The sequence below is a fragment of the Athene noctua genome, chromosome 12 (genome assembly GCF_965140245.1).
Source record: "Athene noctua chromosome 12, bAthNoc1.hap1.1, whole genome shotgun sequence".
Lineage (NCBI taxonomy): Eukaryota > Metazoa > Chordata > Aves > Strigiformes > Strigidae > Athene > Athene noctua.
The window spans coordinates 5328237-5472415 of NC_134048.1; the positions used below are offsets into that span (position 1 = coordinate 5328237).

Below are 144179 nucleotides of genomic sequence, written 5' to 3' on the forward strand. Positions count from 1 at the left end.
CTTCCCGGTCACGTTTCACAAGAGAACAGTGTGTGGTCCCCTCGGGCTGGCTGGCTGCAGAGGTCTCCTGTCTGCAGCTGCTCCCAGAGGCACTTCACAGTTACAGAAAGATGAGGCCAGGGAGAGAAATGTGGTGAAACTTTCTTCCTTAGAGCTGCCAAAATAAGGTTGCTGGGTCCCTTTAACCCGCAGAAAGCAGTTTCTGTTGCAGGCTTGCTTTGGTCCTGGTTGCAGGGGTCAGTGTTAGTGCTCGGATTGCTCGGTAGTTGGAAATTCTGATTTACAGTCTTTTTCCATATCAAATACTGCAGAGCATCGGGTGGGCTCTTCCTGGCGTATAAACACAAGCATCACCTTGCCGTGCTCTCAACCAGGAGACCTGACTGCCTCTGGCACACGGGATTGCTGCGATGTGATGTTTGGGAGGAGTTCAGCGGGGCCAAGTTTGGGTGCTTCCAGACACCAGTGATCAGAGGATGCAGGTTTGTATTCAAAAGCTGGGCAGGAAGGCTTTCTGCATGCCTGCTGTACTGCTAAATCATTATTTCCCCGGAAGGGATCCAATCTTGATTAGCTGGAATTAAGAAAATAAATAGTGTCATTTCCAGTCTGTCGCATGGAGCCACCTCAGAGAGGTGTGAAGTGCGCTCGAGGTGCCATCCCCGCGCTGCCCCGCCTGCGCCCTCCACACGCAGCTCCAAAGCGCTGTGCCTGAGCAGTTGTAGTGAATGATCAACTCCTGCTTGCTGTCTGAATGAATTTCTTTTTTTTCCCTGTGCCAAAGGGCTTCAGCTCTTTTAAATGCTTCAGCTGTGTGTGCCTTACGCCTTCGGTAATACCCGCTGAATTTTTATTTTATGTATAGTCAATCCGTACTGCTCTTACTGCATTCCCCAGTTCAGTTTTAAGTTGTCACTGCACGCTCAGATATTCGATAATGCTCATTTTAAATGCTACTTTCTGTATAGCTGTAATTAAAGACAGAATTTGCCCTTTATAAGTTGTTATTTTGGGAGCTGGAGCCCGGCCTGCGCTGTTGTTGCTAGCAGGCTACAAATGCCATTGTCCTGGGAAGCTGAGCACAGCCGGCGGCGCTGAAAGGCAGCTCTGGAATTTCACTCGGCTATTTTTAGTCAGTGGTGAAAAATTGCACTTCCAACACTTTTGAGTCTTTGTCAGTGCTTAAATAAACCAAAGGGCAAATCCTGACTTCTCGCTAACAAGCAGGACGAGGAGGTGACCTTAAGCCACTTCAGAGGCTGGGCTGGTGAAAAGGTGAAGTGCGGGTGTGGGGACGAGCCCCAGCTCTGCCTGGCTGGTCGCTGCCTTGCTGTGAAGGGGAAGGTGCTGCGAGGGTGGTAGGACATCGCTGCACAGCCACAGCCGCCAGCCTGTCCTGCTTTCTGCAGGTGGTCTGTGGCCATTGCTATGCTGTGATGTCTCCTGGCTCCTTACTCTTCTCCCTGTGCTCCTTTCAGGGTCAGTGCCCCCATCTCCCCCTGCCTCCCCATGTGTCCCCCTCCGCTCTGCCCTAGCTGTGTAGCTCGGTGGCAGTGCCGTGCATGCAGGTCTGCTCTCCACAGAGCCACAGCAGTGGCCACCCTGGACGTGGCAGCTCTTCAGAAGCTGGGACCTGGCAGCAGGAGCTCCTGAAGGATGCTGTGTGTAAGTCCAGGTAGCTGTCATGGGTCAGACTATTCCCTTCAACCCCAACCACCTCTGCAGCTGTAAGGCAAAACCAGCTTCTAACTCACAGTTTCTTCTTTTTAATGCTAGGGCAGTTTTCTGAGAAGCTACTTCATCTATTTGGCCATCAAGTTTCCACATTGGTACAAAACACCATTCTCTGGCAACGGGATCCTCACAGCTGTTTCCTTGCCTTGGCGTTCCTTACCATGTGCTTGGAGAGTCCCAGGCAGCTGCTTTGTTGCTTTTGTCGCCTGTGCTCTGACTTCAGGACTTGGTTTGAATGGGGAGACCTTCGACTAGGATTGGTCATGACTCCCAGTAGCCTCCAGTTACCCAAGAGCGGCTCTGCCCATTGCCCAGGCTCTAGCAGCCCCAGGAAGGTAAGATGGTACCAGGCGATGGCTCCTGGGAGGACACGTGCAGTGACCCTGGGCATCCACGGGCTGTGCAGCTGCCAGGAGGTCGCAGCTGGCTCCAGGACCCCCTTAGTTGTCCCCAGGGGAGGACACCCAGGTCTCAGGAGAAATGAGATGGCTTACTGTAGTGATCTGTTACACGCAGGACACTGTGGTTCATTCTACCGTACCTGCTGCTGTCAGTGCTGGGGCTCCTTGCAGCCCTCAGCCTGCCCCAAAGCGCTGACCCTGTGCCCTTGCTCTGTCCCCATTCCCAAACGCACCCCGAGGGACAATGTCCCAGCCTGTGAAGCATCAAGCCTTGAACAGGGATGATAGTTTCCATCTGGATGGTGGTTTCTATCGTTTCCACTGTTCACACAGGTGCTGACCCCTCTCCTGGCTGTTCCCCTGGGGTTGTCTACCCATTTTTGGGCTTTGTCTGAGTTTGGAGTCAGGGGGGCTGCTCTAAGCATCCAAGCGTAGGGCCCTGCGCCATGCTGGGTGGGAACTGGGTCCCCACAGCACCACAGGACACTTGTCCTCTCCCTGGGCATGGTGCTGTGCAGCCCCTGGGAAGTGGGCTGCAGGCAAAGAGGCTTTATCCCAACTCACAAAACCCCTCTGCTTCTCTCTAGCTGATTCTTTGGAGCTGCTTTCAGCCCAGGTTGCTGTAATTTAGTAGAAAAGCTTGTGAATGCTCATGTCTTGCTGCTCATGCTACTCCTCAGAATCCCCTGGGAATGCTCAGGACACCTTGCAGAGCCATGCTGAACTACCCTCCAGTTAAACACACCGAAGGGTGTTTAATCATCTGACTTGGTAAAAGGAATTGCACTTGCCATGTGTAACCTCGTGCCCGTGCCTCTTGCTCAAGCACTTCTCCCCACGTGCAGCCGCATGAAAGCTCCCTCACGTCCATCTTTGCTTCTCTAGACTAAACAAACCAGCTCCTTTGGACCTTCCCCAGGGATCAGGTTGTGCTGTGATTCTCTGCCCTGGCCATGAGCCTGCTTGAGCGTTTCTCACTGTGAGGGGCTGGGTGCAAGGCGCAGGATCTGGCCAAGGCTGTGCAGGGCACAGCCCGCATCTTGCATGCTTCTCAGCCACGAGTGGTTTTGGGGTGGTTTTGGAGTTGCACAGGAGGGCACTGACTCAGTGGACTGGTGTGTGAGAAGGACGTGCAGAGTACAGACCTCAGGGTTACCCCCAGTGGAGCAGTTCTGCATAGTCACATCTAAATTTACCCAAAATAGCCGAGAAGTTTGTACTATTTGAGGACAAGAGGGGATGGAGGCAGGCAACTTGCCTGAAAGCTAAAAGCGTAAGATAAAAAATATTTTCCTAGTGAGGAAAATGGAAAATATAGAGGAAATAAGTGGCAGAAGAGGGGGAGGGATGGCTGGTCTCCTCTGAGCACTGCTGTGGCTGGATACCGTCCCTTAGGCTCACCAGGCAGCTTTGACTGGTTGCAGACATCCCCATTGGTGGGGGACACTGGTCGTGGGGTCCCCAGCCACGCTCTTGCTGCTGGTGCCTGGCTGAGATGGAGGGGCCTCCCTCCTGCATCCTCTTGCTTTTTTTCCTGCTGATGTGGTGCTTCCCCCCGGGGCAAGAAGGGGACGCCGCATCCTGATCACTGGATATTTTGTGCCTTCCAGCACAGCACTCGGCTCCTGTTGCTCCTCTGGGCTGAGACCTGGGTGGTGCTCAGAGAAAATGGAGCTGTTCAGAGGCCTAGAAACATCCATGGTTATGTTGAAAAAAACCCCCATTTTGGTAAACAAATGTCATCCTACAGGTCACGAACTAAATGCTGCCTCTGGGGAGGGGGGGAGCAATGCTCCCTGGTGCTTTGGTGCCTTTCCCAGGACTGTTTGACCAGGACAGACCCAAACCCATGTACCCCAGCTTCTGGATATCGGCACCTACTGTGAGCTTTTAAATGCTGCTCCCTAAATTAGGACCCCTTGCAAACTGGCTGCTCTGCGGGGGGAGCACGCTCTGCAGCTGTCTCCACTGCCATCATCACCCCTTCGCCAGCCTGGTGCTCTGTGTCAGCATTCCTGAGGCTTCGGGGGACACCAATGGATTGAAGCCACTTGGGTCAGCAAGCAAGAAGGGAAAAGTTTACTTAGAGATCATGATCTGTTTAAAGAAAGGGTTCTCATATCTATTTAAATAGTGGTGTGCCAGGCGTGCTTAGTGCTTAGCTTGCATTGAGGTATTTTGGAGTTTTCTGCAGGAGCCCACCGTGGGGCAGGCAATGAGGACGGGCAGAGGGACCACTCACGCTCCCAGACCCAGCTCTTAGTAAGAAAAAACTCCATTTCTACACTGTCTGCAGGAAAGCTCCCGCTGACTCATTGCCTGAGGAACGCGGCAGGTAACCAGCCGAAAGGACGATGTTTGTGCTTCACGTACGAGATAAAGCACGGGGACTTTCCGTGTGAAACACGAGCGTCAGAGGTGTAGCAAGCAGTTGCTGTAAGCTGAAGTCGTCTGCCTTTGCTCAAGCGCCGCTTGGGAGCCAAGAACATATTTCTGGAGGGTGGGGAGGGAAGGGAGGGTGCTTTAAACCCACGTCACGGGTGGCAGCGGGCTGTCAGGACCACGTGCTGCCGGGACACCTCGCGTACCTCTGCGCTGGGGTTTCTGCCGTTGCTCCTCCTGTGTCATCACACATCCCATGTGCCCCCTCTTCCTCACTGCTTCGCTTTTTGCCACACTGACTTATAGACTCCAGTTAACCTGCTTATTTTATTATGCTGGGATGGATTTGGGTTGCATCTGTGGCTGAATGAATCTGAAACACCTCCCTCCTGTGTCCCCTGTGCATCCCAGCCGTGACCAAGGTCTGCGCAGTTTTCCCAAGTGCATTTAAGGATGGCAGAGACATGCTTTGCAGAGCTGGGGAGAACAGGGGACTCTCCTTCTGGAGACACACCATTGTATTTCCATCTTGAGATGAGTCTTGCTGCGCTTCAGCCTGGTTTGATTTAGTGCCTGGGTCATGCTCGTTTGCTCGAGCAGCTCCAGGAGGAACATCCTGGGGTGTAGGAGGGTGCTGAGGGGAAACCTGCTGTGTGTGGCTTTGGTGTGAGGAACACTGGTAGCTGTTCCCAGCCATGGCTCAGAGCTGCTCCAGCACATCAGGGGAGGCCATGGGGCTGGCTCTGATGGCTCGTTTTTGTGTAACATCTTGAGTACATCAGAGCTTGTTCATGGGGAACGCAAGGGGCTAGGTTTGAAAGAGAGACTGATACACATGAAAGGTGGGTGGAGAAGGTACTGGGACAAGCTCCTCTGTTGTGACCATACCTGAGGATAATTTAAATTAAATGAAAATTATTCTCCTGGCCTTTTCCTTGCTGAGGTGGAGATCCTCTCACCCCATGGACACAGACCCTGGTGTGTGCTGCTCTGGTGTGCTGTGGTTTGAGATGTGCCCCTGTGCCACATCACCCACCGTCTCATCTCCCATGGTACAGGCTACCAGGGATATCAAAGAGCTGCTGTAAATATGTAAAAGTACACCTGAAACTCAGAAAGAACTGCTATTCCTAAGCCTCTCTCTTGAAAAACTTCTTTTCCTTAGGTTTCTGGCCTGAGAGGGGGTGTGGAGGTCTTCAGGACTCTTCACTGCTGTAGCTCGGGGTACTTGGGGTGCCTGAGCTGCACTGTCTGGGGGCCAGCCGGGACGGCAGGGTCTGGGGGGAACCCCTGGGCACTAATCCTTCCCAGGGTCTGCACAGTTGTAATATGTGGTAAAAAATAACCTGGAAATAAATTCCGATTAAGACCAACAAAAGGGCTGGGGCTTTCCCTTTCACTTGCAAAACAAACGGGTGGTTTTTAATCCCTTGATGCCTGGTGCTGGGAATAAAGACCAGCTTTTGTTCTCACATTCTTACTAACAGGGTAACTGAGCTACTCATAGTCCCTTGCTGTTTTGCTTAGGTAGGTGGATGCACCTGAAGGGTTCTGCATTGCAAAGCAAGTCTGTTCATAGCTTTATTGTCATCTTCCAATCAATTATTGGCTTCATGAAGTTATCTTACTCTTGGCAGGACACCAGCTGCCTGAATGTCACCTCCTCCCATGCAGGATGAAGAGCCAGCACTGCCCACTTCTTCATGTAGGAGCTACTGTCCTGCTCTTACAGTCAGAATCTTGTTCTGGGTAAGTTGTCTGCTTCCATGCAGCCTGTTGTCAACTCTTCTGTCTTGCCACTGGGTCTGTAAATTAAATACTGAGGAATGAGCTCTGCAGCATATTCACCATATACAATCCAATTCTTGAGGGCAACAGCCATGTGATTGCACAAACCCAAACCAAAGCTGGGAGCTCAGCGAACAGCTGCTCACCTGATGGTCGGGCAGCTCAGTCGCTCCAGCGCGGAGAATCCATCGCTCCGGTGGGGAATGTGGCCAGGGTCAAGCTGAGGCAAAACAAGCTGAGGCCAAGATGAGTCCTTAGGGTTTGTGATCGGCTGATAGTGATGGTACTGCCGTAGTTACCATGCTATAGCCCACCTCAGGACTGACTCCCCCAGGCTGAGCTTCAGTAAAAAAGGTTTGGTTCTGTTTCTGAATTGTGCAGTGAGAGCAAAACGGAGAGTGATGTGCCAGGCAAGGGATAGAGAAACCTTTTCTGTTAACCTGAAAAGACAGGTGAGAGCCCTGGAAGACTGCAGAGCAAGGCTAGCTCTGAAGTTAAAGCAGGGATTTTGATGCTACTTTTTATTCTTTCCATCCAGCACAAGGTGAAAATCCATTTTAATTTATTGAGTATCCAGAACATGTTGAAGACATCAAGAGAAAATAAAGATATTGCTGGAATAACCTCACAGCATGTCTATAAAGAGTATTTGCCAGTGAGTATGGAAACAAATGTATTGCAGACATCCAAGATGTGAAATCAATGATTAGAAGGGTGCATAGGGTCTGGGTTTTGATTTGTTTTGGTTTTGTTTTTTTTTTTTATATCAGGGCACCAGAGCTTCAAAACAGCATTTAGTTCACCCCAGGGTGTCTGTGAATGCTGCAGATGCTTCAGGGGAGAAGCCATTGTGGGGGCCGAGGATCACCCAGGGGTGTCTCTCTGCCAGGGGGGTGTCCCCCTCCCTGGGGCCAGCAGGGCTCTGGCAGGGGAGGATGATGTGTGCAGGGGGGCTGGGGGATGCCAAGCCACTTGTTTCCCCATGCCGGGCACACTCAAGGGGCTGTGGGTGACACTGGCCCTGGAGGTGTCAGCCAGGACAGCGCAGTTCCCACCCCAAAAGTGCAAACAATTTTTTTGAACAAGGTGAAACGGTGTCAAAAACCTCAATTAAAGGGGTGCTGTGGTATGCAATAGTCCTGGGGGTGGGCAGCTCTGGTGAGCCAGCCAGTTTCAAGCACGGTTTATTAAAAATTTGAGGTTGCTTTCTTAAAAATCCAAAGCTGACACTCTCTAAACTATTCCCAGCTCGCAAATATCCTATTGAATTGTATGAGCTGACTTTTTGTAGTTTTCATGTGACAGGAAATTTTATTCCATGTTCAAGACCAACTCCAGCCATACAAGGAGGGTTTGTTACCAGCTTCAACTGCCTGTGTATGAAACGGGCAACTATGTGGTGTTTTTTTTCTTACACCTAAGAAATGGTTTCTGGTTTTTGGGAGGCCTGAGGAGCGGTGCAACGAGTCTGACCTGGATAAGCAGAGGTCTGTGAGCAGAAGACAAGAGGATCTGTGGAGGAAGGTGAAGGAAAGCGGTGATCCTGTGGGGTGCAGAGGGTCGGATGTCAAACCATGCTTTGGAATGGGTTCTTCTGGCTCATTAATCTCTAGACCACAAAATCACATTCTGTTTTTATCAGTAAGATGTGTCAACCGAAGCAGCACAACCCAAATGCTGCGCGAAAGCAGCACGCGTGTCGCTGGAGACGGTGAGCTGCAGCCGTGAGGCACGGAACTGCAGCCCTCTCGCTGCCCACACCTGCTCTGCCTCCTCCTTTCTCTGTTTCTTACCCCCAAACCTTTATCGAGCCAATAAAGCCACAGGAAAGAAAACCCGGGGGTGCTGGATTCCCTATGTGGGAGCGTGGGTCCCGCGGCAGGTCCGTGCTCTCCGCGGGTGCTGGGTGCCCCCACGCGAAGCAGCACGGCCCCTGTGCCAAGCGCCCCGTGCCCACGTCCTCGTGGGCCACGGCCCTGCGAGAAGCGGCCCCGGACCCCGGGAAAGCCACGTGGGCTTTGCTGCTTCACATCCCGCGTGCTCCTATGGCAGATGGCTCCACCTTCTCCACCCGAGGATGTGGGGGCTTTGCGTTGATTTTTTTTTTTTTTTTCTTATTTACGAATAGTGGTCTTTTGAGCTCCCCTTACTCCTAACCTCATTATTTTAGGTGCCGTAGCAGAGCTGGATAAGGACTGGCTGCTTCTCTCTGGGTGGCAGCAGAGTTAGTGCATCTGTTATTGGTCAGGGATAAGAATCCTTCTGAATCTGCTCATTTTTTCCAGATCTTTAAAAAAATCATCAAACCTAGTGTCACCCCATTTTGGCTACAAAATATTTCTTTGAAGGAAGAATAAACATTTTCATACTTTGAGGGCAGTCATCCCTGCCCTAACAAGAATGTTTATTTATATCTTACTCCTACCAGCTGTACGTTTAATAATCATTGTTTCAGCAGGAGCATTTGAAATGTATCTGCCCTTGCTTTTCTCGTGCTGTAACTTGTTACTGGCCATTGAGTAACCTCTGATCCCTATCCAAACAGCCAAATAAACAATTGTAAAATCCTAAGATGAGGGTTTTAGTGAGTAGACTATGTTAGGCTGGGGATTTTGGGAAGACATCCGAAGTTTGGGAAATGGATACCCAGGGAGCTGGTGGAGGATTTGAGCAGCTAGCTCCTGCTGGCTGTATAGCAAATCCCAGAGATTGTATCATTTTGCCACTACCTATCTCTTATTTTTCTTTCTTTTTCTTTTTTTTTTTTTTTTTTTTTTAATTTATTTTCATCTGTCTGCAGTCTTGCTGGATTCATGACAGGACTGGGGGCAGTGTCCTTGCCTGTGGGTATGGAGGAGCCTGTCTGGGAGGCACCCTCAGCCAGTCGCTTTTATCCTCCTCCCGTGGGTGTTTAATGTCAAGGGACAAGCTGACAGGATGACTGCCATCTGACTGGGCTATTCCAGGCTAAAAAACTGCAGAAAATGGACACAAGTTTAGAAATAATTCACTTTAATATACAGAAAAGATGTGAGGAGAAAAAAAAAATAATCAAATCACATTCTAACTGGGAAATATTTCTCTGCCAGTCCTAATATTCTCACCCAGGCGCTTTGGGGTGCCAGTCCATGGCAGTGTGAGCCCCAGACAGACCTGCCCGTGGGGGAGGAGAGGTTGGAGGGGGGGGATTAGTGAGTGACTCCTTCTGTGGGGGCAGCGGCATGGCTACCTGCCAGGCTCCCCCCGTGCCTGGACCCCCTGGCAGTTCCCCCTCTCTGCACGTCTCTGAGTGCAGAGGATCTCAGGTGAGCACAGGGGCTGCTGGAAAGTACCTGCTGGAAGAAGAATCAGTACATCAGGCAGTGGACACACAGAAAATGTGGGCTTCAAATCCGCACCGAGTTTCGGTAGAGGTCCCAGCCCAGGGCTGGTGGGTTGGGCTGGGGGTCACTGGGGCAGCCTCTCGCCTCCTCACAGAGCGGACACAGTGACTCGGATGTCCACAGCCTTCGAGACTGTGCCAGTTTTGGGACCAGTGATACAAGCTTTCCAGCTTTTTTTTTAAACAGATGATTGCTTTTGCATTGATATGGTGAGGAGGTGACATCAACCTCTGTGAATTCTCGCCCTGTTGCACAATGTGGAGGTATCTCCAGTTCCTGGGCGCTGGGGCTTTCCCTCTTCCACTTCCCCTTCATCCTCACCCTCGCAGGAAGACTGGCAGAGCAAGTCCTCTTAGGCTGAAACTGCCCCACCACCCTGGTGTGCTTCCACCTGCATAAGGTCATCATTAGCGCTTAATTACCAGCTTTGTCCCTGCTTTGCTGATGTGCAGATGCGTGACACAGATCTGTCAGCACATGGCGATACACACACAGGGAAGTTATTGATAGGACGTTGTGTTAACTTAAATTCAGAACACGGGCCCGGAGATGTGCTCCTCAACTTACTGCAGTCCTGTGGTTCATGTAGAAAGCAGTGCTTGGCTTCATCAGAATCCAATGGTTTTGTATCTCAGAATAAATTTATCAAAAACCTGTTTTTTTCATCCATTTTATTAGACCTTGCCTTGGACACATCACTCAGTCCTCATGAGCTTTTAAGTCACGAGCTGCTCAGAAACAATTTTATTTTAATTTACAGATACAAGGATTGATATCCCTGTTCTTGCTTTTCTCAGTTTTCTGCACTAAAGAAAAAATATTCGATTTTTTAAAATAATGCTTTCCTTCCTGATTTTCAACATTCTTCTCTTTCTTTTGTATCATAGAAATAGTTTTTCCCACACGATTAAAAAGCAGATTACAGGAACTCAAATTCCCTCTGCAGCTCATGCCATGGTTTTCAAAGACCCACTCCTGCTTCTGCAACACCCATCACTGCAATGCATTACCCATTCAGACTGCCAGAATGAGACCATGGATTTAGTCTTTCTTCAAATAAATGGAGGAATTTTTGCCTTTTTTTCTCTTTTTCATTTTTTTTTACTTTTCCTGTGTTGTGGGCAATCTTTTCCATAGTCAAAAAACTAGCTTGACTGTACAGCTGTACTTCAGAAAGTGCCACATAAAATAGTATGGTGCTGGTCAGCAAATCTCTTCCATGAATATATTTAGACTGAGTCATGCTGATTTTTTTACTTTGATGTCAGAAATATCTGCTGCCTTGGTTGATCTCCTGAGTGAACATCTGATTACAGGGAGAGCAAAAGCAAGCTGGATTTGGTCCCACCTTATTCTCGGTGACACCTTTGTGAACTCTCTGAGGTCGATAGCGTTGCACAACGTGAAGGACAGGGCATAATTTGACCTGTGAGGCCTTTGTTATGGATTGTGATGTGGAGGTGGAGAGAATTCAGCCCAGCTGTCAGCCTGGGTGCCCAGGTTTGACAGGAAAAGCCTTCGGACCTTTTTTCACGTGGAAATGGAGCATGTCTGGGTACGGGTCAGCGGGCGCTTGCACAGCCCAAGCCAACATTAGCACTGGTGTGTGAGTTTGTGCTTTGTAGCCCCAGTTAGAGGGACTTCGAGGCAATGGCATGTTTGGTTTCCACTTTGACCAAAAGAATGTAAATGGGGCAGCTTTTAGGGCACATTGAAGGTTCACCCCCAGACTCTGAGCAGCAGCAGTTGTTTGATAGGGAGGGAGACCTGCTGCTCTTGGTTTGGTTTATGTTTTTAAATGCTATGAAAAGAGTTTAGACCTCATGATAAGTATTCTCTTAAGCATTTTTGAAGGAATAAAATACATTTCTGCTGACATAAATGTTCTGTAAAGCAGGTGTTGTCAATAAGAGAGGACTTTGCACCGTTTCCATTTGTTCATACTCCATTTCTTAACCATTTGGCAGAGTTTTAAACACCTAACGGAAAAAAATGCTTAGCATGAAGCGACTGAGTCAATTTTCATTGCAAGCACAGCGCCACTACTGCTGTGCTGTTATACCAGATTGCTGCTTATGACATTTTTGCTTCCAGTTTCCAATGCCTACAGATGCAGTTGGTCCCTGCTGTGTCATCAGGTCACAGCCTGGGTTGCCCTTGGTCACCCAAAGCACCTGAGCTCATTGCCAATCCCGTAATCCCACCTGACGTTTGCTTCAGCTGGCTCCCGGCAGCCAAAGCCTGCGGGTGCTCAGTGCCTCCCCGCCAGAGTGGTAGTGGAGGATGGCCGCAAGCCGTGGTCTGCCAGAGAGTACAGACCCTGAAGGTTGAAAAAGCTGCTCGTTGCGAAGGGCTGTGACTAGCTAGGTGGAAGTCCCACCACCTTATCCACGTGTTTCTGTGTCTCCTTACAAGTACGGCGCTTCTCCTTTTCAAGCGTTTGTATTCGGCCCTTTCTGTCTTCATCTACCCTAGACTGAAAGTTCCCTCTAGCAAGGACTGTGTGTTTATTTCCCAAATGCCGTGCCTGCTGTCAGCCAGCATTTAATAAATAATCCCATTTCTGTATATCCACAACGGGGTGGATCTTCATCTTGCACGGGGCTGGCCTGCTGAGCAGCTGGAGTAGCAATGCAGCAGAAATAGGTACTCTGCCTAAAACTGTTGCCTGACCGAGCGATGCCAGCAAGTAAGTCCTGATGCACATGACTGGACAGAATGGGACTTACTAAATAAAACTTTTAATTAGGTAAAGAGTAAAACTTCCTAATTAAGTACAGTTTGCAGAAGCTGGTATTTTTCATGGGTTCTATTTTAATTTCTTAATGCTACTTAAGGAAAAAACCACCACCACTTAATAGTTTGGTAAATCTAAAAAAAGGTCTTGCTAACAAGCATCTGTGTATTCACTGTTTTATGAGGAAAAAAGTAAAAATAAAATACTGTTGGTGCTTTATTTTGTCAAACAAATTAAGTCACATTCTCCAACCTCAGGTCCCTATAGACTGATCCAGAGCACAGCGTGGGTGCCAAGTCTCAGGTGGCGGTGCTGCCTCCCTGTCACACCGTGGGCCTGCAGGAGCTCAGCCAGCCAGGTTTCTTAGTTCCCAAGGTACCATCAGGTGCTGCAACTTCTCTTGGGTTTTTAACTGTGATTTTGGACTAAGTGGGTAAAACACAGCTCTGCTGCCAAGGAGAAACTCAATCAGAGGCACTGTAACAGCTTGCAGCAATTAGCTACAAAACCAAAGTATTATTCTTTATGAAACTGTTACTCTTCATAAGCCCTAATACAAATGTTACTGTGACACTGACAAGTCTGCCGGCGTAGTGCCTGACTTTCTAACTTCCTTTGAGCCCCTTCTCCTTCCTACCCCAGTGTCAATTCCCGGTTCAACACAAGGATATTAAGACTGACTTGAGATACAATGAATTTATTGTGATCAGGATAAATTTAATGTTGTTAATTTGGTAAGGAAGTCAGGACAGCAAAAGGTGGGTCAGTGGGGCAAGACAAGGCAGCATGGCAGGAGAGCAGGAGACAAGTGGGCAGGGGGGGGTCTCAAAAGCATTTCCCAGCGCTGCTGACCCCCAGTACCCTGCACCAAACCTCACTATTTTTCCTCTTCTACAAACAGGCACCATAAGAAACGGAACAGCATGGCCGTTAAGCTCTTTTTGTTCGATTCTGCAGCCCATGGAGAGGGGCCTCCTCCTCGGGAGCACGGACAGAGGATGCGCCATCCTTCTCGGCCTCTTCCCTTGCCCTGCTCTCTCCCCGTTAAGCCCCCGCTCCCGTCGTCACCGGCCGAGGCGCCGTTTTGCTCTGAAGGAGACGGGGCGGCTCTAGTGCCGGTGCCGTTCCCCGGGGATGACGGACACTCAAGGGACACCGGGCGCAGCTGGGCCCCACGGCTCTTCCTATTCATGCCGGTGCCGCCTGCTGTCAAGCGGCGCGCCCCGGGCTCTGTGCGGTCCCTGAGCCATCCCCAGGCTCCTCCATGATCCGACGGCGCCACAGAGCTCTAGAGGAGAAAGCGGCGCTGCCTCGGGCCCGACAAGGCCTCCCGCGGCCCGAGACGGAGACCCCTGCGCCTCCCAGCAGGCCCCGCGCGGGCCGCAGGGCACGCCGGGAGCCGCCCGTGGTCAATAGTAGCGCGGGGCCGCAAGGGCTGCCGGGAGCGGTGGTCAGTTCCGAGCGGCGCCGGGGCGGGTGGCGTCTCTCCTCTTCCGGGCGCGGTGACGTTACGCAGGACGCAGCGTGCGTGCGTCGAAGCGTGCGTCGAGCGTGCGTGCGCGCGGTGGGGGGGGGGCGGGAGGGAGAGCGGCGGTGGGGCCTGGCGCGCGCGGGCGGGGCGCCGCGGCGGAGCTGCCCGCCGCTATGGAGCCCGACTCGGTGATCGAGGACAAGACCATCGAGCTGATGGTGAGTGACCCCCGCCTCCCGCGCAGCCCCTCCCCGCGCCGCCCCGCCGGCGGCCGCCCCCCCCCCCCCTCCTCCCTTCCTCCCGCTTCTCTCCGCGCGCCGGCAGGCCCCGCCGCCGCGCCCGGGCCTGCGGGGTCCGGCGCCGCCGCCCCGCCGCGAAGGTGACTCTGGTGAGGCCGCCTTCGGCCCCGGCCCGCCCCGCTCCTCCCGCCGCCCCGCCGGGGGGATCCGCTCCGCTCCCCTCCTCCACCGCGGCCGGCCGGCAGCCCTTACGGCGCAGGCCGGGGCGCGACGAGCGCTTTAATTTCATTAAAGAGAAATAAATAAAAATAACAACACCCCACTAGACGGCAGAGCCGGTCCGGGAGGCGCGGGAAATCGTGCGCGGGTGATGCGGGCACGCTGTAAGAAACGAAACCGAAGTGTCCCGGAGCACACCGGCGGTGCGGGGCTCGAGCTCCCGCCTCCCCCCGAGCTGCAGCGTCTTGTTTCCGGCCGGGGCCTCCCCGCCGGCCCCGCCGCAGCCATCCCGGAGCCCCCTGGGCCCACCCTGGTGACACTTGCAAGAGGCTGGCGGGCCTGGAGGGGCGGATTTAAACTTCCAGTGTGAGGGTTTGGGGCTTCTCTAGCAGCGGTGTCGCTTGGGTCGGGGCTGGGGACAGATCCCGTCTCCCCGGAGCAGCACCGGTGCTGGAGCTCCGGTCCAGCAAACACGGTATTATCTAACTAGACGTAATTGGTGTATTTGTTATACCCCTTAATTAACGCTTACGCCGCTAAATTCGGGTTGTGGAGAGGCGGCCAAATGGAAGCAATAGAAAGAGAAGGTTTGTTCATACAAGCGAATCTTAGGTCTCTGTAGCCAAATATTAAGGGGGCCTAGTTTTATTGCCGTTAGGAATAAAAATAAGTTAGGAGCTGAGAGAGAATAATAATCAGTAATATCTTCTAAGCTATTTGTAATAAGGATAATTTGCTTTCACATACAGAATTTCATGCAAAACTGCAGAATTGGATGGTAAAACACAAAAAATTATTTTAAAGGTACTTTGAAGGTGGGCTGGCTTCAGTAGAAACATGAAATGGGTTTTTTTAGCCTTTAGTGTTTTTTCTAAACTACCTGATCTGGAAAATAGAAACTTTCTTTGAGTATTGTCTGCTCTCAAGAATCAGAAATTGAAAAAGGGGAAGCCCAAAAATCTGTTGGGATTCTTTCTGAGGTCAGCAGCTTAAAAGCTGTTCCTATCGAGCCTACTTTCCTGATCCCTATCGATTCGGTGATCTTGCACTTCACCGTGGGTGACATCAGAACTGTTTCCGTGTTAGTGGACTGCAGCATCGAGGATAAAGGCTGGCGGCAGCTGTTGTGGTATCTGTTACAGGACGAGTCACCTACAGAAAAGATGTCTGCTAAATTGCTGAGGTGTAAAGTGAGTTCTAGTGGCTTTTTTTTCCTACCTGGAACAAGAGGGTTACTAATACTCCTCAGCCTGGGGTTATGTGAGATGCTAAAAGAGCATTTGAGGCTGGAAGGTACGTTTGGCTTGCTCAACTTTCTTACTTGTCTCTTTGTAAATGCTCTCCCTTTTTAGAAGTCTCTTCTATTTCGGGCCAAATCGTTAGCAGGCAGAAGCAAATGTAACTTTTGGTGATAATTATTGTATCCTCTGCTTACAGCTGGACCTGAGAAATGTGCTAATCACTGCAAATATTGATGGGGTTGTTCAGATTCTTGTTATGTAGTAGGACATTTAAGAAACAAATTTTTCTCTCACAAGAAATTAATAAATATAAAAAATTAATAAGGTGAACAATTAATTCTGTAGTTGCCAGTAGAAAATGGTACTCTGGAAAATGTAGCTGGTAGGTTGAAATTAAATTCACCTTAGTGAAGGCTTGCGTAGAAACACTTAGGTTTTGAGTGTCAATGTTTCACTAAAATAATTCCTAAATGAACACATGGCTTGGAGGTTTTGCCTTCTTGTGTGTTGTAGAAGATAAGATTTGTTTAAATACACAAAGCAGAGTAGAAACTGTATTGACTGAGTTTTCAGTCAGTGATTTCAGTATTATATGCAAACTCTTGTATCAGTTGTTAATGCTGGTGGCAAACATCCTTAAACCAGGGATTGTCTTAGCATGTCAGACTTAGCAGGGTGCTTTTCTTTTTAAGAGTGTTATTTATTGTTTACTAAAAGCAGGATGTTTAATACCTCCCTTTGATAAAGGAGATTTGTTTTTGGTGCGCTTTGGGTAGTTGATCACTTCCCTCCAATGCCGAGGATAAATCTATAGTGAATACAGGAGCAAATGTATGATGCAAAAGTTCTGAGGGGCAAATACATAATCATTCTGAGTGTCTGAGAAACAATAGATAACGTGTCAACATGGTAGTTGCATGGAAGTTTCAGAACACGATGTTCTAGCCCTCAACTGTGCCTTCACTGGATAGTTCATTTGCATTTATTTAAAGAAAAAAATCAGTCATGGAAATAATAGTGTTCTGTTTTTAAAGCTGGAATCTCGGAGAAATATTTTAAGGTTTTAGAGTGACAACTTTCATTTGTCGCATGAAGTTTTAGCAAGTGTTCTGAAGTCACTGTATCTTTTAGGACAGCTTAAAGTTTTACAGGTCTTGCTCCAGTTTTGTAAATCATGTCATCTAACCATTTTAACAGTGATGAGCAATTGATTTAGTTGATTTAGCGATTTCATGGCTTTGATTTGCAGATGGTATCTTCCCCTACAGGCAAGGTACCTGTTGCCTGTAGAGGTGATTTCAAGAGGCACGAGGCCTCAACATTTAACTTGTGTTGACTGCAGGAGGTCCAGATTTAGGCTAACAGCGCATCTGACGGGGTTGTTTTTAGTTTAGATACCTTTGTACTTACGCTGTCTCAGTTAAATGCTTTGCGTGAGTGGGCAAACTATTAGAAAATGAGTAGTAAGGAAGTAATCCAGAACAGATGGAAGGCTAGCCAAAATGATTGAAAGGGCTCTTTCTTCCCCTGGTTTTGATTTTCTGTGTGAGATTAGATAACTGTAACCTTTTTCCTCTTTTAAAGAACCAAACTTTGCTTTCTTAAGGTGAAGTACCAACAGTAATGCTTTGTGAAATAGTTTTTTTTGCCTACAGATTCTGAGTTGTGTATAAAATCTGTATTGTTCATTTGCATCAAACCTGTTACATGCATTTGCCTTCAATACCTGCTAAAAGCCTTGTGTTTTTCATTTTCTCAGGAAGCTTCACTGAGCTGTACTTTTGTTTTACCAGCAGACCTTCAAAGTAGGGGGTAATTAGTTTGTATTAAAGTGGTTGTAAAAGAATGCATAATTATGGCAAATACATTTTTATACAGGTTTAAAAAGTTATGTATTTATGGGGTGAACTGCATGAGGACAGTATAAAAAGAATAAAAATGTGTTGCTCCCAGGCTCTTGTACCCACAAGACACCTATGGGACGTGGCTACTGAAGCAGGAAGCCAACTATGTGCAAATTCTCACACTTACTGAGCTTATTCTCGTCTGTCTTTCCACTGTGTCCTTGATGCGCATGCTGTTCTCCAAACACAGATCCCCCTGCTGCAGAGTTGGCAGTTTGAATTCAGTGTAACACTGCTCTGTGGTAGTGGTGTGAAAGGTTTATGGAAAGACCGTGCCTAGGAATAAAACTGACACACACTTGTTTATGCTGTATTATCATTTATATCTTAAAGTTACATATACGGAAAATATTCTTCCTAATATACTACCTCTGCTGTCTCGAATGTGTGTCTCTGTCTCTCATAAAAGTGTCCAGTGTTTAAGTGCCTCTGTAAATAATAAATGAAGAACTATAATTGAATATCTTGCCAAAAGTATTTCGGTTTCTCCTGGCAGGACTTTGATGTGAGCTGAAGGTCTTCAGATTAAAAAGGTAACAATTTCAGAATAAAGTATTTCACATAGGCATGCCTTGCCAGCAGCAACTTCTTCCATAAATCATGCCAGCGGTACCTGAAGTTCCTTGGGTTACTGCAACTGGAGATGGCTGTGCCCTTAAACTATTTAAAGCTTTACAGTGCAAAATAAATCTTAGCATTCTGTTTGGAAACTAAAATACAGCAGCTGTATATATCTCAGTAGGGCTGTAACATTCTGGCTTGTTTCTTCCCTGTCTGAATCATTGCAAGCCAAGCAAGCAGTTAACGTTTTTGTGAATTTGTTCCCACATGTTCTTAGAGGAGCCCTTCAAACAGTTTACTTCTGTATCAATAGAGATACAGAAGGACTAGGCAATGATCTTCTTTGCATTGGAAACAAAGAAGATACTGTTCTAGCTAAAATGTGACTGGTTCTTAATCAAAGGCTGGGAGTAGATGGAGAGTTAGTAAGATGTTTGTAAACCAGCACATAAAATAGTTGTGCTTTCTTCGGTAGGATAACAGTCTATTTACTTTGCAATTATCTTTTCTTAATCTTCAGTAGCTAAACTAGCAGAGTTGAAAGCTACATGTCAGACACTGAAGCATGCAGTCAATGGCATGCTGGATGATTTCATACCTGTGGAAAAAGGGAAACGGCTAGAGCAGATTATCTGGAGAGGTGGTGGTTAGGAAGGCACAGATGAGCCTTTGGGGTAGGGGATGTAAGATCTGTGCTGCTGCACAGGCTATCGGAGTGACGGTCACATTTCAGAGAGTGCCTCTAAGAGGAAGGATGCAAATATAAAGAGAATAGATTGCTGTGACTTTGGCAGTGGTGCAGAAAATGGGAAGGAAGAGCTTAAGAAAATGATTTAGAGCAAGGCAGCTGCGTTTAGAGCCAACAGAGTGGTGATGAAATGAGGGAAGTGGACAAAGAAGTGTGGAAAGCTGTATCTTTTGGGAAGGGTTAGACAAAACAATAGACCAGTGGGGGAAACGGGGTGGCAAAGGGAAGAAGAATATGAAGATGCAGAAGAGAGGTTATAAAGAAAAAAGTTATCTGAAGTTTGTGATCATTATGACATCAGTTTATGCAGGTGAAGGAAAACTGCAGATGTTCCATTTGTGGTGAAATTCTGAAATTAAATTGCTTGTTGTTCTTAATAGAAAGAAGTTACAGCTTCTTGAAGAGACCAAACGCTGGTGTTTCACCAAAGACTTTTAAAATCTCATTTGAGATTCAGACACTTCTTTTGCCTCAATGCGGTTAAATTTTCTAACTTTACTAAATTTTGCAACCTTTGCAACAATGCTGAGCAAGTGAGATGCAGCAGAGAAAGTTCCCTTGCTGCCTGAAACATGTGTATAGCTTCCTGTGTGTGTGAGCACCGCTGGGTAGTTTTCAGGGTGATGTGTTGCCTGTGAGCTCTGGCTTGAGACTGGGAGGTCAGGAATTGTGCTTGTAAATCCAGTGTCCAGGTGTCACTGTGGAATGAGATCACATCTCTGCAGGCATGCTGGTATGCACACCAGCTGCCCTCTCTGAAGTGCTCTTGGGTTGCTCCTTTAAAAAGTTGTAAAGCACATGTATGCCATTTTTGCATTTCAGACTGTGCTGACTGTATCCCTTAGGCAGAGTTGTTGTACACTGCTAAAAATTTGGGTCACCGATGAGCGTTGCAAGCAGCATCTCAGCAAAACAAACTGCCTTGTTACAAGCTGTACCCTTAGAGAGACTTGGGAACATTCTTTGAAGGATGGATGTACCTTTTCATTTCATGTGTGTTTTCTAAAACACCTTTGCTACTTGTTAAATCGCCCTGATGTATGTCTGTCGATGTGTTATGTTTTATTGCTGTGGAGTTTAGAGGTCACTTGCTTTGGCATTTTCAGTTTCATCTTCCTGTGCTGCTTTGAGTGCTTGTGCAGCAGTGTGCAAAGTGAGATTGCTGATGGGTTTGAAATGAAATGGATGTTGCAGCAAACGTGCCAGTGTGAGAAGAATGATGTGTGGGAGAGAATAAAAGACTGTGGTTATAAGAGGGCTGCTCTGTGAGAAGTAATTTTTTTTGTTACAATGGAGAAAATAAATTGAAGGGAAATGACAATATTTACTGAGTTGTTTAAACTAATGCTGATTAATAACAATACTTACGTTCCAGCTTTTTTCTCTGGCAATGTCGTCTTTATACTAATGCCACTGTTTATGTAGTTATGTAATCTGATTTCTCGGTTTGATTTTCATGGTACTGCTAGTACTTCATTATTCACAGAAAATCCACTTTTTCTGGAAAATCCCTTCCCCAGTTTATTGGTGTGTTTGAGCTCAGTGGTGCGACATCTGACAGACTACTCCGTTTTTCTGTACTACTTCCACACACTTCCCAGTATGAGTAGTGCATGACTGAGACCAGATAATACAAAAATAACGCAATGCCATTTGTATTTTAATAACAAAAAAAGCACTGACTTTTTGGAAAGTTAATTTGCTTCTTGTGCAGGCTAACCTAACAATGGGAGCGTTTGCAGGCATGCTGTTTCTTAGTTGCTTTGTTAATCCAGGTCCCCTCAGGACTTGCATCCTTGTACTTCTATCTCAGGAAATGAACGTTTTTATTTGGGATCAAAGAGTAGTTCAGCTTCCCAGGCCCATTTTTGTAAGAATACAGGCAGAAATTTGTAAGATGTAGGTAGGTACCTACTTGCTAGGAAGGAGGACTGATGTGCTTTCTGAGTAAACTGGTAAAAACAGCTTTTCAAGTAAACTTTTAGCTGTGGCAACACTACAGAATTTTGATTTGTTCATTGGCTTACAGGAGAAATTCAAGTTTATATTTGGTGTTACAAGTTGTGGGAATGCATTCTGAGTTTCATACTGTTGAGGAGTTCTTGAATACGGGGTTTTATTACAAAAATTTGTGTCAGCTTGTGTTCTTTGCCTTTTGGGGAGGCATGTGTTTGTATGTCAGGATGCCTCGCACAATGTTCAAATCTTCTATCCTTTTCAGTCATGCCAATTTAAAGATTTCAGACAAAAATACATAGAGCTTTTGAAAATCTATACGCAGAATCTGTTTGCAAAATTTAAGTTACAATTGCAGCTTGTATTTGATAGAGAATCTTTTAGGCATTTCTGTTTGGGCAGCGGAGGACTAGCCAGGAAAACTTGATATTCAGGCTGTCTCCATCACACCAGTACTTCTTTCGAGGCAAAAATCAGACCTGTGCTGTAACAGTTGCAAATACTGCTAAGGAATGCCTTCATGGTGAAGTGCCTCTCCTTCCAACACCCTGCTGGTTCTGTTGTGATTTAGCAAATCAGTACATTTATATAATTTTGATAGCTGGCTTCTTACTGAGCTGTATTGTACTCTTAAAATTCTGAGTCATATGCCTTGACATTTTATCACTTTACTTGGCAGCCTTAAAAATCATAGATTGGACATGGTATCAGGCTTATAGTGCTGCTTTGTCCTTGAAATGTTGCCATATAATCGACTATTGCTTTACCAGTGGTAGAAAAACGGAAAATCGCCCCATGATGAAGATGCTCCTTTGTTTAGGTAGCTCTGAACAGTCAGGAGCATGACTGACCTCATGGAAACAGTATCTTGGCACAGTTTCTCCCACCCTCTACCAGCTGTTGGTGCTTTGAGACATGGGGCACAGTTGTGGAGGCTGAAGAATGCTTGGTTGAGCTCTCCAGAGGGGCTGGAGAGTGAAGGAAGGGGTGAGAGGCAGTGGTAGCATGTTCTGTGGACGTTGCAGCATGATGTTCTAGAAAATGTTGCTGTTTCTTCTGACTGCTGTTAGGGGAGATTTTGTAGGCCATATTTCAAACTTCTTGAAGACCTGACTGGAGGGTGCACAGCCTGATCTCTCTAGGATATACTTTCTGCTACTCGCATAGCATGGGCTTTCTGGAGACTCCCATCTTCCCTTGGGTGTTATTGTTAAAGCTGCTTTAAATTAGTCACTTAAAGCGTAAGTGTACTGTTGAAAATACTGGACAAAGGCCTATTATCATCTTGCTCAGTAAGAGGTGACTTTTTCTTGTGTCAGGAGTAGGATGCCTTGGCTTACTCTGTTCTAGTTCTGGATTGTTTTCCAGAGACACAGCGATACTGAAAACGTACCAAATTCAGTGCTGTCATTTACACTATAAGTGTCTTGAAGACTCCATCTTTGTGCTGCAGATACATAAGAAAAGTCAGATAATTTTGAGTCTGGAAACAGGGAAATTAACATTGCAATAAAATACTTTAGAGCATGTATATGGCAAACTAAGAGAACTGTAGTGGACTGTTCTGAAAACCTGCGTTTTACCATTTTGGCAGTTCCCAGAGCAGGCTTGTGAGATGTAAGCTGGCGGTTGAAGCTTTAGCATTTGCTTCGTTATTTGCGTTGCAGTTTCTTCTCATCTTCCTTAATCTTTGCAAGGTGAGCTGTAGCCCCCATTTGTTGTGCATTGGGTGATTCAGGGCAGGGGAAAGAGCAACTCCTTGTCTGTAAATCCGTTTCTTTGTCTTAGATCCACCAATCCGATGACCCCACTAACGTAGTCATTACCGGACTGGTAAGGTGCCTAGGCTGCCTTGTCTCTCTAACAGCATTAGGAGTACGTAATTGGGATTTCGTTCAAGAAAGAAGTAGATACACCAAGCTGAAGATGATTGGCTGCTCTCTTTTAACAGACAAGTCTGAGAAGGAAAACCCATTCGAATCCCCTTTCATTCTGGATTGGTGGATCTGAAGCCCAGAAACAAAGTTTCAGGTAAGAAGTCACCCTGTACTATATCTTGCTGCTTCTGCTTAGATGAGTTTGTCCGCAAATTCAGTATCTTGCTTTAACTGCTTAATGTCCCTGAAGTGTTAGAACTCACCAAGTTAGTTGCTGAGCTTAGAGTAAGAAAGGGCATATTCAGTAAATACATGTGGGCTTTATTAGGAAGTTGCAAACCTACTGTGAAAAACAGACCTAGGACACATAAGGTAAAACTTGCCTTCTGCGGAGGTACCCTGCAGGTACAGGGACACTAAGCCCCTGTAGGCTTACAAATCCTGCTTCTGAAAGGAGAAAGCAGCCTTACCAATGACTTTGTTGAACTTCAGTTGAGTCTGTTCTGATTTCTAGCCGTGTCCTCTGATGAATTCATCAGAAATTTAGAGAACTTGTCTAGTTGTTCATAGTACAAATTCTAGTAGCTTTATCCTGCTGAAACGCCATTTGAAATTCCATTGTGGGCAGCACTCGGAGTCATCCTTTTAAATCCTTACGAGATTTCAATGTAAAGTTCTGTTCCTGGTTGTTTTCAAAGCATAGCTGAGTCAGTTGTAAGGCATGGTTTTCAAGAGAAGCTTTAACGTTGAAGCAGATTTATTTCAGAGTCAGGGAGTATGGTTGTATTTTGAGTTGCATTCATCTGAGATTTTGAGATAACTGTAAAAGGCTACAACATGTTAACTTAAAGCCAAGTTTGGAGGGTAGAGAGTTAGGAGGGAAAAGTTTGTGTGCGTTAGGAAGGAAAGCCGGGTCCCTGTCTGATAGGAAAAAAAATGTTAAGCAAGTTAAATATCTGGTGTGAATGGGAGATTGCACTGCTAATGACCAGCTTTAAGTTAGTGCTTTAATGGACTTAGCAATTTATTTCTAAAGTTAGTATGAATTCCTTTTGATATTAATAGCAATAACACTAAGCTGCTTGAGTGTTCTCTTTTGTAGACAGCTATTAAAGCAAATGTTAAGGCCTCAATATTTAATCTACTGTAGAAGAAACTTGTGTGGGTGCTGTTGATCTTGTATTGTCTTAGCTCTGCGTTTGTTTTGCTGGCGTAGTATTTTGTGCAAAAATCATACTTGAAATTAATTAATGATTACATATGTAATGAATTATTTGTGCACAGGGTATTCTTGTTTCCTGGTTTGATTTTTTGAGTGCTTGAATTCTATTTCGTTAGGATGGAGAAGTCTTGGGCATGCTTTTTTAGTATAATTAAAAAAAAAATCCGAGGGAAGATCTGAGGGAAATACTCATTAACCTTAGTCTGACACATTTCTTGCAGCCTTGTCTGATATCAAAATGAATTTGTCCCACACACCAGTCAGATTCATCTTGGTATTCACAGTGCAAAATAACATCTTCCTGTGGACTATTTGCTGTTCAGGGTGTGCCTTTTCTAAAATGAGAGAATGGGGAGGCAGATGTGAACTTTGCATCTTTAATGATGAAAACTGAAAAGAGGAAATAATTTAAAATACGCTGAGGGGAGAAAAAAGAGGAAGCGTAAATGTGTAGTCCTGCTGATTAAGATCCCTGATGCTATGATATTGAATATTGCTAAAATTTTTGAAACATGAAACAGTCTTATCAAAGGTAATAGTAAAGCAAAGTTGAACTTAAGTGTAAGTATATGGAGATTGGAGGCTTAGTTCTTGCCCAGGTTTTGAATCTTAACGTTTCAAAAAGTAAAATGTAAGTGATCTATCAAAGGATATGTAAATACTCCTCTGCAGCATTTGATGTACAAACACTGAATGTGAAGCTAATGTTTTATTATGTTCTCGAGCCCAGACTTCACAGGCATTTAAACTCGTCAAGTTAAAGTGCATGCTGTTTTGTCTCTACAAAATTTTTAGATGGGGTTAATATTCTTTTTAGATTGTGTTGGGCCTCATCCTTAAAAACTTAAACTCTTTTCTGTGTTAAGACAACTTTTAACATCTTAGGCAAGTTTCAGCCACATTTTTCTAAGTGTTTAACATATTCACTCAATGTTTCTACTGTTTCAATTGGCAGTGCTAAGTCTCTTTTCAGTTTCTCATTTTTTTTTTTTTCCCCCCCCAGTTATGATTTACTGTGAGCAGGTGTGCTGCTGTCTGTAGATGTCTGTAACACCTCTGTTCCTGCTGCATAAGAGCATAGGAGAGCCATTCTTCTGAAATGGCCTTTTTTATGTAACATAGGGTAGCTTAATGCAGAAAGGAATATCACACTTCTGGAGCTTTGAAACTGCTGGAATCGGGATGTATGTACATGAAGGAAGTAAGGGTTAATCTAAATACTGTGTATTGTGGAAAATTTAGGTTATTTCAGTTAACATTGAGTGACTTATGTAAATATATTAGATTTTCTTCCTAGTCCTTTATATCTTCCTGAAAGCAGTACTGCATCTCCTGAGTCTTATCCTAATGAATAAATTATAATGGTGTAAGATTGTTGTTATATTCAAATAAAGCATTTAATCTTTTCTTCACCGGACCCATATTCCTTTTGTAGCATTCATTTTGTTGTAGCAAACGCATACTTTGATCTTCAGGAGCAGAGTGGGACTGCGTTATCGATCACCCTTCTGTGAATTCATTGTCCTATCTAGAGGAGCGGTGTGGTAATGAGGAGAATTTATCTGATAAATTATTTTCCCTTTGTCTTGCTTTAAATTTCCTGATTCCTCACTTAGTATTTTTCCCCAAATGCAAGAAGCTTATGTGCAGATCTTGAATGGCTATGGGAAGGTTGTAACATTGAGTGATTTTTATTTCGAATGGCAATCATTTACCTAAATAGATTTTCCTAATGGAGGTGTGACTCAGCTGTTGACTACCTATTTTTTTAGAATGATCTGATAACAGTAAAGGAACAATCAAAAACATTTCACAAGTTAAAATGACTTTGCTACTCTGCAGATACTTATTTTTGAGAAATTCACTTTTGCATTTGTAGTTCAACAAAGGACAGAAATGCAAGAGTAAATTACATCTACGACCACTTTCTTGACCTGAGAATGTAGCTGTTCTTGAAGCAGAACACTGGAATGCATATGTAAAACTCCATGGATTTTGGAAATACATTGCATGAATGGTAATCAAGCAGCCTTCCAAATCAGACACTCAAGACTGGACATGAGATTGCATTTTGGACATGGAAAAGGTAGTGATGTGATGGCACTGATTCCAACAAACTTGTATGGAGCATGTGAATACACTGCATCTCTCAAGGGACAACTTGGTTTTGAAATGAGAATAGGGGAGAGTACAAAGTACTACTATTGGTCTGACGTAAATTGTTTGGTTTTGAGTACCTCAGCAAAGATATTAAATGCTGTACCAAAATGTGCAGCACAGTGAATGTGTTATCATGCCAAGCCAGGCTGTCACTTGTGGAACACGCGTATTTGTGTTACATGCATGCCCCCACAGTTTATTTCTGATTATGTATTCACTATACTTAAGAGTATACTTTGACATTTTTACTTTTCCACCTCTTGCAAATATTCAGACTACTTGTTCTGATATCTAGCTGGTTAAACAATGTTCTGCTTGTCATTGTTTTGAATTAATCACTTAAGGTAAGATCTGGATGCTATCCTGGCTAGCAAAAGGGGATGGAGTTTGAGTAGTTGGCAGCTATTCCCTGCTGAGTGTAAAATAATACTGAAGGCCTTTCAACATCGTTACTGCTTTATATTTTTTATGTCTTATTGTGATTAATGCTGATTTTTGATTATCTAAGCTTGATACTAAATTTGACTTGGGAGCATATAGCTTTCATAAATGGTCATGCTATCCTTAAGTCTAGGTTTGCTTTTCAGAATACCCTGTTTTGCAACATTTAATCTGAGCTACTGGGAATGCGTCTGTCATTCCCAGCCATAAAGAGGATTTTAAGTAACAGCAGCTACCCCATGAATTTATCAGTATTAAGTGTTAATAGAGATAAAGAAATATCAGTTCTGTTGGTCCAGGCCTAAATCAAAATAAACAGTAAATTACCAGTGTTGAATAGCATGCGAGTTTCCTATAGCTAAAATCCTGAAGAGAATTCAGAATGAAGGTTGAAGTTTTTTGTACCTTTTTTCCCAGTCCAAATCTCTATTTGTAGCCCTGTGGACATCCAGAACATGAATTAACCTTACTAAGGAGGTGGTTTGTTGTCGCAAGGAAGTTGGGAAAAGCATTTCAGTCTTCAGGATTTGTAAATCTGAATGATTTGTTAGGTTCTTATGTTCAATTTTGTTTTGTAACAAACTGCACAAGAAAAAAGTTGTTGCAGGAAGATTGAATGAAAATAATTAATTATGCTCCATGAAAAAAATGGAGTAAATTAGCTCCTTCATTTGTTTTACAGTATTTTTCTTTGAAATTCCAAAATACCTCCCCTTACCAGTCTTTTTTTGGACTCTGTCTAGAAACTGATTTTCAAAAGCAAGGGTATTTTTGCCGTAAGAACAGAATTTCCCGAACTGTAAACATACCAATAAATTTTGATTCCTTAAATTATCTTGTATAAATGAATGCAGTGAAAAATTGTGAGGTCATAATTTTAATACTTTATAAAACTTCCAGGAATCAGGCTTGGTTATGTAAATGCTGTCATTCTTAGTTATGACATTGCAGTATTTTGGCCCCTGGATATTAAAGGTGTATTAGTTCCATTAGGAACACAGGCTATAGTCTGTATTTGTTTTTTGAGCAATTTAGTGGGCTTTATAGGATAAATGGGTGATTTTTTTTTTATTTAAGGATTAAACTGTGAGGATTTCTGTGTGACAACTCAATTTCAGATGCACTGAAATGAAGGGTTTCTGCACACTTTACAGTACTTTTACAGAATTTGCTTTTACCTATTTTACAAAATAGCCGTGCCGTACACCTATGAGAAGTCCAAAGTGGATGAAAACTTTGTATTGTTCAGGACCTGATAGGTTTTTGGTTTTGTTTTTTTATGCCTCTGTGCTAAAAGTTACCACCTACAAAGTTGATTTATTGAAAGAACACTGCTGCATGCTTTACTATTAATATAAGTAGTTCTTAGCATCTGACCTTTAAAGATGTTGAAGCATATTCCTTTTTTACTGATACTGCTAAGAATTTATAGTTTTGAATATAAATGTAAGCATTTGCATAGGTTTCTCAAATTTGCAATTGAAGATTGAAACCTAAATCATGACAGGTAATTCCTGAGGCTGGACCACCAAAGCACTTCTTTGGGTATAGAAATAAAATCAGTCATATAACAATAAAATGAATGTATTAATCTTTCCAAATATAAGGCATCTAAAAGATCAGAATGAGGGTTTCTCTATTTGTCTTTATTATTTCAGCATCATTCACTCCTTACCATGAAGCTGTAAAACCCCTCTTTCATCTGCTTGCTCCTCCCCTGCAAGTCATGTGTTCAGATGAACACACAGCTATCTTAATGTGAATCGATTAAAACTCTGCATTGTAAATTAGTTTGTCCCTTAAAATTTGAGTTTTGGCCTTATCTTAGGCTCTATGGTTCTACTGTCCTCCAGTGGGATTGACTCTGGTTTATGTGTGCGTTTAATATTATGCCCATTGGCCAGCGTCCTTCTCCCTTTCCCAGACTCCATTAAGTAGTGCTGTATCTCCCTGGGATCCTAACAAAAGACAAGTGGAAAGTGAAGACCTAAGTTCAGGTTCTTGTTATGCAAAAATTAAATCTTTAGTACACTATTATGCTTTTATTTATGACAGTTCCTATGCAAGCAGGGTCAAGAAATAACATGTTAGGGAATCACACAAATATTTGCACATTCCTGTTTTAGTGTGAAGTAGAAGGCAATATTAATTTGTAGTGTTGTGCAATAGCTTTGCTACAGCTCAGTGTCCAGTGATTTTTAGAAATCCTTTTATTCAGGATTTTGTAATAATGTGGAAAGGTTTTTGTGTGGTTTAAACTTGGCTTCTGTATCTAATGTATTTTGAACTAAATTTAAAAATTGTTCTCAAGTTACCCATACTTCTCTTAAGTTCTTAAAATTAAGCCTAAATTATTTAGCTAGAGTAGCTCCTGAAACAAAACAGTCTAACTTAAACAGCGATTTTTAGCTTATAATTTGTGGACTCGTGTAGGTTCATTGTACAGATTATATGCACAGTTTTGTACATTTTAACTGAAAATCTTAGGAGAGAAGTTTGTTGTGTTTCTCAATCAATTACTTTTACTGAGTGATGTGAGCAGGATTAAAATTTTTACTGGGCCTGTATGTTTAAAAATACAAAAATTTGTTGGGGCTTTAATAAATAACTGCAGCAATGCACTGAGTTTCAGTGGTTAAGTGTTGCAGAAACACTATCCAGGTATTGTGCCAAATAAGATTAAATAATGAAACAGATTAGAAAGGAAGTTTCTTGAATTATATTCACTCGTTTTGAAGCGAGCTGTAAACGGCCTATATAAGATCCTGCATCTTCAGTATCATGATCAGTGGGTTTGAACAGTGCATCCTATACTTCTTTAAAAATATGAAAATTTTTTTATTTGGTGTCTCATTGAAATTAAGGTAGTTTCCCCAATGTCACTGGTTGACTATCTTAGAACAATTCTTGGAACTAAATTTCAAATGTTTATGTGAGGACATGTCAAAGTAAATTATTGCAAAGTAATTATAGATATACAGGATGAATTGCTTGATAGCTAAATGAAAAATCCCATTTCTCTAAATGTTAAATAAGAAACATCAAATAATATTAACCTGTGATTTATTTTGATATTGAAGGAAGAATAATACACTATAGCATAAATATGTTTATTTTTACCTCCATACATAAGGTATGTACACCCACTCATCACGACAAGTGCATAGTACAGAACATCCATATGGAATGGCAACCTTCCTGCTGGATAAGAGAAGAGAGAATTCCAGTGTAGTTTGGTGCTGCTAGGGTGGTTGTTCTGTTTTTGCTTTAATTTATCTTCTTAGCATGGAGATGAAAATATTAGGCTTCCTTTTGTTTTATTCATAAGATATGAAACAACAAAAAAATCTTTTTTAACCTCTTCAGTTGCTCTGGGCTCCCTCCTTCCCCTCGTTACTGGCACAAATTGCTTTCCCTGAGTCTTCACCTCTGGTTATTCCACTTTCAACTTTGATCTGTGTGGGATTCTTCTTTTAAAGCTTTGGTGTTTGTTATAACTAACTTGGAAGCCTGTGTGAAAAATATTGAAAGCTACGTCTGTGCCAAATTTTAGAGCTGGGTTTGTGCACTGCTTGATAGTGAGGAGTTGAATCCTTTTCCCTAACTTGATCTGATGGTTATGTAGTGTATGTACTATTCTGTCCTTAAAAGGAACTGTGAAATAATATCATGGAGCTATAAAAGGTTTGGGGAGTCTGCATCAATTTTTTTCAATCTCAGAAAAGAAACATAAAGGATTTCCAAACTTTTCCTAACTTGTCAGCACTGTGCAGTCTGGTAGTTAAGCTTGGTTCTTTCTGGTTTGGGTGGTGGTATGAGTAATAAATGTAGTTAGGGTGTAATTTGGCTTTAGGATACCCTCAACTGATAATACAAACTTTCCCCAATAACCCATTTAATCAAGATACCATGTGTCTTGACTAAGCAGAGCTTGGTCTTGCAATTTGAATTTAGCTAGGTGGTATTCCTCTCTAAAAAATACTTGTATTTTTTTTGGCTGTCAGTGTCCCAGTACATACATGGAGTGTAACCTCAGAAGTTAATGTCAGCATTGCTGTTAGAATAAATAAGCACAAATTGTTTGAGAAGGTTGAGGCAATGTGGGGTGCCAGACCGTAATTACCAAAGCTCCTCCAGGTTGTACTCTTAAAAACTTGCCACCCTAATGAAAAGCTCCTGCACTTCTGTTCCCCAAGGGTGACTGCCAAGGTAAAACCCCGCAAGCAATTCCAGCCGGGCTGGTTTGCTGAGGGAGGCGCCTTCCCCCCCCTTGGAGCAGAACTCGCTCCTGGGGTCGGTAGCAACGTGTGGGTGCGTTGCTGAGCTGGTGGCCCCGAACTCTAACAACTCTGACACTACTGGTAGTAAGTTAAAATGTTCAGCTGGGTACGAAAGCTAAGCGGTTGCAAATGAGGCAAATCAGCTCGTTGTCCTTGATAGGACAGAGGGATGGCTTATTTTCTGAAAAGGATCTTCAGTTGTTATTTTACCCTTGGCCGCTAACCTTGTGATTAATGTAGAAATAACATAGATAAGTACCCACGTTAACATACTAATGAGTTGCCTGCCTTGAGTGATTTGTTGTGGCATCTAACTGCTTCTTCTCTTCCTTCCTTTTTGTCACCCTGCAGTGTTCTGTGCCAAGGTCTTTGTGGCTAGGCTGCTCCAACCTGGTAGAGAGCATGTGCGCACTGAGATGCCTGCAGAGCATGCCCAGTGTCAGATGTCTCCAGGTGCCTTTCTTCTTTCTTGTTGTAAATGTTATGCGTATGCTGTTGAACATTTGTTAAACTCTCAGGACTCTGTTTAATCAAATTGTTAAGTCTGCTAAATGTTTTTTGTGCATCCTTTTCTGAAATCTTCTAACTGCATTGTAGGAGTGAATCTTAAGAGGGCTTTCTGTACAGTAGGCTCTTGTGGGGGGTGGTGAGCTTTTGTGTTTTATTGCCTGTTTACTGAAGTTGTGATATAAGTAGCATAGTTGTGCATGTTGCCTGCTACATTTTGCTTTGTCATTTAATTAAAAAATAACACAATGAGCTTTGCCATTTCTCTTAAATTGCAATGAACTGACTAGCCTGTAATATTGTGTCATTTAATTTAGAAAGGATAAGCTTTTCATTTTCTGCTAAGCGTGATCCTGGTTATAGCCTTACATTAAAGTTGTGCATGTTTAAATGCAGAATAGTTAGCCTGGAGTCCTGGAGCTCTTTGGGTTACCTTAACTTTAAAAGTGAAGAACAAGGGATTTACTCTGCATAGAAGACCACTTAAATCTCAAGTTCTCTGTTGTTTTTCTTCTAGTAAGCTGTTGAATCTGAGCTTGCATAATTTATAGATGGGGGAATTGCTGCTGCTTCTTCACTGGTTTGGGAAGGACTGAAAACAATAAAAAGGGAGATTTTGATACCAGTTAACTATTTTGGACTCCCAGGGTATTTATCTTGGAAGGAAAATGCAGAACGTGTAGTGACTGTGTAGCACTTCCTAAAGTGTTTCTAAATGTAACATTTTTAGCGGAACATAACTATTATTTAATATTAATATATTTTATAACATAATAGCATTATTCAGTGGTTCATGTGTACAAAAGGAATATTTACAAGAATTCACTTCTGTGAATGAAAACTTAAATTTAGCTTTGTTTGCAGTCAGTGTAAGTTCAGACACTGGATAACACGAATGTCTTGCCTTAGAGAGTAACCATTTATTTCAAAACCTCTCCACTTGCCTGCAAAATGGGGCTACTTGAGTTCTAGTGAATTTGAGTTTTAGAATTAAAAATTTCTGTTAAAATACAAACATGTTTTTCTGTTTGAATCTTTATGTTTCCAATTTTGAAATACTATTCAAGAGAGGGGGGGATGGGACGAGACGAGATGGACATGACCAAGATAAATCTGTAGATGGATATATAATTTTGTAGAAACTGACACTACCTCATGACCAAATAAATAATGGTTACAGTAGATGCTTATAGTTATGACAGGGCAGAGACACAGAGACTTGGTGTCTGTCTTAGGAATATTTACAAGTTAGTTTTAAAGATCTTCCTGCTCTCTTTCTCTGATCCTCAGCATTCATCCCCACACTGGAAAAGTAAAATAAAACTTTTTTCAGTGGAAATTCTGAATTTTTTTGCTCCTGTGACCCAACTTGTCAGTGGCCAAAGGGCACCTCGGAATTTTTCATTAAGCAGTCATAGTTGGTTTTAAGATGGGCAGTGATGTTGGGAGTAGGTTGGAGCCTGGTGGGATGGGCCAGGAGTCGTTTCAAGGCTTGTTAACGAAACCTCGTGAGGGATGTGAGCAGTGGGCTTGAGACAATGGCTGCATTGCTGTCAGGAGACTGTTCTTTGGTGCAGACCTAGGGCCACAATCCTGCAGTTTCTTGCTTAATTTTTTTACCTCCTCTTTACCTGACAGATTTGTGATTTAGGCTTAACTGTATTTAACAGTTTGAGAACTATTTCAGGATAGGAGCAGTTTTGCTGATAATAACTGTGTTTTACATGCTATGTGTTGATCTTGGTTTCAAGGACTACAAGCCTTGGGGAGGGCCAGCTGCTGCACCCCCACACAGTGAATTTCAGAAAGACTCCTCAGGTTAGGAGGCTCTTCAGTAAGCTCTGGTTTCCTGTTGCAGGCAAGTGCATTTCTGGAAATACCTGGCTTGGGAATTGCAGGGACTCCTTCACGATGAATCTGAGAAATTTGACTGCCCCAAGTTTCTTATAAATCAGCTCTTTGGAAATTTCTCATCAGTTAGCACATCATGGCAAATGAACTGCTTTTTCCCCAAGCTTTTTCTTAAAACAATATTACAAACAGAAAAATCTATGTATTCAGTTGAAATAATAGTAAACCTTTTCATTAGGAACACTTTTTTTTTCTTTCTGTTACAGTATCTATCAGTAGGTACATAGTAGTTAACCATAAATTGAACAGGTGAAAGCTCAGACCAAGGTGGGCAATAGATGAACTGATGTAGGATATATTGTATTACTTATGTATATTATTGTGGTAATATTGATTACAGGATAAAATACAGAACTGTTTCTTCATGAACCTACTGCTTTAAACACAAGATTTTTGGAAACCTGCTATCACACAGATGTGGTGTCATATATAATTAAAAACCATAGCTACTACAGCTGTTATGTCAGGTCATGTCACTTTGACAAATTTCTCACACCTATATTGTTTTCAGGAGTTGTTACAAATCTGTCAGCTTTCATGAAAACCCCATTAGAAATTAATTTGTGTAGGCTTCTTGTTCTATGTGCCCGTAGGAATTTAACAACTCCAGAACATTTTAAACTATATAATAGTAACAGCTAACAGGGTTAACAAATTTTATTAATAAAGTACATCACTGCAAGGACAACCACGTTGCTCAAACTGGTAGAATTTGTTTGAAGCTGTTGGGAGCTCAGTGTGAAGAAAGAAAAACAATTCTGTGTATCCAGCCTGTTACACTTCAGGACTTTACGAGGAGGGATTTCACCAGGGTGTTTGGCCCTTCTGTGTGTTGTAGGGTTTGTGCTTTTCTTCTGGCTGCACCCTCCTGATGAATAACTGTCCCAAGGCGATGCCTGTGGGGCATGGTGCTTGGTAAGGTGTAGATAGAGATTTGTTGATTTAAATTTTGTTCCAAAATAAAGGCTCTTTTTTTAAGTCTGATTTTTGTAGAACTGTAACCAAGAGTAAGAGGTTTTGAATATTTTAGTAGCATCTGTTGGAGATACTTAAAAAAAAAAAGTTCTCCTTTCAGGCATGTGACTCGGTGACACCCAAAGGGAAACTTAGAAGTGAAAGTGGCACCAGCTACTTTCCACATTTTTTATTTTTGGTACCATGACTTGCCCTTCATTATTGCCTGAGCTATAAGCCCACATATAAAAACAGGTAGGACATATATATCAGGAGATCTTCGTTTTGTAGCACACATTCAACTAGTGTAATGATGATTAATAGAAAGTTTAAGAAGGGAAACACAGAAGTCCTTTGGTGATTCACAGAAGTTATTTGTATGTGTAGAGTAATTATTGAGTGGACCAGAAAGGGGAAAAAACCCCAGTCTCAAATCTGGAGCCTTTTAGAATTTCTTCAGGAAGCTCTTACTCAGTTTTAGTGCTTTTTCGAGCATTTAGTCTTCAAGAGTAATCTGTCATCAGTCTAAAAGAAGAAAACAGAGGTAAGGTTAACTTTTGCCTTTCCATAATGTTGTTAGCAAACATAAAACCGAGCTAGGCTCTTCTAAAATCAATCTGTAACATTTAAGCAAGTAGCCTCTGATGCCAGTGGATTGGACCTAGTGTTTCAGTTCTCCACGATTAGTCTGGTTTTGTATTCTGTGCTTTTTCTCAGGCAGTAAAATACTTTCATAGTTCCTGTAGCTTACTGGAGAAGTATTTACTTTCTGCATTATGTGAGCTGTTAGTAGAGAGGAGAGAGGTAATTTATGAAAAAATATTTATTCCCATTTGTGATACTTGAAGTTTGCTCTCATCTATTCTGATTTTCAGTGTAATTAATATTATTTGGGAATAAAGTCTTTGAAATTTATTAACACTTGTTGTATTGAAAAGCATATATTAAATGCCTGTTCATAATACTTGAAACTAGTATAGATTCTGAAGACTTATTTTTAACTACTTAATCTTATGTTTAATAATGTTTTTGTACCAAGGATTCAAATAGCTACTGTTTTCATCCTCTTTGATATGGATTTGACTGCAAGATTAAAAGCGTACTGGTCTCTTACTTTGGTATTTAGAGAAACTGGTTCTATTACCGGTTGTGTAATGCAACCATATGGATACATCACCTTCCATAGCTTCATCCCCGTGAAGCATTGCGGTGGTTTTGAACATACTTTGTCATGCTGATTTGGGAAATAGCTCCAACAGTGCTGTCACGCAAAGAGAAGCGTCCAGTGTTCATGGTTCTGTAAGTAAACATCTCCAGTGTGAATTGAAGACTAATCATTAAGCAAGAGAAGATAAGTACTCAAATGTTGCTTTGAATTATTGCATAATGTAGGGTGTGATGAAATAATGCTTGGGGAATAAACTCTTAGATAGATGTAATGAAATTAACCTAGTAACCAAATACTGCTCAACCAGCTATTTCTTTCTTGTGTTGTTATGCTTTTCCTTGACATTTTTCCAGAGAGATCATCATATCTCTCTTCTGAAACTCTGCTTAGGTTTTTTTCTTGCTTATTTAGACCTCCCCAACATCTTGGCCTTTTTCTACATATTTCCATTTATTGTCCCTAAAATTTTCAGCTTAATTGTATGTAGTATCCTGCTCTTCCTTTTCTGTTCATGTGTGGGATATGTAGCTTGGAAGCTTTAACAGTGCACTGATTCACTACAGGTACAATAAACTTCTCACTTACAGGGCTTCCAGTGTGAGAAGTCAACTTTCATCTGCAGGCCAGATCTTTCAGTTCATGTAGTGTGGCTTTCTCAGACTTGAAGGTACCCTGACTCCTCACAGCCTGTTGCACAGTGGTCCGTAGGCTTGCAGTAGTGTGTGGAACTTTGCCTGTCCTTTATCCTTGAATTCTGCACCATAGGATGTCCAACTCTGGAGGCTTCACTGGATCTGCATTTTCATTCTTACACCACGTGTCCTGGTGATGGACAAGAGTAGGAAGGTGACATTGGCTTAGTTCTTGCCAGTGTCATTCCTGCTTATAGATTAAGACATGAGTGTATTGATTTACTCTCCATAACTGGAAGCTGTCTTAACAAAAACGTCATCTTAAAAGCCTTTTGAATTGGCCAATTTGTAATTTATTGCTGTTCAGAAGAACTTACTATTTGCCAGTGGCAAGTGGAGTTGTGGAGCATTAGGGTTTTAATTTTATTCCTTATAATAGTATTCCCTTCAAAGGAAATTATTTGTTAGCAGTAAGGAATCTCAGTGCTATCACAGCTGAGCAGAGGCACAGAGAAGGAAGTTTATCTTTCTATTTATTGATAAGATGCAATTTAGCATTAACCTGCTTAAGCTTCTATTTGTTATTCTTTACTAATTTTGGGCTTCTGTTGGTTGATGTTTCTATTTAGATACCAGAAGGAAGTACAACAACAGAAACTATAGTTGGAAGAAATTGTATTTGAAGACTTAAAAATTCTGATTTATTGACATGAAAGCGTCATCCTTTTTTCACAGTTCAAATTCAGACACAGATGTGATACAGTAGTCTTAAAATTACAATGAGTGCAGTAGGTGCATTCTGCTAAAACCCTTTTCCATGGTGCATGAAATCACAAATCAGAAAATGATGAATAGCCTGTCACTGTAGTCTGCATCCTTCTGAAAAATCTTATTTTTCTATGCAGCTGTTAAAATGAGTTGTCATAGCTAGACAACTGCTTTGCTGCTTCTGTTAGGTTTAAAGTAATTTACAAATACTACTTTGACATGTTTTCTGGTATTTTTTCTCAAAACAGTGGGACTGTTACCATTTCTTTTTGGAAACAGTCCAACAGGTCCATTAAAAAGAAATGCATATTTGATTCCTTTTCTTTAAAGGAATAGAATGTTCTCTCCAATATCTGAAATAATTGTGCTTGTCCCTCTATTTTAAACAGACTTCAGAGACAGAAAGCTTTAAAACTAAGCAAGGTATTGCCCAAGCAATTAAAGATAGCCATGCACTAGGCCCGTTGCCATTCAGTGCAGTGAGATGGCCTGAATTACCCAGTCTGTAGATCTGATGTACAAATGTCCAGTTTTCCCCTGTTAATCAGCAGCAGTTCTTCCCAGTATTGTTGTTTCTTCTGGCTGAAGCTGGAGTCTCCTCTTGAAATTAATAGCAGTTTGGATTTTGTTTTCAGCAGTTTCTCTTATTTTTTTTTTTTTCCATTTGTATGTGTGTGTTGCAGACTCTGAGGACTGATGTGACAGCTCAGTTTGGTCTTAGTTGCATATATTGCAAGTATTATGCAAAGGGCAACACTGCATTTTACACCCCACCCCACCCCTTTTTTTTTTTTTTTCCTCTGGTGCTCCAGTGCTCAGCCATCCTGGTGGTCTCTGCCAGACCATATTCCAGTATCCCAGTTTATTTCTTGTAGTGGAGTGTCCAGAACTGGGGGCAGTACGCTGGATGTGGTCTGACCGGGACCTGGTGTGCCTCTGGCTGCAGTCTCTTACAGTGACAGCAGCTTTGTGTGGTGCTTCCTCATGGTGTGGCCGTGGCTTGTTGCTAGGTTTAGGCACCAATAGTGTAAGTAAAAGTAAAATGCAGGGATGTTTTTTTTCTAAGCATGATTTATTATCTGAAGGAAAGGGTTATGATAAGCACTTTTTTCAGTCATCCTTTGTGTATCTGAGTGATTTCAGTTTTATGAATTTAATTATTAACTCCTTTCTTAGTGGCAAGAAGAGATACCTCTTTATTGAGTCAGTTCATATTGTTTATTTTTAGAAGAGAGTAGTTACTAGATTTCTTTAAGCTTTAGCCAGTGAGCTAGTATTGAGCTATGAACCAGAGCTCTTTCTCTTTAGTTTCCTTAGCTGAGGAGCAGCTCTCTGTTGTCAAAGACTAACAAATGGAATAAATATCTGTAAGTTTTGGTTCCTCATTTTCCCTGGGAACAGTGAACATCATTCGCTTGTAGCTGACTGTGGCTTGTACCGGTGGGGTCCAGCTGTATTCCCTCTGGGCTGTGGTGAGTGTGCAGCGAGTGGTGGCTGCGGCCGGGAGGCGAAAGGCAGCCCTGGACATGGCTCTGCAGGTCGGGTCATTGCAGCGGCCTCACCAGGGAGGAGCTGTCTGAGTGCTGCCAACCGCTGACCTCTCTGCTTGTCAGTAAAGGGGTTTGCCGATATAAACAATATATATGAGTGCCTTTTTTTTTTTTGGACTTTTGTTTTCAGCAGTTTTGAGGGAACACTAAGGATCATATGCTACATCCCCAAGATGCAAACTTGCTTGACCAGAAGAGTGACTCCTCCTAGGGGCCTGGTTCTACTTCTGAACAGCTTTTTAAGTTCCTTGACCTGTGACTGTTAGTTGGTGGGCGGTTCTCTCACCTCTGTCTTTTCTTCAGAAGTTGCTGGTATTCAAAAGTTAGTAATTTATATAATAATCTTTATGATAGAGGTTAGGAGAAAATGGTGATATGACTTCCTCTTGAAATCATTCATTAAGCAGCTGTCTGCTGCAGAAGGGACTTTTGAACATAGAAAAAGTAACGTGAGCTTAGAAATCCAGTCCTTATTCCTTTGGGTGACTTGCTAGTCTGCCTTTTTTAGTTTTTCTCTCTTGCACCGTTTAGTGATCACAATCTATTGTCTCTGACTGGGAGGGATATGTCTCTAAGGAGGCAAGTACATTTCTTCATGATGGATTCATGTATTGACACTAGACCATGCCTCAGTAAATCCAGAATTGTTGCTTATAGCTGTAACAGATGAACGTAATTTCAAACATAAATTTGTTCCTCAGAAAAGCAAACACAATCACACTCTGCTTTTAATATATTTCACAAGTAGCAGGCAGGAGCTGTTATTCCTGATACCTCTTGTGATATACATCTGCAGAAGACTACATTGTTGAGTGGAGAGATGTTGTTAGACACACCTTCGCGTTTATGCTTTTCCAAAGGAACTTGAAAAAGAGGATTTTTTTTTTTTGCTGTCTGATCCTGTTACAGTGCAGAGAAATTTGCTAGGTAATGTGCCTTGCTCTTTGCCTGCCTTCTACTAGTGCTGTGCTTATGCAGGGAGAGAGCAAAATGGTTTTTAGGAGAGAAGGAAATGCAAGGCAATCTGTTGCAGGTATATTTGATGTCGTCCTCTTCCTTGCAGGTGGCCTATTTCCCATGGAAGAATTTTTAAGGAAGCAGAAAAGAGTGATCAAATATTTCCCACTAAGGTTGAAATGGCATTTGTGCAGTGTCTTCACACAGCACTGTCAGACTTCTTACCAGAAACGTCACCAGCAGGAGGATTGGATCCCTTGCTTGTGAGGAATTAAGCAGCAGCCTTGATACCAGTGTCAGTAATGATTTTGCTGATACGAATTGTTCTGCTCTAAGAGTCATTATCATAAGGACGTTTATTCTTTCAGTGCAAAAAGTACCTAGGTGCTCTAGCAGGCAGGCCATTCCTAGGCTTCCCTGGTCCTCCTTTATTTGCATCCAAGGAGTTGTTCTCTAGGTCTTCAGGGCTGTGGCACATGAGAGGCTTCACATACGTGGTTTGGTTTTTGTGATTCTTTGAAGTGGTGGTACAATCCAAATAAATCAAAGGAGGTGTCAGGGTCAAGGACAGGACAGTTGTCTACAAACCCAACAGCAGGATTGAATAAATTTTACCAATACCCATCTGTCAGGTATGTAAGAAGTGGTGCAGCAGAGAAAGAAGGAACTATACCCAAAACCTTTTCCTACTTTGCATAGTATTTCTGTGGGAAAGTAGTCATGTCTACAAAGCCCCACTATGGAAAGGTATTACTCTGTGGTACAGGATGGTCCCCAGTGCTTCAGACAAGTGGATTTTACAGTTACGTCAGACGTTTGAGTTGACTTTGTTGCCCTAGAGAAATAACATAGGTCACCTTTATCCCAACCTTCACTCGCTTGTAAGCATTGAATTCTCTTCAGTGGCGTTGTATTGGTGGTTTTAGAAACTCTTGGCTGTTGAAGCTGAGCTCATTGCTTTTTAATTCTTACATGTTTTTTGCATTCAAGTTCACGCACAATTTTTGATGCAATTATTAAGTCAGGCTTTAGGATGATTCAAACTATGCACCTATTTTTTGCATGTTTTACTTTTAAAATTATTTTTTAATAAATAAACTGCTAAATATTTACTATATAAAGTATATGAATGCAAACTCCTTCATCATGCTTATGGACACTTCAGCTGCTTTTCCTTGCATGTTGTAACTGATAAATGTTGAACATCATTGTACTAAATGGATTATGGCTGTTAGAGGTTTAAATTTGATAGAAAATGCAAAAAATTCTAAATGAAATTAAAAAAATAATCATGAATAGAAGGGAATTTAAAGCTCTCTCGATGAGTTATTCAGTAGCTAATAATTAAATACTCTATTTGAAAAATCGCTTAAACAAGGATCAAGTGAAGATACCTTTAAAGTTTTATATATGATTGTAGAACTTGAATGCACACCTGAACTTTGAAAATCATAGCACTTTTGTCTGCTTTTGAAGATACTTGAACTAGAGAATTTATTCACGGCATATAATACCGAAAAAATATTTACTGTAATGTTACAGGAATCCACGTACAGTTCTGTACACTTAAACTCAGGTTGATGGAGCAATTGTAATCTGAAAGTCTCAAGCTTACATGTAAGTATGTGTTTTGGGAAAAATGATAAGAATTAGGCTAAACACCTTTAAATTCAGTACCTGATTAGTAAAAATGAAGGGTGCTTGCTAGTAATTGATTGTCATCACTGTGCTGCAGAGACTTGTATATTGTCCTGCAGTACCTATTAAATTCTTTCTGAGCCCTGCTAACTTCAAAGTTATCTGTCAGTGCAGTTTGTCAGAAGAAAAAGCCCTTTCAGATTCTGGATCAGGCCACAGAAACCATAGCTGGCACTTTGTATAATGCTATCCTTTTGTTCGGAAGTAAAAGAAACATGCAGCAGTTTTCCTATTGAAGTAACATCAAACCCAGCTGTCTCCAGGAAGTAAGGAGATGGTTGCTGGCATGCTGTGGTGGTCACAGCTTTGATTTCAAGGCTTCGATGCACAGTATTTTGTTTTCAGCTGTCCCCTGCCTTTTCCATCTGCTGCCCCATGCAACAGTTTGCCACCTTTCATTTACACCACTACAAGATGGTGTGCTGTAATGTAAAGTAAGTCACTGACGTGATAAAGATTAAAAATAATCTTCCAAAAGAGGAACCTGAGACACTGGGCAACTGTTCCTCCCATTTTCAAATCCTTTTCTGTAGAGTCTTTTAATGATGTGCTTTTTGTATTAATCAACTGTATCTTGAAGGGGGAGAAGTGGTGCTGGCCTTACAGGTCAGGAGCATTTAGACATCCATTATATAAATCATGTGAAATCTAAATTATGCAGTTGCACATTCCTTTTAATACCTAGATAAAATCAGCAGTTGAATGCAGTGTGTCTGGCTAACCCCAGGCAAGGCTGAGTGGATATTTGAAAAAATTATTTGGGTATTTTTTTACATCTTGTGTTACTAAAAGTTTCTTTAGCTGAACTTACTCTGCAGCCTTTTTTGAGATAATGTTTGCTCCAGGTTTTTGGTTGCTTGGATATCAGCAATTACAAAAACACACTGAAATTGTGCATAAGCAAAAGATTGCATTTCAGACAATTAATGAGTGATTAGGATTTCCTGAATAGTTATGATCGATTGATAGTTTCATGAGTTGCCAAATCTGGAATTCATTGTTACATATCTTTGGAGAAAAAAAAATGGATTTACAATAGCACGGGATTCTTTCTTGGAGTAGCTGATGGGTTTTAGGCTTTAGTTTTATTGAGTATTTCATTGTGGTGGCTACTCTTTCTATATTTCTTTTTTTCCAGTTTGCAAAAGACAAATACTTGAGGGTTACTGCAGTTTTATATTTCAGACTCCTGTGGTGGTTTGACCCAGCAGGCAGCTAAGCACCACACAACTGCTTGCTTACTCCCCCCTGCCCTGCAGTGGGATGGGGGAGACAATTGGAGGGGGGGAAGATTGGTGAGTTGAGAAAAAGACATTTTAATAGGACATAAAAGGAAGGGAAAAGAATAATAATAGAATTAGAATATTCAAAACAAGGGATGCACGATGCAGTTGCTCACCACCTGCCAACCGATGTCCAGCCAGGTCCCAAGCAGCAGCCCCTGGCCAGCTTTCCCTCTGGTTTATATACTGAGCGCAATGTCTTATGTTACGGAATATCCATCCTTCTGGTCAGTTGGGGTCAGCTGTCCCGACTGGGTCTCTTCCCAACTTCTTGTGCCCCCCCACAGCCTGCTTGCTGATGGGGTGGGGTGAGAGGCAGAAAAGTCTTTGACTCTGTGTAAACGCTGCTTAGCAACTACTAAAACATCAGCGTGTTACCAACATTATTCTCATCTTAAATCCAAAGCACAGCACTATACCAGCTACTAGGAAGAAAATTAACTCTATCCCAGCTGAAACCAGGACAAGCCCTTGGTGTTTTTGAGTAATCTTTTTATAATTTTTACAGAAAAAGTTGTATAGAAACATCTTCAAAATCTGGCCAAAGTTTTGCTGATCCTGAGGAAGAGCAAAAACCAGAGAATGAGAATAATTCTGGTGTAGTTCTAGTGGCCAGGGAAAGCAAGAAGGGATATAGACCAAGAAGTGCCAGAATCTGGCCTTAGAAAAATTAGAGAAAATATGTAGGCATGCTTGGAGGAAAATACTGAATGTTTAATTGAAGCTTATAGCTTCTTTTGGTTCTTCAGTCCTGGTGTATTAGTATTTAATGCCAATGAATTTGTGGCTGTGGGCTTGTAGCTGTTTGGAGTTAAGCTTATTTTTAAATTAGTTATGTGGTATTTGTGTTCATTGTTCAGCCACTTTTCTCAAGCTGGAAGTATATATCTGATGCTTCTCTTCCTTCTGTGCCGTTTTATTGTTTTGCTCAAGGATTAGAGGGCTGCAGATCTTTTCTAGATCTTAGGGGAAGAAAGAGGTAACAAGCAGCAGTGTACGTGTTTAAGCAGTAGTGGATATGAGAAGAAAATTGATCAAGTTTTGAAAAACTGGTTTAATGATCTGGATCTTTAACTGTCTGCGTTGTCTGTATTTCTGATGCCCATTAATGTCCTGTTCTTCATAAGGCTTTTTAGACACCTTTGTGTTGAGCCTGTCTTCTGGCTGAAACGTTGAGGTAACTAAATTTGGACAGAGCTCGTTTCACACGGAAGCAGCTGCAGATCTGAACCTAAATTCCCTCTGGGAATCTAGGAATAACCCTTCAAGTATTTTAACTTTGCACCAGGCAGCCAAGTTGCAAATGTAGTTAGGATTAATATAGGCTAATTTATTTTTGATGAATCTGAAGTCATCTAATTACCAGCTTAGCCTGAAATCTGCTTCTGATCCTACCTTTAATCTGAAATACCGTTAACAGATTTACTGTGTAAGGAGTGGTGCATTTTCTGCCTTGTTTACCATGAACATAATGTACAAAATGTGCAGTTTACAGCTTTTGTACACAGTGTTGTACAGCATGAAGTGTAATTTGATTTTTGCCTTGCATCTGACTCAGGGTGTCCACACAATGCACTTTAGGAAACTGTACTCCTTTTGAACTACTTGGCTGGTAGGAGGTGCACACAAGCTGGTTCAGGGCATTGAAACCTGAGTGCTAAAGTAGAAACAGTGTGTTGCAGGGGTGCATCAGTTAACTCTAAAATGTCTTGACTGCTTATGGAGTCCTTGAAGTCAGCTGATGTTTGTGTGCTTGAAGTCATTGGTTAAAGTGGTTTTCTTATGGCCCTGCTAATTTGAACAGTCAGCAGTGAAATGCAACTTTCTAAATAGTTTGTTTTCCTTTTACAAGTCCTGTAGATGAATAGATGGGTGAATCTGAAGAGGTTTCTTTGCATCTGCTCTGGAGGGAAGAAAAGTTACTGTAATCTTGAGCCAGTATTTTCCCCTCAAGCTTTCATTTGTGATGCGTTTTGTTTTAATACCGGAAATAAAAACTAAAGGGGCTCTTTACCGAGGTACTGAGACAGTTTCGAAGATAGTAAATACTACTTAATGTTTCCATTATACAAAAAACCCCCAAACTTGACATACCTATTCCAGTCCTTCTAACTGCCTAACAAAATCCAGTTATTTAGGGTAGCTTTTAGTATAGTTCTAGAGGCATATGGTCTGAACAAAGATGTAGCACAGGACAAGTGTCCCTGATGCAGTGGAAGCTCTGAAGACATGTTGCATTTATTTCAGTAGTTTCAACGAGTTTACTGTATAGGTAACACCATTTGAAGTTTCCCTTGAGTCTTAAATGTATAGAGAAAAAACTGCTGTACTTCAAGATGTATTGAGATTAGAAGTGCAAATAGATAGGTTTATTTAGAAAATTTAGATGCACCATTAGCAATATTAGTGCAAAAGCAGTGATAGTAATTGTAGCCGAGAACTTGAGCTAATTTCTATTAATTAAAAAAACCAAAACAAAACCAAAACCCAGTAAAAAACCTTGCTCATAGTGTCTGTGTGCCTTCTGACAACCAGTTTATTGTAGCCATATTTCTGTTGTGAACATTTTACTGTTAAAATTATTTGTAGGTGGAAAGTATTTATCTTTTGGGGCATTTGTACTATGGAGTTGTGAAAGTAAATTCAGAAGTGTTTTAGGAAGGTGATTGCAATCATTTGCAGTAGTATCAGTGATAAGCCTGATCACTGCTTTAATATACTATTTAAGTATTGAGATTTTTCTGCTCTGGGCAAGAATGTGGATTGCTGATGTACTGCACACATACAGTATCTGCCAAGAAAGGCAGAGTGACTGTATAGTTAAAGGCGTGAACTGAGACAGCTGAAAAACAATGCTTGTAAGATGAAGACATAATTAAACCTCCTATTAGCCTGGGAAAGGGCTCAGAGTCCAGTTGGTTAGAAAATAAAGCCAGTTTTTAGCTGAAGTAAAACATGATCAGTAAGCCTCAGGTGGAGCACTGCAGTAAGACTTACTGCCTGCCACTTATGCTGGATGCTCTTTCACAACCTAAATTTTTTTTATTTTTAACGATTTAAATTTTTTCAACTACCAGTTTGAGCTGAGCAAGTAGGCACTGTAGAAAGTGTTACAGCAAGGCTTAATGTAGCCCCCAAACCTTGGCTAGCCGAATTTAAAACTGCATTTGCCATTTTTTTAGTAAGCTGATTCTGCATAAAACTGGTACTTTCTGTTTTGAGGGGCAGATGTAGAGAAAGTGATTAAAAAAATATATATGTATATATTTGGGACTCATTTATATTCAGCAAAATAGTTTGCATGATGTGCAAGTTTTGCAAGCCTTCATGGTTCGGTACTCGGAATGGTGCAGGGATGAGTCATCAAATTGCTACAATTACACAATTCAGTACTCATTGTCCTTGTAAATACAACATATTAATATAGGATGGATACAGCCAGTTTTTGATTACTGACTCTTTACTCCAGACAGAAAACTAAATGAGAGTTAGGGTGTCTTTGAAACAGTTATGCAAGGAGTATGTTAGACATGATCTTGCAGTACCTGTTGAGGTAAGCCTGCCCCTAAGAAGTTATAAACTATTACATATTTCCAAAAGGAAAAAAAAAAAAAAGCATGGAGAGCTTGAATTGGCTGATGAATCAAAAGCATCTTCCTTATCTAATTTTAGAACTATACCTGCTGCTGAAAACACTGGATATCTCTTGGGGTTGCAATAATGGTTTTGTTTTTTTTTTTTCTAGTGACATCTGCTCAGTGGAAATTCAGGCATGCTGGAAAATACCTCATAATTTGGACAAAAGTAGTACTTTTTTTGGTTGTTGTTTCTTATTACATCTGAAATTGTCTTCTAGCTTAATCAGTGAATAATACTTTTTTTTTTTATACTAATCTTCATGAGAATCTGTATGACACTATTTCTGAAGTTCTAAAAACCAGCAGGGTGATTTTGGTCTTACGGTACTTACTTCATTGGTGGTTGGGCTATGAATTAACAAATTAACTGCTCTGCCGGGTGGTTTCAGACTGCAGTTTGTGCATACAACTGCCTATTAAAAGGCTGTGCCATAACCAAAGTTGAAGCTTTTGCTTAGTGTTTCATGGAGTTGGATCAGAATAGTAATTCTCAACTGCTGATCATTGTTGTGCATAATTTCATTTTAAAAACAAGTTACATAGTTTAGTCCTCTGTGGACACAGCCCACACTGATCTGACTTCTGAGACTAACTTTGTTAAGTCAGACTTACTGAATATTAAGAGATACGCAGTTAGGTATTTACATAAAATCAGCAAATTAATTTTGTAATGAGATTAAGGTGAAGTCTGAAACTTTAGAAACAAAATAGTGGTTCTAATTGCCAGTTATCAAAGCATTAATGATTAAACAAGATAATGTATTTAGTACCTGCTTATATTCTTCTATATCCCAGAAATAACTGAGAACATTTAGATGAAGAATGACTTGAGATTTTCTTTCTCTGAGCAGAGACAGGAGCAATTGACTGGTTTTTGAGGGATTTACTGCTCTGGACAAAACTTCCTAAAAAATAGGTCTGTGAGAGGTGTCAAACCAGGTGTGTAAAAGCATTAGATATCTTTTAAAAACATCATGTACAACTTGTGGTCAAACTATAGTGTTTTTCATGACTAGAAACACAAATGGGGTGACTGTCTGCTGTTACGATATTTAACCTATCTTCCTGTAAACTTTTTGGTGATTAGTCAGATGCCAAATAAAAATGACACCTTTTTTTCAGTATGAGGGTTTTTTCTAATTTTGCCTTCAGCTGTTGGATCTCGGTAGACTCTTTTAGTATTTCAAGTATATTTTTGTTTGAACTTCCAGCAATAACTGCACTAAAATAAAACCTGGCAACTGGGAGAATAGCTAGCTAGGTAAGAAATGAAACGTATTGAGCTTAATTTGTGCAGATCCCTAGTGCTTACATAAATAATTTAATTTAAGCCTAAACAAGCAGTTACTAATACAGATATCAAATATAGACATCCATGGTCAGCAGAGTTAACTTTCAAGTTAGAATCATAGAATATCTCAAGTTGGAAGGGATCCATAAGGATTGTTATGTCCAACTCCCTGCTCCTTGCAGGACTACCTAAAATTAAATCAAGTTTAACCTGATGAACCTTAGAGCTTTGTTTTCGAAGTACTTTATAGTGTTTATCTACCATTAAATATTTTCAAAAACACCTTTATTTGGAAGGTCTTTCAGCCATGGGCTCTATTTTCTATTAGTCTCAAGGGACTTTTTTTTTTGCATAAAGGTATGACTTGTTTATCTCACTAAATTAAAAAAAAATGTTTATTGTTATGTAATTAATGGAGAAATATTGCAAGGAACCATTTTCTATAGGCAACCTGAGTGAGGTTAAACCCTTAGCTGGAGTTATGTTGTTGCTGGTGCTGTCTTCTCTGTGAAGCCAAACATCTTTATTGACCAGATTTTAGTAACTGTCCATACCTTTTTATGCTTACTCCTTACTCTCCCTTTATGGGGATCTTTTATGTCATTCCTCCATTTATATCTATGGCTGTGCTTCTGAAGAAAGTTGCAGTGGTTAGGAGAAGTATACTCTGTCAGTGACCGCCTATTTCTGACCTGTCATTTGGAAGCAGTGATATTTTTTGCATTTCTTTGCAGACTGATATGTACAGATTTTGAGGGATGCAATAAGTAAGGGATTTGGTCCTTGTTGTGAGAGTGTTGATTCACGTCTTGCACAGTTGAAGTTAGTGATTCTCCAACTTTGTTTAGTGTTTGTGCTACAGTATATTTTTTATTGAGACTCTCAGTAGTTAAAAGAAGAAAACCCCCTCCTATCCCCAATTAAGTATCAAGATGTTGTTAACAGACACTGTCTAACAAGTTAGATTAGAAAATGGCAACTATTACATCCTAAGGAGAGGCTTGCTTTTAATTTTGAAATACTTCATTCGGGGCTTTCTGGCTATATTAAAAGCAGGAAGCCATGAGGGACACGTGCTCATCGCTCTTAGATGGTAAAGATGGTTACCCAGCTTTTTTCCTTACCATTGTGGTCCAGTTGTCACACAGGACAGTAGATTCCTCTTCTCCTCTGGGTGAATGTGTAATTAATACCTTCAGCAGTCCTTGTGCTGGCAGAGCTGGTTTCAGAAGGCGATATGAATATACAGAGCTTGATCTTAATCTGCTGTGTTTGACTTCAAGATATTCAAGATGTGATTTATTAAAGATAATCAGAGCTGTTTAGCTGAACTGTTTTGATTAGTTTTGCTTATTTTGTAATTTTAACTGAAATTTCCTGTTACTTTTTTCAGTAAGTGGGAATTTTGTAAAAAATTAGATTTTTAAAGACTTAGCTTTAACTCGGATCAGAATTACTGGTGTAGTCTCAAGGGTAGTGAGAAATAGGAGTTCTTGTTTTCTATCACGTTCCCTTTTATATATTAATTGAAGACTGCTATTCTTTTATTTCAAGGTAACACAGCTATTGTCTAGTTTTGTCCATCCTTTGTATCCTATGAATCCATTCTTCAGTAGGGAAAGGTTTCTCATCAAGGAAATTTAGCAATATTGTCTAGGTACTCCTGCAACTTGTGTCTTGTCCCAGTTCCCAGGATTACTGCTATCGCTTCTATAATTGTTCTCTCAATACTAGAAGTAAAACTTGGTTAAAGAACAAAGCTGCACCATGCTGTTTCTCTTCAGAGTCAATTGACTAATTGACTTGGCACTCCCAAGTCCTTTGCAAACCCAAGCATTACCTTCCTATAGCTAACAGAAATCTGGGTAGCCCATACAGGCTTGTTAGATTTCTGCTAGAAAAGATGCGTCTTTTTTTCATATATCTCACAAATGAGATGAGTCTTGTAGGCTGAGTGCCATTCATCTACAGAAAGACTTAGGTACCTTTGCACCTAATGTCATACAACTGTACGTATGTGCAACTGTTATGCTTGAGACACCAGTTTTAGTGGCTACCAGGTATCTAATGATCTTAATTGAAACTGTCATTTATGAAATTTTATGATACCTATGAAATTTTTGCATTTGGGGATCATTCATGGTGGTTTTCATTTCGGAAGCTTTTCGTAATCTCCAAAGGAAATGAGCTTTATGTAATTATGCTCATCAGTACCTCTTTCTCCCCAAGTAACTTTTGGACTGTTTGCCACGTTCATCTGCATCTCATAGACATCCCAAAGACTTGTGCTATTGTGGAGCAGAAAGACTAAAGAAAGCTTGAAATTGATGCAGAACTAGGCGAGGAATAGGAGATGCTAATCTTCAGGAAACAAGCTTTTAAAATTCTACAGCTTGTAGAGCAATTTGTAAATTTTACTGCCATTGCTGGTTTTACAGTTAATGAAAATACAGACAGAGGCTTTTCTTATTCTAACTTTATTCAGTTGGGTTATAACAACTATAAGGCAATGGAAAACATCTATGCTGAGACCCATTGTTACCACTTCACTGCTGCTGCCATTCCCAGTAGGGGATGGGGAGCATTTATTCCAGGCTGACTAATTAAGGAGTGACAGCTGGTTGGAAATAATCATTCTACTTTTGCAAGAGCTGTGAGCAATTTAACAAGAATTTCTGGAAGAAATGAACTTATAAACAGGATTAATTGACGATATTTAGAAGCTACGCTTCCACTGTGAGAAGCTGCTAGGCTCTTGTGGTTGTGGGAGTAAAAAATCAAGCCTGTTCTTTTGGAGTCTGCAATCGCAGGTCAGTGGTATTGCAGGGTCTTATGGCCTTGCCAGAGTAACTGGAATGAGAGGTCAGTGTTTGCACCAGGTCTTGATGCTGTTCAGCAGCAGAGCTGCAGGGAAATGGAGTCCCTGTTAATGCCATGTAAAGTTACTTGGGCAACCTGCAGAGGCAGCCACGATAGCTTTATGTAGAGGGTAGGTGGAGTGCAGGTTGAGAGAAGGGAAGAGCGTGATGAAGGGAAGAGTTGAGCTTGTAGATGCCTATCATTTTTCTTGCCCAAGAGCTGGAAGTCTTCCCAAGGACTAGTGACACCAGCTGTTAGGAATTTTGAAATTCTTCTTTTGCTGATTGCTGTGGATGCACAAGACAGATGAGAGTTGTCTAATTGCTTCTTCCAGACCACAGGACAGGGCCCACCAGATCATCTTTTGGTCTTCAGTTAGTAGGTGTAAGTGCTTTAGAGACACATTAGAGCCTGAGTTAGGATGTAAGTGATCTGGGGAATGACCCCAAAATTTAAGTGTTTAAGACTGAACTAGAGTGAAGTTATTAGGAAGAGAAGATATAATAGGGAAAACAAGCTATATAATTGGGAGCAGAAAGGGAAAGAATGAAGCATTAAAACCCTTGAGCTCTAAAATATAGTAGAAAAATGTGGAGTGAGTTTAGGATGGGAGAAGAGAGAAAAAGCAATAAACACTGTAGTAGTAGATACCATTAAATTAATGAATCTGCCTACGTACTGGTTAAATACATAAATACAATGTCAAATTTCCAGCCTAAAAATCAATCCATGTGGTCTGCCCTCACATTTGTGGCCCAGATGTTGAGAGGCTGTGGAAGTATCTCTCAGCAGTGGTACTGCCTGTGCCAGGTCACCCATTTGTGGATCTCGGACACTGTCCCCTTAGCCAGGATGCTGCCCTGATGCTCTGAGGGAAGAGGGACAAGTGGAGAGGGGCAGGAGAAATACAGTCCTCCTACTTCTCCCTCTTATCATTGCCAAAGATGTAGCATCTCCCTAAAGCCTGCTATCTAGTTTTCTTTACATAGTCAGCAACAGAGGCACAGTAGGATTGAGTAGGTGCACACCACAGACAAAAACTTGCTCAGTAGCCTAGTGTGGTGGAAGTCTGATCATTTTGGTGACGTTTGTGTTCTTGCACACTTTGCGTTACAGTGCTGCTTTGCTATAGCTTTTTCCTAGGTTCCTAGTGTGAAAAGACGTAACATTTAGGAGACAGTCCTTAGCCTACATCCTAGGAAAGTTAGCAGTGATCTCTGAGGTGTTTCCTAATAAAGGAGCAGAAGAAAGCAATGGCATTGTTGCTGTGACCTACCGAAGGCAAGCTAGGTTCAGCCTAAATTGATATAATGTGGGATTTCTGCTGAATATGCTGACCCAAGCCATCCATGTTTGATATTCTCAATGAGAATCCCTGATCATTGTTCTTAGCTTACAGGATCGATGCATATTTTTAGCCTTCAGCTGTAAAAGGGATGAGTTGTTCCTTGCACGTTTAAGGACATACTGACTGAAAACACTCTTAACAACATATATTCATTGTAATGAGTATTTGTACACATTCAAATTTAAAATAAAATGAAAATATAAAACCCCACCCTGTGTAATTCCCTGGAGTCATGTTTGCTTTGCAAAATAGTTTTAACTGGTGTGGGCCAATTGGGTACCAGTAAGTCGACAGCTGATCTGTGCTCCCTCTTGTGGCATCATTCGTACATCAGTGATAGTGCTGGTTATGAACAGAGCGTAGTTACAAAGAACAGGAATGGCCCTCAAGAGACTATAAGTTTGAAAATGTGGAAAGGATTATTTATTTATCCAGTGTTACTGTTCTATGTCCAGAAATACTAAAATTATATATATCAGTGCAGTAACACAAACCACGTACTGCCTCTGTCCGTTTTTGGATTCCACACTAGCCATCTCCTGGGCTTATATTTGTCATTGCCATGAGCGTCATAACAAGGTAGACTTGAGTTTTTCCATCACTCAGTGGACATAGTTTTCGTAATGTAATCTTTTGTCCCTGTACTGCATGTTTTGTCATGCCTAACTGCAAGGCAGAAAAGCGTCAAGATAAACTTCAGACAAAGCAGTACAATCAGGTGGGGGAGGAAAGCTTGCCTATGGGGTAATACTGTTAATTTTTAAAGTTTTCTGCTTTGTGTGGTACATTCCTTATGCAAGAAAGAGGAGGAGATGAAGCAGTGAATGCTTTTGAGGTGGAGTTGTGTTTTGAATGGGGTGGATGTAAAGAGGTTAATCCATAATCTGTGATGGCAAGAGTAAAGCAATTTTGTGACTTATTCCATCATGTGTTTTACTTGACTGTTGTTCCTGTTTCTGCTGAGACAGCTGATAGAGGGGAATAAGGCTGAAATAAATACAGATAATGTTTTAAGACATTCAGTTTTTCAAGATGACCGTCTGCCAGTTAACTGGTGTCTCCTGGGCACGAATGATGGAGAGGACAGGGTTGGCAGGAAGCTAAATGAGCAGTAATTGCCTAGGTGTGGGGTACTGGTGAGTAGGTAGAAATAGATGGTTAATGTGGTATGGACAGCAAACGGAGCAGATAATTAAAAACAAAAAGGGAAGAATTGAGTGAAAGATTTTGAGAAACTGAGGTGAGCCCTGAAAAAAACATTTGCAGCTGGATGTTTATAGAAATTCTTACATCTCATTGTCAAACAAAAGGGAGGAAAACAGTAGGGAGGAGCAGTTATGATGTGGGGAGAGCACTGTAATTAAGTCAGGGTGAAGAAAGATGGTGACTGCCAAAGGTTTATAGGACACAGACTATGGCAGTGAATTACAGAGGCGTTCTGCAGAGAACGGTCCCTCCTCCTTTGTGGTAAGCTAGAGCTGGAAAAAAAATTGTATTGTGTTCCATATAAGTAGTATATAGTGATTATTTTTTTTTTTTTCCCCAACTAGATGTATGCAATTTAACTTTGGCAGAAAGTGCTAGTTGATTACTTTGACAGGTTTAATTACTTTGGCTTGAGTAGGATGAAAGTGAATTTATTTCCCAGTGAGAAAAGCGTTGAAAGGCTGCATGAAAACCTGTCAAAAGAAATTGAAGAGGGGTTGGGGAGTTATCTTTACAGTAAATGGAATTGATAAACATGTCAGTTAAAAGGGGAATTTATTTATAATACCCACGTTTTGTGGCCAGAAATCTTTGATAATTCTGTTCACTGGGAAAATGAATTTTATCTGTTCAATTGATTTTCTTTTTTATAAGGCTTGTAGAGCAAGGAATTGCCATAGAATAAAAAATGAAAGTCATAATTCTTTTTTTTTTTCCTAGAACACGTCAGTAATGGAGGATCAGAATGAAGATGAGTCTCCAAAGAAAAATACCCTATGGCAGGTAGGGCTAACATTTGCGTAGAGAGTTGGCATGATTTTATATGTTCCAGCTTTTGAGATACCAAATCTTGCGTCTGCATAATCATCCTTGTATGTAGTTGACTGTATGATCCTAAAATTAGCTCAGCCTTCAAGTGAAGGATGACGCCGATGAATAATACTTGAGAAATTACTAGATCTTCTCGGATTTTGTGGTTTGTGCTGACCTTGAAAGGACAATTTTGCGTCAAAGGATGTTTGGGAATACAATTCAATGTTTCTGAGCATGTGACTGTCATTTAAAAGGAAAAATTCGACACCTTCACATGGCAAGGAGTTTGCAACCAATTTGCTTTGAAGAAGTCTGGAAATATTTCAGAGAGCTGACAGTTGTTCCCCAGCAGCCCTCTTGGTCTCCTGAAGGGCTCAGAAGAGCCTGCCATCAATCTCTGGTTGTATTTACTAATTATCAGTAAGTCCTGGGGTGGTGTTTTTGTATCATCCTTATTTGTAGCTAAAGCTCCCAGGATTTTAATGATGTTATTATGTGGATATCCCAAACAATGACATGAGCTGTTTTTCAAAAACAAAACAAGCCCTTGACATCGTGTTTTCATTTATGGATAAGCAGTTCAATACTGACATGAGGGTCTTGAATTTTTGTGTTAATTAAGATTGTAATACCCAACTTTGGTATGTCTCTGAATGTGTGTTATTTTAACGGCTGAAACCTGTGTAAATCATTTGTGGAGGCAGACTGCAATATGCCGCAGAGGCAAAAACAAATATGCAGCAGAAACCACTGGTTTAATCTGGAAAAGTTTGTTCTAAAAAGAATTAAGTTCCTTGCTGTTCAAATGGTAAGAGCTGTAAGAGAACTAAAGTTCTTGGTGTAAAAAGTAACTTATAATTATGCTTAAAATACTTTCATTGATCTTTGTCTATGAAAGATGAAATTTATATGTCATAACTCACAGCTTTGAGAATTTTTTAAAAATTTAGTTTTGTTGATTATTTCTTTGCATCTTCTCACATTTTCTTCCTTGAGAGACTTCTATAAAGCTGTTCCTATTGTTTATATTTAAATACTGATGTTCTTTTCTTAAAACAGATAAGTAATGGAACTTCATCTGTGATTGTCTCAAGAAAAAGACCATCAGAAGGAAACTACGAAAAGGAAAAAGACTTGTGTATTAAATATTTTGACCAGTGGTCTGAATCAGATCAAGTTGAATTTGTGGAACACCTTATTTCACGAATGTGTCACTATCAGCATGGACATATTAACTCTTACTTGAAGCCCATGTTACAACGGGACTTCATCACTGCGTTACCAGGTAAACAAATATTTATTTTACGAGTGGAGCATTTATAAATACTCTTTTTTGTTTAATACTTCGGGTGTATGCAAACTTTTTGGAACATCCTCCAGATTTAGATTGTCTTGTATGAACGAAGTGATGCTTCTCAGTCAAAAGAAGGGCAGGAGGGTAGCTGAAGTCATTCACTTCTGTGATTAATTGAATTGGCCACTGGATGCCAGTGTTGTTCCATGTAAAAGTAGTTTGAGTAGCGTATCCTGAAGAATAGTTTGTGTTTAAATGGGAACTCAGTTGTCATAAAAGTTGTATCTCTGCAAGCTCTGGTCTAAATTCCTTTTTCATATGAATCCCATGGGTGTAGAAAATACTATAGAGGTGCTTTCATTTCTGAAGTCTTTATTACACTTTATTTTTGTTCCGAGTTTCCTAAATCTTAAATATAAAGCCGCATGCTTAGATGAATGAATCTAGTTTGTCTGATCTTGTTACTGACTCAAGAACAGAAGTTCTTGTCCATTTTTATTGTATAGTCTAGCCATGATTCCTTCCTTCAGTTGCTCAGAACTCTTCTGGCACTCATTGGTGTAAACCTGTATCAGTAGTTTGAATATGAAACCTGTTGTTACCCTTGCTATATACATTTCTTCAAAAAAATACAGAGCAGTAATAACTAGGTATATAGAATCTCTATCTTTCAGTCTTCTAGTAAGTTGTATATACTTTTCCATTAATTTCTGAAAGGAATTGTGTTCCTGGATTTTTACTGCTGGGGAGAATGACTCATTTGATTCTTTGAAAGATAAATCTATGGACATTGTTGCCAGAGTGGGAAATAAACATGAAATAAATGGTTAAAATGTTCTGTTTGCCACTGGCAGTATAATAGCAGAGATTCACACCTGCCCGTGAGTGAGTAGACTGTGGATGTTATCCCAAGGATACCGAGATACAACAGTGAACAGTGGGGGCGGATGAGGAGGTGATACAAATTGTAAAAGGAAATGGAAACTGGTAATTTCTTGAGGAGAGGCACCACTGAAGTAAAGCTTCTTTAAAGGTTGATCGTATTACAAGCTCTGAAGCTTTTGTATGCATCGATGTCGTTAGGTGGTCTTGCATGTATGGACTTTCCTGGTATCTGGGACAGAATGCTGCTTGGGTGTTACAGGTTTCTGTTCTCTATAGTGCTGCTATATTTTCACACAACCTGGAGGAATTAAACTTTTGGAGGCGATGAGGGGATGTTGGCTCATCTGCAAGTGTAGTTAAAATGAGCTTCTTAATAGTTGGAGGGGAATGAAGAACATGGGGTAGGACACAGGAAGTGATACAGAATTTTGTATGTGCTCTGTTTTCTTAAACAGGCTTAATGTGAAAGACAACTATGAAAGGGAGGGAGTGTCCTTTCCCCCCCACCTCAGTTTCACAGAAGTTATTTTATAGAAGACTTAGCTTATCTGGCCATACACATAAAAATGAGCACTTGTTTCAAGTGGAGAGCTGTCACCTTTAGGTAGTGTGGATGTTTATTCCAGCTTGTTTTCAAAATATTGAATATTGATTTCTCTAGGGAGCATCTGGGCTTAACTAAAAGGTAAAGTGAAGTAGACAATCATGGGGATCATGTGCAAGTGTTACAACTTTATTTTGTTTGCTTTTATACCTCAGGGCTGATACAGAGTTATACAGTTCATTGGTATTATATATTTATTCCTAAGAAATTTTGGGGAGCTGTATAAGCTGACACTTATTTACACTACATTTGTATATATAAATATATATTTATGTTTACAACTTTCATTGTTTTTTAAAGATGTGAATACTGGGGACTGTTCCCATAATCAGCCTTTCTTGAATGTAATGTGGTGTGTGAAGAATATCTGTATAAATGTACCCGATTTGTTGGCCTAAGATCACATTAAAAGATAACAGTGAAGTACTATCTTTTAAAAGCTTAGTTGCACTTGTCTTAGTTAAAATTCCTTTGTTTTAAAGATAATTAGTTTTTGTTTGCTACAGTTCCTACTGATTTTACACCTGTGAGAATGCAGGAAAAATGGAAAAACTTTGTGGTATCTGACTTCCCTTCACTTCAGTGGAAAAAAGTGATAATTCTTGTGTGCTTTTCTGTAAGTGGTGGCAGAATGTTTAGTCTGCAGGGTCTGTTCTTACAAGTTGGGCTGTGGTTGGGCCCTTTCCTGCTAATCACTTGTGGAGTATTGCTAATCCTATATCAGCTAATGCAAGTCCCAGTGATCAGAGTGGCTCAGAAGCCTATACTCTGCCAATGGTGTTTCCTCTAGCATGTCAAAAACAACTCTCAAAAGGCAGTGGTGTATAATGGACAGCATAATTGCAAGAATAACTTATCACCTCTGTGCTTGTGATTCTCTTAAATTATCTTTAAGATGTTAATCTTAATATTCCTTGCATGGTCCTATCCAAATTGTGCCCTTTCCTTAATCGAATTACAGCTTTGACCCTTGAGCACTGCCTTGTCACCCTTGGTAAGGAAAGTCCTTTTCATATCTGTTTTGTGTGTTAAAACCAAGAGAACCATATGCTGTGTTAGGCAAGTGAAACCCTGCCAGGCTTCTTTTGAAATATGTTTCTAAAATAATAAGAGCCTGTGCAGTTGCATGATCTAAGTGACTGTTTTGTATCTAATGTTAGTCAGTTTTATGGAATTGACATCCCACATTTGGGTTTTATTTTCGGATAAAGTGATATTTACACATTGAACTTTGAAATCCTTGTGGATTTTAATTGTTTTAATTTATTACTGAAATTCAACAAAACTGTAATCTGGTACCTATAGTCAAGAGCAGCTGTAATTTTTCACCATTTTCTATAACACTGCAAAAGCTCTTGTGGAAAGAGTTGGGAGTAATGTTTTTCTTTGAAGAGTGTACCAGTAAATGCTAGATGCATTTTACTAAAGAAAATTCATAGGTTTTAGTACCTATTTCAGAACCTGTTTATAAAACTAAACCCTTACTGTCTTTTAATGTAAAATAAGTATTATGCAGCTGTTTCAGGCCTTAATGTGACTTAGTCCTGCGTGTTGTCTGAAATAATTATAGTATGCCTGTCTAAGTATCTGTGCTTTGGACCTGTTCCTACTATGGTAATTAGGGTAAATATTTTACTTGATGTCTTTTTTAATGTGAACAATTTAAATCTGTGTGCTTTTGCAAGCAGTAAAAATCTTTAGAATAGACTTGGTGGCAAAGGAAAGCATTTGTGTATTTGTGCTCAGTATGCAGCTTTCAAGGCTTGTTGTATTCATAGAAGATTGCTGTATTTTAACATCAGAAAACACTTGAGTTTCTGAATTTTTAAAAATCTGGTTTTTAGCTGTGACCAGTGTTATGCATAATTGTGAAAATTATGCATCTTAATAAAGGACTTCTGCCTAGTAATTCACAGTTGATACTTAAACACCAATGAAATACTGGCTTCATAATGAACAGCCTGTATGTGTTAAAAGTGTACAGGCCCAGACTGATATGCATGCACGTGTGCATTATCACTGGTGTGGAGATGTGGTAGTTGATGGCAGTTAGCTTTTAATGAAAACTTTAGTTTAGTTCAATTAAGTATTAACGAGCATTTGGTACTAGGATTACACCACAAGCAGAGTCTGAAAAAGCCTTGGGTTAGTGAAGTGGATAAAACCAAGCTTGAGCACTTGTCACTTGGTTTTTGTCTCTCCAAACACTTAGTCTGATAGTTCCATAAAACATCCTTCTGCAGATAGCAGTCAAGTCTAAATCTTCTTGAGAACATTCCTAACCTGTAGAAAACAAGAGTTATCTAAGGAGAATTTTCCTTGTACTTTGAGTTTATTTGGAGAGTTACTTTCCTTAGGAACAGTGTTCCAGCCCTGCTTCTAAATGCTTGGTATGTATGTTACAGTGAAATGATTTGTTTTAAATTGGATTTTGAGAAGGACCTGAGTCTTAGCCTGATATGTCTCAGTTCTGCTCATGCCACAGAAAGTCATCAAACACATTGTAATATCCAGTCCCATTTGCACTCTGGAGTAGAATCGCTGTCACACGGTTTCCCGAAGTGGAGGAGAGGCTTTGGTTTGGGATGCAGCGCTCTGGTGGCGTGGTGAGGTTTGTACCTCTCTTTGTCTGAGGAGATGGCATTAATGACTCCTGGTGCCTCAGCAGTGGTTTGCCAACTCTTCACCTCTGCTTCCAGTCATCTTATTGAGAGCCAGAAATGGCAACACTGATCTCACCAAGAAAGGCATAGCTTTTGGATGAATTGTTGGTGATGCCTTGGTCATACGGGTTGCATTTCCAGACTTGAAGCATGAGAGGTGGCTTTGGATCCAGATTTTTGCAGCTGTTTTTCAGAGGAGTAGTTATCACTCTTTCAAACACGGTTGTATGAAAAGACTGAACAATTGCACAATATTCCTACTTTGTCATGTACCATTGTTCTTAATCATTTAATCAGGTTGTGAAATACAAAAATTCTATTTCACAAGGAAAAGAAAACTAAAAGCAGTTGAACATAAGTTGGTGAATGCACACGTTGTATTACTTAGATATCGTGTTCATTCCTAAATAGGAAATGATAAACCCAGGGACTTCAACAATTCTATGTTGGCCTCATGTTGAAAGGTGTTAGGATAGAAAGCAAGCCCTGGTGTGTGTTGTCTACCATCATGACTGATCCAAAGACATTTTTTATGATCTCAAAATTGGTAGACTAAATCAAATTCTTCTGAAACTACTTAAATGACATGTATGTTCTTACTTGCACAAAGGATTTAAAATACAACATGGATTTCTAATAATGGAATATGCTGTGTGCTGCATATGGAACTCCTAAAGTGTTTGTGCTTGATTCAAAACCACTTGCCTGCTATTGATAAGTGATGAACTAGTCCTGACTCTGAAAGGCATTTTCAGGTTCAATTTTCAAGCTGACCTGTTCAATGTCTTCTGAAAGATGATGCAGGTATGTTAGAATAGGGGGAAAAACCCAAAACCACCAACAAAAAAACCCACAGAACCATCCACTTGCTGAGTTCAGAGGGTGTTTGGCAGTGTAGCCTTTTTATGAGGTTGGTTTTTAGTAACTTTACAGCACCTCAGAGTTCTCATCTCTCTTTTGGTGGAGAATAATTATTTAGTTTGTTGCCAGGAGATGGCAGTAACAGATAAACTTCTAAAATATTATTTCGTGCACAAATATAATTTGACCTTCTATTTGTCACTTTCTCCCTTGGCAATTGTTCATTTCACATGATCATGAACATGTCAGGTTCATGATCTCTACATTTAAAATATTGCTCAAAACTGTAAGCAAAGTGTTAGCAATATATTCAAGTGCCAGTGTGACTACTTTGTCCCATAACCTTGCTTTAGTACATGGTTGAAATAAGTGCAGAGTTACAGTTTGCTTAGTGCCCTTTGACTAAAAGCATTTGTTTCCCTCATCTAAGAAGTTTAGTATACATATGATAATTGTTTTACTAAATTATGCCAATTAGGAAAAATTACCCTTTTCAACTTTGGAATGAGAAAAGCATCCAGTAGATGTTCAGCACAGATCCTGTTGTTCCATCTTTACCAGCACTGAATAGCAGTGTTTTGACCAAAATGGGCCTAAGGATGGCTGTTTCTTTGGCTGTACAGACAGTTTATTTGATGAACTTTGCATTGTTGATTTGCTAATTGATTTGCAATCTTACATGAGTAAAGAATTTTACACCTTAAAAATGCAGACGTTGAAAGATTTGCCTGTCATCAGTGAATCTTGTGCTCCTGGCTTTTTTGGGACCCAGGCATAGCTGGAGTATGCTTTTCTTCTAACAAAAGGGAATTAAGGTCATCTGCAAAGGTTAATTTCATGTGTGCCTCTGCTCTTCTGCCACGCCACCGCTGATTAAAAATGCCTTTCACACAGAAGGGACAGGACAGCATCCTTGTATCTCAGAACTGGAAGCTGACAGTCGGTGCACTTGTCATTCTGCCACACTTTGTAGAAATACTCTTTTTAATAATTTTTGAGTCTGCCGGTTTAACTGTTTACTCCTAGTTTCTTCTAACTTCTTCCAAACTTTGCAGTCATTATCAATCCTGTCATTTCTTAGCACTATAAGTCTCATGTATTGACAAATATTTGACTAAATATCCCTGTGTGGGGTAAATATTAATACACTTTTAACCTTGGACTATGGTACACATGCTGGAAGGATAGTCAGTGCACTAACTTAGTACTCTGGAGAAGGAGGGGAGGGTGATCTAAACTCAGACGTTGTATAGTGGCTATTGGAAGAAAAACAGTGCAGTGCGATGGGAGTCTTAAACACCTTTTGTATAGGAATCTCAGTGTACTGCTCTACTGATGCAGAGCTTGCAATTATGATAGTTAATTGCCATATCCTCTGCACTGTTTGCTTTGGGAACTGCAGTGCTTTATGTAGAAGATGCTTCCTCTTTAAAATATAATGTGCTCTGTGCTGGGAAAATATGTAGAGCACTGCATTGGGTGATTACAACATTATAGATATATTAAGACAGTGACTTGCTTTGTATAGGCTGATCTTAAGTTGTCGAACACAACTATTTTGTACTAGGTCTAAAATAATTTAGATCTGTTCCCATGAAAACATGGAGTGTGTCCTGTTCAGGCAAAATCAGGATAATGCTTACTCAGCAGACCTGTTGATTTTTATCTAGCTGTGCACAATTAATTAATTTGTCATCTTGATACCCAAGGATTCATGATTTTAAACTAACTCTTGAAAATGACCTTGCAATGATTATATTTTCTGGAAAAACTTTGAGAACTGCTTCAAATCACATAACATCACATAAATATATCCTAAGTAAACAGTATTTAGAATCTCAAAAGTTGTGGCTTACTAGAAAAATTGGGATGTGGCAGACTGGAAGGACCCTTTTGTGTTTGAATGCCCTGGCATTTTCTTCAAAGTGGTGATGTAGGATATGGTGCAGCTTAAAGCTGCTCTGAGACATGGTATTGTTAGGAGAGAATTTGCTGCGTTGGAAGTGGTTAGATTTGAGACCCACCAGTTATTTAGACCTTGTTGCATTTCAGTTATTTGAAACTGTTACTATGACTGGTATTGAAAAATTTCTATAAACCCAATTTACTTTCTATTGTAGGAGCTTTCACCATTCTTCAAAACCTTTTTAAAGTTCTTGAAATGATGTAGAAGAAATGAACAAATGCCCTTCAACTACATGGATGGATTTCTCCTTTCTATTGCAGTTCATTTTTACGAAGACCATGCCAGATTTAGTGTGCAGTGGACTATGAACACACTTTCTTAATTCTTAAAAAAATTAACAGTAGCTTCTTTGACTTTTCAGGACTATTTGAAGCCTAAAGTAGGCTGTCATGAGATAAAGTGGAAAATTAAAAAGGTCGCCATCTTCTAGTTTGAAAGATTTTTTTCATGCTTGGCCAACTGGCATACGTTATTCATGAAAATGAAGTTATTCTAGATCTCTAATTTAGTGGAGTTTTTGGGAAAGTAAAATTGAAGGTCCTTTGAAATAAGTAACAGACTCACCAGTGATTTTTTTTGTGGGACCAATGACACTGTAGTTGGAATATGAACAAGAAAAGTTTGATTGCCATTTTATGTTTAGTGCAAGTATGTTATCTAAGTGTTTTTTATGTATGTACCTTTACTCAACTACATGTTCTTAAATCTAACACCCTCAGCAGGAGACAAGATCTAGGCAAAGACCATAATCAAATGAATGCAGCGTTCCACCTGTTTTATGTCTTGATAGATCTGTGGTGGCAGCTTACTGTATTCATCATCTTTATTGATGTGCTTATTTTTTCTATCACCTTCAGCTTAAGAACCTAGTAGTTTTGGATAAGTGCTAACTGATATTTATGGAATAATATATTGCAGCACATTTCCTTACATAGACCTGCATCAGTGGGCAGGACCCCAATTCTGGTATATTTGAACAGCTGGCATGTCGAGTGCATTTACTATTTAAATCTAACCCTACTGTGATATAAAAGGACCAGGGGGGTTAGTAAGCTGCTCCTGGTAGCTAGGATCTTCATGATGAAAGTCAGTGTTTCTCCAGTCGACTTAATAACTATTGCCTGTTGACCAACATACCTTGTGCTGCAGGTGAAATTAAAGCATGAGGGTCACCCAGGTAGATCTTGTTTCTGGGATGTCTGAGTGCTGCCAAAGGGCTTTCACTTGGAGTGATGTTGTTTTACTCGGAAGTTCTCTTGTGGTATATTGCTGAACTCAATCTCTGACCCAGTAAAGCTTCCATCATCAAATCAGCAGTACGCAGACTCGTATGTCGCTCCGTTGCTGTAGAAAGTAGTGAGCCCCGCGGGCGGGAGCTCAGTAGATGCAGAAAAGATGCTAAGATAATATCTGTTCATATGGCTATTGTAAATGCATTGGGAAACCTTTGTGCAGCTAAACTAAATTTACTTTGCATTGGAATTTATGGTGCAGAAGCTGAGCTGTCACCTCCCATTATTTGAGAGTTGATTCCTGCTGATCCTGAGGTTTCTCAGCTGATCCTCACACTGGAGGCAATTGCATTCATTGGTCCCAAAATCAATGCTGTATTTAATGTCACATTCTGATTTACTCAACCTGAAGTTGTTTCAAAAAACTTGTCCCTCTTGAATTTTTCTCTAGCTGAAGAGAAGTGTCAAAACCCCCATCTTCGGGTATAAGTTATTCAGTAGTAATTTTTATAAGTGTGGAGTCTAGTGATGGTGAACCATGAATTGGGATAACTGCCTTGGATGTTAAAGCACCATTTGCTATTAATGAATTACTGTCAAACTCATTCTCATTTATTTCCCCTTCCTACATTAGGCTGTAGGGTGTGGTGTCTCTGGCGTATGGTCTACCACCAGAGTCCTGAACAAAATGCAGGAGTGGATTTGGCACCTGCAGATTATAGAAAGAACTTAGAAAAGATGTTCTTGCATTTGATGCAAGAAAGTTTTTGCAGAATCTGTGCCAGTGGTTCTACTAGACACGTCTGTATTTGTTTCTGTGGCGTCCTGTCTTCTGCTGGGTTAAATTATCTTTTCATGTAAGGGAATAGTAAAAGAAATCTATTTTTATTTTTCATTACTGCTGCTTAGTAAAGCACTTGCTTGAAGATTATTATCTTTTTAGATCATGTAGTGCAGTGCATTATGTGCTCAAAAAGTCCAGGTTTCTGTGCCCAGGAGAAGCAAAATGCTTTCTGCTACTTGCATACTATGCTGAATTTTGGTTTGCATTTGTTCTTCCTCTGTGGAAATGGGACAGTCCAGTAGGCAGACTGTACTAGGAAAGGAATGAAGTATTGGAGATGTTCTGGTGTACCTGTTTGGATTAGTTTGTAACTGGTTCTTCTACATTTGATAATTCATCACATTGCTCCAGTGTCTTAAAGCTGTGTTGGCTTTCTCTGAATGTATTGCAAAACTTGTTCAGTAGTTTACTGTGAAGTGATTGACATTTTGATTGCCTTTATTTCTTTGTAGAGCAAGGCTTAGATCACATAGCAGAAAACATCCTTTCCTATCTTGATGCCAGATCACTCTGTGCAGCAGAGCTGGTATGTAAGGAATGGCAGAGAGTCATCTCTGAGGGAATGCTATGGAAAAAATTGATTGAAAGAATGGTACGCACAGATCCGCTATGGAAGGGACTGTCAGAAAGAAGGGGTTGGTAAGTACCTTGACAATAACTAAATTCACTTTTTTAAAGCGTTCTTTACAAATTTCCCTAATCACAAGCTCTGCCAAAAAGTAAGTTTATAGTAAATTGGTATCACTGAGATCCTTATCTCTGCTATGGACTAGTGGAGGTAGCTATGGTGAAAGCTTGTCAGCTCCCATTTCTACTGTGGCTTTCTTTCTTGTTCTTTTGTGCACCAATGTCTTTCAACACTTTCTTAAGGTAAGTCTGTCTGCAAATTTGTAACTTCTGTTTTGCAGGGACAACTAACAATTAGCTCACAAAAAAATCTAGCGACAACATGTTTTCTCGAGCGAAGTCTTTTTTCTTAAAATTTAAAATAGCTGATTGGGCTGCAGAAGCCTATCTCAGAGAGAAATCATTTATGTTTGTGGCAATGGAGTATTTCTTTTCTTTACCGAGTACCTGAAGAGATGCAGTGTTCTAATTTAGAAACCTGTTTTTCTGTGCTCTCTAGTGGTGTGCCTAAGAAAATGCATACTGTAAAGAGCAAGAGGCTGACACCCTGCTGGCTAAAGCCTTGTGAAGCAGTGAACCCTAATTTGGAAAACCATAAAGAATACACTTGCTCTCCTTTTAGTTTTGGACATTTTAAATACAGCTGTCAAATTATAAAGTCACAAGGCTTGTAATGGCAGTACTAAAAATTCTTAAAAGTATTCTGTGACAGTATGTCATAAGGTTTTATTCTCTGCAGATTTTGAATTCCTTTAAAGTTTGGATTCTTTGTGGTACATTGAAAAATATGTTTCTGGTTCTTTCTAGGGATCAGTACCTGTTTAAAAACAGACCAACAGATGGCCCCCCAAATTCATTTTACAGGTCCTTATACCCAAAGATAATACAGGATATAGAGGTACGTTTTCTGATATATATCATCTTCAGGAGAAATAATGTTGCATACTGTAACGTAAGTGTTTCACAGAATCACAGAATCATCTTAAATTGGATTGGAGCAGTGAAGCTGTCGTGTTTGTACCACTACTACTTTGTGAGCTCTGGCTCTTCAGACAATCTAAAAAAACTCCCTCAGCAACTTACTGCCACAGTATGTGCATTAAGTGTTAACGCCATCCTTTTTACATTTAAGGGTTTTTGGAACTCTTCTGGGACTGTGGATTTTAATAAAATAGCTGGTTTAGGACACATACTACTCTTAAGACAATTCCATGTATTGCTGAATGTTCTAATGTTACACTCCCTTAGGTGATCTGAGGGTTAATGCCTTAAACACCAATCATTTAAAACATTGCTCATTTAGTAACATACTACTTCTAAAGTGGTGACTGTTGTAAATACAACTTACTTTACCATATGGGATTTTTTCCCCCCTCCAGTGGTTTGATGAGAACAATAATCAGTCCTACAACAATAAACCTTGGTAAAGAAACTGCAGAAATGACTGCTCTTCTCTTCAATTTAAAATTTTCCTTATCTTGCTTAAGATTTATGAAGTTGGGCTTGCTCACTCATTTAAAATGTTTCTGATAAATCAGGATCATCTTAGTATTTTGCCTACCAGCACAAAATCTGTCTTGCTCAGTTTGCTGTGTACCCACCACAAAACTCCTAAGTTATACCGCGGACTGTAATGGATTTATTTCAACCACGTGATGGATGTGAAATTATTGGTCTGAAATTCATTAGTGGGGAAACACGTGTTTTCATGTTTAAGACTGATGTGAACTAATGAAATCATTCTGCTATGGCAAATGTGAATTTGTGTTGCTTGGCACTCAGTAAACAAAATTATTCAGAACTCTTAACCTATCTGTAAAATGTATCTGCTGGAAAACATATTCTGCTTTTCAATTAATTTTATAACCCTTGCTGCACAACTTATAAACGTATAAAGAACTAAGCATGAAATGTAGCCTAGGCAAAATAATACCAAACTTGCTATTTACTTGTGAGCTGAATGGTATGCATTTTATTATTTGAAGGGAGATGTCTTCTCCCTGTAAGGAATGACAGAGAGATACTGCAATAAGAAGCCCATGGGATTAAGGAGAACTCTTATTGTGATATTTTACTGCTTTCTGCAAAATTTGCTTAGTTCAGTCAAGAAAATGGGCAAAAAGCAGTGTGAAAACCTTTGTGTAGAACACTGAAACAGTTCAGCATTATTATGGCTCAAATTTTTAAAGTTATTCTGAAACCTCATTTGTTTACCTGAAGTGGAACATTTGTGTAAGAACTCTTATTATTAGAGATTAGAGTATTCCTTTGAGGTGTTCTGAGGATGTTCTGAGGCCATTTGAACTGTCAAAATATGCTAGTTAATACTTTGATTCTTTAGTTGCTGTAGATTGGCTGGTATAATGCACAGAAATGAAGCTCCTTAATTGAATAATTCTTGCTGGAATTAAATAAGTAGGAAAAACCCCAAACTCTCATGCTTCTCATCACCAATGTCAATATTAAATGTAAAAAAAATTCCAATCTCTGAATATCTGGGAGTGGGGAAATGTTATACCACTATAAATATACTGTGGTAATGAACATGTTTCTTAAACTAAATTTCATTACATTAACAATAAATACATTAAACCTTGAAATTAGGAGAAAAATATGTACCTCTCAGCCTGAGAAGTAAGGGCTCATGCATTCAAAATTTGTGTTGGGAAGTAAAGTAACACAGACTTGCAATGCTCTTTTGAACCCTAACTTTGACAGTTTCAAGTCATAAATTTTTATTTTTCATTATATAGAGCTTAGGTGGATGATGTGATAAATGTAGAATATGCAGAGTAAGGGGTTATCTCATGACAAGCTTTGAGATGGAGCTGGCACGATAGTGTGCTGTATGTAAAACATGCCATGCCACTAGTACTTAAAAATAGTAATGTGAGTAATGAGCGTGGGAAAAGAGTTGTCTTTTCTGTGGTGTACAAAGAGTAAACTGTAAGCTGTTACCATAGTTTCTGCCCATTCCAAACTGCCTGTCAATCCAGCTACTTTTACATATGTTTTCCATAGTTTCTATCTAATGCTTATATCGTTAACCATGTTAAATATTACTGGAGCGCGCGGGGAACTCCAGTGTGTCCCAAACTCAGATGGAAGGAGGCAAGAATAGAGAAGCAGAATTAGGACTGTTCAGGGAAAATCTCCTGTAGTTCTGTACCTGCCATTCCATGCTTGTGTCTCTAAACCTATGAAATACCTTTGGTCGTTAGTGCTTGTCAATCACTTGGGGTAGAATTTAAGGTATTGGCAGCTAACCTCAACACTGTCCATGGCTCAGGGATACTTTGGTAGAGCAGTAAAGCTGAAAGTGGCCAGGACCTGTCAGCTGTGGGCTCTTGCTTCTGAACTTCACTTAAGCAAAAGTAAGTATAAGCCTCTGTTTGCTCAGATTCAGGAAACAAATGCATCTTTGTCCAGTCTGCAGGAGTGGTGAAGTCTCTCTTTGAACGTTAATGGCTTCTTCCAGAATCATCACTGCTTAGTTTATACAGGCAGCGCATTTCCCACTCCTGATTCCTCGAAGCTGCTGAGCTGGAGGGGGAAGGCAGAAGGATGGGGATATGGTGCCATTTCAAATTTCTCCCTGTTTACATGTTTCCTTTAAGCCTTCTGAAATATTGCTGTTTTCCAGGTTTCCAGCCTGGAGTGGGGTTAATGTTTCTGCTAATAGTCGAGGGTCCAATAATTCTTCCACTTCCAAAAGTCTATTACAATTTTTCTAGTAAATCACCCTTTAAAACTCTTTTCACAAATTGCTTCCCTAAAGAATTGTCAAAAGAAGCTTTTAACACTGCTTAAAAATGTAGATGGTGAGTAATGATAACAACAAAACTTAGCTGTAAGATTAGGAGCACTTCTTAAGTTTTTCCTCCCCTTATTCTGTTTTTAAGCCTAAAGTAATGTTCTCCCTCAGTTTCATACTTATCCCATTCCTTCAGTTTTCAAAGCAATGTGCAGAAGCTCTTAAATAAGTCTTTCATCTTAGCTGTGATGAAGAATTTTGTATCTCTGAATAATAAAATGTTTTTTCTTCAAATATTTGCCTGGACCTTTAATATGATCTTCCTGTTTCTGTCAGAGGGTCAGAGTTTAGGGAGCTAGTGAAGAGCCAAAGGCTACCATATTACCATTTATATAATTATATAAGTATTTTTATGACATCTTGTGCCCAAAGGACTTGATTTTTTTTTTTTTTAATGCAGTAAAATATATTTAATGTAACACAAAAATCTTGTCATTCAGTATTTTACCCATGGACCACAAAGATTAATGAAATTCTACTAGACTTTTTCTAATGATGAGTTATTAATTTACTGCATCTGCTACTAAATTGGGTTGTGGGTAGAGATAAGCTCAGAGGAGAATGCACTCTTTCCTTTGGCTTGACTACAGAAATTGTAAAGTAATACAAAACCTGAATTAACAATTGGAAGGAAAAATGAGGAATGATAAATAGCAAATTTGAATTCTTTCCCTTGGGCTCTATTTGCATTTGGGGTCAAAAGTCCATGCAACCACAAAGCATTGTTAGCTGCAAGGTAATACAGGCAGTGATTTGGCAAAATGAGGTTCCCTCGCCTCTCTGAAAATTTATTAGTGCCAATGTTTATTTCATGCCAAACACATTTTAGGAACATAATGTCACTTCTGAAATCATTGGGTTTGAAAATAAGAGGACATTTAGAGATCTGAAACCAAATTCTTGGAAAGAGGTGGTTACTCTCCACCTCCGCTGTGAAGCCAAATATTTAATTAGGTTTCATTTCACGAGTGGTGGTCCAGCAATTTTAAATGTCTCCAAGTCAGATGTTGAATTGCCAAGCTTCTTTAGGAGCTTTTTTTAAAGGGAGAACCTGATTTGGGGCTTATCCTAGAAAACCGAACCTGGGTTTGCAAGCCCTTGTTTGTAGAGGTGATCTGGTTGATGCAGGGTGTCCTGTGCCTGGGTGCAGGCCCAGAGCCTTGTGGGGAAGGTCAGCTGTTTCAATGGGACTGTGTTAATCGGCACCTTGCCAGGATGGGAAGTTTAATACTGCTGATTCCAGAACCCCAAGTCCCTGGATTTTTTCCATATTATTTGTGAAGCTTGGCCAACTATTCTGTTTTCCCCTCAGGATTAGCACAAGTATCTATTTCTTGTGATGGGTTGAGAAGACTTATTTCATAAATGTTCCCCTTATCTTTAGGCACATGGCAAGTACCCTCATCTTGTTTCCATGGAGACTTAGGTCCACCTAATTAAGATCAGAATTAAAATACGATTTTACCAAAGATTGTAGGAAAATGTGGTGCCAGGCCATCAGATAAACACCACCTTTCTTCTGAATTTATAAAAAGTTCAGATTTTAGGGACTGGAACTAAAATTTTAAAGCATTGTGAAAGTTTGAAAGGGGGGGAAAAAGTCAGTTCTCATCCTGTCACTGCCAGCATTGGGAGATCTTTGTTCGTGAAAGTTGCAGTGTATAATTTCTGAGGGAAATGGGTTTGTTTAGTACTGTTCTAATTATGATGCTTGAGAAATTTTGTGGGCGTGTGTGTGGAGAATCTGATTGGCATTATAAGCCTAGAAATCTTTTCAGCCAGCCTGTGAAATCTCTATGCCACAGGCACTTTCCAAAAGGGATTTCTTAAAAATGAAACTAGCTAAGGAAAGAGAAACTTTTGAGCAGCGGCGGCAAAGTTCTTGTGCATGGCACAGGTTTCAGCTCTTGCATCTGAATGGGGCAGAAGACTCATTTTGGATGCCCCTAGCATGGAATGGATCCTTGGCTTGGCTTTTGTTGTTCACTTTGCGCAGGTCACATCTACTTTTTTTCACAGATGGGCAAACTGAGACTGCTGGTTTTCATCTGCAGGTTTGAAAGAGGAATTTATTGTTCCCATCTGAGTACTTTGAATGTCCCTATGCTCTGATAGGGGCTGATAACTACCTGTTTAAACAGAACTTTGTATTTTTATGGTGTTGTGCATAAACTTAGTTATTGTCTCCAATGGAACCTAAAAGGTGCAATAACTTTGTTTTTCAGCAGCATTGTTCTTCATCAGGTGTTGTGTATAGTCCAGATGCGTGTGTCACTGAAGTGCCTCAGAGGGCTGTTCTGTTTTCATTGCTGTTGGCTTGTATTTTTAACATTTCCTCTCTAGATCTGGAAGTTGACAGCAGTACTTCTCCTCCATCATTTTGGTGTAAGCACGAGTCCATCTAAAGTTAGTATATTTTGATGTTGCATCTGTAACCTGAAAGCTTGAAATTTGACTCTTAAGTGTGTTAGACCTAGTTGATGGAAGTTGGTGGAAACGGGGATCCTTTAAGAGAAAACCAGGGAGACCCATCAGTGAGTGTCACTGTGATCATTGCAGCTGCAGAGATGAAATAGGTTTTCTTTATCAGACACTGCCCCTGAATCTGTTTTGGGATCTCGTGCTTTGTGGCTGCGTTTGCAGAGGTGCTTGATAGAGAAGGCAGACCTTTCAGGAAAGAGCAACTGCTTTGTTCATCTGCATCGTCCAGTTACAGGTTCTCCTGAGAGGATTTGTTACTCCCTCCCTGGAGAAACATAGCAGCTGTAGCAGTTAGATCAAGGACTGGCTACCACAGCATCCTGTCTCTTGACAGCATCCAGTAACAGATGCATGGGGCAGGGCATGGGGACATGATGTAGCTACACTTCATCTACATGGGAGTAATCAGAGTCTCTCATGTCCTATCTCTGCAGTCAGTTCTGTCTCCCTCAACAAATCAGGCTCTACCACCAACCGGGGCAGTGAGATAGTCCTAATACTGAATTACTGTTCTTTAGGTCTGAAACTTCAGTTCACGTTGCCTTTTTAACTGATTTGCCTAAGCTCTCTCTGCTGTATAACACCTTTTTGACACTCAGAGAACTGTCTTTTCTTCATGCTTGATGAAATGGTCAGAATTACACTGTCAGCTTTCTCCCACAGTGATTTCCTATATTCCTTGTATGTCAGTGGCCTTTAATGCGTTTCTGCAAGTCTTCTCCTTTTATTCTGTAAAACGTTAGCATATTCTACTGTCCAGATTTATTGTGCTCAACATCGTAAGTTTGTTCTTTTTAAATGTGCCTTTCAAAAGGTTTCAGCAAAGCTGCAGTGAGACTCAGGAATAGTTTTACTTGGTGGATGTTTGAGCAACTTCATACATATTGGATCAATCGCATGTAGAAAGAGACAACACTTCATCAATTTATATTGTCCACATTTGGATCTTATCTAAGCAGCTGTAAACATTAGGAACTTAATTTTTAGGTTTTGAATTCTGCCAAGAAATCATGATTTAATTGTAACACTTGCTAGGAAAAGCTTCCCATTCCTTTTTCTCTAGAGTTGTTTAGATTTTTGGTCTTCAGTGTTTATGGCTGTTCTTCTTGTCTTGGAGTTCATACTAAACATGATATTTTACCCCAAACTGATCTGAAATCCCCATGTAGTGTTCAGACATAGAGTGGCTCTCAGTAGTACACTTCTAGCTTTTTGGCCTCGCTTTGATTTCAGGCTGTTCTTCAAAACATAGCCTGAGTATACTGTGATTTGTATAAATCAAGCCAGAAGCCCACTTTTCGGTTATTGGAAGTTTTTTTTCCATTTTTTTATTTTGTGAAAGTGGGCCTTTCTGCTTGTATTAAATGCATGCTGAACTTTAAATGTATACATACATATGTATAAAAATTAGCATATATTACATGTTGGTGGGGTATAGCGAATCCCTATTTCTCTGTTTGTTAGACTTGCTTCAGTTATTCTTCATAAAGGTGGTTTTTATTCTTACATGAATTCTATTTGCATGAAATGAGGTAAATATCAAAAATCAGTTGATTGCTGTTTTGAATTAATCTTTGCTTAGCTTTACTTCCTTGCATTTGTTTACTATGTTCCTTTTTACTGCCTCTTGCCCTGTAACATGGCAACAATTTCTTCCATGTAACTTTCTGTTTTCTTCTGGACTCTCAGTTTTAATTGTGAATAATCTAAAATATGAAGAATTATTGGCAGTGGAATATGCAAATTCCTTAGATGAGCAGTCATGCCTGCATTTTCAGATCAGTAGTGTACAGATTTTAACTTCAACACTAAACAGCTGTCATATGAGGGACACAGTGTCATGCAGCTCTCAGTTGTGTAGCTGCTGCCTTCCACATTTCAAGGCATTTTAAGAGTAAATTCAAAAATCTAGTCACTCTTCTGAGTCCTGTAGTATATGATGTATCACGTTGGTTCAGCTTTTCCGTGAAATAGCGTAAGAGAATTAGTAGGGAAAGGCAATATTCTTTATTGTAACCGTAGGATAATAAATGGCAAGGTGTGGTGGTGTATGGTTTGCAGCACTTGGTGTTCTCTCTTCTAATAGTAGTGGCAGTTTATGTTCAAGGTGTTGGTGTGGACATCTGTATACCCTGCTGCTCGCTTCTAAAGACGTGTTCAGTAGCTCAGGTGATACTATGCTCAAGTCTAGTGAATGTGTAATCAGGTGTACCATGCCTGCAGCCAAACCTCTTCAGCTGCTCTGTTGAGATGTAAGCTCTGTGGACCTTACCACATAATTTGTTTATCATTTCCATTATGCAGCTGGTCTAAGGAGCAGTTATGTTTTACAAAGGGAATGTTGGATACAGTGCAAGTACTTTTTCTGCCATACTGCTTTGGTGTAGGGATTTTATTGCTGTCCACATACAATACCTGCCCCAGTGCTGATCCACTTCCTGTGGTCTGTGAGTTTTTAGTCTTTGCTGCTACAAGCCTGCCACGGGCACTTTACTCCTTAACAGTGGTTTAGAGAAGTGATGACACTCACAAGAAAGGTGGTGATGCTCTTTACGTGCAGGGTTTTCCTACCTCTGCAGGCTGCTTTGGAAGGAGGCTTTGCTGCTGACACGTTTTGTCATCTGTTGCTGTGAGGCAGTCATCCCTGTGTGGTCAGAAAGCTTGTGGTTTATGCTGGTGGTACTGACAGGACAGCTAGCTCTCTAGCTCTCTGCAGTTTCCTCATGAAGACCAGTTCAAACTTTCTAGGTAATAAGCATCATGTAGCCTTTCTCCTTCAGGCTGATACAGATGCTACAAAAGCTCTTTGGTCCTCACTGTCTAACAGCCACTTGGAGACCCAGTAGTGATTTTCAGACTCAAACCAGGATCCAGGGACTCCTTCAAGAACTCAATGCTGGTTTTTTCCCCTAATGGTTGTAGCATCTTCAGAGAGTCCAAGAGAGGAAAGGTCTGAAAGGTGCAGGGAGCCTGGTGCTGTAGCCAAGCTGTCATTTTTTTGTCTTTGCTTATCAAATCCTCTTAACTTTATAATGAACAAAATATTAAGCCCTCCCTATCCTGATGACCCAAGTTCTTTTGCTTCTGCCTTTACTCTGCCACAGCCAGGAGGGGTTTTCTTTTTTCTCTTTGAAGAAAGCATGTGAACAACAAGGGTTTGGATTTTAACTGCCCCTGGTGTGAATGCCTAATACTTTAGGAAAAATCCCTACCTGTGTAACAAATGTGTATATTCCTTTTCCTTTTTTCTGTGCCATTTGTCTTGCAGAACTGTGTATTCAGAGGGAACAGAAACTCCTTGGTTTATGGGATTAAGATAAACCCACTTACTCTGCAATAACAGTCACAAGAATAAAAATGCAATTTTTAGCCAAGGAGCTGAACACAGTGTACATTATCAAATGGGAAAAAACCCCATTCCTGGTAGATTATCCTTAACACTTCCAATGTATACTTAATGTTCCAGCTGTTAATCCAGATGAATTGCATCTTTTTTTACTGTGCGTCTTTGTACCAATGAACATATTCTGGCATGGTCAAGGCTTGGCTATACATCTACATCTTGGACTATTTTCTATGTGTACTTCTCTTTCAAAATGCCTTTTTTTATCCATTTATGCATTTCTTCAGCTGCCAAATGGCTCTCCTGCTGTGGCAGATGCTTTGGCTTTCTGCTTGGTCTTTATCCCTTGTATGTCCAGATTTTGTTGGTTATACAGCATTTGTCAGCTACTTGCTGCTGGTGCTCTAGTGAGCTTTTAGGAAAGTGTGAGAAACTTTTTTCTGCTACATCTTGCCTTTAATTGTGAAACCTAAGTTTAGAGAAAGTCGTTTTGGAGACTTTGAGGGGATCTGTAGAAAATACAGTAGTGAGTGTTGCATATATCGATATTAGGTTTGGTACCATAAATATGCAATTAAACCATGTGTCCCTTCATTATTGACTCCCTGATGCTTGTAACAGTCTGTAAACCACAGCAATTTTTTCCTCCCCTTGTCTACGCCTGCCTACCTACTTGGTGTATACATGGTTTATTAAGATATCTCCTGAAAGGAGGTTGCAGATGAAGATTTTTTACTAACTGCACTATTCAGTAACAACCAGAAATTTCCTATAGCAAGAAGCTTTAATGTGGTTGCCAGTATTGTATTAAACATGTTTCTTTTCGGAGGGTCCTCCAGGTTGCCCACCCACTCAGCCGTATTTAGTCATCTAAAATAATGTTATTTCTCTATACGTCCACATCTGTTTCCACTCTATTGCCAATTGAAATGCTGCTGTATATTCTCTGTGTATTGTGGCTACTTTCCCAGCATATTGAAAATTTACGCAGTGTAAGGGGATTTTACAAGTTCTCAAAAAACATGAAGTATTTTCCCACAGTAGCCACACCGTATAATGTCTAAATGAAATGACATCTATTCACAGAATTAAAGTGTGCACCTGCGTATGACTTACTGCTTTATTGTGCCTTCACATAGATATTAATAATACTTTAGTTTCTTTCATTTGAAGCCAATATTTTCTTCTGGGGAACTTAAGGAGCTTCTTATCATGAGCTTTTAAGAATTAAACCAGCTAGCATTCTGAATGTCTGGTGAGCATACTTTTACTGACTGCTGTTTTGTTTAGGAAACTGTTACAAGCAAAATTTCTGAATTTTGGTGTTCTTAATGTATTCTGTAGCTATAGGTAATCACTGTTGCAGGAAGCTGAGGTGTGAAGGTTCCTCAAGTGGCGTTTGAGCACGCAGCAGCTAGAGTAATCCGGCACGTGTTATGTACAACTGCTTATTTCAGATCTGTCCAAGAACATTGCTTTAGGGAAACTCTCCCTTAAGACTTCGTGGAATTGAATATCTCAATGTATATGGTTTCTAAAACTAGTTAAAATGGCTAAGTCAAAATCTGTGATGCTTTATCTTCTGTTTCTTCAGTGTTAGTATTGCTTTTTTAACTGTCTTGCCTTCAGATCTGTAATTATATTGATTCATGCTATTAATGTCTAAAATTCTCTCCTGTTTCTGAGGGTCACCTCTGTAGCAGCAAAGGAGTTAATGAGATGCAGTTCTGCCCTCCTAGCATGGATGATAAATCTTCAGATAAAGCTTGAGAATTGTCTGTCCTTCCTCCTCAAAACCTCCATCCCGTGCTGAGCAAGCAGCATAATGAGCAGTCTACTACCTTCAAGGCAGGAGTCCAAGGCTGAACCAGTACAGTGTCAGATTTGAACATTTTAAGCCCAAGTTCCTGCTCTGACAATCAGCAGTGCACTAGCTGGCCAGAAAAGCTGATCCCAAACTGACAGATGACTTGTTATCTTAATTTCATTAGCTTCCCCACCAAATTGGAAAAGAATGAGAGAGGATGAATAACTTGTCAGCATGCTCCTCTAGAAGCATCTCTTAGTACTTATGATTTAGACAAATTCCTGTGGCACATCAGGTTTGTGTTATAACTATGTATAATTCTCTCCAAATTGCATAACGGGAGACAATTGAATGAACAAATGCATGGAAAACAAAGTGGTAGGTTAGTTTTCCCTTGGAGCAGACATGATTTCCTAGAATTGGGATGTCATAGTCACACTGCACTTTTGTCTTTAATAAGCATTTCAGTTTTTTCCAGTCTCAGAGGAGCTGCAGAGGTGCCTGTTATTGCTTAGAAAGTTAGGATTTGGTTATAAGTATGCTTTTCCAAACAAACTGGCAGTCGATCAGCTTCTCCCCAGGCTTCCGTACAGTATTTGGGGGGGATCCCAGGGAAATGGCTAAATAAATGGCCTATTCTGATGCCTATACTGGAAGACAGAAAGCATCCCAGCCTGTCTAGGTACTGCAGGTGTTGGCCCGGAGTTCAGCACACCAGTTCTCTTATGATTGTTTTTATGAACTTCCTATCCAAAATCCCACATTTCTTTGAAACCAGTGTTCTTTGTCTTACAAGTAATAAAGCTGATTAAAACATGGAAATCATCCTGGTTTTGCTGTGAATACTTTGCAGCTTTTTAAGGTGTGTCAGGTCTCTTTCCTTAAAATTATCTCTCAGAATGAAAATGTTGAGAATTACACTGCCACAGATTTGAAGGGGAGGGATTATTTGAAATCTTACAGTTCCTGTTCAGTTTTATTTTTATCAGGCTGTGCGGTTCTTAGAGGAGGCTTTCATATTGAAAAATCCCTTTCTAAGATGTGAAATAACAGTTAATAGGTAAAATGACTGGGTAGGGGAGGGAAGGGTCCCAGCACTCCCATCACGTCCCTGTTGGACGCAGAAGTTCTGTAACGTTAGTAACTGAGGTGAGGCCAAACAGGGCACCATGTGAACTTTTGGTTTAATCTTGGCTGCTTATGTCAGGTGGCTGTGTAAATATGGGGTGGAACTGAATCGTTATGAAATGTATCTCTCTAATAGCTCCTTTGGAAATTATCATTAAGGTTAGCTGACCATAATTTTCACCACTGAACACAGCTTTTGTTATGACAAATTATAAAGGTCCTAATTCTAATTCATTGTATTTTGTGTATTTTTATTAAGGGTGAGAAAAGATCATTTAAGTTTCATGTGTTTCAGATTTAAGGATGAAGTACATAGAAGTGGAAGATTGCTGTGTATGTGTTGGAGGAGTCATGCTCAAGCATGCAGCCTTGTGTTTAACTCCTGATTGTTTCTCCTCTTGTCAGACTATAGAATCTAACTGGCGATGTGGGCGACATAATTTGCAAAGGATTCAGTGCCGCTCTGAAAACAGCAAAGGTGTCTACTGTTTACAGTATGATGACGAAAAGATTATCAGTGGCCTACGAGATAACTCCATTAAGGTAAACACTTTTTCCCTAGAGCAAAGTGGGTAATTCTGCCTTGGCAAGCTAGCTGCTTGTGTTTCCTTGATTTCTCTTGTCTCTTTGTGGTACAGTATTTACCTGTGTAGGGTTTATGAGGGCGGGATGTCTTCTGTAGCCTGACAAGGTTCTCACCTGCACTTTGCTCTGGAAACTTTGGGGGCTGCCAGCTGGAGATCAATACTATTGACCACAAAGAAGTGCTTGTGAAATCAGCGTTCACATAACATGAATGTAGGCTGTGTGTGCCACTGTCCTTGGCTGTGCCATTGTTAATAGTTTACTTTCATGCTAGTAGATTGCTTTTGTGCTAATTGTCCATGGCATTTCCTTTTGCAAAACAGGCTTTTATCTTTTCATAATCACTGTTTATTTCACTATTCTGTCAAAAACTTGCATCAAGACTTCCTTAAGGTAAAAGGGAGGGCAGGCCCACTGGTTGGACAGACTAACTGCCCATGGATTCTCCCTGCTATCTCTAGTTTTATTCCTTCACAGTTGTGGCAATGTTCAAGTCTTGGATCCATATTCTTGATTTTGATAAGGCAGTATGCTTCTTGTTTTTAATAGATTTGGGACAAAACAAGCTTGGAATGTTTGAAAGTATTAACGGGACATACTGGCTCAGTTCTTTGTCTGCAGTATGATGAAAGAGTCATTGTAACTGGATCTTCAGATTCTACAGTGAGGTGAGTGTTAATTTTTTTGCACAAAAATCATTTCAGTATCAGGGCTGGGAATATTTACAATAATCTCTAAATATCAGAAAACATCCCTAATATGAATGTGATACTCTTATTCCAAAACCAGGATACTTATACTTGGCAAATCATCATGTTCAGTACTTTTTTTTTTTTCCAAATCTGTCTCTTTTTAGTGTTAGAATTCTGAAGAAATATGACCTTTCAAGGCATATCCTGAAGTTGTAGAATGGTTGATGGCCAACTATGCAATAATTTCTTCATTTAGGGTTTCTTGTACCCTTCTGACATCTCTTAATTGTGACTATTAATGAAAGGGTATTTGGTATATATGGAGCACTTGTCTGACTGCAATTTTGATGATACTGAGTTTAAATTCTTGTATGATTTCAGTGGTCAGTAGATATCCAATATAAAGATGATCAGGTACAGTTCAGTGGAAGGGCCTTATCTCCACTGGTGTCTTGCATTGGTATACCAGTGTCAATCTCTATGAAGCTTTTCAAAAGTTAAGAGCTGATCTTAACACCCTTCAGGTATTATAAATTGTTTTCACTTCATGTAAGCTATTAGGTAGCCCTGGAGAGTGCTGCATCCCGGTTGCTACTGGCATGTGCAGAATCTGAATGAATGGTGTAAAACTGAAAAAAACCCCAACATATTGGATAGTAATTGCTTTGGTCTGCTCTATCAATTTATACATTGTACAAGCTTTAGTCATCCTGGAGAGTTGTAGAATTGTTAAGCAGCTCTTTCTATTAACAGTGGTCCCAGCTTAGGCATTTCCTGGCCTAATTGTTCATTGCTGTTTAATTGTTGCTTGTGAGTCTGAGACATGAACAAGGATACTTCCCCAGCACCCATCTTCCTGCCTTCCCCAAGCCCTAAACAACCAGATGGCTCTCCATTAGGTAGTAGCAGACGTGCATGTTTATGCTTTTTACCATGTACAGCCGTCATTCTTCATTTATAATAAAATTGTTTTCTTTTGCAGAGTTTGGGATGTAAATACAGGTGAAGTTCTGAACACATTGATTCATCACAATGAGGCAGTGCTTCATCTGAGGTTCAGTAACGGCTTAATGGTGACGTGTTCGAAGGACAGATCAATTGCTGTTTGGGATATGGCATCACCTACTGACATCACCCTGCGCCGTGTCTTAGTTGGCCATCGTGCTGCTGTTAACGTGGTAGACTTCGATGACAAGTATATTGTGTCAGCGTCAGGTGACAGGACCATTAAAGTAAGTTGGCAGAGCTCTGGTCCAGGCCTGCATGCCTACCGAGCCAGAAAAGCTTCTGAGCATTGTTCAACTCTGAGTAGCCAAGGTGTTCGTAAGCAGTTCTGTGCCTTTACCATTCAGCTAGCCGCTTCCTCTAGCTAGCTGTTTATGTCTTTACGTGCTTAACTAGGCTCGTAACATTTTTGTGGCTTCTGTCATACAATTGCAAAAAAATAAAGCCCGTTCACTGTTTGAACTTTAGTCTCGAGATCGGTTTGTTTGTTAAATGTGGCACATTTTGTTGTTTTTCCCAAGCAGTATTTTTTATTTCAATTGGCAGTCTTGCTCCAGACGTGAAACTTGTCAGCAGTTGCTTTTCCTCACCACGTCTTCCCAGCAGCTCAACCAGACTTTGCCATGTTTGAAGAATTAAGAGGCTGTATTTGAAGACAATTACATACCAGAAGATTTGAGTTACCCAGAGTGTATTAATATAACAAAGGCGTTTCCACCCTTCCCTCTACCTTAGACTGTGCCAAAAAGCTCTTGGCAGTTTAATGTCCAGATATCTGCTGGAGATCCTGCTGCACTCTGTGTTGGAAAATGAGCCACTGGATACTCTCTGTTACAACTTTAATTACAGTTCATTAAAAATGGGCAAAGTCGATTGAATCATTTAACATTAAGAAGGAAGCGGCCACCAAACTTTTATAAGCCACGGGTTTGGCCTTCTCTTACTAGTAGATTGCTAGCAATTTCTTTGATTAAAAAAATGTGGGGTTTTTGTGTGTGTGATAACTTCTACTTTTAAAAATGATTGCTAACTTAACAAGATTCAAGTGTAATCAAGTTTTTGAAATCATTTGGGCAGTGTCTACCACCTGAAAATGTTTTACATACAACCCCCCCAACTTTTCTCCTTGACTCGGTGTGCAGTAGCAGTGCCCATGGCTCTTATCACTGATAGGTCCCCATAGCACCAGTCTGCCTTAACGCCAGGTACCCACTCTTTGCCTATAAAATACTACGCAAATTTTCATTCCACTGTCCAGCAACTGTCAGCCTCAGACCTCTTCTGTTTATGAATTTGCAACGGCTTCTATTGAAATTCAAAAACCTTGTTTGGGCGTAATTCTCAGAGGAGCGTTTATCTTGTTTCACAGGTCTGGAGTACAAGTACTTGCGAGTTTGTTCGTACTCTAAATGGGCACAAGCGTGGCATTGCATGCCTCCAGTACAGGGATCGACTAGTTGTCAGTGGATCTTCAGACAATACCATTAGGTGGGTGCCCACAAGCTGCTTTCAGTGTGTAATAGTGTACGTTTGCATGTGTGAAAACAGGATTTCCCCTGACCTTTGATGCTGTCCTGCACTGCTGCATGTGCAAAACATCCTTGGAATGTCTTGCGATTGGAGCAGATAATGTATGAATGAAACTTAACTCAATGTGAGAGTAAACATATCACATCCCTCTGATGTGAAGTGGGACGCAGAGGTTTATGTCAAAGGTAAACAAAGCTTCTTAACTATTGCTATTTCATCACCTTGTCTTCTCCTTGGAGAGATGAGGAAGACATTGGTAACTGGTTTTCTTAACTATATTCTGAACCTGTAATCATTGCTTTATGTAGAATAGAATAGAGTGTATTAAAGTTTCCCAAGATGACTTATCATGTATCCAACCTTTACTTGTAGGTAATTTTGAACGACTGAGTTAATTTTGATATACTGCAGCTGCACCACAAGCTTATCTCTGAATTGCACGCAAGGAACATCTCATGGTTTTCATGCCTTTTAAAGCAAATTATGTCATGTCTCCCACGAGAACCATTCAGTCGCTTAAATCACTGCGTGTGAGGCTGAGGGACAGTGCTCAACCTGGAGTGCTCAAAGACTTTCTCCTCTGTTCTCTTAAGGTTATGGGACATTGAATGTGGTGCCTGTTTAAGAGTATTAGAAGGCCACGAAGAACTGGTTCGATGCATCAGGTTCGACAATAAGAGGATTGTTAGTGGAGCCTATGATGGGTATGTTTTACGTCTTAGCAAAGCATCTTCTGAAAGTCACTGAGCCTTGTATTCCCTTGTGTAAGGTTTCTTTTCGGAATTGACTAGTGGATCAATATTTAACTGAATGGCTTCTGCTTGAGCACGTCAGTGCAGCAGACTACAGTTCTAAGGAGCCAAGAAACTGCTTTTCTGGTGCTCTTTAGCACACTCCTAAATTGTGTTATCACTCAAGCTTGACATTCTGAAGAAAGTAAACTTTTGTTTGGCTGAAGTGACATTCCTTTGTTTCTTCTCTTGGGAACTGGTCCGCACCAGGTCCTGTGTGCTCAGAGTAGTTTAGTCTTTCTATTTTTATGAGACAGCAACACTGAAAATGTTTATTACAAGTGTAAATATATCTTGTGGGGCTCTCAGAAGTCTTTAGTGACCATTTCTGTTGGGTTGAGGGCTTAGTGCTTCTAACCTGCTCAGTATTTTTGGTATGTAGTGGATTCACAATAGCTAACATCCATGGCCAAATTGTCTATTTCTTTCTCTGCCTGATTTATACTTCCAGTGAACAGTAAAGTTACTGAAAACAATTCTTGAACTGTGTCTGTTTCTAGCCTTTTATTTGGGTTTAGTGTTTCACTGGGGTTGGCAGACCCAGCTGAATTCCCACTGGAACTTTGCACCTCATCAGTAGTGCTGTGAGCTTTCGAGATGCAGTTCCAGAATGGCTTGTGCATACATAGTCAATTTGTCTTTCATATAACCAACCCATTTGGTCCATCACAAAGTCATCACTGTATTTGCTGCTAAAAACAAATACAAAACTATCTGTGTTTTTATGAGATTTAGCATTAATGTTTTAGAGAAGGTAGAATTTAACATTTTGATAGATCCTGATGAACTATCTGTAGAGAAAATCTGGTGTGCTTTCCATTGCTTTAGATGTTTCTTCTCGGCTTATACTTGAAATAATGCTTTCATAATGACCTTCTCATTTTACTTTATAGCAAAATTAAAGTCTGGGACTTGCAAGCTGCTCTTGACCCTCGTGCCCCAGCAAGTACATTATGCTTGCGTACGTTAGTGGTATGTAAAATTAATTCATTTGGGGTTATCTGAAATCTTATGTGTAAGTCAGAGGCATTTTATTACATTATAGTGGGATAGGTGAGAAACTTGGGATGTTTTATAAAGCCTATGTTGCTTCTTATTCTAAGAATAAAGAAAAAATTATCTATTGTTATATCCTGAATGATTTGGATCTGAGCTTAACAGAAAGATCAAGTTTTTCTAGGTTGAGATTCTTGGATACTCTAAAAAAACCAAACCCAAACATCATGACACTGTATCAAATAATTTTAGTTACTGGTGTGTTTCCCTAATGTCATTGTGGGGCTGGCTTTAAATTTCCTCTTATTAAAAACAGGGGGAGGAATTTTGTGAGCCTTTCCCAATCTTTCTCCTAACCCTTCAGTTTGGAAGGAAGAGATATGAAGAGGGGAGGGAGGTTGAGTCAGATGGATTACCACAGGAACTCTAATCACTTCAGGGGACTATTGGATTTAAGGCTGTTACTTAAGTTATATTTTTCTTTCTAGTGAGGGTTTTGGTTTATGGCAATAGACAATTAAAAATAGATCGGGGAAATCAGTTCATTGTTCTTTTCACTGAAACTTGCATGAAATTTTACTTCAGGAGTCAGTTTGAGAAGATAGTAGCACCCCAGAGTTATTGACTATGTGATGGTAACTGGCTAATTCAGCATGTGCTTGGTCTGTCCAACACCTAAATAAGCTCTTACATGGCTAGGAAGACTTCTAATTTTTCTTTTATTCAGTAGTCTTTGCATAGAGATTTATTCCATGTGAATGTGGTGTATTTAGTTTTACTGAAAAAGTTAATTCTTTTCCCTCTGTTGGGTATACTGTAGCTCAGGTTATAGTTTGGAGATCAGTCTGACACCTGCGGTTAGTTCTCTAATGAAAGTAGCATATTCAATTTGAATTTATTAAAAATGGATAAGCAGGACAAAGAGGACAACCTTTTCTGGGCCTCAGAGCTATTTTGAGATTTCTTGAAAGAGCTGACAGAGCACGTATCCCCCACCTCCCTTTCTTATGGCAGCGTTTGAGCAGTCATCTTGACTAGTAAGTGAGCTGCAATGATCCTGTCAGCAGCGCGTCCTGCGTGAGGCTGTGATGTGGTGTATTAGGGCTGTACAAAAAGGGAGTTAGCAGCAGTGTTGAATGCAAATGTTATGTAAGAGAAGGAGCCTGGGCATCTTGTCAGTGCCGGCCAATCTTCTAAATTGCTGCTTCTTGATTGATAGACTGCTTTTGTCTTTAATAATCTCAGCCTCTATGGCTGGCCCCTTCAGGGGAGGCTCAGGGTTTCCACACACTGGATTTGGAAGCCCTGTGTTTTGCTGAAAAAGGCCTACATAAATATCTGCTTCTCTTAAACCTGAGTGAAATTATAACTAAGGGTTTCTTAATCAGCACACCAGAGTTTGAATAGACCATCCTGTGTGTAGATACACATGTGAGTATAGATGTAATGAAATGTTACTCTTTTTGCCTTGCTAACTGATTTCATGTTGCTCACAGGAACATTCAGGACGTGTCTTTAGACTCCAGTTTGATGAATTTCAGATCATTAGTAGTTCCCATGATGATACAATTCTGATTTGGGATTTCTTAAATGTGCCACCCAGTGCCCAGAATGAGACCCGCTCTCCATCTAGAACATACACTTACATCTCCAGATAACAGTCTGCACTTTATTACCCTTAGAAGGTAAGTCTCCCTCTTTTTATCGGATCTATTATAAATATCTGAAATTATTACTCTGCCTGCAGGTTGGCTTAGTTAAAACAACAAGCTGGTGTTTTCCTTAAGAAAATAAAACCTATTTATGCCATTCTTTCACTCTCTAGTCTTTGTATGGTCATGCTTCATCTTATAAAACTTGTCATGTTATCTTACCCCCTTCTAAAATTCCTCCTGTTTATAAATGGGTACTGCAGGTTTTTATGGAAAGTTACTATGTATTCACAACATTCATGGAAATTGAGGAGACTTGGTGTGTTGCGCAGGGTTCCAGATACCCTGTGAAATCAGAGCCTTTTAGAGTTCTTGATGCATCTGCTCACTGTATGAAGCTTTGTAATGAGCATTGTAACGCATCTCTAATAAACTGAACATGTGTATGATCTTTGGACAAATGCTCATCAGAAACAAGCAGTTCTGTGATAACCACAAATAGTAGGGAAAGCTTTCAGAACTAAAAATTACATCATGTTAGGCAATGTGACAACTCAGAGCTGTCAGAAATGGTGCACATGAACTTTGCTGATTTTGTTTCCATTTTTCTGCAAGTCAGCTTCATTTAGTTCTTGAAGCACGGTGGGTAAAAGCTCTGCTGTAGATCTGTTTGTTAGGACAGTGGATTCTTTTCCTTATGTCATCTATATTTCTGCCAACAATTGCACTTCAGACTATAAATAGCTGTGAATGCTGGGACTTGGAAACAGAGACTGCCTTACTAAAGCAGAGCAGTCGCCCCTTCCTCCAGTCCCCTGTCTGCCAGTGCTGAGACTGGATGCTTCCAAGGAAGTGGAGACACCGCAGCAAGAGGAGTTGGGAGTAACATTGCCCCAACAGGAAGGATTTATTTTATTTGAAGTAGATAATTGATAGTTTGCTTAAGCACTGTGGGAAAAGCTTTCCCTGTCTTCTTGTAAGCATGGATTTTCGTTATCTATCTGTATATACTTACCTCTGCTGTGGCAATGAGTTCCTCAGGTTTTTCTGCTCTTTTCTGTAGGATCTCTGCTTCTGGCTAGGAATTACCTTCCCTTGTGAAGACAAGACACACTTTGCTTCTTTGAGATGCTGGTTCTTAAAAATTAGTTTTCTATCACCTGTAAGCATTCCTCAGGAAAGCATTGGCTGCCTTTCCTATAACTGAACTCCTACTCATTTTCAAAAAGGCCAAGATAATGTCCTCTCTGGATATGACACTTGGATCTGTTGGCTCGTTACGTTTGACTGAGCTGGCCATTGCTAGACTGAGTTGCCTGTCTTTCTGAACCTGTAATTAGTTAATATAATTAGGCCCATGATTAAGGAAGAAGTCTTATGCTATGATGATGAGCTAGGGTGCAGAATCAGCAGTTAATGAAACTTCCTCTTAAAACCACATTTTAAGAACACTGCTGCAGGGGTAGTTTTCTAGAACTCGTGGGCTTCCTTATCCTGCCTGCAGTAGGACAACAGAAATCTGAAAAGGCTGAACTGCTAAACTTAATGTTTGTACAGGATAGGGAAGTGACTCAAAGATACAACTTTCTGCAAGATAAATCCTGAAACTACCCAGAGAGCCAGGTCCTCTAATGCTGCTTACCAGTGACTTCCACTTCAGAAGTATTTTGTTTGATCCAGGATGATACACTTGCTTCCTTGCTGTGGAAAGCTTGATGCTGTCGCTGATGGTAATGTCCCTAGGGACTTTGTCCGGCTCCTTTTAAGACAGAGATACTGCTGTTGGCTTCTGTGCCACCTGGGTCCATACCTGAGTGACCTTCTGCTGTGGAAACCCCAAGGCTTGTTGAGGTTGAATGGTTTTCCCTCTCTATGGAAAACTTTTTTTCCTCCTTTCTGGGTAATTCTATTTATTTTCTTTGACTTTCCAGGCAAATAGAATAGGCTGTGTGAGAGGATGACAGTAGTTTTAGGAACCATCTCCATCTATCTTCCAGTTAATACACCAGTCCTTTCTTCTGTTAACTTAGAAGATAACTTGAGACTGCCAAATTCTTTTCATTTTGTTTTGTTTTTCTTAAAAAAATTTGGCAAGCTTCTTTTCATTTTGATTCATGGAAAAGCTGCACATGCATGTCGTAAGCACAAAAGAAATTAGGACTTGAATAAAATTTATATCAATTTGCTTGACCAGCAATATGCTGTTGTCTTACTTTCCGGTCTTGCCACATGTGGCCCACAAGACCCACTGTCATTGAGATTTGTCAGTGAAATATGAAATGCCTTTGGCAGCGTGTTCTTCTGTTCAAATTCTGCACACTTGACAGTTTTGCACGGCTTATGTCTGACTTGTCCCATGACGCACAACTGAAACCACGCAGACCTCCATATCCTGGGAGTTGTTGGTGTTGGTAATGACAGTCCCTTAATAATTATTTCCTATATAGGAGAGATGCTGTGATGTCACTTTTTGACAGGTTTGTTTGACTTCAGAATCCAAAAAACATAAATCTACATAAAATTATGGTCAAACAGCTAATATTTCAGTATGACATTTAATGAAACAGTTTTATATGCTTTCAAGCACTATAGTTTTCTGAATTTTGAAGCAGCCCTGTACACTTTTTTACAAGGCTTGCAATGTTATGCCTCTTCAAAGCGGATCATTTTTGACAGTCCTGGCAGTTGACTGCGAGATTTTTATTGCTTTCTGTTGAATTCCTGTTGTTTATTGTAACATGATAAAAATTGTTACCATATGATAGTCTAATATTTTTATATTAAGCACTGGGCCTTGGGCTGGGGGAAGGGAAGTCAGGGGGAAGTGCCTAAAGAAGTTTTAACCTTTCATGGAAATTCCGTATCAGAAGAGGGTAGTTCTCCGTAGTCCATAAAAATGGTTTTGGGAAGTGGCAGGTAAAATGAAAGTTCAGATTTAACTACACTCAAGAACTTGCACTGTCTCCAAGGTAATAATGGAGTCATGTGGCTGGAAAAGGTAACCGAAATATAAAACTATGTGAGGCTTTTTGTCTGTTTTCCTAAAAATTCATGTATTAAAGAAACTGAACTTGTATCCTGTGCAAAAGTTGCTCCTCTGCAGTGTGGAGAAGAAAGGAAAGTTTTCTTGCTGTTGTATGTAGGTCAGTGTTTCAGTAAATAGCGTTCAGCATTTAGTGAGACTAGCTTGTGGTTCACCTGTAAGAGGGTTTTTGGTTCTTACTACACGTAAGAAAACTGCCAAGCTATAGGTGAGCCCCCGAGGAGCAGTGCCATTGAGAATCTTGCTCTTCAACTGAATTCAGAGCATGTTGTACAAGGAAGACAATGTCCTGTGGAGGTGCACCTCTCCTTGAAAGAAGGAATTCTAGCACAAAGGGAAGTATTTAACAGCCCCCTTAATGTGTCACATAAGCATGCACTCCTCACAGGTATTTTGCCCTCCTAGTTTCAGCCTGGAGTGCAAAAGATGGTGTAGGCTTAATCTCCTCCAGATGTTGCTTTTTTAAATTTGTATCTTCTGTCAGATCAGCTTGTCTTTTGTCTTTTTCAGGGTTTCACAGTCTTGAACTACTGGATTTTTGGCTACTACATGCCTGAAGATGTTGATTGACAACTAAAGTCAGAATTGGTTCTAGATGCTGTGTAGATGCAAAGCAGCACAATTCTCTATCTAAATTTCTTAATCTTTCCTGCTCTCAGTGGTCGTCTCTGAATTTACTACAAATTCACTGACTTCGAGTAGATGAATTTCAGAAGCCTATCCTTCCCTGCAATGAGAAATCCAAAGCTTCACATGTAAATTGTCCGTAGAAACTGAACTCTGATGGCTTGTTTTTCAGAAATAAATCAGAAGTCAAGAAAGGACTTGGCCTAATTTATATTGCTTTGCACTTTTGTCTGACTTTAAAGAAAAAAACATTCTCCAATGAAAATTGGGTGCCAAACACATACCCAGAATGTACAGAGCTTTGCTTTCAAAGTCACCATTGTCCTTTAGACTTTACTCTCATGACAGATTCAGAGCCCGTTTTGTTTGATAGGAGTGTACGTTGGACTCTTAGAAATATTTCTGAATTGCTCAGTAATATTTTTGGATTACCGTTTACTTGTTTCTGCACCAATAATTTCTTTTAAATTAAAGATTACCTGTAATTCAGGCTAGGTTATCTAAACTAGTGTATAGCACTGTCTTTTCCTTTTAACTGTGCTCTGTACTACAGCCGTCCTACGCTTCCTAATGTTTGGTATAGTAAAACCTTTCCATGTGTGCTTGCCTCATTTCAAATACTGTATAAGCATGTAGATATAATGTACATAACAGTGTAACCTCCAGGTGCTAGGAGTCAGGATTTCCTGACACTACACACTAATACAAAATGTGGTAGCACTTGGCAGCAGGATCTTCTAACTACTGGCACTGTAGGGGTTAATATGAGTTACCTAGACATTTTCTCTGCGAAAGGAGGTTTTCAGTATTCATTAGGATTTTTTTAATGGGAACTACATATTTTAAAATGTAATTTCTAAACTTTTTAAAAATTAAAAAACTGTTTAATTTATGTTCTGTATCTTTTATTTTTGTGCCACAGTATTTACAGATGTCTTTCTTTTAACACCAGTAGGTCCTCACAAACGCCTACTGATGTCCTTCTTTAGCATTAGTTCGGCTGCTCAATGGAGAAGATGCCATGGGCCAAAGTTAAATTTATTTATGTTTGATTTGTAACACTTCCTCACCGTGGAGTGGAGGTCCCTTCAAGTCAATGCTCTGGTTACCACGCTGATTACTGTGCTGGTTTTCTTTTCCGAAGCTGTCAGCTGTGACCATGCTGCAGTGTCCTGGTCACGGTCCCTCTTCATTAGCATGCTTGCATTAGGAAGTCTCAGTAGGTTCTTACGTTGTCATAGTCTCCTGTCTAATTTATGTGGTCATAACAAACGCTACTGCATTTTTCTTACGTCAGAATAAGACATGGATAAATGCAAACATGACTATTTTATCAGCATTAGCCGTGTGTGACTACGCCTGTCGGTGGCTTTTCTTTAATGCTTCAGTCGAGCTGAGCGTGAAATCTGCCTGTTTTCTTGGGGAAGGTGTGTGCTGGCACAGAAGTGTATTGTCATTCCTTTGATCGTTTGTACGTCATGTATTTTTTGTCCTCTGGCAGCACTTTCTCGGGTTTGCATTTTCTCCTTTTACAATCAGAAAGGCTGGGGGATGGCCGAGGGCCGGTGCCCGCGTTGCTGGCGGGACGGCCGTGCTCAGCCCCATCGCTTCTGTGTCAGGGAATTCAGAGACAGCGCACGTTGAGGCGTGACCCAGCCGTCACTGAAGTGTGACTTCAGGTCTTCTCCTCTTCACCCTTCACATTGAGAGAGGTGTTGGGATCAGTGTTTAAGTTAAACTCCCATTTACGTGTTACTACAACAATATTTCTTTCATCGAGATGACCGAATGTGATGAAATACAGAAGATGAAAGCCACGCTCCTAAGCGTCCATAAGATCACTTTTTGGTAAGCTTGACAGTAGTTCGTGAAAGTGTCTTACTTTACCCTCTCATCTAATAGCTTTAATATTAAACTGTTTAAAAAGAAAAATCTGTCGCAGCCCTGAAGAAAAAGGTATTTGTTTTCGAAGAATGGAGTCTTTTTTTTTTTTTAAATGCATGTGTAAGATTTAAATTCATGTTTTTCCTTGGGAGATAATGGTATTTGAACATGCAGTCTAAACTTCTTTGTGCTTTGTGTAACATAGCAGTGGACTTTTGTGATTGGCACCCAAGGAACTTGACTCCTGGGATTAATGGTAGTGATCCTGGCTGCGCTCTGGACTTTGTTTGCTAACCATAATTGAGCAACTGTACATTACTGCTATATTAATGTTTCAAAGCACTGGGATAGTCTAATTCTAACTTGTAATTATGTTTGCCAATTATCTGTTTGGAAAGTTGGTGTATGAACAGCTTCTTGAAACTGTTAAATTGTACAGATATCGTTCATGATCTAAAGCTTTGTACTGTGGAATGTGCTTAATAAAAAAAAAAGTTTGAACTTAATTTGTCAAATAAATGGATAAATAACGTCATCTAACCCAGCGTCGGTATTCTGCATTAGTTAATGCAGGCTCAGTGTCTGGCTGCGCTGACTCGGAGCGCGTGCTGGGGCGCGGTGGCCTGTGCTGGGCGCTGGGGCAGAGCCAGTGGGTGCCTGTGCCCAGTCGTTCAGCAGGGCCCAGCGTGAGGCAGGTGGCTGCTCTGGGTCCAAAACGCGCCTGCGGTGGCCCGGCTGCGCGCGGTTCCGAGGCGGCTTGTTACAGGCGGTGTGTGCTCGGGCAGGACGCGGTGGGAAGCGGAGCTGGGTTGGTTCAGCCGCTCAGAAGCACTGAACCCCTCCCCTGTGCTGCAGCGCTTCCGTGTCACGCGTCAGCAGAAACATCATAAGAAGAATTTTTTTCTTTATCAAGAACGCAGATAAAATTTTTAAAGTATTACCCGTTTGTTTGGTTGCTAAAGCAATCCGTGTTCATGCTCTGAGCCCTGTGCAGGGAAAGGGTCTTCCATGCTACCTCTGTCTCTAGAAAAGCCTTTTCTTGGGTTTTCTTTAGCTAATATGCAGCAACTAGTGAGAATAAGCAATTCAAAGCTCTCGTCTTTGCCCTCTATCCCCCTGCTTTTCTGTCAGTACTTTTATTTGTGAGTTAAGTTTGCTTTTCAACAATTCAGGAAGTTGCTGCTGCTCCGTGGTTGATGAGTAGCTCCAGTTCCTTTCTCAACAGTCAGACCCACAGTGATGGATCGTGCAGATCCTCTGCTGCTGCCTCGGGCCGTTAGCATGGGGGCACAGGCCAGTGTCTTGGTGGCTTGTCAAGGTCCAGGTGTGAGGGCAGCAGGGCTGAAAAGGTCTTGTTAAATCATTGCGCTCCAGGCATCTCTGCGGCGCTTGAGCCAGCTTTGTGTGCTGGCGGTGGGGCTCGCCAGAGATCTTCTCTTGAAAGTGTTATTTTTGGTGAGCTGTATGTTGGAAGAATTAACCTTAATGTTTTCAGAGGTGCTATAGACCCTGTGCTAAGAATATGAACAAAGTTCTGGCTAAGTATTGGCAAATTCAGTCCTCAAAATGTCTCTGTAATGTGGATAACTTTTTATTCTTCTTGGCCCACTCTGACACGGGTTGATAATTTTCAAAGCAATGCTGCTGCTGCTGCTCAGGTTGTAGCTGCGCTTCGGTGAGAGGAAAGCAAGTAAAATCTCATGTATTTTCTGCTAGAAGTGCACTGTAAAATGTGAAGCCTCACTGAACTATTTAAAGGGGCTGTGAATGTCCGGCTGAATATTGTTATCCAAATAAACCATGAAAGCTCTGCTATACATCTGCTCAAATCTGGAGTATAAACTTTGAGGTCAAACTTTAAAATTCCATCTTACCTGGGTGGCCTTTGGTTTTGGTTGCTTTGTTGGGTTTTTCCTTGCAGTTGTAGCCTGTTTAACAGTCATCTGTTAATTCTCACCAGAGAACTTCATAGTGCCGTTGTGGAGGCACCTCTGCTGGGTGCTCCCACCCATCCTGGTGTGGTCTGGGGCCCCTTTTGCCTCTTCCCTCCCACCAAAGGTTGGGAGCAATACGCAGTCCTGGGCGCTGCGTGACACCCTGAGAGCATGGGGGCGAGGAGGGGGGAGCTGGGGGCCGTGGAGCCTTCTGAGGTTGCAGGGTGTGAGGCAGCGCTGGCTGCCAGCCTTCACCCTGCTTGTGCCTCACCAGGCGCAGCAGCACGGGGCTTTGCTGGGTGCTGCTGCTCCGGGGACAGGGGGACCCGGGCTGCTCTTGCACCAAACTGCTGGTCACTTCGGGTAACCAGGCGCTGGGAAAGGGCCTGGGCTTTGCAACGGGGTGATGGGGCGTGCGAGGTCCCTCAGTGCCCTGGGGTGGTGAGGTGGGAGCTCACCAGGACCTGCGTCACTGACCTGATTCGTGCTGGGTGTTGGTTTATCTCGTGGGCAGCAGCAGGTTTGCTTATCGGCACCGCTGTGGGTATCGTTTGTCAAGAGGATTGGAGGGGACAAGGGCTCAACAGAGAACTACACATTATTTTTGAGATTCTTTTAAAACTCTGATCAAAGAGGCTGAAGCAGACTGGGCTGTTGTACTTGAGCTGTGACTCTTAGTGAGAAGGTTTGGTGTCGGTGGCTCCCCTGGCTCTGGTTCTGTCGCTCGGAGGAGGGGGCTGCCCGTCTCTCACTAGGGCTGGTTGCTGTCGTGCATCCATGAGGGAAGTCACTCCTGGCTCTCCTACCGTGCCAGCACTGTGAGGTAACCGCTTCGCAGACCTGCTGCCTGGAGAAGGGCTCCTCTGAGATGGGACTCAGCTCAGCCTGGGCTGGCTGGCGAGGCCGGAGCTGTGTTGATCTTAATTGGTACAAATGCACTTCAGTCAAATTAATCAGTAGAAAGTGTGATTGAAGGAGGCAGTGAGAGGGAGAGCAGGAGGTGCTTGGGCCTGATCCTACAAACAGTCCTGCCCTGCACCTTCTTGGTGCAGAGCTGAGAGCTTTGGGCCCAAGGTTTTACTTGACTTTGCTGAACCTCCCTTCTGCTGCAGCATGTTTTTTCTTCCCAGATGTACGCTCTTCATTTATCTCTGCTTCTCACTGTTTCCAAAAGCTTTTTGGGTTGTTTTGTTTTTTTCTTCTGAGCAGCTGTGAGATGGAGAAGCCCCCAATGGGGAGTGAGAGGAGGACTGCTGGGGCTGTGGGAAGGGGCACAGAGGGTAATGGGAAGGCAGGATCCATGGCAGCGTGTGCAGGGAGCACTTGGAGAAAGAGGTGCACCTCGCTTTCCTGTCCTGCGTGAGCCACTTGTATTTCTGTGGAGGCTGGTGGTGCCACATCTCCTGCCGTGGGGCAGGGCCTGCCAGGGAGGGCAGCAGTTGCAGGGCACAGGGGGTTCAGGTGTTCGCTCTTGCCCGGCTCAGCTGCGAGGGCTGCCCAGCACAGTCCTGCAGCTCACGCTGGGCAAACATCCAACCATTAGGCTGGAACTGGGAGTTTTTAATCAGGCAACAGGCCTGTCCCAAAGCCTTTCCAGCTCCTCGTGCAATATGGAGGGTGAGTAACACATGTTTCTGGAACGGATCTTTCTGGCTACATGCATATGAACGGCTTCTTAAGCTGCCCACTTATAACAGGTAAGGTACGAGGTACAACCTTGTCTTGAATAGCGTTAGGAAATTCATAACAAAGTTTTGCTAACTAAATACTTAAAAATACTGTTACAGCTAATGACTTCCTCCAAGGTTAACTGTTTGCCAAGCCCTGCACCCCTGTCCTGTTCGCTGCCTGGAGCTCTGGTGATCTCTCAGCCAGGCTGTGTGACTGGACCCACGGTGAGCTCAGCCCAGCAGCCATGTGATGCCTCCTTTCTCTCTTCTTGAGATGTTTTGCTCCATGTTGCCTCAGTGCCGTTACTGTGGCTTTTATGCTACACCAGGGTAGTGCACAGGACACTGAGTGATAGCTGTATGAGTGTCACTTCTAACACTACCTCGTTGGCAGCGAGGTGACTCTGGAAGCACTTGCCCAACTATGAATAACCGTTTTGAAGGGTCTCTCATCTGATGGGCTGAATTATGGAAGCGCATGAAATGACTTGTTGGCCTTTCTTCCTAAGGCTTTACAGTGAAGTGTGCAGACACGTGTGCAGGGAGCATGACAAAATGAGCCTCTGAGGCTGGAACTGCCCTGGGGAGAGCAAAATGGTTTGGGTCAGGGTAGAGCAAACTTCCTTCAGTGCACAGTGGTGAACCTCCCTTGAGCCCTCCTCTGTGCAGGTACGACGTGCTTCGAATGTGTCTGTAACTGTAAACTCCAGGCAGGGCTGTAGTGGTTGTTTTCTCACTTTTTCCTATTTTGGAACTCATGCATTCATGGTTTTGCTGGTGTAAGTCCACTCTCTGGGTTGGAGGGCTGCAGATTTCAGAGCCCAGGGGCTGGTGTGGGTCAAGGCAGCCCCTTGGCAGAGCTTGGGAGAAGCTGGGTGGACAGAGATGCTCAGTCCCTGGATTCCCAGGCAGGCAGAGCAGGTGCTAAGCGTGGGGTGATGTGCTCCTGGTCCTCCCTGCTGCTGAGCCAAGCCAGGCAGATGCTGAGTTGGAGGCCAGTCCCAGAGTTTTCCAGGTTTCACAGCCCCGTTTGCAGCAGCAGAGGCTCAGTGCTGTGAGCCGGCTGCATGCTGTGGCCGGGGCTGTGCTGCAGGCAGCGGGTGCTCGCGCTCAGGCCCAGCACGGAATGGTGTTGGGGACCCGTCCCTTCCCCACTGCCGCGCTGGCCCTGAGCATTGCTGCTGGTGTCAGGGAAGAGCACTGAGCACTGGTGCCCTGCACCCGAGCCCGTGGCTCCCTGGAGGCAGCTGGGGGCTGCAGGGACAGGGGTCGGGCTGCGAGGCACCGTGTAGCGATGTGCTTGCTCTGCTGTGGCTCTGCACCTCCAAACCCACCCCAGCCACTCACTGCAGGGGCCGTGTGCCAGGGGACGCTCTGCTCACGACTGCAGACATAAGAAAATGAGAGGTGAGCAATGGAAAGGTAACAGCGAACCAGGTACGAGGCAGAGGGTGGGTGCTGAGCAGAGCAGTTGGCCCCTCTGCCGGGCATAGGCAGCAGTGGGGGGATGTGGGGCTGAAGCCCACAGCAAGCGGCACAGCGTGGTTTGGGGAGCAGCGAGGGGCCGTGGTGGGTGTCTGCCGAAAGCCAGAGCTCATCATGCCACAGCTCCCAGAAGGAATCTCAGGTCTGTCACTTGTACAAGTCGTATGAGGAAAGCTCTAGAAATTGTTCTGGAGATCAGGTGGAAACAGGTGGAGGTGCCCCGAGCAAGGGTAGCTCAGGGCCAGCAGCGTGCTGGTGACGGGGAAGGAGGTGACAGCATGTGTCCCCCTCCTACCCAGGCTCACAAACTGCTGGGGACAAAATTTTGTCTTACCTTCAGCCCCTTCGTGACTGAGGTGGTGTGTGCCTGTTGGCTACTAACTAGGACCTAAATAGGCCAAGGGGTGACAACAGGCAGGCTGGTGCTGAGTGCTCGCACACTCGTGACATGCTCTGAGGGCTCAGGAGGCTACAGGGGATTTGGGACCTGTGACCAGCTGGTTTGTAGTGCTCTGGTCCAGCAAAGGCCTCGGTGTCCCTGTGGTTTGAGCTGCTTTCCTGTTGGCTGCACGGGGCTGTTAGTTGTGTCAGGTACCACCTTGTCCTGGCCTGTTTTCCCATCTGCCCGACGAGTGGCAGCTTTCTTGCCTCTTTTCCCAGGGATGTCCCTTTTGTCGCCATAGGTCAGGGTTTCCTTCTGTCTTTCTGAGCAACTTTACCCCTGAAATCCACCCTGCCTGTGCCTCCGCTGTGCCTTCATCCCTGGCACAGCACTGCCTCCTCCCCAGCACCCTCTCGCACCTTCAAACAGCAAAACTATGGGGCCAAGCTCTGCCCCGGTCCGCTGGGGATGGTGGCATGGCTGTGCATCTCTGGTGGCCACAGCTCAGCGCTGCTGGGTCCCTGGGCCCGAGGGGGGCTGCTGCCAGCCCTGCCCATGCCCCTGCCTGCAGGAGGCAGCCACTGCTCTCCCCTACCAAGAGCTGTTCAGCTGCAACGCAGAGCCGCTGCTCACAGGAGTGAAAAACCCCCGGGAGGATTGGAAACAGCAACCTGCCCTTCTGGAGACGTGCAGGGGGGTATGTTTTTGGTACTTGCTGGAAAGGCTCCACAAGCAGCAGCAGCAGCCACATGTGCCAACAGGAGAAGATGGATGGGGGTGAGTGCCCACTCTGGGGGGATGTTTCCTCTCTGGAGGTGGAGAGCAAACTGCAAAATGTTCCTGCTTGTGTTTATGGATCCGCCACGCAGGTGGCCGTTGCTCCGCTCCGGTTCGCTCCTGGGAGATGTGTCAGTGCAGGAGCAGCTCCCCCCGCATCCGGCAGCACAGGCGGGCAGCTGGGCTGCCACGAGCCAGAAACTGCCCCAGCCTCTGCTAGCCAGGGCCGTGAAGCACCCCCTGGCTGGGTGGCCCCTTTTTTTATCTGAAGACAGGTCTTGGGCTAAAGTAGAAACAGCTTTCCTTGTCTGAATGATTTAAAGAATTGCAATTTCATCTTTTCCTTGGCACAGGCCAGTGCAAATAAAGTGAGATGCGTTTGTATCTCTTGACTCCTTTTTTTCCACAGTTGAAAATTTTGTATTTTCTTTTCCTCCTCTTTTGCCTTTGAAGGAGCCCTTTGAAGGTTTTATTTTTAATTTCCGAACACAACATGCTCAGAAGAAAAGCTTGCTTTCTTTTCTGTAAGTCTTCCACTAAGATGGGCTGGCACTTGCATGTTGGAGGAGTGCTGGATGAGCCTCGCGGCCAGGCAGGCAATGGGCAAAGAGCTGATGCCTGCCTCTTCAGCTGGAGTATTGTGGGGTGCCCGTGGAGCCATGTTGGTAGTAAAGGCTGCTCCTGAGCTGGCACATCCCTCTGGCAGAGCCCCTACCAAGAAGAAATGTGCCTCTTCCGCAGCGAAACGTCTGCCTTGAAGAGAAGAAACCAAAGGTAAACCAAGGCACCAGGCTTCTGCACCCCAAAGCAGCAGTGGTCTGGGGCGTGCAGAGCAGGGCAGGGCTCCCTTTGTCTCCACTGCAGGCAGCTCCTGGCTCTGGCTGCACAGCCGGTGTCCTAGTTTAAGCTCAGAGGGAAAATGAGCACCAGGCAGCCATTTGCTCACTCCTTCCCCCTCAGGAGTAGGGAGGAGAAAATAAAACAAAAGGCTTGGGGATGGAGACAAGGACGGGGGGGATGACTGACTCGCCCATTATGGTCATGGGCAAAAGATGACGGGGAAAAAAAAAGAACATCAATTTAATTTGGACACCACCACCATGAACACTTAATTTATTAATTAATCGGAGTAGGATAGTGAGAAATACAACCATGTCTTAAAAACACCTTCCCCCCACTCCTCCCTTCTTCCCAGGCTCAGCTTTGCTCCCAGTGGTGGCACAGGGGTGCAGGGGATGGGGGTTGTGGTCTGTCCATCACCTGTTGTTTCTGCTGTTTCTTCCTCCTCAGGTGGAGGACTCTTCGCATCCTCTCTTGCTCCAGCACCGGGTCCCTCTCACAGGAGACAGTCCTTCACACTCTCCAATGTGGGTCCTTCGCACAGGCTGCAGCTCTTCCCGAACTGCTCCAGCGTTGGTGCCGTGGGTGCAGCCCTCCCAGCAGACAGTCTGCCCCAGCACAGGATCATTCAGGTTGGAAAAGCCCCTTGGGATCATTGAGTCCAACCCTCAGCCTGCCTCTACAGAGTTCTCCCCTACCCCACATCCCCCACAGCTCATCTAAACGACCCTTAAACACCCCCAGGGATGGGGACTCCACCCCCTCCCTGGGCAGCCTATTCCACTCTCTCACCACTCTTTCTGTGAAAAATTTTTTCCTCATGTCCAGTCTAAACCTCCCCTGTTGGAGTTTAAAGCCATTCCCTCTTGTTCTGTCACTAATTCCCTGTGAGAAGAGACCAGCACCAACCTCTCTGCAATGTCCTTTCAGGGAGCTGCAGAGAGGGATGAGGTCTCCCCTCAGCCTTCTCCTCACACTAAACAGTCCCAGCTCCTTCAATCGCTGCTCACAGGATTTATTCTCCAGGCCCTTCACCAGCTTCATTGCCCTCCTCTGCACTTGCTCCAGCACCTCGAGATCTCTCTCGTACTGAGGGACTTGTGCTGCCCTGAGCCCCAGCCTTCTCCAGGCACAGCCCCCTGCCCCAGCGTGGGCTCCTCTCCCCACGGGGCCACAGGCCCTGCCAGGAGCCTGCTCCAGCGTGGGCTTCCCACGGGGTCACAGCCTCCCTCGGGCATCCCCCTGCTCCGGCGTGGGCTCCTCCCGGGGCTGCAGGTGGCACCTGCTCCTCCGGTGACCCCCCTGGGCGCAGGGCACAGCCCTGCCCTCTCCCCACGGCCTGCAGAGGAGTCTTTGCTCCACTGCACCTTCTCTTCATCCTGCCCCCTTCTCCTCCTTCCACTCTTTCATTGTGAATGCTTGGGGTTTTTGTTTGAAACTTCTCTAGAAGCTTTGAAACTAGCTTCTCTAGAGCATCTCAAGAAAGCAGGTATTGAGCTGTGGGATGCTCAGTGGGTTTTTCCTGGGCGGTGGTTGGTCCTAGGTCTGACAGAGCCTCCTCAGACTCAAGGCTTTGGGATGATTTGAGCAGCAGCTCTTTTAAACAGCAGCAGGAGCTTTGCAGGTCTCAAACAGAGCTGCCGGCTGGCTTCCCCCTGCTCTTGGTGGCAAGGCCTGCCTGCTCTAATTTGGGGATTGCTGAGCAGTCCATTGTGCCAGTTCATTAAATCTTGCAAATGGGAATGTTTTGGAAGAATGGGTGTGTTCATGATTAAAAAAAGAAAAAAGGCTGGAGTAATTCAGTCTCTTCAGGTTTCATGAGCACATGTACTTGTTTATTTTTCAAATGAGCGAGCTGGTATTCACAAGAGGTGGGAAAGAAGCTGCTGTGAACACTCATCATTTGTTTTTTAACGACTGAACAGTCTGTTTAAGAAGTCCTATGTGACAGTTAGTTTTGTGATGCAATTTCTTCGGGGAGGGCTGCGGTGAGCAGAGACCAGGCTTCTTGTTCTCTCTAGCTCTCAGCGGAGCAAATCCCTGCAGCAGTTACTCCCTGGCAAGCAGCCGTTGGGCTTGGACTAGAGATTTAAGGGGATTTGCCTCTGGGCTGTTTGTTGCCCTCTCTGGGTACAGGTGATGCACGCCACACCGCTCACCCGGAGAAGCTGATCTCTGGGCCTGGGCTCCATCTTCCCTGCAGCCATGGGACGATACTCCTCTAGTTGCTGCCTGAGCCTCCCTGTGCTCCCTGCAGTGCTCACTTGTTTCCTGCTGGTAATAGGGACAAAAGGCCACAAAAGGATTCAAAATTACATCTTCTGGGTTTTTTTCTCATTATTTTTTAGTAGGTTTACTGAAATTAATCTGTTGTTAAGGAAATTAACTTGTGGGAAATAGGTTTCTCTAATGTGGTTGGTGAAATCCATGTGTATTTTGTAAAAAAAAAAGAGCAAACCCAAGCAAACAAAAACCAAATAAAAGCTATAGAGAGATTTCAGAATTTGAATCTTCCAGCTGGAAGGAAATCCTGGGACTGGTGGAGCCTCTGCCTTCGTGCAACTCCTTATGCTGCACCTTTCAGCCTAGTCCTGAGAGAGGCTGAGTTTCCCACGGGAGCCACCTGTTTAATGTGGAAAGCAAGTTACAGGACTGAGTTCTCAGTGCTTTTCCGAGAGAGTGAGTCCAGATTTCATGCCCTCGGCATCTGTATTTTTACAGCACCAACCACAATATCCCATTGGATCAAGATCAAGGCCTTAGTCCTTATTTTCAAGCTAACGGTCTGCGCCATGGATTTCTGACAGCCAAAAGCTTCCAGCCTGAATTAAACAACACAGCATCGCTCGCAGTGCGGCTGGGTAGAGCCCATCCCTGCAGGACATGGACCCTCCTCTGCACTGCACCAAGAGCCTGGGATGCTCAGGAGCAGAGGGACATTGTGGGCACTGCTCCAGCCTTCCCAAGTGCCATGGGGAGCCTCAGGACCAACTTCTCCTCAAGAAAGAGCACAGGTAAAATGTAAAAAATTAATTCAGGAAAGATCTTCTCCACTCCACCCCAACAGTGCTTTTCCGAAAAATCCCAGGCCAGACCCAGTCTGCAGGAACGCAGCCCTCCCTTGAACATGCTGCTCTGCTGGAAGAGGTGGAGAGAAAAAGCACCATGTGCCAGACACAGGCCGCGTTTGAAACAAGCTGTGATCATCACTGCAGTTTAAAACCCACCCTTGGGGATGCTAAAATTGCATTGTGGTTGCTCTGTTGCGGCTTGATGGGTTTTTCTTGTGATCCAGGCCCAGCCTGCTGAGCAAACTGCCATGCTCTGTGTCAGTGGCAGGTTTTATGGCCACCCTGCACAGTGTCGGACGCCGTGTTCCTGCAGCCTCGCCATGCCACCGCTCTGCAGCCTAGTGGGCTGGAGCATTCATTGACTTTTCCAAGCTCCAGCTTTTCCCTGGATACTTTAAAAGCATTTGTGCTATGTTCTGTGGTACTGAAACAGGATGCAAGTCAGTTGTTAATCACTTACATACCAGGAAAAAATACTGCAATGAGAGGCAGGGTCTTCATGGTGGTGCTGTATGCCTTCTACAGAAACGCTTTTTATTTTCCAATAAAGTTTTTTATTGACAAGAAATTGGAATTCAGGACATAAAATGACAAAAATCAGCAGTAATTACCCATATCTATAGCTAACATCCTCTTTGAAGACTTAGTTGAGGCTGAGTTCAGGTACTGTGGCAGGATGAAGGACTTATTTGAATCTAGACCTCTCTTGATTCAGTTGTTTGAGTTTGCTTCGTTTCCCTGGGTATTTCCACTACCAGTAAACATGTGACATGTGCCCACTAAAATCTGTTAGCACTGGCTGGAATAGTCAATTTTTATCCTTAGAAGCTTTTCCTTTCATTTTAGCTTTTTTTAAAAAATATTCTAAGTAGTAATTTAACAAGTCAGAATTACAACTGAACCAGAGAGATTCTACAGAATTTTCAACATGGTTTAAGCATCTCTGCACAACATAATTGGATGTATCCAATTAAGCACTAGAAATGACGACCTTTTGTCTTTGGCAATGACTTAATGCTGCTCTGCTGCCTTGCTTGAGCACCATCAGTGCTGTGGGAACAGTATTTAGTTACGGCTGCATCTGGAAAGGTTTGGAGTTCGACCACCCTTTCTCCCTGTATCATCTTTCCTACTGTCTGATGGCGGCTGTAACCCCGGAGCAGCCCTTGTGGTAGGTAATCCAGCCATGTCAGAGGAATGCAGGTTCTTCTTGTCTGTGGGATTTCTGGTATCAGCACAATGAAGCTCCTCGCCAGCAGATGAATGCGATGATCTTGCAGGTCTTTCCTGTCTAAACACGACGTCTCTGATGAGTTTTACATGTGTCTGCACTCTTCACCCTGCAGCGTGCTTGTCGGCATCGCGGCGGCTCCTCGGTGGTGGCGTGGGGGGAATTAATTTAGTAAAGGCGCTTGGAGTACTCAACACATGCATCGTTGACTCCAATCCCCTCGGCTGGTTTGGCAACAATAGGCAACGACATCCTGCCGGCTACTCCCCAGCTCTTGTAGGCACCCGTTTATCTCGGCACATGCTCCTGGCTAGCTCGCAAACCCTTGTCACACTTTACAGCAGATGCCACGAGACTCAGGCTGTGAAAGGAAGAATCTAAACCACCAGCATTTGGACTGAAACACAAACATTTCCCTCTTGAACAGGATTGCACTGAGTGAGGAAGAGAGGCGTGGGGAAGTGGCCAGGGTGCTGTTGCCCTGACCCTCTGCTTGCCCCTGGGCGGGAGGGAGAATGGCTTTCTGGTTTTGCATGGGGACCCTCGGTTTTAGGGAGAGATGCAGGCACAGATGCGCAGGTAGGTCTTGGTGCATGGTCTGGCCCATCTGCCCAGGACCCTTCATACCCTGTAACCCCCATCCTGCTGCTCCTTGGCATGTGCCCTGTCCCTCTTTGCAGCCCCTCGCTGTTTGATTCTGGCCCGCAGACCAGAGGGGTGTAGAGGGGGTGCAGGGACTGGAAGAGCAGTGTGGCAGCAGGGTGAGGAGCAGCCCTGTGGTCTGACACACATCGTGGTGGCAGGGAAAGTTTGCTTCACAGAGACGCCTTGTCTGTCCTGGTTGCACCTATTTCTTATAGAAACCAATGCGGATCTTGCTCAGCACCTCCTGGATGAAGAAGGCAGTAGACAGCCACAGTGACTGGCAGAGCGGCAGCCCTCTGCCTTGTGAGCTAAAAATAATCTGTGGGGCACCCATCCAGTGTCCCAGGGTATTCGAGGCAGGAGTGGATGTACAGCAGCGGGGCCCTGAGGTGCAGAACCCATCACTGACTAGCCCATGCTGTAGCGGCTGTGCCCTTCTGGGCTGTAGAGACTGGCTTTGTGAGCCTGGGGCTCACAGCCCCCATGGAGCCTGTCCATCACCTCATTTCAAACATTGGGCCTCAGCCGTAGCTACACCGACAGCGAGGTAAAAGATCTGCTTTACACCATGCTGTTGGGGTCTATTTTCTCTTCAGAAGGAACTGAGCTGTTGTGTTGAGCAAGGGAAGGGTAGAGAAAGCTAATTTCTCCTGGAATGATGGCCCTGGTGACAGTGAAGAGTTAAAAACGCTGTTCCTGGGCTCTGCATTAGAGCTTGTGCTTTGGGATAGTGGAGCTGAAGCAGCAGTCCCGGCTATCCCCATCAGCTCACATCTCACTTGGGAAATGGAAGTCAGCAGAAGTGTGTGGAGGGAAGCACTGGAGGGCGGTGAAGAGACAACCTTCTCTTCAGTTACAGCTCCTGTCCGTGCCTGGTCGATGGATGTGCTTCGGAAGTGGAGACCAAAAGCCAGGTGTCCTGGGAGCCACCTGAGCACAGCCACCTCCGTGTGGCCGGTCCAGAGAGACCTTGTCAAGGACAGGCGATGCTTTGCTTGCTAATCGCATTTCAGGACATATAATCCTTACTTCACACTTTTTCCCAGACAATATCTTTCCATATAATCTTAATGATTCCTGCTGCAATAACAAATAGGCAGCCCTGAGAATAACTTCACACTTAATTGCTTGTGCCAAGAATCTCACCACTTGGCCCTTCTTTGGGTGTTTTCCCTCCAATCCATCTGCACAAACAGAAGTGGGCCAGTTCTGTGCCTCAGGAATGAGGAGATAAAAAGGCAATAATTTATTTTTCCACCAAAGCTAGAAGTATTTTATAGAATTTGCTAAAGTTTTTGTTTCAGGAAATTTCATCATGTCTCCAGGAAAAAAAAGCGCCTAATTGGCCTCAGATTTTCTAACTCCCTTTTCATTTTTGTAATATGAGGAGGTCTAGGTCATCTCAAGGTCACTGCAGTTAGTGTTGCTTTAGTGCACCTCTGTGGATACCTCCTTTCTGCAGCAGTTTTTCCTTTAAAAACAGCCCCAGCCTGCTGCTGTAACAGCCACTTTCTTTGGCAACCATTTGCATTCCTTTAGCATATGGAAATATTTTTTAAAACACATACCAGTGTATGCTGCTTATAGGTGAAACTCTCCATCAGAAAAGGAGCAAATGCTTCTAAGCTATTTGAATGTTGTTGTAAAAAAGAGAATAAATCCCTCAGCTTTTAGCAGAAAGCTGCCATTTCCCGCTATCTAGACTGGAATCTTAGTTAATGTCAAAATAAAATACTAGTGGTTATCAAATTAATAAAAATGTTTTGCTTGGGAAAAATTTAATTTTACCACCCTCCCAAGACTTCTTGCTGTCTTGACATGTTGGTTTACATAGCTTCAGCTGGTGAGTTCATTCCAGCGTGGGTTTAGCATGAGTTTTCTGATCTATCTCAGCAAAGCTATAGACTCCAGTTCTTCTACCTTAGAAAAAATTGGTACATGGTATCTTGAAAATGGAGCAAATGCTGAGTCTGTATATGCTGTAGAAACATAGTTTAAAAAAAAAAAAAAAAAAGTGTGTGGACCTGAATGACCAGATTTTTCTGAACAGGTAAGGCCAAAAAAGAACAGGAGAAAGGAGGTGCTACTCCTGTTCATTGCTAAAAAGCTGTGGCATGGAGTAAAAGACCGGTTTACATCTTGGATAAAGTCTGTGGCCAGATCAGTGCATGGCACTAACCTCTGCGCCCGCCTTGCTGCCAGCAAGGCTCTCCTTTGGATGGCATCACCTGTGGTTGGGGTTACTGGGTGTTTCAACCGTACATTAGAGCAAAGCTGATGCATCCTACATGTAACCCCATGTTGTTTCCATCTGGTTTTGCCTCTTCATGCTGCTGGTGTCAAAAACTGGCAAAAATTTGCAAATTTGCAAATGAAAGGCCCAAATGCAAGCAAAAATGGGAGGGGAGAGTCTGGGCAGGCATGGTGAGGGAGAAGACGCTGCCACAAAGATGTGCTTTCTGATCCCATACACAACATGATCTTGTAAATTTTCTAGTAGTGCTGAGGAAGGACAAACTGCCTGGCTCTGGGAGAGATGAGATAAACAGAGAGGACAGGGCAGTGTGTGGTCTGCCACAGCAACAGCCATGGTGCATCTTCTCCAGCATCAGGGAGCTCAGGGGAAATAAGAACCAGCTCAAAGAGCAGGGCAGCCACCAGGTAGCTGGGTTAGCTTCGCCATTGCATACATTTGCCGAATTTATGGGGGCAGCTGCTGGACTGAGAGGCTGGGAGAGGACCTTAAAAGATGGTGATGGCCAGGGAGTTTAATTATAAGCAGGACTTGGAAAAAGACTGGTGTGGAAGTAGTTGTGTTCCCATGGGAGATTTTTATTTTTTAGGCAAGCATGTAGTTAAGTAGAGTGTCAGGCTGGATCCCAGTACTGAGGCATCTGTGAATTTATTAGTTATTAAATAAAGAGATCTTGCACTGCAGTTTGAATCTCTTGCTGGAGATGCCCTGGTCCTCACTCCCTCCCAGCTCTGATTTTGGGTCGCACCTAGCAGTCCCTCTGGAAACGTGGTGCAGAGGTTTAGGGTGTGAGTGTGCATTGCTCTTCTTGGAAAAAATATTCACTTTTCACTAGCAGCATCCTTACTGCTCTGTGAAAAAGCTACTGTGTACCCACTGCCAGTGATGCCTTAAGAGAAAGCTGGGCTGGCCTGAAAGGCAAGAGAGGTCAAACTTTGCTTTGCTAAAGATCACGTTTCAGCAAACGGAAAGGCTATAAATGCCTGCACTGGTTGCCTTGACAGGGGTTGGAAAGAAAATTGGAACGGATGGAGAAAAATCATATATTCAGGGCAAGAGCAGCAATGAAAGCAATACCAAAATTAGCCCTGCATGACCAGCAAGGCAAATAGTGATGCTGAAAAGTGAATAACTTTTCCTTCAAAGCCACGCTTACAGGGCCTGGTTTGCTGCAAAGACAGACTGCAGCAGGCGTGGGGTTAGCAGAGGCCTGAGTTAATCTGCACAGTGTGAGGAGCATGATAATGCTGTCACGTGCAAATATGTGCTCGCTCATGTGTCCTCCTCATAGCACCTTGCACTTCGAAGTTACTCTGGGAGATCTCAGTGAGCAGAACATGGGCCTTCCAGAACAGAGGGAGCAGAGGAAATGTGCATCCTGTTTTATTTCTGTAAATAGAAAGATTCTTGGTCTGTGTACTGGGTAAGAAAATAGACAAGGTGCCCTCCTGAGTGTTCCTCTCGCTGTAGTCACTGGGACACAGGCAGTCCCCTAACATGGATATTTGCAGTTTTGAGTCCGCATATACGAGCTGGTTTCTTGCTTGTGCTGTATTTGTCTCTTCTGTACTGCCCTTTCTGAATATTTACATATATGAGGTCTTTCTACTTTGCATAATCCTTGGGGAAGATATTAAGGCTCCAGGCATTTGCATTGGGAATGATGATTTCAGATACGATGGAGTCCTGTTTAACACAATCGCAGGACGTAAAGGTGTGGACAAAATGCCCTAAACTGCTCAGTGATGTCTTGTTGCAATGACAAGCAATACCATCAAACACGTACAACGAACGCTTGCCTGTGCAGATCATTTGTTTGGTTGTTTTTTTCCCCTGTGGTTCTTTTGGAGGGCATAGTTATTTTGCATGGATGCAAGAGGGAAAGCGGACATAAATACTGTATTTGGCTAATTAACCTCAGAGCACCCTAATTTCTTGGGAACAGAAGAGGAGACTTAAGAGCAGAACTTCCTTACGCTTTTCTCTTTTCTGTGTTGTATTTTGCTTATTTTCCAGTTGCTGTTAGTCTGAAAGGTACCTGTGTCAGTAATAGTTTGGGCTCTCCATGTGCTTTGGTAGCTCTCTAAAGGTGAAAGCCTTTTACTTAGTCTGGCTTTATCAAATTATTTCCTTGGTATAAACTCTGCCATGACACTGTTTCAGATGGCAGTAGAGTGGTGGGGTGAATGTCCCAGCCACGTGAAAGAGCTGGAGCTGGGGTCGAGTTCCTGAGCAGCGAGCGTGAGTGTGGGCCGGTGGGCAGCCTCCCCGCATGCGGGCTCTGGGCTCCAGTCCAGCTCAGAACTCATCTGCTTGGTCGTGACTTGACATGAATCACTCCACTCCGCTGCAACAGGACCTTGATCCTGCTTAGGGGCCCTTATTCCACAACCATATAGAAAGGAAAATTTTGTAGCTATTATTCCAGGGCTTAAGTTCTCTCTCTCACGACCAGACACATGGCCTAATATCTGTTGGCAAGCTGGGAATACAAAATGAAACACCATTATATATGATCTATTTACAGCTGTATATGTGCTGGTGCTGATCCATCTGTGTTTCAGGCCATGTGCCACTTGGGGTATAGTGGGAGAGAAGCCCATTTAGAGAACAAGTTTGCAGAGCAACACGTTTCTAGTGATGATCTTATCCAAGATCTCTCGCCCTCAAGGTTTCATTTTTCTTCTGCATCTGATGACCACTGTGAGACAATAGCAAGCCTGAAGCCAGGTTATTAGCTTTGAATGGTTAGTTCCAACAGAGTTCAGCTCTCATTTAGGGATCAAGTTGGATAGCTGGGTTTTCAGAAGGGCTCTGTACATCTGGTATCGCATGCTTTTGAAAATCTGAGCTGTGTATGGGGCTGAATTTAAGCAAAGCTTTTTGAAAATTGTACCTCACTCGTGGCTGCTGAATCCTGCATGGCAATAAAGTCTAGTGTCCTTCCAGGTGGTACAGGACCCTCGTACCCAGCTGGGATTCTGATGAGCATATCGTGGTTTCTTTGCACCTTCTGCTTCATCCTTACTATGTTTTGCCATATTAGGCAAATAATAGGACTGGCAAAGATGCCAGTAACAAACACCATATTTTTTTCTGTTGATGAGTTTCCTGCAAATACCCATTTCCAAGAGTCTGCTAGTCAGAACTGGCTGAACACTCCACACAAATGTATTTTAGCTTGCAGAGTGTTGGTGAATTATTTGCCGTGACTAGCCTTTGGCTATTCACTGTGAGTTATGCAGAGTGAGTGATTAATCATGTATGTTGGGTGCTTTTGTTTTGTTTTGCCTTTTCACTCCATGACCGGATAACTGAAACAAGAGGAGTGAAATGAGGAAATTCAAGTTGCCACATAAAGACTTCCAGCGTGAATGCTAGAGCCAACACACATTCATGTGAGAGCTGGCGAGACTTACTTCTTCCACTACCTCTATGACATTTTGGCAATTCTTGAGCCCATTGCTGAGCTTTTAACTAGTCCCATGTGACACAATCCAAATACACTGGACCATGCTCTTTCTCAGTTACTCCAGTGATAGAACAGGCGTCCAGATGATATTCCTCTTTAAGGAAAATCAATATTTTTTTGTGCAGGAACTTCATGGACTAGATATGTGTCCTTTTTGCTCAGCCAGTGCTGTGGTCCTGTGTGAGAAGAGCATCAGCATTCATGTGAACAACAGGGCCATCAGAGTTCAAGGTAAATGGGGATACAACCCTAAGGCAAGTTTTATTTTAGCTTATTCTGAGATAGTTCAAGGTCATCGGTGCCAAACTAGTGGCTTTCTTTAATTGTCCATCTCTGAGGAGAGTTCAACATAAATCTAGCCTGATTCCCAGTAATAAAATCCCCAGTGGGAGCAGGATCACGCTGATTATGAAGTGTGTGTGGTGGTGTATGGGCTGACAGCAGGAGAACCCTTCTCAGCTGAGACCCTCTGCTTGTCCCTGTCATATACAGGCTGGTGCCTGCTCTGCTCTGTCTGAGTTTGGAGTAAAGAAAGTGGCTTGTCAAACAGAAAAATGGGGGCACCAGGTGGGGACTAGTTTGAACTGAAAGATCAACTTGTGCAGTATGAAAACTACAGTTTTAAAGCATGTGGTGCAGTGACCTCAAGCCCACAGTTGAGTAAAAGTAGCAGACACATACAGCTGAAGTTGCTACTGCTCTCTTTGGATTTATATTATATAATAAAAAATATTTTTTATTCCTTATATATATACCTGTTTATTACCTAGCTCCTTCTTAGCAGCATCCCAAGGTTTGTGAGCACCTTCAGAAAGAACCTCTTCTGAATGTATACCCTAAAATTTTGCCTGGGGATAAAGATTCCCTTCCTCCTGGAATAGACAGGGATTTTTTGTCCTCATTTTAAACTCATAGACAAAGATTTTGAAAACTATCAAGTGATTTTGGAAATCACAGTGGTTGAAGATTAATTTAGAGCCATTGTTGAAGTACTTTGCAACCTAGGTATTGAATTTTAAGCAGCTCAAGTCATACCCCAGAATAAAAATATTTAAAATGATTAGTTGTTTTTGAAATTTTTACTTATGATATCTTCTATTACCTTCTACTTTCATTCACAGAATAAAACCCGCATTCAACTGCAACTGTGTTCCTGGGCAGCAGGGGCAGCGGGTATAAAACAGAAGACAGAAAAAGGCAGTCAGTGCTTTGGCAAGGCTGAAACCCACATGCAAGGCAAAGAGAGAGTAAGGAAAAGAGCAGAGAAGCTGGCACATGCAAGTTCATTTAACTGCCCTGGTAGTTTTTCGGGTACATCAAGTCAATTTATACCTGGATCTTTGACCACATTTTTAGTCCAGGATAGTTTGTTGCACACTTTTAATTTAATTAACACTTGTTAATTGTCTGTGGGTTTGCTTTATGCTTCCTTTCTTCTAACCTTTGTAATGCTCTGTCTTGACTTGTGAGAGGTCAGAAAGTTTTGGAGTACTTGTCTGGGTTGTTTCCTTGATAGGGAGGAAGAGTGGAGTCTATTTTCAAAATCTCTCCTATTTGTAAGTTATTTACACCCTTGGACAGGATTTTGATGGCAAAGCTGACGCTAATAGCAGGTGCAGATCTATTTTCAGAGCTACAGCAAGATCAGCACTGTCTCTCAGCACCTCCAGCCAACAGCAGTCGATTCTCTGCCCAAAGCATCCCATGACACTGCAATTCAGAGTCCTAACTCTTCCTCAGCACAAAACAGGGCCCCACTGTAGAGAACATGAGCTTGGCACGCAACTTGGAAATGATTTCTCTCCCATATTTTCAGCCACCTGGCTCAGCTGTCGATTAAGTAGGTTGTTCTCCTCACTTATTCTTGGTACCAGTACAATTGGGCTTGTCCAGCTGACAGAAGGATTGAGAGGGTCCGTGTTTGCTTCCTGCACGTGGAAGGAATGGCTAGCATGTAGGCATCTCCCTAAACCCCACATCTCCCCTCTCCCCAGTGAAGCCGCTCACTCACTGGTAAAGCAGATGGGAGTGCAGGTGTGTTACACAAGTGTCCTGTCCCTGCAGTGCACCTCCTTGGGAGCTGTCAAATAAAGCTGCTTTCAAACTTTTACAGGGAAATGAAAAGTTGTGTAAAATGCTGAAGGAAGCAGAAAGTGTTAGATTTTTATTCAAAATGAAATAAAACTTCATAGCGTACTGATATCTTTTTGGCTAGTAGTGCTCCAGCGCTTTATCATGTTGCTTTACGCACGTCCATTGCCCTTGTTACACCTGATATGATCAAGAATGCAAAGCCTTTCTTTTGGGAAATGGGCTTGCTTTGTTAACTTGCCTTCTCCCTTTTGGCTTGGCTGTGAAATCTTATAATAAAATCATACACACAAAAATAAGATCTTCTAAAATTTCATTTGTTGCTCAAAATAAAGAGCTTGATGGTATTGCTGGTGAAATGGGAGGGGCAGATAGCTGTGAAAATATACTGTGACTATTTTAAGCAGCTGGTGAATCGTGGATGTTTACCAGGATGAACAATTTTATAGTGCTTTAGTTTCTCCAGTTTGGCCCTAAAGACAACCAGAAATAGAGCAAAATAATAAATTATAGATGTATTCTTAAGGTAAGTATAAAGAATAAAACTGGCAAGATGAAATCTGGCACCTCCAAGGAGTATATCCTATCCCTTGTCTAATTCCAGTGATTTGTGTGAAGCAAAGTTCCTTATGTTGGGGATTGCACAACTTTTGTGGTGTTACATGCAATTACCTTTTACTGCCTAGACAAACTGTCAGAGCATTAACCTGAGGTTTTCCATGTAATGTTCCAGATGCACGTCCCCCCTTGAAAAGGCCCATAATTCAGCTTATTTATAGCTGAATAAAAAACAATGCCTCCAAATAGAAGTCAAAGTTCAGAGGGATTGGCTAGTACAGCATTTTAAAGCCTAGTTCTCAGCAGGTTATAGGGCTGGAGAGAGGCCATAATAGGATATTGAAATGTTTTTCTTTTTCAGACTTGGCAATAAATTCCTTGACATCCCGTTATAATTTTATGAGCTGGTTGAGATTGTCGTATTGCATTAGCTCCTGACAAGCCTCCATGCAGGGAGGAGCACAAGCCTGCACCGGTTGTTCACCTATGTGCAATGCTTGAGATAAATGAGTGGGTTTTTGACTCATCTACCTGAGTGGAAGGAGAAAATTGAAGCAACCTACAACCTGCCCAACTGGGGTGGCATTTTAGTGCCACAAAGGGCTAACCCAGATCCTTTGAAAAGCCCGGTCTGAATCTTGAATGCCAGTGCCAGTTCACACATGGAAACACGGGTGTGGAAGCCAAACCCAAAGGAGTGAATATGTGAGCAGGAGCTCACTGTCCAGGCTACTTCAGTTGTCCCATGTCTGTTCTCATTTCACGTGATACTGCAGCCGATGGTGATCTGTAAACAGACCCACTGCAATATCTCACCTGTATGAAATGATTTTGCATCTGTTTGGCTAAAAAAGCATTAGCAGCCCAGCTCCCATGCCTTCTCTGGGTGTTTTATGTGCTGCTTCCCTTCATGCAAAGTAAACAAGTAAATGGACTGAAGGGATTTTTCTATGTGGTAGTTATATACATAACAAAAATGCACATACGACCTGTCATCTGTTTCTTTTTCCCAATGAGCTGCAAAATCAACACACACAAATATGTTTATATGAACAGGCCAGAAAAACAGCTGGTTCATCAAATAAAAAGGGGCATGCTTGGCTCTGCTAGGCCGAGTGTTCAACTGGATCCCATGTATTTATAAAGTGAGAAAGTAGAGCATATTTGAAAATGCAGGTGTATAAATATTTCTGCCAGACCTGTTGGAGTATTTGAAGTCTCCGTCAAGCCGCTGCTCTGACTCACCACTTTCCAGCATGCGGGGAATGCTGCCTTGTGGGCAGCAGCGGCCCTGGCCCTGGGGCTGGGCTGCCCTGCCCGGGGGGGCTTCGCCCCAAGAGCCCCGGAGGGCACCCCCAGCTCTGACCTCATCCTGGCTGTGGCAGCACGGCCGAGGTGGGGCCAAGGGAAGGCTGGGGTGGAAGCTTCACCCAGGGTGGAAGCAGTGGGGTGACTCTGTGGAGGTGCTTCAGGCAGATGTGGAGCTGACCGCTTGTTTCCTTGGCCTGCCATCCATGGAAGGAGGCTGCAGCTTAACTGCCAGCATGGAAAAACCGTCTCAGTTCTTAAGTCTAAACTTCAAAGACAGTCATTATATTTAATGTTACAAACCCCCTAATAATCCCGAGGATGGAGAGCAGAGCAACAACGTTGGCACGCTGACACAAACTGCAGACGCAGTGCAAATATTATATTAGATACTTCCCAGCTATGACTTCCTCTGGGGTGCTGTCACTGCTGCACATGGAAAAGTAAATCCTTTCATAATAAAACACATGCACGCACATATACACACACACACGCCCAGACACACACCTGCACAGCCATAACCCAACAGTTGCATAACGCAGGCTTTCTCAGCAAAGCTCATGTAAGATCTCTGTCCCTCATAGAGCGATCCTGTGGTTTATCTAAACTGCAGCCAGGCAACACGGGTTAATATGCTTATGCAAAATACGTTTTCCAATATTTCATCTCCTTTTGTGTATGTAGCTACAGCGTCCACAGCTAAATGAAACAATTATTAATAGCTTTTTCTCTATTATAGCTTTTTTTTGTTAAACATACCTTCTATGTGAAAAAGTTGACCAAAGAACTTTTTGAGCCAAAGGGACAGAAAGAAGTATAATATCTAAGGTAGATTTTGAAATCAGAGCATTTTTTAATAGCCTGAAGTGCCAAAGAATTTGAAATCACAGTAATGTTTAATAGCCTTAAGTTCCAAAGCCAGTTGAGCTCTGTCAGACAAGCAGAATTGACTTTGTCTTCAATGAACATCTGTCAATTTTTGTGCCCAACTAAATTTTGCGGGGAAGCTCAGAGAGGAAGAAAGGGAACCCACAAGTTGGCTGTAATATTAATGTTAGTCCACAGTTAACAAAAAATATTTTCAGCTACAAAGCAGATGATAAACTTTCATGCCAGCAATAGAAGTGTTAAATTTACCAAACTCTGGTGTCAGTTTTACTTCAGAAGCCCTGTGAGCATTCCCTGCCTCTGCCAATTTGGTGATTGCACTGCCTCAATCCTGATACTAAAATGCTGATCTTGACCTTTTTTGGTATTCCTGAGTGTAAAATTAAGGCTGCATGTAAATGTGTCCTGGCTGAAGTCCTGAGAAGCAGCTTCAGCTTTGAAAATAAAATAATGTGGGAGACATGACATTGTTTTATGGAAAACTGTGGCACAACTCCTGCTTCTTTCAAAAGAAGCTGGGCTGTGCCCGTGGCATTTAGGCCATGTGGTTTGTAAATTGTCTCAGGCTGAACATTGATTTAGAAATTTGGGCATATTGTTTCTTTAGTTCATGGCGAAGGAGCTCCCTAGTGCAAACAATGAGATATTTCAGCTGGGATAAAGGAAGTCACAAATTTTACCTTACTTGTTATAAACCTGAGCTGAAGAAATCACCCATGGGTGTTACACTATTAGAATTTCCTATCTTAGAGGTTTTATTTTGTCTTATCAGAATTTTCTAATTTTGGTAAACTCTACAGAAGAGCTCATCCAACTTCCACTGACTCGTAACAATGGCATAATTAAACCACACGCTGGATCTGTGCCCAGAGGCGCTGCCAGCCACGCCTCTCCCTTGCTCATCATGATGCTGCTGAAAGCCACTAGATGTCACTACTATATAGCACTAATAAAGTTAAAATAATATTTTTCTGGCAATAAATGTCCTGACTCATAAGGAAGTTGGGTTATAAAAGCCGTGGATAGTTTGGATTCCTTCCAGTTAAAAAACAAAACAAAACTTTTTCTTTTTCTTTTTTTTTTTTACTAAAAATATTGGATCCAAGTTCAAAACAGTCATTTAACAAATAACATTGACTTGTATTTTAAAAGGAAAAATACTTTGAAGTTAATACCAAGTAAAGAAACATGGTCTGTGGCTCTGTGAACTGAGATGATGGGAAAAAATTATATCTGAAGGTCTACAGTGCTAAAGACAAGGCTTGACTAAATGCAGGGTTGGGGACATTCAGGAATACTCATATTCTCTTGCTCAACCAGAAAGCGAGGCAAAAGGCCAGTGAAATAATAGTAATAGCAGTAATAATATTGTATATTTATATGGTGCCTTTCATCTCCCAGGTTTCCACGCTGCAGTGTCTAGCTGACTGCAGATACAATAATCACTTCACTCAGCACCTAGCAGGAACCACCCTTGGCAAGGCCATGGCAGCTGTCAAACAGCACATTAGGAATCGCTGCTCCAATTCAAAAGATCATGAGGGCATTTTTGAAGCAGGTAAAGTGTATTTTAATGGGCCAGGTCTGCATTTGTCCATATTGCTGGGGCTAATTCAAGTTCTCGTATGTTTTTCTCTACTGGAGGGGGAGGGCATTTTGGCTTTGTTTTGCTTGTTTTAAGACTTTGGTTATTGATAAATTGGCAGGTGAGATCAACTTTTTAACCTTTCCTGGGAAGACATTTAACGTATCTTAAGTGGCCACCTGATTATCCCTTACTGTTAGTTAACCGAATCCTTACGTTTTTCTTTTGATGTCACCTAGGCAAGAACCAGCCAGATCTGACTTACACTGCCACAAGTAATGAACATTGTGAACTCTTGATGGTGGAAGATGCAGAGAATGTCCTAAATTCTAATGAGAAAATGCTCAGTGGAGGTAGGGCCTGCCTTCTCTATCTAGGGAAGCTCTTTTCTGAAGATGAGGAATGCAAGGTTCTTTTGAGATGAGATGGGCCAGGAGGGGTGGTTTTGTCTACTGGTATGTGATCTGAACATATTCATGCAGTTTGTTAACCAGCGTTTTGGTATGGATGTGAGAGCACATGCTAGGGGGGCAGCCATTTTTGTCAGCACAGGAGCCTGTCTCCACCCATTACTGATTTTTGTATCACGGTAAAATTAGCTGAAGTTATTGGCATTTTACAGAGGTGCCTTTTACACTCTGAGGAACCCCAGTGCAGCTGCAGCCTGGAGTGGAGTCCCATCCCTGTGTCTGGGTGCATCGTGCTACACAACATGAGGGGGGTCTCTTGGGCCTTTTGCTCACAGTAAACGTGGCTGCTCTGTGAGTCCTTGCCCAGAAAGATGGAGAGGAACCATTCTGTCCTACTGGGTACATGTGATCACTGAGAGAAAGCAGTGAGGTTCCTTGTCAGGACTTGAGACGTTTTAATCTGTGTCCTCTGTGTAACGTGGGTGGACTATAGTGTAAAATGAGTGTGAACTGTACTCTGGCTTTTGTCCACACAGGAGGAGCTAGTTATCTGACCTGGAACTAGCATCAAAGGTAGGGGACATGTTTTTTCAAGTGGCTGGAGCTGGGCTGGACAAAATGCCTGAGAAAAAGCTCACTACACATCAGCTTTGCAGGGAAAGTGCCTACTCTGTGCCTGCTCTTCTCCAATGATGCCTCTGTTTTGATGTCAGTTAGGATAAATCCATTAGTAAAGCACTTCTAGACTAATGATGCTGGTATCCAGCAAAAAACTCATCCAAAGACACTCACAGACACACACAATAACTAAAACTGGAGGGAAAGCTAACTGGCCTCTCCCCTGATGGGTAGTACTATAGCATTTGTATGTTCTAGGTCTAGGTAAACTCCCAGACGGAGAAGGAATGAGATGGAGAAACAAGGCAAAGGCAAGAATAACTCACTTCCCTGGCTCAAGTTACCGACAAAGGCATGAAAGCCTCAGCCTGCAGTATAAATTATGACCTATCAACTCAACCAGAGTCATAATAAGAAGGGAGGAATCAGATGAGTAAGGCAATAGGGGAAAAGCAAATACTGTGAGTAATGGCAACAAGAGGTTAGTTCCCTAGAAGTTGTCTAACCACATTAGATAGCACAGCTCAGTGACTGAGTCTGGGCCCAGTGTCTAGAGAATAAATCAAACGGGGTTTTTGTTGTTGATAAAACATTTTCTCCAGAGCAGATGGATTTAATATTTCCTGGATCCATACTGTTCAAGACTTGGAGTGGGGATGCTTTTCCAGGATTGCATTATTGATGGCTTCGTTTCCAAGGGATGCAAACTCAGAGAGTTCTCCTAGGACTTGTTGCTATAAACTGTTAAGTGAGGATTTTTGTGTTTCTGTTCTTTGTTTCCTCCCTCTGTTTGCTGATTTAAGTGTTTGCTCCTGATCCACTTCACTTCTCTGCGACCAGTTAGTTCCTTCCACTTTTACTTCTACTCTCCTCTTGTCCTCCTTCACTGTCTCTCCCACACCTCTCAGCTGCCCAGGTTGTGGGGACTAGACTAGATTTTGCTAGGCTGACAGCGGCAGCAGGCAGGGTTGGTGTCAGTGTACCACTGAGCTCCCCCTCTTTGCCCAGAGCAGTGTGAATGGTGGAGCATTCCCAAAGTGCAATGCAAGGAAACAGGATGACTCTGAAGCCTGATGTTCTCTCCGCTGAATGGCAAAGTTGAGGTGCGTACCATCTCCTGTGATACAGGTTGTTATTACTATTCTTTTAAAGTGATGTAACCTTCAAAGGTATTTTTCTGAAAGGTACCTCCCAAAATAAGCCTCTTTAAACGAGGTTCTGTGCATAAACACATCCAGCTGGTGCATAAATACATGCAGCTGCCACAAGATCATGTAAATTCATAGGTATCAAGTGGTATAAAGTGGTACATTGCCAGCTTCTGCAATTGAGTTGTGTGATCTGACCAGGGCTCTTGAATGAAAAAGATGTAATGCATCTGGGAAAACTCACCACCAAAATGATTTTTCACACATGAATTTTCATTCTGCCATGTCTTATCTTTCAGTTTGTCAGATGACACTGGATTTGTAACAAACTTAAGCAGCATAACCTTCCAATCCTCTAAATACGTCATGAGGAGCTCTCCCTTCCATACTGTCAAGCTGTCAACTTGGTCTTCTTGCTGACCAGTTTACACTCGAACCAAAGTGGAAATTCAGACGGTTTAGCTCAAAGGAGGTTGCTTGAAAAGTCTAGATGGGGATGTATAGTAGAGAATATATATATATATATATATATATATATAAAGAGAGAGAGAGAGAGAGAGAGAAACCTAGCAGTACATATATTTTTTTTTTTTTTTTTTTTTTTTTCTTCAGATAGTAGACAAAATTTTAATTCCCAGACAATTGTGGAGCATGGGACAACCCATGGCTGGCTGTGTGCATGACAGCTGCCCTACTCTTCCAAAGAGAAGTGCACCATTCCCACTACAACAAGCTCTTATTTGGTAAGCAGTTATCTGAAATGGCAGGAGGACTGAGTCCAGCTTTGAATGTGAGGAAAATAACTTTCCAAAATGGTCCATGACCAGCTATAAACCCTTCAAAGCCCATTTTTACATGTGAAATATACTGACTACAAGTCAAGAGGAGAGCAGCTTCTGCATAGACTAAGTACACCCCAACAGTTGCTGTAGGACATATACTGCTCCCCTGCTAAGGCAAAATTTGGATTCTACTTTTTTCATCAAAAAATACATATATACACAATTAAAAATCAAGTTTTTCATACCATGCTTTTTGCTGTCCTTCAACTATATGAAGGGGGGGTCACTGCAAAAGTTTATGAGTAATAGAAAAATTTAGCTGTTAGTGATTTGTTTTGTTTTGTTTTTAACTAATTCATTAACAATAGCTGAATTTAATTTCTTACCCAGCCTGTAAATCCTTCCTCTTTGTCTATCTCTAGCCCACTTCTGCTTACTTCAACACTTCCCTGGAAGGTATATATGTGGTGCTCACAAGACAGTGTTATTCCACAATGACTAAGTTGTCCTGAAGTGTGTTATGGTTTAATAATAACAGGAATTAGGTTTTCTGCTACCAAAACCATTTTATTATGACACATCCAAAGACATAAAACCCTCTTGTGCAATAATAAGGGAAAAAACTCTTTCCATCCACTTGTACAAAAGAAGCCTCAAGAGATTAGCACTATAATAAGAAGAAAACAAACATGATTCAGTTTAGAAAAATGTAGCTAATACGTCTAAAGGAAACTGCAAGTACTTGATCAGAGAGAGATTTGGGGAAACAGTATTATTGGACATGACCTGTGAGTTATAGGGAGACAGCAAATCAGATAGTAAATAGATAATTATGCTTCTTGCTGAGATGGCACTGGCATCATGGGATTTGGGGTATTATGTCCAGTTGTGTATGTTCCAGCTGGATGGATGAATGAGTTGGTTGGGATTAAGCAGGCATGAAAATTATCAGGTGAGGGCTACAAAAAAAATGTGGGGGAAATAATTCAAAAGGAAGCAAGTATTGAGAGTCTAACTAAGTGATGACACAAGGAAGGGTGAAGGAGTTCAAATGCACGAAAGCCCTAAGTGGGAAGAGGAACTACACAATGAGACACATTAGATGGCATCTGAAGGGGGAGAGGAAAGAAAATTTTATGTTGACTAGGAAGCGAGGATGGTAGAATCTCTTAAAACTCATAACAGCTACCCCATCCTTTCATTTTGTTGAAAATAAATACATGAAAGTACTGGAAATACAAGACTAAACAACTTGAGTAATTTTGGGCAGGAATGGGAAGGGCTAAGAAAGGAAAAGTTAGGCCAGTCTTTTGAATCTCCAATTTCAGGGCTGATTCAGTCTCATCTCACTAATGTACTTTGGGGTTATCTTGTCTGAACTTCAGTGGATCGAAAGGTTGGGTCACGTTTAGTGAGGCTGAGTTCTCTCAGAGAAGTGCTGTAAATCTTTTAATTGGGGCAGATAAGGGGTGATTGTCTTTGGAAAGCTGCCTATTTACTCAAATTTTGAAACAGAGGGTACAATCTCCTTTCCTCATCAGCCCTTCTGGTCTTCCATCTATACCCTCAGGGCTACTGCTGATAACTAAGGTTATCGTAATTAGTTAACCACGGTAAAACTGTAATGTACAGTTACAAATGTAAGCACAGTGTTTCTTCTGTTTTGGCACTGCACATACTCTGGCTAGGTATCAGAGATGAAAAGAAAATCTAAAGTTACATATTACTGATAATAAAAACTTAATGGAATCTTTTCAGACCTTACAGTAAAAGGTTCACTTTGGTTCATGTCTTATTTTCTCCAGCCTATTTGCACAGCTTTCCATATTACACAGGCTATCAGATAAAAAATAAAAATGCTAGTATTTGAGAAGTTTTCTGTTTGGGTGTGACCTCTGTTTCACCTGAGTAGGAGCCACAGAGATATACAGTTGAAAGTTTTCAAGAGCCTACGGTGCACGGGAACTGAGCCACATGACCTGCAAGTCTTCTGTTCGGTGGCTTTCGTACAGGCCGACAGCGAAGCAGACGGGAAGTCAGAGTTCACTGAGAAACAACACATCCTCATCAGTGCGCTGAGACGCAGGATGCCAACCTGAATTCCTGACATATTAGCATTTGAGCCAATGGCTCTCTGGCCAAGCCAGGCCAAACAAAAAGTTCCTCCTGAATGTTAAAATTAGAAATAAGATATTACTCAGTTGGACTTCACAATAATAGCAGTTTCTCTCACTTGCTTGGAATCATTCTAACAGGTTTAGGACTAACTCTCTCCCCTCCTTTCCAGAGGCTACATGTACATAACTCTATTTTGACCTGTCATGACTCTCCTCTAATTCAGTTGCTGTAGTATTGCACGGCGCAGAGTCTGTAACTACGAAACAGCAGTGCCTTGTTTTCTTGGACCTTGTAAGTAACAAAAGGTAGTTCTGGTTTTGCTTAAAAGCCTTTTAATAGTGCTTTGATGAGGCACTGAACCTCTAAGGTAGTTGGGTCTATTGCTTTTATCTGTTTGGAGAGAGGGATGAAAAGAAAGGGGATGAGGACCCTGGGGGAAACCAATCAGCAGAGCCTGGTGTCCTGTGGAGTTATCTAGTGCAACAAATAGACAACCTGGAGAAGAGTAAGTCCCGAAGTTTAATATTGTTTGTAGCACAAAAAGGCTCTCATTTCCGTAACTCTCATCAGCACAATGAAAAAGCTCTTTGCGTTAATGAAAATCACCTCTGTCCTCACGTGGAGGACTTTGAGAAGAGGCAGACAGATGGGCCAGCACACACCCATAGAGCACCTGCTGCCTTGTTTTGTTTTCTTGCTCTAGCTTGGTTTTGGAGTTCTTTGTTTCTGCAGCATTGGTTACCACCTACCTCACATGACAGGTATTTGATGTAGAAGGTATGAGGCTCTGCAACTTGAAATAAATAGCCAGCCTTGAAGCTGAGGCTGTAATGACTTTGGGTTATAGATGGACTTGTCCCAGTGGGAGAACTGTGACATGCACCAAAAGCAGAAGTTGTTCTTCCAGAGTTCAAGTCTTTTAGTACAGATTAATAAAAAAAAAGGGTGGTGCATCCCAGCAGAGCTTGATTTCTCTGTCACTGTGGAACAATGAGCAGTTAAAGCTACATTATCATCTGAACCTGGCTTGGCTGGGGCTCTCTGCAGCTGCAGCTTTGAGAGCAATGCTAGAACTGGCTCTACTAGATACGACTGCAGTGGGAGTTTATGGGGTGGGGAGGGGTGATTGTTAACTTGAATTGCATACTTCTGGGTTATTTTTTCTTTTATTATTGGTAATGAAATGTTCTTTTCTTGCTAAAACTTAGGACCGCCCCAGTCAGAAGCATGGGTGTGTAGTGAGGACTGTGCTGCTTGCCCACCGTGCTAATAGCTCTCTCATGTCACAGCTGGCATGCTTCTGTGCATGCATGATCATCAATTTTTTGCCATTGGGTGAGACTTCTACATCAAAGAGGTTTATAAGCAGAACCTCCAATGTGTTTGAGGTTTGCCCATCACTGCATGATACTTCCCAAGAGCATATTTCCTCATTAAAAAGTAGCCAGACTTGTTCCTGACTGCATTATGGTTAGTTTTGATTCAAGGCTGCCTCCAGAATCGATGGGAGTGTGCTCTTGGAAAGTACTATACAGAGATGGGGAAACCTCAAACATTTTGGAGGTTCAGTCTGGAAACCTCTTTGGTTTGGAAGTCCACCAAAAGCATGTCATGAGATGGTTAGAAGGCTGGGTGGGGTTTACATCTGAGGATAGAGTGCAAAAGTGAGAATTGTTTAGTTTGGAAGAAGAAAGAGTTGGAGATTATGCGAGTGAGGTGTTTAAAAAAGATACCATGAAAACTAATCCACTCCTCAAATTAACATTGCTCCCTAATATGAGAGCAAGGGGTCAGTTAGCAAAGTGAAACAGAGAAAATATTTTAGCATGGACCATTTAACTAGAGTGTTTAGAAGTCCTGATCTCCAAAGGCTGTAGACAAGCAATTGCTATAAACAGCACAGTTTAGCAGAAATGGCACTGATTTTGAGACTTTGCTGTGTGCCCCTAAGCAAAGTTTTTCTCTTCCCTTCTCTATATGCCTCCCTGTCTCCTCTGTGTGTCTTGCCTGTGAAGATTATAAACAAATTAGAGCAGAGAATCAGTCCTAATTTTGTGCTTTTAAAGCAGTTCTCTCAACAGGGCTTCAGTCCTGGTGGTGCACTGTAGGTTCTTCCTTCAATATCTGATCTAGCACAGCTCTTTGTGTAGCTTTGATCAAAACAGTTGGGGCAGACTTTGGACTCTTTAGGCACTTAACAATGACATTGGGTGTCTGATGGGATTTTTGAAACTACCTACATGACAAAATCCTCTTAGGACTCCAGTATCCAGCTGCTTTTGAAAAGTCTGCCAGGTAAGTGTTTTCATCCTAAGAGCTTATACACAAAAAGTTTGCTCATCTCCCACTGTGCCTCCCAGTAATACGACAGGTATACCAGCACTGCCTCCTTTTAAGGGTACCTTGTGGTGGTAGATATGTCAATCTGTAAGATGCCTAGATAGTAGAAAAGAAATAAAGCTTAGAAAGACTGGATTCTGGACAAACCCTGGAAAGAAATCCTCCCAGTTCTGGAGAGTGGCTCTTCGTTCAAGACCCTACAAACTAGTGGTGATGTGACAGTTTACTCCAAGAACATTTCAGGATAAAGTACCTTGCTGCTGAGCATGTCACCTGTCAATGTATCTAAGTCCCTCTCCTGTTGTCTTCAGAAAGCTCATCACTTAAATCACAGAAAGGGAATGTATGATTAATTAAATGTAACTTTTTAAAGGTAAAACATAGATGACAATATATAGTACAAATCCAAAAAGGAGCTGAACATACAAATCAAACTGAATAGCCTGGGGTCCCTGAAGTAGCAGTGGGAGACAAACTGAATCAGAATAAACCCAACAAACCAAAGGTCATGTGTCTCCACTGGGGTGATGGACAAAACAAAGCAGTGCAAATGGGCAGTTCTGTGATGCCTACGGCCTGGGACTATTAATCATGGTCCAGATCTGCATTGACCTCTTCAGGGGTGGGGTGGGAGAGAAGGGGAGGAGAATTTTGTGCAAGTGTCAGATATCTTAAGGGCAAGAAGTATGAGAGACTGTATTCCTAATCACCTTTTCCCTCTATCTTCCAGCCCGGAGCTGCTTGTCAGTCTGTGACCTGGGTGAGGCAGGGCACAGGTAGTCACCGTGGGCATGGGGAGAACAGTGCCAGGCAGTCATCTGCTCCGCTGGCGCTGCAAACTCTATTTGCCTCCCCTGTGGAAAAGCTTCAGTTGCTCATGAAGACAATATTGCTGTCACCTGGAGATGTTTCTCTTAGAAACTATCAAGCCCCTATTAGACTTTGAGGACCTAGAGCAGGGCTTCAGAACTGCAGCTGTCAGAAAAATGCAGAGTCACTTGTCTTATCAGAAACGAAAGCAGCCAGGAGAGTTTTAAAGTTTCCGATGGTTGAATAGCACTGCACATGGCTAATGGCTCCAGCAGCTGATCCCTGCCCAGGTACGAGCTGTGATTTCTTGATACAGGGTTAACGTAAAGCCCCTGTGATTAATGTAACTCGCCACTGGATGTCATTGTTTCTCTATAGGAAAGCATCAGGGACGCTTTTATTTGGCAGTAAAATTGTTTTTATTGTCTTTTTTTTTTTTTTTTTTTTTTCCCCCTGTCCCCAAAATAAAGAGTCTCACATATGGGATATTCAGGTGTTTGGCACCCTTTCCACTTGGCTACAGCAAGCTCAGGAACCAGATTACGCTTCTTATTTTCCTAGGGTGGGGAAGGTTTACAGCCTTGTGATGAATATGGTCTATCCTCAAACTTGCAGCTATCAGGCCAGATCGTCAGCTGGTGTAAATTGTACTGCTCTGTTGAGTCAAAGAAGCAATGCCAATTTAAACAGGCTGAGGGTCTAGCCCGTTCTGCCTGCTTCTTTCAAGTCCCACTCAACTACAGCCAATCCTTCCTGCTTCCTGATACACCTCCTTCATGCCTCTGTGTCCCACCTTTTTCTTAGTGTTCCCTTACAACACACATAATCCTTTGTTTTCCTTTCTATCTCAATCCACTGTGTGAAAATTTCATTCAAATTTTGATATCAGTCATTTTTCCACGTTCTTTCTGCTTTTGTTTGCACTGACTTCAAGATGCCCCTTCCAGATGCAAATCTGGAAAGACAGCCTTAGACAGATGTGGTCAACTGGAAAACCAAACAAGTCATATAAATTTAGCCCAGCATCTTGTCCAATTTAATATCTGCTTTGGATTTTCGGTTGTTCTGAGTTTGCTTCTGATCTCTTCCCAGTGTCAATTTTCCACACCCACCCCTCCATCTTTTTAAAATCTCATACGTTTAGGCAGGTGGAAGTGTAACATGGAAAAGTAAAACTCTTTAGTATTAAACAGGCAGCATGGGATTTTATGTTGTTAGTTCCTGACATGGGCACAGAGACGATCTGTGAGAAGGGTAATTTTAATGTAATCAGCAGCTAATCTGCTGATAAGGCTACCATGCTTCCTGACAATTGCTGCTGTCACAGGTGCTCTGTGCCATTCTCCAGTACAGAAGGGAGATTTGCTTTCTGGAGGTTAAGGAAATGAATGGCGCCATTGATAGGGCATTACAGGGTTCAGTTTTCCTCCGGTGAGTAGTTTCCTTAGCATCCTTCTGCCAAAGTTCAGCATCAGCAGGAGGATCTCAGGCTTGATGGCTTACAGTGCTCTTATCATCTTTCGATTCCATTTCCTTACCTAGAATGAAAAGTTAATCAAACCAGTTAATTATTCATTATTTAAACAAGGAAAACATCTTTCAGCATCACATAGATAAAATAGACAAAATTTTTTAAACTTTCTTTATATCTGCCCTATGTCCATCAGCTCAGGTAGAATATTGCCTGAAGGATCTTGAAGACTGTTTCTCTTGATCACAGGTGTGAGGGCCTGAAGGAGAATAAGAACCTGCTCAGTCAAATGAGCTGTCATTTAGTTTTTAATAAATCTGCCTGTCCTCCACACTCTCGTGAGACCCCCCTGCAGTGCTGTGTCCAGCTCTGGGGGCACCAACAGCAGAAGCACACGGACCTGCTCGAGCGGGGCCAGAGGAGGCCACGAGGATGCTCAGGGGCTGGAGCACCCCTGTGAGGACAGGCTGAGAGAGTTGGGGGGTTCAGCTGGAGAAGAGAAGGCTCTGGGGAGACCTTAGAGCGGCCTCCCAGGGCTGAAAGGGGCTGCAGGAAAGGGGGGAGGGATCAGGGATGTGGGGACAGGATGAGGGGTAACGGTTTTAAACTGAAAGAGGGCAGATTTAGGTTAGAGAGAAGGAAGAAATTCTTTCCTGTGAGGGTGGTGAGGCCCTGGCACAGGCTGCCCAGAGAAGCTGTGGCTGCCCCCTCCCTGGCAGGGTTCAAGGCCAGGTTGGACGGGGCTGTGAGCAACCTGGGCTGGTGGAAGGTGTCCCTGCCCATGGCAGAGGGGTGGAACTAGGTGATCTTTAAGGTCCCTTCCAACCCAAACCATTCTATTATCCCTGGCACATATGCAGTGATGGATCTAATGCCACTTTACATTGTGCATTATCTTTCTCAGCAAAGGCGTACCCGAAGGTCCAGGGTTTTACGTATTGAAGCTAGTGATGAATTCTTTCTACACCAAATCAGTTGGCTCTTCTGCTAGTAGAAGTACTGAACCAGGGCTAGAGAAAGTGATGTAAACACCTTGTTTCAGTCAGGGTTCTGGAAGAGATGAAGAGGAAACCACTGCTGCTTGAAAAGAGGACATAGAAAATAGCAAAACAGTTCTGTGAGACGGTCCTCATTCAATTAATATTTTTGTCATTCAATTAATATTTTTGGTGTAAGTGATGATAATTTGTAACTAGAGAGATGATGGAGCTGTTTGTGGACTATAAGGATTCAGGAGATCTGTGATGTAATGAAACCATGCAACTTCAGTGTGTAAGGATAGATCTTGCTCTGGTGAAATGTAATTAAATTCTTAGTTTCCCTGCCAAAAAAAAAAAAAAAAAGGAGACTTGGCATCTCTTGGCATCTTCCATAGAGAGTTTTTTGGAACTAGATAAACTGAAATCTTACTGAGTTTTAACGTCAAGGTGTGTTATAATCTCAGACGTGGCTGTAATAACACCATTTTCTTACCAATTAAAGAAGTAGTCTGTGTGGGTTTGGGATCTTGCTCACTGGGTTAAAAACAAATTAAGAAATATTTTTAACTTGTACTCCTGTTACCTTACCTAGTCATCAGGGCTGCAGCAGAGAGGGGTGTATTCTGCTCAGATTTTGCAATGGTAATTAATTTTATATCCGTTTTACAATTTTCATGTTTTATATGGACAAATGGTGTCTCTAGCAATGAGATGACTAGTGAACAGCCACTTCCAGGGGCTGTTTGGGATGTCTGATGGAGTAGTAACTTCTGGATCCTCGATGGCTAATGTCAAGGGCTAAAGTCTCAAGCTCAGAGTGCCTCTCAGAGGTCACCTTGTCTAACAAAGGAGCACTAGGAGCAGGTGATGCTCTTAATGTGACATGTTAGAGAGAGATCCATCTGTACCAGGCATCTGAAGAAAATCCATGGTCAGAACTTCCAGGATGTCTGACTTGGAGTGCAGTAGGTTTGGGTTTATTGTTTATTTATTAACACACCACAGGAAATATTTGGTATAGCTTTGCAGATCTGAAATCACTGGTGAAATATGTTATAAAATAGATACAGGAGGGACTGGATAAGATAAACCACATTTTCAGAAAAAAAATCCAAACAGATTCAGCAATATGAAGCCACCTAACTAAGGCCATTCAACAAAGGCAGTAATTTAACTGAAAGCAGGACCTGTATTATCAAGTTTTCTCTTGGTCTCTGACATTCTTGTGATTTTCAATTCTAATGCCAAAATCAGTTATTTTACACAGAGAGTTCATTTCTTTATTTATTTTGCCAGCTGCTCTCTTTTCTCATCTGCCTATCTTCTTTGGTTATTACATCAGTATCTTTTGGCATAATGTGTTCGGGTCCTTGCTCACTGGGCTGCTTAGTGACCATAACTGAATAAATAATTGATAAGAGTGCTGAAGAGGGAAGACAAAAGATATTAAAAATACAATAGGACATAATCTGGTCTTCATCATGGAAGACAATTTGCATCTCAGCTCTACCACTGCTTAGGTATACCACATACTCAGAGAAAATACTAACACAAATTTATTTATTTATAAAAATATCTTAGTTGAAAACAATAAGATAGCTTGTGTGGATATGGTTCAAAGTCATTACTTTTTTCCTGAAATTTCTGGTTTGTCAGCAGACAAAACCACCATCAACAACATCAACATCGTCTCTGTCCCAGGTTGCTTTATGGGTCAGAGTCCCTGAGGAAACAGTTTTTAAGGGTGCTATAATGAAAAGAATGAAACTCTCGTTTATTCACTTTTGGTCTGAACATTTTGATTTGTTTTGAGACCAATTCAGAATTTTTATCTACAGTGATTCTTCCCCTGTTCCTAACCATGTTGGAATTGCAAATCGTGTGGCACTTTGCCTTACAACTGATATCTCGTAAAACTGAAGTTCCTGCAGCATATAACATACAGCCACCACTATCATACGCAGTAATAGGTACACTGCTGAGGGGTTTTAGCAGAATGTAAACGGTTTAGATATTTAACTCCAGTGAAATAAATAAGGCTTCTTTGTAAATCTTAGCTATCATGCCTGTACATTCAATTTGATGACTCACTGCTGTAATCCATCTGCCCAGGCTGGAACGTGGCAGCCATTCTGTGCTAACAACTCAACACAGCGGTTTATTTTTCTGAATAGGAGATGTGAGGAATAATTTGTTCAATTGAAACTGCAAGGTGAGTCACAAAGGTGATGACAAGGATTAACTTCCTGCAGCCTGGTCTCATGACTGCAGAAACATTTTAGCGAGTCTTGCAGGAGACAATTTCACACAGAGCTGGAACACATCTGGAGAACTGTCCATCAGGAATACCCTTGGAGTGAAGCTAGCAGCGTGGGCTTTTTCTCTCTGACTATAAAGATGAGACTTTAAAGGCTTTTGTCTGCGGCTGTGAATATTTTCACATGACTGGCCAGGATTGAGAGCTCTCATCGATGACTCTGAAAGCAGGCTGGTGTTCATTTAAACACTATTTCTTTAATGTTCCTTTCTGCTCCTCCAAAGTGCAAAGGAGGAGTTCATTACTTAAATACCTGCGGTCTTTCAATAGGAGTGTGATACCCAACTCCTTTTGGGTGCCTTGAAAAATGTCCCTTTACAGTCCTGCTGAAACTTGCTGTGCTAGTTGAAAGCAATTTGTCTAATTTCGCATCCTGAACTCTCATGCAGCACAGCTCCCCTTGCACTAGTAACCAGCTCCAGAAGCAAATATCCTTACTGCATGCTTTAAGAGGATGTCTGATGACAGGAATATGCTGACAAAGGGAACATCTCAGAGTCTCAGATTGCTTGGGTAACAAATTATACTTCTGCTTGTTTCCCCAAATTGTAGCTGTGACCTCAACATTTTGCAGCTGCTACACTATTAACTAGAAGTTCATAGTATTGCCAATAAAATATACGAAAGAAATAATTTTCAAGTGGTAGATTTTACTTTTCTTCTTGTTCTAGGGGCTCTAAAGTGGATTTCAATCATGTTCAGTCACATCTATGTCAAACTCAATTGACCAAATTAAGCCTGTTCCCAACTGCCCAAAATTGGTTTTGTGTCAGGAGGTCTACGTAACACTTCTCAGAGCTCTGACCCAGTAAATTTGCCCTCTGGATCTGCTCTTTTGATTTTTTCCAACACCTAAGAATCCAGTTTCTTGAACCAAGTATTCAGTAAAAGACTGAGCACCAGCTCTACTGCACAGTATGTATCATGGAAGAAGAGGCCAGAACAAACCAACTACTGCTAGATACTAACTTAAACAAAACTGAAAGTAGCAAAAAATACGTTAAACAGTAAAAACGACTGTGCCACTCGGGGCTATAATACAGATTTTGACAAAGATCATGAAGGGCAGTGATGCATTTCTCTTAGGAGAAAAAGAAACAGACACACGATGTTCTCTCTGCTTCTTTGGAAAAGCATTTAGGACCTCTCATGTTATATGAAGAAATAGGAGAAGCAATTAGCACTGAAGCCAAACTGCAACCCTCAGTCTGAATAGTACTTCACACAAACAGACCTGCTGAACCCCATGGTTTTATTCAAGTAATGAAGTGTTGCTAGTGTAATTAAGGATTGCCAGCACTGGACCCTGAAAGTATAGTAACAGCTTTCATCATGTAGGATCTTAAAGCATGATGCAGGCTACAAATCAAGTTCTCTGCACTCTCTCCTTCCAAAATGAAATCAGATATATTTTCTGCTCTTCTAGGCCCAGTCACCCATTTAGAAAATGTACATTTTTGTTGAGCCAAGGAGCAACTGCTTTACTGGCAGGAGTTAAGATCATAACACTAAGGAGGGGACTTTTGACCAGTTTGTATCATCCTCGCAGCTTATTCATAGCTTCAGTGAAGGTTATCCTATTAACTGTTGCTGCAGCTGTTGTTGCTGCCTCCTCCCAGTCTCTGACAGCCTGCAACCTGTTTTGCAGAGCTCACTGGCAGCACAAGAAGTACCACTGTGACCATGAACGTTAAGACTTGCAGTGATGGACTTTTTCATGGATGAGGTCTATTTTTCTTTCTGATGTGATTCTATGCTACAATGCTACCCTGATTTGTCATTTTGGACCTCCTAGGTTATCTTGATGACAAATCAGCTGCAGGTGCTTTGAAGGGCCACCTGTTACGTCAGGTGGGATTGATGTAAATGTCTGAAGTATCTGCAAGTTTTATCCTTTTGTTAAATCTAATGTTACATACATGGCTGGATGTGCTATTGCTCTGTGTGTGTTGAGAAGCAACAGACCTCAATAGCATATATGAGAAATGATGCACAAAGCCTGTGAGTTTATATACTCCTTTTTGGGCCAAATACTTTACTGAGGGGGATTATTTTGAGTCTTAACTTCTGCAGCTGTTTCTCTGTGTTCATAAATTCAAAGTTCAGTGTCATGTTACACCAGGGTAAACCAGATGTACTTCATGTTTCGGGTACTGCCCACTGAAAATTACTCTCAGTTCACAGCAGCAAAAGCATTGTGCAATCAGGATGAATTTGTCTTCTGATGAGGCTCCTCATGCGTATCTCTCTGAGTAACAGGTCCAAAACTCCTTTGACTAGAAGATCTTATATGATACTAATTCCTTCCAGTATTGCCAGTTTTTACAGTTTGATCATAAATCTGGTAGATTTGCGTTAAGATGAAACACGTCAGTCGTCAGACTCTGTTCTTGCCTGGCTAGGAGAAAACCCTGTTTAGGTTGGACACCCTTCCTGCTTCCTTCTGCTAACAAAATAGATGGGTGCTGGGGAGAGCAGGCAATGCTCTGTCTTTCCCCTGGGGAAATAAAGGGAGTTGTGAGATAGGAGAGGGAGGCAAGAGGAAAAGAAACCAGTCTTACAGATAAAATATCTTTGCCCCATTTTGAGCAACAGGTCCTTCTGCTGTGTGTTTCCCTAAGCAGCAGAGCCGGGAGGGATGGTCTGAAGGAAAACAGTCTGTACATTGGGGACAGTGGCTCGAGAACAGAAGCACAAAGGCAAAATATTGGCAAAACGTGGAAGATAATTATGCAACTGTGAGTTTTGGGGACAGCTCGCAGTCTTGTACCATCAGCCAGTGCCTCATGCCAAACCATAATCTTTACTTCGTTCCAGTGAGAATTTCTGAGTCTGGGAGCGCTGCTAACAGACTGTCAAACTAGGAGGGAAGTTTAAATGTCAAAGCGTGGGACACAAGCTCTTTTTAACATGCCTGTTGTTTTTGAACTTGAGCCATTGGGCAGGTGGGCGCAAACAGGTGTGTGGACATAGCACTGAGGCATACGGGGTAGCTGGGGACTGTCAGCGTGAGGTGAATGGTTGGACTGGATGATCTACAAGGTCTTTTCCAACCCGGATGGTTCTATGGGGCCCGCGGTGGCCTGGCCTCGCCGCGGGGTCTCACCACTCGCTGGGCCGGTGCTGCCCAGGGCCTGCAGCCGCTAGCGCATGCTGGCCGAGGAGCAGCGGGGACGGCCCCAGAAGGGAGCATTTCAGGCTGTTGTTACCACTCTGATGCACAAGGCCACGGTTTGCGTGAAGGGCCATTGTATTATTTTCGTTACTTTAGTGTTACTTCCCCATCATGACCGCAGGGTCCGTGGCGAGGCACACGCCCTCCCTGTCCTACCGGGAGCCAGCTCTGTCCAGAGGGGCACCAGCCCCCCCGCCCCGTCTCACGCTTGCTCCCCGCCACCTGGGTTGTTTTCTCCGCGGCTGGACGGACGGACAGACCCACTCGGGGAAAGCGCCTCAGGCTGCCCCCGCGCCGCCAAGGGGGCGAGCGGCTGGGAGAGAAGGGGAAGGAAGGGCCACTGCCTCCGGCGAAGCGCCACCTCCCCGCCTAGGAGCGAGAGGGACTTCGCTTGAGGCGCTACGTTTCCTAAGCTTTTCCAACTCAGTTGTTACTCAGTGGTTTCTTCACTGATGATGTCAGGCCATCAGTGTAAGCAAGTCTAATTTCAGGGGCTGTTAATTGCCCCTGTTTTTCTCTGTTAATTGCCAGCTGAGGATGTCGCCCAATGGCTGTAGTAGTGTTCACAAGGCGGATTTGCACGGGAGAGAAGCAGCAGCATGTTGGGCTGGCTGCAGCCAGGGGTTGTCTGGAGTTACGTAAATGCTCAAAGACATCCATGCTCAATATTTCTGTTGAAACAGTGGCAGGACTGGATTTAGTTGTGTCAGGTTTCTGACTTGTTGGGTGGGCCACAGGCAGGCATGTAGCAGCCACAACTATAAGCCCCACCTATGCAGAACTATGGGAAAGATTCAAAATTATCTTGTTATCACGATGTAATCATAAATTGATAATTACTATTAATTTATACCTATATATAATTCATATACATTTGAAGACATGTCTTACAGTCTGGCATAATTTCTAATAAGGAAGACACTTCTGATAACACTGGCTGGGACCAGGCATTAAGGGCAATTGGTCTGAACTGAGCAGATTAATTAGACTGGATGTTTTTCTGAATTAAACTTTGATTTCATGTGGCTTATTTTGTGACAAGAGTTTTTGCTTATTGGTTTGTGGGGGGTTTTTTTAGCTTCATCTATGGTTTAGTCTTTCAAGGTTGGTTTGTACAAAGTAAATGAACTTTAAAAGGTTTCTTCTGAGATCTGTAAAAATGCTTATGTTACATGCTCAGGCGCTTTTTGGAGCAGCAGAATAATGGACACTTAAGGGTTGCTCGACATGTGTGAGAGTGTATGTTAAGACCACTAGAGTAAGAAATATCAATATAAGATTCAGCAGATGCACTGTAAATAGTACCTAAGTCCTCAGAGTCTTGGGCAGATTTCTCATCCTTGCTGTTCTCAGCCTGCTGCAGTCCCAGCATGACAGAAAGGTAAGCCATTTCCCGCCCCTGTATGGCCTGAAACTATTCAGAAGATGCCAACCATGAACTTTTCTAGGAGATTTCAGTTCAGTGTCAGATCACCAGCTGCTTGTTGAGCATTGCAGTGTCTCCTGTGCCATCTTCAGAGACTCAAGCCATTTAAAGAATGCTCTGAGCAGAAGACTGAATAACCTGGACTTGAGGCTGTTTTAGAAAAAAACTTTCATGAACAACTCCAATCCAATAAAAAAATTGAAAGATGTGATACTGTAAGTCTTAAAATAGGGTTCCGTGTCGACTTTGAGAAGTTGTAGCTCTTCCAACCTCAGACTTGGTACATTGCACATTAGAATACAAAATTATCTTGCACCTGAATCCTATCTGTAACCACCCCTGAGTCCAGCCTCTGCCCCATGCAAACGTCTCTCCTCGGCTTCTCTGGGCAACCTGTTCCAGTGTCTTGCCACTCTCACAGGAAAGAATTTCTTCCTCATATCTAATCTAAATCTACCCTTTTTCAGTTTAAACCCATTACACCTTGCCCTATCCCTACACTCCCTGATAAAGAGTCCCTCCCAAGCTTTCCTGTACCCCCCATTAAGTACTGGAAGGCTGCACTAAGAGCCTTCTCTTCTCCAGCTGAACCCCCCAACTCTCTCAGCCTGTCCTCACAGGGGGGTGCTCCAGCCCCTGAGCATCCTTGTGGCCTCCTCTGGCCCCGCTCGAGCAGGTCCATGTGCTTCTGCTGTTGGTGCCCCCAGAGCTGGACACAGCACTGCAGGGGGGGTCTCACGAGAGCGGAGCAGAGGGGGAGAATCCCCTCCCTCGCCCTGCTGCCCACACTGCTCTGGATGCAGCCCAGCACACCGTTGGCTTTCTGGGCTGTGAGTGCACGTTGCTGGCTCACAGTCAGTTTTCCATCCACTACGACCCCCAAGTCCTTCTCCTTGGGGCTGCTCTCCATCCACTTCTCACCCACCCTGGATTTGTGCTTGGGATTGCCCTGACCCATGGGCAGGACCTTGCCCTTAGCCTTGTTGAACAATGAACAACTTTGGACGTCCCACCTCTCCAGCCTGTCCAGGTCCCTCTGGATGGCACATCCCTGCCCTCCAGCCTGTTGACTGCACCACACAGCTCAGTGTCACTGATGAACTTGCTGAGGGTGCCTCGATCCCACTGTCCATGTCACCAACATTAAACAGAGTTGATCCCAGCACCAGATAGCTCTTGGGATGTCACTATTACCGTAGTTCTTCGAGTGGCTTCTTGTCTAGGTCTGAACTTCTGAAAGCAATTTTAGTTATCTCCCTGTACTTAACAATGGTTCAGGGTGGTGGGGAACTGTCAGGTTGGGAGCTGGTGGCACTCCATAATGGTAAAATGATTTGCCTCTCCAGTCTGATTAGAGTGAGAAACCAGTGTTCATGTGGAAGCAGACTTCAACAGTGATAGTTCTAGCTGAAGACCAATAAAGTGCTTGGGGAAGTAATTTAAGAAAGAAGTAATTTTATGATCAAGTGCAGCATGACATTAATAAACAGCATGAGCTTGACATACAGTAGTAGAAAAATGATAAATTTGTAATGCTGTTATGTATTACAAGGATATGTCAAAATAGTGTTTTCTGGCAGGAAAAACCATAAAGATCTCCTGTAGCTCATTTATGGTGTAAGTAAAAAGGTTCATAGCAGAAAGCTGTGAAGCAGTAACAGTTGTAGGGTATTAAATAAGGAAGTGACATTATGAACTCTGTGAATATGGCTCCTGCTGGAGGAGAGGCACGATCTAAATGAATAAACTTCAAAATACTTCTCCATTCTCAAACATCTCTGAAAGTCCAGAGGTGCCAATGCCTTGGATTTTTCTTTGAAGATATTTAAGATGGCATGTTTTTAGGAAAGAAATAGTTGGAGGCAGCTAACTGAGGAAGAGATATGACAAAGTGAGTGGAAGAGAGATGTGACATGATTGAATGCATTTAGGGGTTGGGTCTTTTTTTTGCCGTCTCCATGAAACACAAAGGTTGCAACTCAGGTCTTTGTAAGCACATAAACCTCTTGTCCCTCTTACCAAAAAACTTTAAAATAATTTTATAGGCTGTTTGTAGTTGTAATAAATTTGGGGATGTAAATCTTTATGTGCATACAATTATCTAAACTAGGTCTTAGACTGTAAATTCTTTCTGATTACCTCTGTTTAAGTTGTAATTAAGAAATTACCATTCTCTATATGCAGTGAAAGCTGTAAGGCTGTGTTTTCTTCCACTTATTAATAGCAAATTAGTATTGTTGTATTCAAATTTAGTATCATTACACAATTTATGGGTAATAACATGTGCCTGGATAGACCTAATGCAGATCCTGTTTTATAGAAATGGCACACACCTTCCCTTTTTATTTCTGACAGAAGTGCTTTCCTGTCTTATTTTATACCAGGTGCTATTACCTTGTCCTGATGTCAATGTGGCATTGGCCTTACAGCAATCCTTTGTGTTTACCCAGTTTCCTGATGTTTGTATGTTCACAAAAGTCTTTATTGCTGGCGGCATGTGGCTTGTTTTCAAGAAGGAAGCCCATAATGCTCTCCAGGCTTCTGTTTGAGGAATAAGCTGATATAAGGCCTGCCTTGGTTTTAATTTTGGTTCTTGACTTTGCTGACATGCTTTATGTATAAAACAATGCCCTGTCTTAAGGTGTTTCAACCACTTTCAGCTCCCGTGTCTTCATTTTTTTCCCCTTCTTTATTTAGTCCAAGTGGCTTCTGGGGTGTGAACAAAACCTGCTATTTTTTAAAATCTTTTCTGATGTAATGTTTCTTTTCCCCATCTTGCCAACTATTTCTGCTTTGTTGCCTTCATCCCTTCTACAAATGTGACACCTTTGTAATTTAATCTCCCAGTCAATGTCTTTCTTTACTCACGTTTTGAGCATGCCAATTACGTTACACTTCTCCCTTAGCACATGTGCTTCTAATTCACTGTATTGTCACATACCAACTCCAAGCGTTGCTATGATCGTGTTTATGGTTCAATCCTTCCTCGTCTGCTGTAAGGAGGAGGAAGTAGCAAGGCACAGTTCATTCACCCTCCCTCTGTTACGAGTGTGAGATGCTTCCTGGTGAACCAAAGGGGGTTGTGCTACAAAGTATTTTTATTTTTCTGTTGACCTTCACTGGGGAAAATAGTCTTCCAGGTAGGAGTCTTTAATAACGGGGTCATACGTGCCACCTTGTTTGGGTGCAAAAACGTTTCCTAAACTGAAGGTTGTATTCTTTTAATGCTGACTTCTGCCATTACTTACAGTATTATGTTCTACAGTTTGCACCAGTTGGCTGCTACAAAACAGCTGGCCATGCGGCATGGCTGCTGCTGTAAGCTGCTTCTCGATGAGGGGAAGGGGAGTGCACAGTATGAGGCTGCGTCCTGCCCTTGTTCTTAACGCAAGTTGTTCCACATGTCGCAAAGTTAGTGAATCCACGTTCTTAAGGATTTGATTCCAATAGCTGGGATCTCTGGTATGTAATAGTGAGCTGTGAGTGGTATGTAATAAAGGCTGCAGCGCGAGTGCAGCCCTCTCAGTCATGAAATAATCTCTCTCTTCTATCTGGCTGTGTGTTTTTATGACTTTTGCAGAACAACTGGTTTCAAATAAATTCAATAGAGATGTAGTAATGAGTGACACAGGTTGCCGGGTGGACCAAACGGACTTGGTGTTTGTTTAAGCCTTGTTTGCCTAAGAAAAGCCCAAAATCAAATGCCTCCCGGTGTGGGAGGACATATGAAAAATATTTGCATAAGGAATCTACAGTCCCCTAATTGTGGCATTTTCCATGTCTCTCCAAACCATTTAAAAGCTCCTTCTGTAACCACCGGCGCTGTGGCATACCAGCTGGTATTTCTGGCCAGCACTGCTGCTCTGGCTGACGTGGAGGTTGGGTTTCATTCACACAGCAGTATTACCCATCCTTGACTCTGGAAGCCTCTTTTGACTTCTGAGCTTTAGACAATACCCTGGAGAGCACAGACCAAGTACAAACCACAGTTCAGTTGGTGTGACTGCTAATGTCTTGAGTAACAGCTTTCTTGAGGTCACTCCAGTCTCCAGGAGCTAGAAATTCAGGGGGTACAGGACGTGACCGTGAAGGCCACAAAGCATATTGCATAAATACTAGATTGCTGATCAGTGTGTTCATCATGAGTACCAGCACAGTAATGATACCAATTGCACATTAATAACACGCATTTCTGTAGCTTTCAATACAGATAAATGTGGCACCTACCCCAGCTTTCTTCAGAGTTACAAGGTATTAAGAGTCTTCCATGAAATGTCCTATCGAAGCTGGTGGCAGCTGGTTGGATGTACCTGATAGGATGTGTTTATTTTCTTACATAATTAGCTTGCACCCTCATTGTTCTTTAGCAGTTGATGGCTTTGAACCTGGGGACTCTGCCTGTTAGGCTTGGGAGAATTCCCAGGTATTACATGGGTAAGAACATGGTTCCAAGAAGGCATACTAGTTTTTGAGAGTGGATCTTTTTTACTCACTAATAAATCTTAAAAGATAGCAAACAATGATAATGTATATGCAACGAGATTAAGGTTTGGTAATAAGAATATAATTGCTGGCATGCCTACCTTTTTTTTGATTATGTTTAGTGTTCAGTTTAGGCAATGACAGACTTATCTCTGCATTTGGAAGCCAATGCCATGTTGCATTTACAGCTTAATACAAATCAGCAGAATTCTTTTGTGCTTCAGTGAGTGAGTGTAATTGTTGGCAGATGTGAGTTTTAGGTTAGCCTTCACAAATTGCTCACCATTTACAGAGTTCCCCTGAAACCATGCTGCACACACGCCTCTAGTGCAGCAACCAAAGGGTGAGGGCTGCACTGCTGTAATATGAACGGACAGTGGAGGCAAGATTTCTCCTCCATAGAAAGGCTAGTGCTGCAGTACTCCTAGTGCTTCTACAAGACTGGCAGGCATCCTAGATGCTTCTTATGGAAAAATGCAGCCTTGACAGTTTTTCTATGACTTGATCTTGCAGACGTTAAGTCTGGTTTATGCTAGATGCTATGCTAATGTATTTTTAGTAATTTAGGATTTACAGCCTGTAACTGTGTTGTTCCCCGAACCCTTTCCTTTTCAGTGATGTTGCAATTTACCTTAAAATGTGGCTGTAAGAAAATCTTGTAATTTTCGTTAAAACACTGCATGGAAAGAGATCTGATTTACTGCCATGAGTAAAGACATTGGTGTCCCCCCCATATATTTAATACAGGAGAAGTCTGAAGAAATCTGTGTATTTTTATACACCTGAGATCTAGGGTAAGTACTGTTAAAATGCTTCATTTGAGTTGGATACTGTCAGACCCCTCTGAATATTTTGACAAAATTAGATGCTATAGTTTTTGCACGTCTGAAACTGCTTGAACATCTTCCCCCATCGTTCCTTACTGCTGAGCCTTCCAGCTCTTGATGGGAGCAGAACTGGGTGTGCCAGGGTATTAACATTGGAAAGGAGGACTAGGTCTGTGGGAATAAAATAGCTTAACTTTTTCCTGAACTGCTCACAGTGCCACAGTATAGCCTATATCCCTGGACAAAAAATCTCCAATTCTTTTTAATATTAGAGACACCAAAACCTGAGCTCCCAGGCAGCACAGGCAATATGGTGGCAAAACTGCATCACGAGTCTTGTTTCGAGGGTGAAGGCATTCACATTAGGCCAGGTTTGTATGAAGTCAATATATAACTACTGATAGTTCATTTCTAAGACAGTTGGTGAAAGTACTCTAAAATAGAATGATTTATCAAGTGAAAAGGTAGAGAGAAACAATCACTGTGAATTCTGAGAGCAATGCCTTGAGCAAAAAACGTGCTGGGGTTCTGCAGTAAAAACAAGGTTAACTGGAGGAATCGCACAGATTTTTAGGAGAGATGGTAATGGATATATTCATCAACCAAGGAAAGATCCATATGCGTCTATCTTATAGACAAATACATGAACTGGAAGAGTAGTAATAAGAACTTGCTTAATGTATTGTGTTAGAGATGAAATGAAATACTCTGAGCTTAGAGATAAATTGGATGTAGTTCAATATACCAATGTATCAGACCAGCTCTGAAAGCCCAGCTTCTCTGTGAGGAATTGATTGTGTTTTTGTAATATTGGCCTGTGGTGATGCAAATAGCCCAAAGAAATACACATGTATTCTGTAATTTTTCATACAAAATGAAGGATTCTCTTTACTGTGAAGAGCACTGTGCCTTCTTTCAGCTGCTGAAGCTGAGCCCCTCAATATGAAGTACAAGTCTTATCAAATTTTTATGGTTGAATTGTAAACTTCAAGAGATGATTCAAGTCACAGTGACAATTTCTGGTTTAGGCAGACAAAATGTGAAATTTGCAGCTGTAAGTAAAGTTCTTTCAAACTTATTTTCATAAGGATGGTGCTGCACACAAAGCTTAAAACCTCAGCATCAGTCTTCAAAAAAATAGCAGTGGTGCTTAGCTGCTGAGGGCAACCTTAGCTTTTTTATAGTTGAGAGTTGTTTCATAGCTTTCTTATATCACCTCCACTGGTGCTGCAAGATTGATGTAGGAAATTTTCTGTGCATACGCTCAATCAAGAAGCCATTGTGTCACTGTGAGCTCTGAAGGATGTTCGTTGCAGTGTAGCATAATTGGCAAGGTCGCCATGGAAAAAACCTCTGATTTATAAGTTACAAATATGAAGTCTTTAGGAAAGTTGGAGAAATACTTTACAGGCCACCTTTATTTTTCCTACCATAGATGCCCTGCCTCACAGGCATCCTTTACGTCACTGTGTATTATTGAAGTGAGTAAAGGAGTCACTGTTGTTTAGCTGAGTAGAATATTAGACGTAGTTTTGGGGGTTTTGCCTCGATAAAGGCAAATTGAAGAAGCACCATATAAAATATGAGTGTTTTAATTAAAATGAATGAGGGTGTAAAGTCTGCTGGACAACTTAGAGATCTGGGATTTATTTCTATTGTAGTAGTGCTTTGAAACCCCCCAGGATGTGTTGCCATTGTGCAGGTGGTAGTATAGTCTATACAGGATGAAATGGTGCTCGCCTGGGAAAGCCCACCATTGAGCTAGAAAAGAGCAGGACAATGAAGGTGGTGATATTTACACTTTAAAAATAGGAAGCTGAGACCTGGAAGAGGTAAATGAATTAGCCAAAGTTAAACAGAAAGTTTGTAGTCAGCAAGAGATCTGGAAGAACATCTCCTGCATCTCAGGCAAGGCTTTGGCCAAGTTTCCCTCTCCTGATAAATGTGTTTTGATTGCTTGTAGAACAAAACAGAACTTGATGTTTACATAAGATAAATTTTCACTCCTTTAAAGAATTGAATAAACCAGAATTTAATACTAAGATTACAGAAATTCATCCCATGCTCTTGCTATATTTTCCTTCAGTCCCCTCACCCCTATTCGATTTCTGAGCTCCTGTAAACCATCCTTTGAACTGGTAGTCAGTAGGGAGGCGGTGGGAAGCCTACCGTTATCTTCAGGTTGAAGCCCCTACTGAGTTTCTACTTGGGGGTAGTTTTACACTCACAAATAAACTGTGGTGGGCAGTTCAGCATTAGTCAGGAAGCTGGTTGTACATAGTAATGCTGCTGCCCCTCTGTAAACCAACCCCAAAACAAAAAATATGTTACGGTCTGGTGCTGTCCTTAAGGTTCCTTTGTAATCCCAACTGTGTGTTTGGACCTTGAGAATTCTTTTATGTAGGTATATGCTAATTTATAACCATACAAATGATTTATTACTTGATAAAGAATTAACCCTGTGTTGCAAGATGATGTTGCAATTTGAGGATTCCATCAAGAATAGGAGATGAATGTAGAATATAGGCTGCAGTGAGACAGTGAGAATGGAGCACTGCAAAGATGTCAGCCAGCTCCTTAGACACCAGCATATCTAACAGTCTGTTTTGAACTTGGTTCCTTTCCTTTTGAAATCTCAGGTACTAATGATCGAGCAGATCAGCTGAGAATTCTGTATTAATAATTTACTTTTATCTTGAAACCAACTTCTCACATAAAAAGCGCCACCATCTAACCAGCTCTTGAGCTGACTGAAATACACAAACTAAAAAATATCCATGTTAAAACTTGTGGAAACTCGAAACATTTGTGAGTATTGGGATCTTTTGAAAAACCTGTGGCTGCTTCTACTTCATATCATACAAATGAGATTGATTTTTTCTTTTTTTTTCCTTAAAGTAATGACTTCTACGTCTGAAGGCTAATGCAAATAGCTGTGTTGTAGTTTTGGCCAAGTTTGTGAAAGACCCCAGACTTACAAACACAGTCTGAAATTTAAACATATGTAAGAAGGTTCAAATAGTTCTGTACAGTATTCCTAGAAAAACAGACCTAGCAAAGCCAGTATGAAATTTTAGTCCTAAATATATTATAAATGCTGCTGGTAGTGCTGCCTGTAATTAAGCTTGCCTCACATTTCCCATTATAAGACCCTGTTTTCAGTGGCATATAACTTTGCCAAATTTTAACTGTTTGGGCTGAAACTTTCCATGCTGAATGTCTGCCTCAGATGAATTGTTTGGAAAGTTTCAAGAAAAAATGGTTTCACCATTTCTGGGAATGAAATTAAGAGAAAAATATTTTCTTTTACCCATGCAAACTGAATTCTGGCATTTCCTAAGTTGAGTGCTTGGATCTGTAGCCTTGATGTTTTTGTATATGTACATTTACATTTCCTTCAGAAAAGGAAAGTTTATAAAATGATGCCTATGTGGATATATTTGGATAGCTAGAGAACTTTCAACGTCAAAAATGTAAATAATTTATTTAGGCTGGAAACAATCTGATTATATTGATTTATTGTTTATCCTTGGGCAAATTGCTCGAGGCCTGATTTTAACAGGTCCATCTTTCATAAGGGACTGGATTAGTTTTAAGATTGGTCTCCTAATCTAACTTTTACTTCAGGTCTTGGATATGAAGTATGGCTAATGCTGCTCTCCTTCATAGTTTGCTGCCATGCTGAATTGAAGTTTACATAGCATTTTGATGTGAGTTGTTGAATACACCCCAATATCACCCAAATCTATTTCAGCAGCAGGCTTGATCTTCAGCTGTTTGAAGGGAGGTTGTCTTCTGCACTGTCCTGTGTGTCTCCAGATACCAAGACCATCCAGAAACCCCATTTAATTGGATCTCTGAAGATTTCTAGTAGCCAAAATTTGACTTGCTATTCCCTAAGTCTCTCACTCCTCCAGAGAAAGAAGTTAAAAGGATTATCCCAAAGCTTGGACTAAATAAAATGGGAAGGAAAGAAAAACTGTAACAGGCACTCAAAATGTTTCAGAAAAAGATTGTTTTTTCTAGATGCATGTAAAATGCCGAGGAGAAGTGAGATATCAGCCACCATTATTGCAGTACAATAGCGCGGTTTTGTCCTGCTGGCTGAAAACTCCTTAAACAAGGAGGGGTGAACTCTTTTGCTTTTTGAAAACAGCTTAGCTGTTGTTTCTGCTGATTGCATTGGCTGGAATTATTTCTTTTGCTTGCGCTGACCCTGCATTGAGTTGTGTGCCCCTGTATCTGTGCATCTCAGTCCTAGCCCAGCTCAGGAGGTGTATCTGCTGGGAACCAGCCTCCAAGGGAATGTGACCCTTAGGCCTTTTAGCAGTACAGTCAGTGCCTCGTGGTCCAGCTCTGACTTTACTGGATGCTTTGGTTATATATAGGATCCCTGCCAGAGTGGGCACTAACACAGATATGTAAAGCAACGTAGTCACTGCCTAAAGTTCAAAATACAATACTTGATGGGTGGGAGATGGAAGGAGAACTGACTGGGCAGGCCTTGAATCAGTCTGTGAGCCTTCAGTCAAACGTAGAGTAGAAGTGGGCACCTACTGCTGCATGTAGAGGCCATCTCAGGTGAGGGGAAATGTCACTTTATCTTTGCATGACTTTAAATTGTCTCTCCTTGGTCTGAACTAGCCTAGGGATACATTGCCAGTTTAGCATGACTGGATCAGATGTTGCTCCCTGAATGGCTGTTGAATGACAAAAGAGGATGCGAGCCACTGGAGAAGGTATGTGGGAAACTACAAACACGTTGGTATTAGTGAGCTGACACGAGTGAGAACAAGAAGAGGGAGCATACTACAGGGGAGCACAGGACTGTATTCTGTTTCCATTACAGCATCAGGCCTGCAGATGGATGGTGGAAAATCACTGGTCCTTCGATCCTGTTTTCTGTGATCACCTTCATCTATGCGCTTAGCAAGCAGCCTCTGCGGCGCTGTGAGCATGCCGTGTGTCTGCGTTGCTGTGGCCGTACTGCAGCTGGAAACCTTGTCAGAGCCTGTGAGGCCCCATTACATGCTTGCATTTGCTCTTTTTCCATCCCAGCTTTGTTTTCCCTTTCACTTCCATCCCTGTTGGTTACTCCTGACTGTAACTGAGATGCAGTATAGTCCTCTAACCAAAACTCTGCTTTCTGTTCCTGCATCAGCTTCCTTACTGGCAGAACTGAAGCTGAAGCAAAGGAAAGAAGCAATTTCAACCCTCCTCTAAATGCAGGTCAGTTCCAGGGAGAGATCCAACCTGGTACATGGGATCTGAGGGAAATGATGTTGATATCTATCCTGAAAGAAGGTTACTGTTGGGGAAATACTGCCTGGGTCAAAAGCAGACCCATATTTCAGAAATTGCGACATGATGCCAGAGTCCTCAAAAACTGCTCTCCCATACGTAGGTTATTTAGATACACAGCTACTGGTGATGGAAGCTTTAGGATATCTTCACATTTTCTGGCTTTTGCCAGAGATATTTATTTATTGTTTGTTTGTCATTGTTCACTTGTCCAAAATATTTTAGAGAATTGTGTCTTCCACCAGAGCAAAGCTTGTAGTTGAGACTTGGTTGGATTCCTTCATGTTTTAAATCCAGAGTGTTGCTGGCTTACATTCAGGAAATGGCAAAAATCCCAGGAGTATTTTGTATCATGGCTACTAGGAACCACAGCAGACTTCTGGGACTATTTCCATTAGCCTGGACTATGGAAGAAGTGTCTTTGAAGTTCTTACAGTTTAGGGAGGGACACAAAGGGTGAAGATAGTGAGACACCAGAAGTGAAAAGCCTTGTTCAGTGCTAAATTAACTGGTCATAGCTGGGATGGGACCCTCCCCACCACCCTGCTTGTGACGTGGACTGAAGGGACCTGGCTGGTGCACAGAGCGTGTTTGTAGGAAAGTGTTGGGTGGATAGTTGTTCAACTTACTGAATAAATTTGAACAAAACCACAGTTGGTTAGTTTCAGTAACAACAGGGGAAAACAAAGTAGTTTGGAGAATGCAGGTGTATGTGTGTATGGCTTCATCCTGCTGAGCAAAGAAGTACTTGGGGCTCTTGGGTGTTGTTTTGGAAACTGTTCAGTAACTGACAGTGTAACTTGCATCTTTGGGCCCCTGACAGGTCAGCTGATCTAGTTATGTGTGGACACAGTTGTTTTAGTGGTACCCTCAAGGTCACCTCTATTTTTGTTGCATATTTGATTTCAATTACGGGATAGAATTTTTTAATTGGGAAAAGAAAAGTTTCTGGCTGAACTATTTGTGAAGTAATTAAGATGAATTCTTTTTTTGAAGAGGAGAGTTGTTGAGGAATCAAACAGGTGTGTAAATGATATTATTTGCTGTGTTAATGTTGTTATTGTCAGGGGTCTTTAGTTGCATTGCCCAGGAAGTTATTCTGAAACAAACAAAAAAAAAAAGGTGCCAGCTTGATACATTTTTCTGTATTATTGGCAAGAACTGTGACAATAATGAAATAATTTTTTGTCTCTGTGCTGCAGGCCCAAGGCAAGACTTTCTTCCTTTCACAGCTCCTGGTATACTTAGCTCTAAGTAAAATTAACTCTAAATAAATGTCGTTTGATCAAAAGAACATGCATCTCTATAAACTACTTTAACTCCCTCCTGAGGCTAATAATGACTGCCCTCAGACAGATTTGGTGCAGTCCTCCCTCTTCTAATGGTGGCCATTTTCCATTAAAAGAAGAAAAAAAAAAAAAAAAAAGACTTTTCTGCAGCCTATCAAGGAAGGAATTACCAGAGGACTATAAACTGCATTCCCACTTCAAAGGCTTTTGAGCTAACTTGGATTAGACTCCTGTCTTGAATGCTCTCCTGTGGAAGGGCTCCATCCAGCAGCTAACAAGCTTGGCCCCGTTATGTCTCTGAACTCAGTCCCTCTAAGATGGGAGTGGTGGTATATACCGAAGGGGAAGTTGTTTGCATAGCATTTCTCTTGAAACGTCTCCGTCTCACTCTGTTCCTAAACCACGTGTGCATTCTTTCAAATTAAATTTCAATGGATGTGGTATTTTCCTTCACTTCCTCTCCTGAAGGGGTGTTGACATGCTATTAAACAGCTGCTTTGTTCTGCTCCAGAGATGGGTGCCCTTTTGGAGTGACTGAACTAACCCCAGCCAGCCTACAACCTGCATGAATCTGTTGGGATTGCTCAGGACCAAGTTTATGGAGGAGCAGTATGTCTGTGTGGCAGGTGATCTGGAAAGGTACTTGGTAGTGGACGTGGGGTTACACATCTAATGTGTATCTGTTACCACCATGGGAACCCATCGTACAGCTTTTGTTCTCTATTCAAGAAAATACTGAAGTGATTCTATACTTCTTGAAGCTCAACTATTTAACTAAAAAACCTGTTGTCTCAATAAGAGCCTTAAGAAATA

The 144179-nt window shown here is 42.2% G+C and overlaps 1 protein-coding gene and 1 long non-coding RNA gene across 6 annotated transcripts; both read left to right on the forward strand.

The window, feature by feature from the left end:
* Window positions 1-2877: 2877 nt before the first annotated feature.
* Window positions 2878-8244, forward strand: LOC141965173 (uncharacterized). Its single transcript, XR_012634432.1, has 4 exons — window positions 2878-2906; window positions 6155-6266; window positions 6844-6960; window positions 7751-8244. It is a non-coding gene; the product is annotated as an uncharacterized LOC141965173 (long non-coding RNA).
* Window positions 8245-14002: 5758 nt separating this feature from the next.
* FBXW11 (F-box and WD repeat domain containing 11) lies at window positions 14003-88689 on the forward strand. Of its 5 annotated transcripts, XM_074915657.1 has the most exons (16): window positions 14003-14114; window positions 22716-22795; window positions 25299-25407; window positions 31096-31197; window positions 53235-53297; window positions 54387-54612; window positions 64129-64315; window positions 65111-65201; window positions 77282-77419; window positions 78011-78129; window positions 79136-79385; window positions 80528-80646; window positions 81282-81392; window positions 82373-82451; window positions 83972-84160; window positions 87681-88689. In XM_074915657.1, exons 4-15 carry the CDS (start codon window positions 31147-31149, stop codon window positions 84131-84133), a joined length of 1596 nt encoding a protein of 531 aa, XP_074771758.1. In that variant the 5' UTR covers window positions 14003-14114; window positions 22716-22795; window positions 25299-25407; window positions 31096-31146; the 3' UTR covers window positions 84134-84160; window positions 87681-88689. The 5 variants fall into 5 exon arrangements, with proteins under 5 accessions (XP_074771758.1, XP_074771759.1, XP_074771761.1 ...); XM_074915658.1 differs by lacking the exon at window positions 25299-25407; XM_074915660.1 differs by lacking the exons at window positions 25299-25407; window positions 31096-31197.
* The last annotated feature ends 55490 nt before the right edge of the window (window positions 88690-144179 follow it).

What these genes read in the sequence shown, in the direction of transcription:
- FBXW11 (XM_074915656.1), top strand. Translation starts at nt 14,070, where the DNA reads ATGGAGCCCGACTCGGTGATCGAGGACAAGACCATCGAGCTGATG. An exon ending in ACAAGACCATCGAGCTGATG is followed by an intron (nt 14,115 to 31,095) that starts GTGAGTGACCCC and finishes GTCACCCTGCAG; the next exon opens with TGTTCTGTGCCAAGGTCTTT. An exon ending in TCTTCAGATTCTACAGTGAG is followed by an intron (nt 78,130 to 79,135) that starts GTGAGTGTTAAT and finishes TTTCTTTTGCAG; the next exon opens with AGTTTGGGATGTAAATACAG.